The 144,179-nt window shown below is 28.1% G+C and overlaps 5 protein-coding genes and 2 long non-coding RNA genes across 7 annotated transcripts; 3 read left to right on the forward strand and 4 right to left on the reverse strand.

The window, feature by feature from the left end:
- Window positions 1–24,364: 24,364 nt before the first annotated feature.
- Window positions 24,365–29,323, forward strand: LOC127285682 (uncharacterized). Its single transcript, XR_007843625.1, has 6 exons — window positions 24,365–24,639; window positions 24,848–24,951; window positions 26,962–27,093; window positions 27,633–27,723; window positions 27,877–27,972; window positions 28,423–29,323. It is a non-coding gene; the product is annotated as an uncharacterized LOC127285682 (long non-coding RNA).
- Window positions 29,324–30,755: 1,432 nt separating this feature from the next.
- LOC127285675 (putative nuclease HARBI1) lies at window positions 30,756–35,031 on the reverse strand. The gene is made up of 3 exons (XM_051311802.1): window positions 34,122–35,031; window positions 32,486–32,648; window positions 30,756–31,975 (listed from the first exon to the last, which is right to left on the reverse strand). Exons 1-3 carry the CDS (start codon window positions 34,405–34,407, stop codon window positions 31,150–31,152), a joined length of 1,275 nt encoding a protein of 424 aa, XP_051167759.1. The 5' UTR covers window positions 34,408–35,031; the 3' UTR covers window positions 30,756–31,149.
- Window positions 35,032–43,200: 8,169 nt separating this feature from the next.
- On the reverse strand, window positions 43,201–67,930 carry LOC127285676 (dual specificity mitogen-activated protein kinase kinase dSOR1). Its single transcript, XM_051311803.1, has 9 exons — window positions 67,728–67,930; window positions 58,956–59,181; window positions 58,497–58,743; window positions 58,292–58,404; window positions 57,895–58,006; window positions 47,016–47,192; window positions 46,688–46,901; window positions 45,873–46,039; window positions 43,201–44,185 (listed from the first exon to the last, which is right to left on the reverse strand). The coding sequence occupies exons 2-9, from the start codon at window positions 59,075–59,077 to the stop codon at window positions 44,069–44,071; spliced, it is 1,269 nt and encodes a 422-aa protein (XP_051167760.1). The 5' UTR covers window positions 59,078–59,181; window positions 67,728–67,930; the 3' UTR covers window positions 43,201–44,068.
- Window positions 47,545–56,220, forward strand: LOC127285674 (sodium/potassium-transporting ATPase subunit alpha-like). Its single transcript, XM_051311801.1, has 4 exons — window positions 47,545–48,032; window positions 50,653–51,965; window positions 54,669–55,601; window positions 55,788–56,220. Exons 1-4 carry the CDS (start codon window positions 47,612–47,614, stop codon window positions 56,160–56,162), a joined length of 3,042 nt encoding a protein of 1,013 aa, XP_051167758.1. The 5' UTR covers window positions 47,545–47,611; the 3' UTR covers window positions 56,163–56,220.
- A 1,104-nt stretch (window positions 67,931–69,034) lies between the features above and the next one.
- LOC127285734 (mitotic spindle assembly checkpoint protein MAD2A) lies at window positions 69,035–89,796 on the forward strand. Its single transcript, XM_051311874.1, has 3 exons — window positions 69,035–69,224; window positions 88,082–88,447; window positions 88,896–89,796. The coding sequence occupies exons 1-3, from the start codon at window positions 69,152–69,154 to the stop codon at window positions 89,093–89,095; spliced, it is 639 nt and encodes a 212-aa protein (XP_051167831.1). The 5' UTR covers window positions 69,035–69,151; the 3' UTR covers window positions 89,096–89,796.
- A 9,582-nt stretch (window positions 89,797–99,378) lies between these two features.
- LOC127285699 (WASH complex subunit 3-like) lies at window positions 99,379–104,456 on the reverse strand. The gene is made up of 5 exons (XM_051311835.1): window positions 104,452–104,456; window positions 103,218–103,769; window positions 101,740–101,861; window positions 99,732–99,929; window positions 99,379–99,608 (listed from the first exon to the last, which is right to left on the reverse strand). The coding sequence occupies exons 1-5, from the start codon at window positions 104,454–104,456 to the stop codon at window positions 99,379–99,381; spliced, it is 1,107 nt and encodes a 368-aa protein (XP_051167792.1).
- Window positions 104,457–105,804: 1,348 nt separating this feature from the next.
- Window positions 105,805–106,618, reverse strand: LOC127285736 (uncharacterized). The gene is made up of 3 exons (XR_007843626.1): window positions 106,568–106,618; window positions 106,422–106,460; window positions 105,805–105,945 (listed from the first exon to the last, which is right to left on the reverse strand). It is a non-coding gene; the product is annotated as an uncharacterized LOC127285736 (long non-coding RNA).
- Between the last annotated feature and the right edge of the window lie 37,561 nt (window positions 106,619–144,179).

The following is a 144,179-nucleotide window of genomic DNA, read 5'->3' on the forward strand; positions in this document are numbered from 1 at the left end:
CGTTTTCAGGTACTTTTTGTTTTCTGGAATAGTAAAATTTCACTTTGTAAAATATAGGGGTAATTCCACGCAAGATTTCAGTTCATATTTTAAATTTAGACAAACATTTTTTCTTCGTTCCTTAGTATACTTATTTATTCATTTTTATTATGGCCAAATTTTCGAGTTATGAATTTTTTAAATTTTGATTTTTTAAAGTAGACCTATTTTCTATTATATACATATAACTAGAAAATTATTGACATTAGAAAAATTTCGCCTAAAGAAAAAAAGTTTGGTTTTTCTTCGACTTTTCAATAAAATTAACGAAAAAAATAATTTTTTAATTCATTTTTTTCAATTTGGTTATGAGGGATTCCACGGGTAAAACGAACAGTTGTCGGTGACAAGTTATCGATTTGGCTCAAATTTTTTAGGCGTATTCTACCTCTAAAAATACTTAACTAGCCAAAATTTCAAGCCCCTATCTCATAAAGAACACTCACAATCGTAAATTTCGTGAAAAGTGACATCTTTCAAAATGAAGATTGAAAAATCCATTTCTTCTCGAAAAAAAGTTAATTTTGGTCAAAAAAAAAATTGGAAAGATACTAGTCGATGGGAAATTTTCCAAAGAATCCAATGCCGTTGGAATTTTTGACCTATCTCTAAACGCATGCGCAGTAGATTAAAAAAACTGATTTTTTAAAAAAAATTCATAACTCAAAATGACCTATTTCGATTTGGCTCTAATTTTCAGGAAAGACAGCTGAAAAGCTATACTTTAAAATGGTTATACCTAAAATTTGCATATTTTGAGTTTTTAACCATTTTTATGCAAAATAGTGAGCTAATTCAAATTTTTTCAAGGTTTCCTTACAGTATTTGCTTTTTGTGCGCATGCGCAGTTATATAGACAAAAACTAAGCCCAAATTCAAAATCCTCGAAAAATTTCCAATCAGTTATCTATATTAACACTTCATTTTTATTTATTCTAAACAAATTTTAACAGAAAAAACAAATACAAGTTATAATTAAGAGCATTGCAAATATGAGAGTGTTTAAAAAAATTATCTTTTGCGTTTACTTCTTGAATTTGCCCTTGATTATCATTTATTTTTATTATTATAGTAATTTTACCATTTTTGTTATTAATAATTTTTTATTAAAAAAGGATCTTTAATTTTATTAAATTCAAATCAGGGCGGGAACGACCTGCTTCCTGTGCAGGCAGCTGTTGACTGGAGGTGTGACAGTTCCTTTAATTTTAAATATGGCTTCCAATAATAAACTGAAAATAGGAACATAACCTAATCTTTTAATGTTTATTTTTTAGTCTGGTGAAAGTAAATAAGTGATATAGTACACTGTAAAAAAAATTTTGTGTCGATTGACACGCCAAATGTAAAATAACTTATTCAACAATGTTAATTTATTATGCTTTGTAAATTTATAACGTTAAACATTTTAATTTTACACTGCTGAACGTTGTGAATTCACACGGTTGTGCAATTTTACAATGTTGGACATTGGAAAGTATGGCCATACATACATGTGGCCATACTCCGTGTGAATTCACAACGTTCAGCAGTGTAAAATTAAAATGTTTAACGTTGTAAATTTACAAAGCATAATAAATTAACATTGTTGAATAAGTTATTTTACATTTGGCGTGTAAATCGACACAAAAGTTTTTTTACAGTGTAGTATCTAGTGATCAATTTATCATTTACAGTATGTCCGAAAAAGGTAATTTTTGCTAAATGTTATAATTATCACTGATAAGTTATGTGTAAACTTTTGTTTCAAAATTAGGTTATAAAAAATGAGTTTCTTTATTACAGAAGAGATGGAACAATGCAGTATTAGTAAATTATTAAATACCTAATATAACCTAATTTTGAAACAAAAGTTTACACATAACTTATCAGTGATAATTATAACATTTAGCAAAAATTACCTTTTTCGGACATACTGTAAATGATAAATTGATCACTAGATACTACTATATCACTTATTTACTTTCACCAGACTAAAAAATAAACATTAAAAGATTAGGTTATGTTCCTATTTTCAGTTTATTATTGGAAGCCATATTTAAAATTAAAGGAACTGTCACACCTCCAGTCAACAGCTGCCTGCACAGGAAGCAGGTCGTTCCCGCCCTGATTTGAATTTAATAAAATTAAAGATCCTTTTTTAATAAAAAATTATTAATAACAAAAATGGTAAAATTACTATAATAATAAAAATAAATGATAATCAAGGGCAAATTCAAGAAGTAAACGCAAAAGATAATTTTTTTAAACACTCTCATATTTGCAATGCTCTTAATTATAACTTGTATTTGTTTTTTCTGTTAAAATTTGTTTAGAATAAATAAAAATGAAGTGTTAATATAGATAACTGATTGGAAATTTTTCGAGGATTTTGAATTTGGGCTTAGTTTTTGTCTATATAACTGCGCATGCGCACAAAAAGCAAATACTGTAAGGAAACCTTGAAAAAATTTGAATTAGCTCACTATTTTGCATAAAAATGGTTAAAAACTCAAAATATGCAAATTTTAGGTATAACCATTTTAAAGTATAGCTTTTCAGCTGTCTTTCCTGAAAATTAGAGCCAAATCGAAATAGGTCATTTTGAGTTATGAATTTTTTTAAAAAAATCAGTTTTTTTAATCTACTGCGCATGCGTTTAGAGATAGGTCAAAAATTCCAATGGCATTGGATTCTTTGGAAAATTTCCCATCGACTAGTATCTTTCCAATTTTTTTTTTGACCAAAATTAACATTTTTTCGAGAAGAAATGGATTTTTCAATCTTCATTTTGAAAGATGTCACTTTTCACGAAATTTACGATTGTGAGTGTTCTTTATGAGATAGGGGCTTGAAATTTTGGCTAGTTGAGTATTTTTAGAGGTAGAATACGCCTAAAAAATTTGAGCCAAATCGATAACTTGTCACCGACAACTGTTCGTTTTACCCGTGGAATCCCTCTTATTTAAAAAATTTTTTTTTCTTTATCTCTTAGCTGGGAAAGATAAGAATAGTTTGAAAGTGACCCTGATAAAAATTCTTGTTTAAATAATTTGTTTATTTAAAAAATACTTTTCCGTTTGTCCATTTTTTTAAACAGGAAGTTTATTTAACAACTCGAAATCTTTATTTTTCTCATAAAAATGGAAAATAAGATACATTTTGATTTAAAAAAATTAGCTAAAGACCCTAACCACTACACTACAGATATCTGGCTGAAAAAAAAATCTTCCACACACTCTACAACTTTATATTATCGACTTTTGAGTCGATAAGTAGGATCACTTGTCTATCAGTAAGTTGTAGAGTGTGTGGAAGATTTTTTTTCAGCCAGATATCTGTAGTGTAGTGGTTAGGGTCTTTAGCTAGCGCGCGGCGAATGTAGGTTCAATCCCCAGCACCCCAAAATTTGTTTTCAAAAGTTCTTGCTCAACAAGCATGCAGTGCTTGATTCAATGTGAATCAAAGCAGAGCAACAATGTTTGTATATTATTTATTTTATTTTTAATCCCAGATAGTAAATTTTTTTATTGATAATAATAATAATAATAATAAAGATCTATCTATCTATTATTATTAGAATGTGAAAATTTTGATCCACGGAAGGTATTTTAAATAACACAAGTTTTATGTCATTTTTTAATTTATTGCTAAGCAACGTTTCGATGACATGGTTTTGTCATCCTCTTCAGGCTGATAAAGAAATTTATACACCAATTAAAATAAAAATAAAAAAACAACTAAGATACACAAAAACACAGTATTCACAATAAATTAAATAAATAAATAAGTCAATTACCAAGTATAAAATTAAAATTACATTTTTTGTAATTAGTCAAATGAATATAAAATTTTGTGTCTTATGGCAAGCGAATTTTCGAAACTAACAATAAATATTATAAGTTTGATGCGAATAGTGATAATGACAGGGTGAATGAACTCAAATATAAACAATGCGACAAATGAAAGTGAAGACAAGTCATGAATCTAATCTTTCAATTATAGGAAAGTAAATTTTGTTTAAGTATAAAATATCATTTTTTCTATTAATAGTATTTTTGTTATTTTTTATATGTAACATTTCAGAAAAACAGCGTTTTTTGAAATCTGGTTCTCGATCGAGAATAACAGTATTAAACCAATCAAATTCATGATCTGGCTCAGATTGATGTTCATTCACTACAGTTTTTTTAGAATTATCAATCTTTTTATGTTCATCAATGCGTGTTTGCAATGTACGTTTCGTTTCACCTATGTAACAGGCTGGACATTTTTTACATTTAAATTTATATACTACATTAGTTTCTGACCATTTTTCGGTTTTATCTTTGCCTAATTTTACAATTGTTTTTAAATTTTTGTTAACTATTGGAATGCTCTGAATATTGTAAGATTTTAAAATATTGGATAACCTAATAAAGTCAGGATAATTAAAAGGGATACAAACTTTTGGGGTTTGTTTATATATGCGTGAGCGAATATATAAGTTACCGCACATTTCTCATGAAGACAAGATATTTACTAAAAAAATAAAAGAGACTAACAATTTTCTAAAACAAAACCCAGACATAATGGTCACTAACTCCGATAAAGGTAACACTACTGTCTGTCTTTATAAATCGGTTTATTACACAAAACTGACTGAAATGCTTTCTGATACTTCCACTTACAAACTCCTCACTTCAAATCCTTTAAGCAAACTTCAATCCTCAACCAAAAAAATACTTCAAAATTTGAATACGAATGATTATTTAAAATATAAACATCATAACAACCAATTGACACTAACAGATACAGTTTTACCAAAATTCTATGGACTTCCCAAAGTACACAAAAAAGATATTCCCTTCCGTCCTATAACTTCACTGATTAACAGTCCCACTCATTTTTTAGCAAAAATTCTACTTGACGATTTAAAGGAAAATATCCCACTTCCAATTAATAATGAATATTATCAACAACTCGATGGTACACCCATGGGTTCTCCGATTTCGTCACTTTTTGCTAATATTGTGATGGACGATTTGGAGTGTGATTGTCTCCACATTTTAAAAAATCAATATAATTGCATCCCATTATTTTATTTCAGATACGTTGACGATACCATTCTATGTATTCACAAAGATAGCATTAACTCATTTATCGATGTTTTCAATTCATATAATAGTAATATACAATTTACACTTGAAATTCAAGAAAATGAAAAAATTAATTTTTTAGATGTCACTTTGACAATTAATAATAATCAAAATATTATTTGCAACTGGTATCAAAAATCTATTTCTTCCGGGAGACTTATCAATTACTTTTCAAATCATCCTGTACAGCAAAAAGTAAATATAGTCTATAACTTAGTAGACAGAGCAATTTTACTCTCACACTCGTCGTTTCACAATGATAACCTAATGAAGCTAAAACAAATTCTTCTTAACAATGATTATCCTATTGAGTTCATTAAAAAACATACAAAAGTCCGATTAAATTGTTTAAAATCTCGTAATATTAACAATCAAAATTTAAAGAATATTCGGTCACGCATATATAAACAAACCCCAAAAGTTTGTATCCCTTTTAATTATCCTGACTTTATTAGGTTATCCAATATTTTAAAATCTTACAATATTCAGAGCATTCCAATAGTTAACAAAAATTTAAAAACAATTGTAAAATTAGGCAAAGATAAAACCGAAAAATGGTCAGAAACTAATGTAGTATATAAATTTAAATGTAAAAAATGTCCAGCCTGTTACATAGGTGAAACGAAACGTACATTGCAAACACGCATTGATGAACATAAAAAGATTGATAATTCTAAAAAAACTGTAGTGAATGAACATCAATCTGAGCCAGATCATGAATTTGATTGGTTTAATACTGTTATTCTCGATCGAGAACCAGATTTCAAAAAACGCTGTTTTTCTGAAATGTTACATATAAAAAATAACAAAAATACTATTAATAGAAAAAATGATATTTTATACTTAAACAAAATTTACTTTCCTATAATTGAAAGATTAGATTCATGACTTGTCTTCACTTTCATTTGTCGCATTGTTTATATTTGAGTTCATTCACCCTGTCATCATCACTATTCGCATCAAACTTATAATATTTATTGTTAGTTTCGAAAATTCGCTTGCCATGATAAGACACAAAATTTTATATTCATTTGACTAATTACAAAAAATGTAATTTTAATTTTATACTTGGTAATTGACTTATTTATTTATTTAATTTATTGTGAATACTGTGTTTTTGTGTATCTTAGTTGTTTTTTTATTTTTATTTTAATTGGTGTATAAATTTCTTTATCAGCCTGAAGAGGATGACAAAACCATGTCATCGAAACGTTGCTTAGCAATAAATTAAAAAATGACATAAAACTTGTGTTATTTAAAATACCTTCCGTGGATCAAAATTTTCACATTCTAATATATAATTTGGAAGAAAAATTATCATTATAATTTATTATTATTATTATTATTAATATTAATAATAATATTAATACTTCTTAAATATTATTTTTGTATTTTTTACAAATATTTTCGTCCAACCTTTTCTGAAAATTTAATTTAAATTTTTAGGAAATGTTCGACACAAAAATTGACTGAATATTTAAATTACATTTTCACTCAACTTTCGGTATAAATTTTTAATAAATATTTAATTTAAATTTTTAGTCAACTTTTACGCCAAACATTTCACGAAACTTTAATTTAAATCTTCACTCAATTTTCGCGTCGAAAATTTCTGGAAAATTTAATTTAAATCTTCCGTCAAGTTTTACGCCAAACATTTACTCATTTTGGACATTTAAATCTTTATACAATTTTCTCTAAACTTTGCAATTAAAGTTTCCGAAGTTTGCAAATAAATCTTTAGGAAATTTTCAGGAAATTTTCGGTGCTGTGGGGGTACCAATAGATTTTCTAGCAACACAATTTTTAGAATAACAAATAATTTAATTATAGTTTTTTGCATCATTCACAAATTATTTTAAAAAATAACAAATAAATTAAAAATTTGTGTACCTAATTATTGAATATTATTTTAATAAAAATGTTTTTTTATTTTTTATTCAATTTTTATTTTCAGTTTATTTTTTAATTATTTTTTTAGACAAACCTATTCTAAAGATAACTTTTAAAGAAATTCATATTTACCACTGCCTTATAGGAAACGCGCTTTTCCACAATATCACTTGTTTTGCCATCCGGAATATTTTTCAAGCTTTCTGGCTCTTCAATGATACTGTATTTTTTGGCTTTGCACCAAAAAACTAAGCAATAAGTTTTGATCAACGACTCTATGTTTTTGCACTTTTGCAACTGCACTTTTACAATAAATGACATATCGCTAAACTGAATTTAGCCTCTTAAAACAAATGCAGTGAAAATCGCCCAAAAATTTTAAAATATTTTTCTAATTTATTTGCATGAAAATTAATTTATTTATTAGTAGATTTTTTTTATTCAAAGTATTAAAATTTTTTTTGTCAAACATTTTCAATTTTTTAAACATTTTTGTATATAAATTTAAATTTAATTAATTTTTTAAATTTTCTTTTTTATCGTTTTGTTTAACTTCCAATTGAAAAACGAATTTTTATTATGTCAAATGTTTTCAAAAGTCAAATTGAAAATAAAAAGTCAAGTTAATGTTTATTTCCTTAAAGTTAAAGTTTTATATTATTCTACAAATTAAAAAAAAGATTATTAAATTAAAGATTAAAAGAACATTCAAATGTGAAGGTAACAGTACGATGAATTTGATTTAATTGAAATGTTAATACTGGCCATTGAAAAAACTGTAAAACGTATCGATACAAAGATTTTAAAAATTATTCTAAATCGACACAAAGAAAAATTCTGCAAGCACTTCGGCGACAAGAAGAAATTAATTCATTCGATTCAGTAAAATAATTTTTTTCATTAAAATATACTTTTCTAATATTTAATTTACATATTCAATTAATCAAAATATACATTTATGTATATCTTTTAAAACGGAATTTTATTTTTATTATTATTTGTAATAGAAGCTTTTTTTCTTATATGTGACCGTCCACGACAAAACAAGGCTTAGCTCCCAAAAGTAAATTTCACAGGGTAAGCGATTGAAGTAGAAGCAGAAGCAAGAAACACGCTTGACATGCCCGTCTTTAGAACGTTATAGTGTCAAAAGTAATTGACGTAAACAATTTCTGACTTTTGCATGTGAAAGAGCAACTTAAAATCTATCGATTAGCATCAAAAACTCAAAATTAATTTTTTGGGAGCTAAGCCTTGTTTTGTCGTGGACGGTCACATATATTTTATATAATTTTGATTGTGTAAAATTTAATAATTTAAATTTTAAATTTAACAACTCGATTTATGCAAACATTTTCATTAAATTACTTAAACTATCCTTATTAAATTTATTTTGTATTATTCCATTATTGTTATATAACATTAACAATAATTAATAATTTTTATATTATTCGTTAGAGTAAAAATAACATATTTTTAAAAATGAAGAGTTTCTCAACTAATAATAAAGTGATTAATAAATATTTAATATACCAATAAACAATTAATATACAATTTATTATAATAAATTTATTACAATTTGTAATTATAGCTATTTTTGTGCTCGCGGATTTAACTCGTCGAAGCCAAGATTCTTTGCATTTACAGAAAATTTATATTTAAGAGACCATTATTCGTGTGAATTTGGAAGGTGTGAAGGTATAGTCAATAAAAAGTTCATCAATTAAACAATAACAGTATATTTTGCTAATATTTTTGTCTGATTACTTAATATGACTTTTTTGGAACACTTCTGACGTTTCTTTCGACATCATTCGTCGAACCGACATTAAACGAAAAATAAAGAAATTAACGTTACCCGTTGAACCGACATTTAATAAAAATAAAGTAATTAACATTATTCGTCGAACCGACATTGAACGAAAAATAAGAAAATTACATCATTCGTCGAACCGACATTTAACGAAAATAAAGTAATTAACATTATTCGTCGAACCGACATTTAACGAAAATAAAGAAAATAAAAATGACTCCGTCTCACGGACTAAAGAAACTAAAAGATGAATTTTAGTAAAAAAAAGAAACTAAAACCAAGATTAATACGTAAGAAATCGAAATAAATTTAATCTAAAAATAACGTGTAATATTTTAAACATGTTTCATAATTTCATAATTTATAAGATGATAAAAAGAAAATAATAACCACGTACATGGGATAGAACCTCGAACCCTCTGGTCCGAACTTAGCGCACGTCTACACTAGACCACCTCGGCACCCTTGCGATCAGGTGGAAACTGTAAGTTTAGTAAGAACATGTGTTAGTACCCAAATATGAAAAGTATTCTCGCGCAGCTAACCTGAATTACTCGCAGGATTAGTAAATCATTCAAATTATATCTTTACATATTAATATCTCGTAAGTTAAGCCACTATGATATTAATTACTGATTCTCTCTAAATGTTGGACGACTCTCTCACAACAGGACTTTGAGAGGGGGGAAAGAAATTATCTCTTGCAACGGACTGCAAGATGAGAATTTCCCTGGCTCGCGACTGCCTTCAATTGATACTAAAAAAATGTCGTCCAGTGACTCTACCGCCTCTACAATAGAGCCTTTCCCATTAGAGAGAATCTAATATGTAAAGTGCAGTTTGTCATTCATTTTTACTCAGGAAGAGCCCTGTGATAAAAAATCCTGTTAACTCTCATTTAAAATTAGCTGGGGATAAAATCACCCTAGTCCTGGAGGCGCCCAGAAGTAGGAAGAAATCATCCCCCCAGTCTCAGATTCCAGAGCTGCACCTCAACGAATCTAGGACCGATCGCGCAGGTAGCATGTGCACCATACTAGACCTTGGAAGCTCCCAATTGTCTAGGATGCTGCATAGATTCTTGTATTTAGGAGAAGCTCCTCGTTAATTGCAAGATTCCTTAGTAAGGGTACCAATCGCAAAGACCATCGGCGATTGCTTTGCCAAACACGATACCTCGTGACACCAATCGGAACGTGTATCCATGGACCGTTGGGGAGTTTTGCAATATGGAAGGGTAGATGTTTTAGTTTTGGATCCAATGGTACCACTTCCATATTGGCTTCCATCGGTGACTGGACACTTTCCGGTACGAAAGTCTGCATTGGAGGAAGCACGGGGGATGACTGGATAGTTGGTATAACTTCCTCGAAAACTGGTAGAATGTTATTATTGTTAACATCCATTGGAGTCTCGTCTGTCAATATCTCCATACACAATTTTTCGAACGATTCTCGGAGCGGTAATACGTCCTTAGTTCCTAACTCTGGTAGGGGTTGGAGGTTTCCCGCTCTGGTTTCTACACTAGTCTGGAGCTGTGGACACTGGAGGGTGACCTTACTAGTGTCTGGTTTTTTAGGAACTATAACGTTTTTTAAACTTAAATTTTTGCACACTTTCTCCCGCAATTTTTGCAATGTTGAGGGTTTAACAATGTTTTTTGTCTTAATAATAGAAGTGATAACCGGTTTATTCTTTTTCTTAATTTCCACTTTTTTTAAAACGTCTTTCGTTATTTCTAGGGTTTTCTTTACACTCACGGATTCGTTCACAACACGCGACATTCGTGATTTCTGATTAGTTTTTAGTATTGTCTTCGGTACTGGTAAATACACAGTTTTTTTTGTTTTTTCACAGGGGGTTGTTCCGGTATTTTACCGGCTACGCATAACTCTGTGAGTATGATGGCATCTTCGAAGGATTGTTCATTTAACTTTACACATGATACTTCTACTCGTTTTGGCGATAATTGACACAGTGGGGGTTTAACGGGTGGATTGAATACTTTTGTCTTTTCGTATTTTGGTAATAAGAAGTCTGTCGCGAAATTATTAGGTTCATAAACCGGAGGAGTAGGGAATAAATTTCCGTTCGCAATATCACTTTCTAACTTTTCGATAATTGTTTTCGGTCTGCTGTTTTCAGCACGTGCTACTTGAGTTGCCCTTTTCTCCTTGGAGAGTTTCATCGTTTAGCACTATTTGGAAACGAATGCATACTTCTAAGAAATTTCAAAATATATATACCTATCGAAAATCTATTTATAGAAAATATTTGAGTGGGTCTTATCTTATCTCTGCATTAGTATTGGCAATAAATGGCTTCAAAACTTTTAAATGTATGTGTTTATATATTTTACCTTTAGAGTCAATGAGATCGAATATAACAGGTGATATTTTTTTCTTAATTTCAAATGGACCACTATACTTTTCCATTAATTTATAATTTTGTTTTTTTAGTTTATTAGAAAGATTAAAATTCTTTCTTAAAACTTTTTCACCTAATATCGGAGACCATTCGCGTTTACGTAAATTATAATTTTTCTTTTGTATTTGAAAATTTCTTGCCAAATTTATTTTAACTAATTCTAATGCATCTTGTATTTTTTTTAAACGTTTATTAGATGAGGACTTTGATGTTTGAAGTCTAATATCTGGAAACCCGGGTGGGAGAAATTCACGTCCTGTATTTAAATATGCTGGTGAGAAACCTGTAGAAGTGTGACTTGCGGTGTTGTAAGCGAACTGAATTTCCAATAGATGTCGTTCCCAGTCTGAATTATCGTTTTCAAGATACTGCCTTATCATTGTTTTGACTACCTTATTCACTCGTTCTACCGGGTTGCATTGTGGCGAGTAAGGCGGAGTCTTACGATGAGTGATACCATAATATTCAATGAATAAAGTAAACTCCTTACTTATGAATTGACGCCCATTATCTGATACTAGCGTTCATGGACATCCATGACGATAGATGATTAGTTCCTTCAGCGCTTTTATAGCTGTAAAACTGGTTGCTCTTCGTAGGGCTTCAATTCTATCCACTTGGTGAAAAAATCCTGCATCACACAGAGTATGGTATTTCCTCCACTTGACCTTGGTAATGGACCGACAAAATCGATAGAAACCATGTCCCATGGTGAATCAACTGTAGTAGTAGTGAAATTTTTTTCTAAAAATGAGAGAAAAGGTGAATAATTTTCCAAAAATATTCCAATCGATTCAAAATCGTATTATTCCAAATTTAAACCACTTCAATTATTTTAATATTTTATAAATAAATATTATAAAAATTCAACTATTTGAATTATATTTTAGTCAAATATGAATTCAATTATTTCAAACACCAATTTATTATTTATTCAAATATTACATTTTCCAATCAATCAAAAGTTGAATTATTTAAAATTCCAAACAATAATACATAATATTCAGTTATTCCAATTGTTACAGATTGATTGAAATTTGGAATGATTGTAGTTTTATTTGTAATAGTAATAGCTGATTTTATAATTTATTAAAATTTGGAATAATTAATTTTTTAATTGATTGGAATTTGAAATTGATTAAAATTTAAAATAATTGAATTTTCAAATAAATTTTTTTTCAAATTATAAAAAAATATAAAATTATATAGTATCTACAATTAAAATTGATTGGGGTCAGTTGGGGTAAATGGAGACAGGGGGTAAATGGGGACAAGAGGTTTTGGAGCTTAATTTACAGTTTTAATATTAAGTTCAGCGTCAATATTTTAACCTCAGATCACCTGCAAGAGGTTTTGAGTATTGCCAAGCTTTTATCTTGACAATTGGCAGCATGATAATTCAAGTTATCGCTCACTGCATAAAAACTTGAAAATCAAAGTCGAACTATTTCAGTATTTTGTCTCGCATTTCAAAGAAAACAGACTTAAAAATCATACCAAATTTTTTTTTTTCCTTATGACTCCTATAACAGAAATTTACTTGAATTTTTGTTTTTGTCAATTTGGTTAATAATAATAAGCTGAGCTAATAACCCTGGGTTTTCAAATTTTTGGGGTAAATGGGGACAGTCAGTTTCATGCATTTAAAGCTTATCTAAATTTTTTTCTGCTGCATAAAATTAATCCTAGGAACGTAAATAACAACTTTAAAAAATATAAACCTGCAAATATTACCTCTTAAAGGAAGAAACTTACGTTATTTGTGAAAAATAGCGATTTTGTCCCCATTTACCCCAACTGACCCTAATTAAAAATAAATAAATAATAATAATAACCTATTTAATTAAGAGTGGTCAATTTTGCTCATTATTAATTTAAGTATTTTTTTATTTTTAAAACACAGACAGTTTTGATATTTTTGTGGTTCTTTTGATTTTTACCACACAAATTGTTAGAATATATTTACAAAGTTATAATTGAAAACAGTTTGCGCTTTTAATGAGTAATTATATATAATAATAAGAGTAATATTGTCAAGTGTTTTAATTATTAAGTTTATTTCAATGTTAAAAGAATTATTTTATTATAAAAAATGTAATGCAGTAAGTATGTATTAAAAATTATTAAAATCAATATTAATCAATATTAATTTAATAAAGAAAAAATATGCTATAGAGAGTTAAATGAATAGATGAAAGTTATGAATTTTACTTAAAAGTTAAATTTATTTATATTTTTTATTATTAAACCAATTATTAATAATTAGGAATTAAAATTCTTTATGTCCCAATTAATTATAAATATAGTAAAATTTGGTTTAATTAGGAGATTAAAGTATGAAATTTTTCTTTTCATTGACATCTTAATTCATATTTTTTCATTCTTTTTTAAAAATATAAAATGCTATAATATTTCTGTCAAATGATTAAAAAGTTTGTTTTGCTTTGTCTTCTTAATGACACTATTAAAAAATGGAAATATAAAAATATACGAATAATTTTTCTTCTTTTCTCTTATTATTTTTAAATTTTGTCGAATGATAATTATATTTGTGACGTAAGATACATTTTAACAAATGAAAATCTCAATTTTGAGGTTGTCAAAATATCTGGAGAGAAATCTTCGATAGAAAAATTAAAACAGACAATTCAAAAAAATTGTAAGTACATATAAAATTGAATTTATAAAAATATATTTAATAAGTGATTTTAAAAAATTAATACTATTGTTTTTTTCAACAAAAATTATAAGCATGGAGATTGGCAGAGGCGGAGAAAACAGAGTTAATCAAGCAGATAAGAAAAGGAACTATAAGATCTGATGTAGATTTATTTGGATTTGTTGTTATATTTTTTTTTTATTTGAATCAAAATATCGAGCCTACAGTCAAAAGACCATTGAAGGGCAATACATTTCTGTGAAACAAAAATAACAAAAATAATTGAAGAATATAAGATCCACATAATAACAAAAATAAAAATTGCATCAATCATAAGAATAAAAAGAATACATTGTAAAATATTAGATGTTAATATTGTTATACTAATATATTATAAGAAGAAAAATATATTGTTAAGTAAACTAAAATCTAACGCCGAGCAATAATATAATCTTTGATAACGCTTTTAAAGGAATTTAAGGACATTCCAAAAAAGTCTATATTTACATCATGGTGTAAACACATTACATTAATGCCATTGCACATATTATACATATATGGGTGCAGCAAAACCCACCGCAGAGTGAGGCATAGGCAGCAAAAATGGCTGATAATAACGTGATTGTTGTCTCGGTATTTTTAGTCTTATCAATTCAAGAAGGTTTGGACAATTAATTGTATAATTAAGCAGTTTAAATAGAAAAATTGATTGATTTATAAATCGACGTTCCGCTAAGGTTAAGAAATTGAAGTTTTTGCATAATTCATAGTAATCAGATCCTCGTGGGGGGTAGACATGATTCTTTCGGAAAGATAGAAACTTTAAAAATCTTTTTTGAATTTTTTCAAGGTTTTGAATATATTTATAAAAGACAGGATTCCATGGGATCGTTGCATAGTTAAATTTGTAAAGAACAAGGGCATTAAATAATAAAATAAAAGTATCTATATTTTTAAAGTTTCGAGCATTCCTAATTAAGCTTCCCAGAGACCTAGTAGCACTTAATTCAACACTATCAAAGGCTTTGGAAAAATCAGTATATACCACATCAAGCTGTATTAAGGGATGAAAAAACATAAAAAAAATTGTAGTAGATAAATAATAGTTCAACCAATTGAAATTTTTTTATTTGTTTTATATCAGTATTTTGTCTTGCATTTGAAAAAAACAAACTTTAAAAAACATACCAAATTTTTTTCCTATTGCTTATGACTCTCATAACAGAAATTCACTTGAATTTTTGATTTTTTTAAATTTGTTTAATAAAACAAGACAAGCTGTCTCCATTTACCCCAACTGACTCTAACCATATTTAAGAAAAAACAGTGAATTTTAAAATCAAAGAAAATGCATTAAAATAGTAAAATTAAACATTTTTGAGCTGACAATTTTTACATTCATATAGCATGAAAAATAATTAGTTCTTTAAAATAAAAAAAAAATATTTTCTAAAAAATTGAGGTTGATTTTGTTCGAATGTCCAGTTAATTCCTTCATATAGATGAAAGTGTCGTCTCAGTCTCCCCTAAAAAATAATTACTCTTTCAAAATTTGTTTTTTAAAAACAGACTGACTTGAAAATTACTGAAAACATTTTTGGTAAGAATACAAATAATATATACCTACGATAGTTGTAAAAATGTCATGACGGTAAATAATATTATTTCTTTTCTTTGAATACAGAAAGACCAAGAATTAGAAGTAAAGCGGGTGGAAAAAGTAGAAGGGATTGGAATCCGCGAAGAACCAATTATAAAAATGGAAAGAATACCAGAGGCGAGCGAGAAAACGGTGGTAGAGGCCAAAATAAAAACTTTGTTGGAAACAGAGGAGAAGATTATTAAGGAGGACGAAAAGGATGGAAAGGAGAAGGACAGAAAGGAGGAGGACAGAGAGGAGGACGCGAAAGAGGACAGGGAGCAAGACATAGAGAACGAAAGGACAGAGGATGGGGAGGAAAATAGAAAGGAGGACAGGGAGGAAAAAGAGAAAGAAGTTATATAAAAAATATAACACTAAACATAAAAGTGTAAAAAACGGGAGTTTCTCTATTAATTTAATTATTCAATATAATTTTTGTGTTCGATTTTAAAATTCAAAATAAATTCAATGATTTATGATTTTTTTATATAGGGTCAGTTGGGGTAAATGGGGACGAAATCACTATTTTTCAGATATTACTTAAGTTTCTTTCTTTAAAAGATAATATTTGCGGGTTTATTTTTTTTAAGTTGTTATTTACATTCCCAGGATTAATTTTATACAGCAGAAAAAAATGTAGATAAACGTTAAACGCATGAAACTGACTGTCTCCATTTACCCCGAAATTTAGAAAATTTCATAAAATTTGGGGTAAATGGGGACAGCATAGTTTCTAAAAAAGTGTTAAGGAAAAAGATTCCTTTAGTATATTACTGTATTAAGGGATGAAAAAACTTGAAAAAAATTTATAGTAGATATAATAGTGGAACCAATTGAAAGTTTTTTATTTTTTTCATTTTAATCGCAATATTACAAAAATAACACCTACATTGACAGGCAAACACCTCACTCTATAATTATTAATTAAAGTTTAATAAAAGTTTAATACAAATAAATTTTTCCATAAATTAACTTTTTAAATACTTATTTATCAATTTTAATCATTTATTTCATCATATTTCATTAATTTATTATGATATTTGGCCTCGGACCACACTGGACCGAGTTGGGACTAAACTCGGTCCAAACACAGTCAACACAATCCGCCAGCGAAAATCAATCACCACAATAAGTTTTCGTGTTCAAAAAAATTCTTTAAGAAAAATATTTCCCTTTTAAAGAATAAACCTAATCTGAAATTTAATTTTTAAGTCATTTGTCACCCAAATTCTTTTCAAATTATTTTTATCTTTATTCTTTACAAGAACAATTTAACACTTTTTTCAATTTAAACAAAGAATTAATTATTTAAAGAAATAAAAATTAAATTAACTCTGTAACAAAATAAATTTATAACGAAAATATATTTTCATTTGAAATTACAAATGAAAATAATACGTATAAAAAATATTTTCTGTAAAATATCACCACAAATACACCTACTTTGAAAATGAATCTCTTATTATTCCTCAGAATAATTATTTTTTTATAATTTTTAAACACTTAACTTAGAAAAAATCACTTACCTAGTCTTCATTTGTAAAGCAAAGTTTTATACCTTTATAAATAAATATAAAATTAAAATTTCGGAAATGAAAAGGCCTAGATACGGTTTGTAAAGATATATATATATTTTCAAAGATCCCAACTAGTTTCGAACATTATAGTTCCTCTTCAGGGGATAAATAATAGTTTGAGTTTTTTATACAAACATTGTCCTTTAGTTGGACAGGTTATAAGAAGATTTCAAGATGAATAATAAAAATTTTTATTAGAAATCTGAAAAAGGATGAAAAATGAAATTAAGATATTTTAAGGATATGTTTTAAGGTTGATCAGTTTTAGGAGTAAAAAAATTTTCTTACCTCTTGAGAAATAAAATATTAATTTCAAAATTAATTTTCCCTTTTTTGGAAAAAATTTTTTTTATAAATTATTATCAAATAATTAGTTATATATATAAATTTTGTGGAAGCACATTTTTCGATGGAAATGTGCTTCTCTTGACAGAAAGGTTAATTAAAAAGGTTGGGTTGCGTAGTTGATTGCAGATTTCATTTCCGAAATTTTAATTTTTAATACGGTCATCCTCCAAAAAAAAACAAAATAAATAAATATAGTTTTATAATGAAAACTTTGTTACTGGAGAGATATTCTGTAACTTAATTCTACTTTGAATTTACCTCACCTAAATTTTACACCACTTTAAATTCACTTTACTTTGATTTTACTATACTTCGAATTCATTTTACATTAATTTCAAATCACTTTTATTTAACATCATTTTACCGGAACGCACAGTTACATAAAAGTGAGTCCGAATAGAAATTTTATTGAATAAGACTTTAGTCAAATAAAAATTTTTCGACATAAAACTTTAGTTTTATATAAGATATCTTTATCCTAAAATTCTGATAAGCAGAAATTCTATGTTTTTTATTTATTTATTGAATGTATACGGGTAGAACCCATTAGTACAAAGTACTATAGATAAGAAATTTTATAACAAAGAAAAAATTCAGTTGGCCGCATTAACATTATTGTTGTTATTATCGTACAATAGGTTACGAAGTTCTCTTATGAAAGAGTTTAAAGAAATACCAAAGAAATTGACATTACTATTGAACTGATTTGCCTCCCTACGTAGTCTGTTAATTACAGAATTATCTGAATAGTCAGTTCTGCAAAAAGGAACATTAAATAATTGTGGATGTCTTGCGGATCTTTGTGGTATATGAAAACCAAATAAAAGTAAAAGTTCTGAGCAGTTAATAATACCGTTAATAATTTTGAACAAAAATAATAAGTCAGCATACATAAATCTTTGAGATAATAATGGTATTTTAAATGCCTCACGCAAATCTGTGTAATCATGATTCTGGTAATCCACAGGCATACCAATTTGTCCAGCTATAAAACGCAAAAATCGATTATAAACACGTTCAATATTAACTATCAGGTAATCTTGATATGGTCTCCACAATACTGAGGCAAATTCAAGTATGGGCCTGACAAGAGCAAAATAAAGAGTTTTCAATGCTGCTAAATTACGAAAACTTATTGCATTCCTAATAACGAAACCCAAAGCTCTGGTAGCCTTATTAATTGTATGAGTAATGTGATCAATGTAAGAAAATGAATCGTTAATCATTATCCCAAGGTCACGTACAAGGACACTCTAGAAAGTTTATTGCCATCTATAGTATAATTTTGAATGATGATATTTGAGGTTTTAGAAAATCACATTACTTTACATTTACTGATATTTAGAAAAAGTTTATTTATGTTATTGATAAAAAGTATGAAAAATAGAGGTCCAAGAGTAAAGCCCTGTGGGACACCAGATGAAGCAATAAAAATGTTAGAATACTCGTAATGCACACATACTGATAAAGTTCTATTTTGAAGGTAGCTTGTAACCCACTTGAGTAAATTAGAAGAAAAACCCAGTGCTTCAAGCTTCGCCAAGAGAATACTATGATCAACTTTGTCAAAAGCTTTGGCAAAATCTGTATAGACCACATCAACTTGTATACCTTTATCTAAGCTGTTAAGTACAAAATTAGAAAAAAGACTCATATTTGTCAAAACTGATCTGCCCCTCATGAAACCATGCTGCTCCTCAATAATTGATGACTCCAACTGACTATAAAGTTCATCATGAATGATGCTCTCAAATATTTTGGAAATAGTGTTTAAAATATGTATTGGTCGGTAATTAGTAATATTATTTTTGTTTCCGTCTTTATAAACAGGAACAACAAAACCACGTTTCCACAAAAATGGTAAATTGCCACAGGAAAGTGACTAATTAAACAAAATGTAGAGTGGTTCAACGAAAGAGGAGCATCAAGATCTCAAGAGGGAAGGTGGAATGTCATCAGGCCCAGCCCCTTTGTTAATATCTAAATTTTTAAGTTTTAACAAAATTACTTCTTTAGAAATATGAGACACATCAATTAAATTATTACTTTTAATAAAATCATTAGCTGAAATATCAGAAGGGAGAGTGTGAACAGAACTGAAATAATTTTTTAAACAATTTGCAATATCTTCATTAGTGTTAACAGTTATTTGTTCATATACCATCTCATTTGGAATTCTAGAAGTTCCGCGCAAAGTATTAACAAAATTCCAGAAGTATTTTGGATTCAATATAACTGAATTCTCTACACGGGTCATATAATTTTTGTAACACATCTTAGATTTACGTTTACACTCAGTACGAAGTTGAGAAAATATTCAATAATCTTGATTAGAATTAGAGCGTTTATAGTTTCGATAAGCCTCTTTTTTTAATGATACCAATCGCCTTAGATCGCTAGTAAATCATGATGGATATTTGGATGATGCAAACATTTTTATAGGTACAAATAAGTTAAAGCCATAATATACAATATTATAGAAAATAGAAACTGCATCATTAATGTTAAGCGTATTCAAAGCATTATCCCATTTAATATTTAACAAATAATTATTCAATCCACACAAATCAGCATTAATAAAATCATATTTACCACTTGAAATACCAATATTATTATTATTGGCATTAATACCACTCGAAACATTAATTTCTGTAGTAAAAACTAGATGTGGATGGTACTTATCTATTGGTAAAATAGACTCAGTCAATATATCTAAAGTAAAATTTAAAGAATTCTGAAGTACCAGATCAAGAATATTACCAGCTGCATTAGCAAAAGTATTCACTTGATTGATATTTAAAAAGTCAAATGTTTCAGATATACGAATGGCAATCCTGTTATAACTCTTCGATGTACGAAGTTTAGAGGTACACGACGGACCATTTTCAGTATGCAAACGCCAAGAAAAAAAGGGCATATTAAAATCACCGATTATAATTAATATTGCTGAAGGAAAAGAATTATAAATTTTTTCTATAATATTACAAACAGCTAAGTATACATTAAAAGTAGAATTAGGGGGAATATAAAATGTCCCCAAAATATACAATACTGTTTTGATAGAAAATTTTACAAAAATGTGTTCTACTGAAAAGTCATTAGTCTCTAGAAGCGAGGCATTTAGCATTAAATTACATGCTATCAAAACACCACCACCTCGTGAATATACGCTGATATCACTATTTCTGTCCAAACGAAATATGTCATAATTCAAAAAGCCAAGTTCTGATGAATTAAAAGACAAGTTTAGCCAGGTCTCAGAAAATATATAAACACTATAAAATACTGATAATAATGATAGCCGAAGATTAATTAATTTACTTCTCAATCCACTCACATTCTGGTAATAAACCGATAACGTGTGAAAATCAGCTGTAGCAGGTCCGCACAATGAGCGAGAGGGGGGAGCACTTGATGAATCAGCAGTGTCACACAGTAAATCGGCACCAACACTCAAATTTACTATGTCTGAGTGACATGTACATTGCTCCGTGGCTTCCGACGTAAAGTACCGGACACTATCGATGGAACACCGTTGCGATAGACAATGCGAGCACTTGTATCCCCCTTTTGTTGCCGCTCTTCCAAAACCTTTGTCAATGATGAAATTTCCTCCAATTGCATTTTCGTCATGTCTCTTGACAGTCGCATTTTTTGTAGAAGAGGTTGAAAGGCATCGTTCTTCTTTGCTGCCAGAAATGACATGTGGAGTAATCTTGCTCTCACCTCTGTGCTGCATATAATTTTCAGGGGTCTTGGATGTTGCTACGTCTGCTCAAACGAACCAATTCTAAATATTTTAGAATTTTCCTGTAAATCTGGAGAAGAGAAATTTGAAAAAAGTTGCAAAACATTATTTGAAGGGTTTTCTTTAGAATGCTCGTTAGGCTTATCATATTTATTTTTAGCAAGACTAAAAAGAATTAGATTTCGGGAACGAGAAAGACGGTCTTGAAATTCAGACATGCAGTTTGTAGTTGAGGAATAAACCTGCAACTTTTCAAGAGTACCTTCAATAACTGCAATTCTTGTTGAGTGGTCGGTGACAGTTGAAATCACTCCATCAACTTTCAAATTCAAGTCATCAACTTTAGAAGATATTTCGCTTATTGTTTTTGACATTGTTGACATTTCATTCCTTGTTTTTGTCATGGTTGATAAATTACTATCCAATCTCTCATGTATTCCCTTCATTGCTCTGCTAATTATAAGTTCAACACTTTCATTCGTGATAGATTGCATTTCAGCACGATCTTGAGATAAAGTAAACAATTCCGATTGATTCATATTTAGTGGCGATTTTGGTCGACAACATCTAGAATATCCACCGTTAGTGAGCACAGTTGTACGAAAAGCACAGCCAGGGTGATATGGAGTAGAACGAATCTTGCAAAAGGTTGCATTAACAACATTTTGCTTACACATCATACACAACTTTGCACTCGCAATATTATCCTTCGCTGCCATGCTTTATCAACACAAAAGTTAGGTTAGAAACTGTAAACACTATGAATAGTCACCAGTTTGAACATCAATCACCACAATAATTAACAAAAAACATAAAAGAGTATCAGTAAATGAATCAGACCACGTAAAAGAAAATAGCAATGCTAAGAACACAATTTTATTATAAAATTTGCAAGAGCATCCGACACGTGCTACAACAGTAGGCGGCCAGGGTCGTAATTTTTTTAAATCAAAGTCTTAAAAATTGATACAAGTTTAATGTGGGGAGTATTCACTTTTGCTCAATTTGATTTTTTAACTTCAGATGAAATCAAAGACATATTAATTCAAATTGAAAACAAGTTATAACAAATTACAAAAGTTCATGAATAATAAAGTTTGTAAAATAATTTTTTTTATTTTTCGTTCAGATTTACCAAAAGAGGTACAGAAAATCCTTGATATAGAATCAGAAACTGTTACGACAAAATATAGTTTTTCTGAATGTAATTCCCTCCCAAATGGTGAAAATATCTCTTTGTTAAGCAATTTTTTTCAACCAAATAATGAATTAGAACCTTTAAATAAAGATATTTTTTAAACCTTCAGTGGATTAAATTCACAGATTAACAATAATTTAATTTTAAATCCTATGAAAGAAAAATGTTATACTCAGAATTCAGATAAAATTGATGATCAGTCAAACACTAACTTAATAATAAACCTTTTAAACGACGATTTTAATGATGTCAACAATTTTGATGAGTGTATTATAAAAGAAAATGTATTTCTATCTTCAGATGATGAAGATGAATCGAATTTCGATGAAAATATAAATACTTGTTTCGCCATTGATAACAATCTTGATGAAGCAAATTCTTCAAAAAAGTTTAACAAGGAAATATTGTGCAATTCTAAAAAATGGAAGAGGAACGTCATAAAAATGGCTTGGAACTTTGAGCAAGAATACAAATATCTCCATTTACAAAAAAGACAATACCTGTACGCACCATGCAAAGAACATGTGGTTCTGGATGTAAATTTAAATGTCAAGAAAAGATTTCTGAAGCTACACGAAGTGAATTTTTTCATGAATTCTGGAATATTACAGAACATTATTTATTTTGATAAATATTTAAATATTAATGTTTATATATATTACCTAAAATTTTGTTTTCATTATAAATTCAAGACAGCATTTTACATAATTATAAAATCGACGAAACTACTAATAAGAAAGAATAAAAAAATTATGTAAATTAGAAATTTCTCTTTTAAAATAAAAATACCAAACATTGAAGAAATAATATTTTTGAAAGTAGTGTAACGATTACAATTATTGAATCTGATTAGCTCGCCAAGCCAGGGTTTTTTGATTCGAATAAAAATAAAACAACATGTTAATTACAAATCGAAAACAAATTATTTATTTACAATATTATTTACAAGCAATGCAAAAATTGACTGGACGTTTATGAACTGACATCAAGTTTCGTAAGTTAGTTTAATATATATCGTGAACCACGCTATTGGTTCCATTACGATAAAAAATAAGATAACATGAATGTATTGATAAAGACTGCGTTAACAATGATAATTGCGATCAGTTCGCAAAATTCGCGAAACATTAGCTACGTATTGTACGTAATAATAAAACTACTGGAACGGAATGCGGATGTTATCAAACGGGTAACGACGAATAAAATATGATAATTTGCGGTTTGCTCGAACTCACGGGAGGATTTATTAATTGTGTTTATCACAACGTCAAAATGATATTTGATTTAACCGGTATCCATCGGGTGCGTTAAGCGGCGGGGTGTATCGGCTTCGATAGAAATCGAGCCGCGAAATATGCTTAATCGGCGTCCACCACGATATTGGAACCGTTAGAAAATCTTCTTCTTGGGCGCTGTTTCTCCTCTGGACGATATCGTGAGATGCTGCTAGAAACCTGTAATCGCAAGTAAAACTCTAGTATAATTTAATATGTTTAAAGAACCAAAATTTATCTACATAAGAATCTAAACGCGTTCGAGTAAAACTGGACATACATCGGTTATTAGAGTAAAACTTTAGGCTATTTCAGAAAGGTAAAACTTCACTGCTCTGAGTAACACTCAGTTCTATCCTTAATTCACAAATCCGCCTCCTTTTATACCGGCTCGACCGGCCAGGAAGTGGTGGGGACGAACGACCGGATCGGGCATCTGGTGGGGGGAATCTCTCCGTCTGCATGGCGCTAGATCGATTCGGGGTTGCTGGCGCGCAACTTTTCGCTCCGTGCACTGAGGCCTTTCTCCACCGTCCGTGCCTTTGCCTGGGTCTTTCGCTCAGTCTCGCATTGCTTAGTTTCTGCGCACGCACGTCTGTCTGCTGGTCATTGAGGGTGTTTTCGACGTTGGCACTCTGAGCGCTCTGAGAGCTGGAAAAGGTTCTCAACCACATTTTATTATTTTTGTGTATTTAACTTGTGAATGCGGCTTAAGATATTTTACCTAACCTAATCCAATTTTCTCATTACGCTTTCATTCTTTCAAGACCGGTGAAGACCACGCTGTTGCACACGTGCATCATGGAGAAAAAAATTATTTTAAATGGGTTAATTTTAAATAACAATAAAACATTAATAAAAGATAATGGTCGCATTTTATGCGACATAACGAACGTTGATACAAGTAAGTATTAATTTTAATGTAATATAATGTGTTTATATAAGAGAAATAAATATTATTTGCCCATTCTTTAGACATATAGTCATAAAAAAACTGTATGAATTTATTATTTTTACACAAGTTTCTATTTTAATTAAAATTAGTTTTTTTCCAAGAATAATTTTTTTCCAATAATTTATCTTCATTTTACAATAATGTGTCCTTTTTTTAGATGAAAATTCATACATGTACATAGAGGAAAGTACCTTGCTTCAATGGCAACAATTGGAGGGCGAATTTGCTGATAAAAAAAAGAGAAAATTGAAGATTCATCTGGTATGTATACAAAAATAATAATTATTTTAAAATTTTTATTATTTTTCTTTAAATATGAATTTCAAGTGGAAAAGGCATGAAAACCCCACTTTTTTAGCAAGCACAATTAAATTAAATAAAACTTATCAAAATATGCAGTTTTGAGATTAACTTTTCAATTTTCTTTACACTTTCCTTCTTTCAATTTGCAATTATTAATAATTAAAAGTATAAAATTTCGACTTTAATGATTTTCGCGATTTTTGAATTTATGAATTAATTAAAATAAATATAAAATAAATAATTTTTTGGAGAAAGATGAAAAATACAGTATTTTGGTAATATTTAATTGTTTACTAAATAAATCTGCAGAAAGAAAGTTTCGATGGTCTGAGTGATTTTACCTTTTAAAAATTGTATACTTTTTATAGGTTAATAAGTAGACAATCTTTGTAAGATGAAGTTATTTGATTAAATGCATAATAATGTTCAACCGAGCATTAACTCTGAAACATTTACCTGCATTATATAAGCTATAAAAATTATGCAACTTTTAAAATTAATATCTCATAAAGTAGAGCAATAACCATCGCAACATTTTTTTGTTGATTTATCTAGTGACCAATTAAATATTCCCGAAATACATTTTTCAATTTTTTTACTACAAAGTTCAAAAATAGTGAAACTCAAGAAAGTTTTAATTTTATACTTCTAATTCTTAATAATTACTAATTAAAAGAAAGAAAATGTAAAGATAAGTGGATAATTTATCCCAAATACTTTATAATATTTGGTAATTTTTTATTTAATTTCATGTTTTCATTTTTTTTATAATTTTCATAATTAATGAAAATGGAAATATTAGGTTATATATTAAAAGATCATTGACAACATATTTCATCCATTATTTTTACTTTTTTATAAGTTTAATCATTCAAAACCAATAAATCAGGGTGTCCAGCGAAACTATAGAAAAAAAATTCCCTTACTATTCCCTGACTGTTTCCTGACTTTTTTTTACCTTCGTTCTCCTTTGTTTCAAAATATTTTATATTAAAAGAGAAGCATTTTAATATTAATATATTTAAGATAAAAAACAATTGATTTATTATTACTATAAATTTTATCTCACTAGGTCTTAAAGTACCGCTCAAAATTGAGAGACCATCCATTTTCAGGTTATGAAAAACATTTTAAAACATAAAATTTATGGAAACTAAATTTTTTTCTTATTTTTTGAAGGATGACAAAATTTTGAATATAATAATATCTTTCTTAAATCATTTAACCAATATTTTATTAAGATAATTTTTAAAAATCTGCATTTTCTATGTTTTATAAAAATTTGAATAACTAAAATTATTATAAAATAAACGCTTTTTCAATTATCTTAGACTTATTTCGAAGGTAATTTTCGAAGATGACATAATTACTTATAGGCATTAACTTGCAATATTTTCCTTAGAAAATGTAGGTCGTCAAACTTGGACCAAAAAAATTTGAAACAATTTTTTTAACTAAAAACTATTATAGAAAATATATGAACATGATTACTACTGTATCTTATTATTACTTAATATGATTTTGAACATTTAAAAAAGTTACCTGATTTTTCCTGACTTTTCACTGCCTAAAAAAATGCCTGACTTTTCCCTGACCAATAATTATTTTGAAACTTTTATGAAGTATTACATGTTATTTAATATATATTATGTAATTGCTAAAAAAGCGACATTTTTTCGTATCTTCTCCACTTTAAAATCACATTTAAATAAAAAAAAATATTTCTAACATAATTTTTCTTAATTCATTCCTTACGCATAACGTAATTTAAAGTAAACCTTAGGTATTGTAAAGTAATATTAGTCTTCTTTAAATGATTTAATTTTACTGTAAATTATTTATAAAATTGATAAAAATTCATTAAATTCATTTATTCTTTTTCTAGCTCTTTTTAACCTCAGAATGCAATCTTTAGATTTAGTAGCTTTTAGTAAAAGTATGAAAAATTTAAACGATTTTATTTTTTAGTTGTCAAAGAACCTGCATTAGGACAACCATCGGTACGCTCTGGTTCTGACAAGTCTGTCAACACGGAAAAACAATTTCCCAATCCAGGAGGCAGTCAATCCACCATGGCTGAATTCGACTTTGCACTTGGTGGTTTGTGACCGTTTTATTTTAGTTTCCAAATGAAAAGTTTGAAAACTTAATTTTGTACTATCCCCTTTGTTTGATTTTTTGAAGATCTTATTCATTTATATGTGGCAAGTGTTAGATTTCGTGATATAAAATTTCTGAATACTGCCTTCAGTTAGAGTAGTTTCTACAAAAGTGGGTCAAAATTAAGAAAATCATTATTTTTCGAAAAATGAATGTAAAAATTACTTTTTGATTAATCTTAGGCAGTGAAGTTGATAAAAGTAACTTAATTTTTCTTTTTCATATTAAGTTTTTATTTATGGCATGAACAGAACCCATAATGTTCCTATTTTCAACCGTATGTTTCAAGTCCAGTCAAATAATATTTTTTTAATGTAGTACCGGATGTACGTAGAAATATTTTTATAAAAAATAAGTTATTTTTATTTACATTTTTGTTTATTTTGGAAATTTCTTTTTACTTTTGAGGGATATTTCTTATTTTTTATTGCTATAATAAATTTTACACAGCAGTTTTTATCATTATCTTTTATTATCAGGACAACATCCATTGGAGAAACACAATCCTTCCTCATCGTACTCCAGCTCTGGCCGGCAAGTTACTCACAACGAGAGGACTCGAACCTGACGGTTTGTTAATTTTTCATTTTATTTTCTGTAATGAAAAGTTTTTTCATTACATGATATTGTAAAAAGGAAAAAACTTTGTAAAATAATTGCATCTTGGAATATCATTTTTTAAATTTAATTTTCAGTCCTTTATAAAATTATCTTTTCTTTTAGGCGAAGACAATACTACTGATAGTGACAGTGATGGCAACGAAAATGATATATCAAAAAGTACGCGACCGATCGCGAAGAAGCAAAAAACAAACCCGGGTAAGAATTATTGAATATTTAATTAAATCTTATATTACAATTCGACTCATTAATCGTTCTTATCTCCTGCTTTTTTATTCAGTATTGCAGTCATTTGACTATCTCCAAAAATAGCAAAATCTTTAAGATTTTAAATTAATTATATTTTTTTAACAAAAAAATTTTAAATGATAATTTCTAACGAAATAAAATTTATACGATAATATTATGACCAAAAAATTCAAAAATTAATTGTAAATAAAAAATTACTGTAAAGCCAGATTTTTTGACCCACTTATGCATATTACTCCACAATCCTTGTTCTAAGGGAAGCAATATCCTAGACTTCTATTACCTAATAGTGTAATGAGTATAATTGACTGTAATCTATTGAATTTCTGCTGGAGTTTATCGAAAAATTGTTTTTAAGGAAAAAGATTTTTCTTATTTAAACCTGGATTTTTTCATTAGGAGATTTCAAATGGGAAGTCGATTGGATCTACTCGCTCGTGGGATCTTATAAGGATATTATGGCGGAGAAAGGAAGTAACAAGGACTTCAAAATACAAGTGTATCGAAGAATTTCGACTATGTTCGAAGATAATGGAATAAAAATATCTCCACAGCAATGTGAATCAAAAATGAAAGCACTTCAGGAAAAATATAAATCTGAACTTGGCAAAAAAAACAAAACCGGTCGAGGTCGGAAGGATGAATGGCCATTTTTTGAAATAATGAATGACCTTATGTTCGACAAACCTCAAATAACCCCACAATCAGTATCGTTAAACTGAAGGGGTACAGAATTAAAAAGAAGTCATGTAAAACCAAAGAGAAGGAGAAGGGAGATACCTCCAGTGATGATGACGATTTTGAAGAAGAGAAAATGAGAAGAAGAAGAAAACCCAAAGAAAGTGCAGCTCATCAAGTTGTTCATTTGCTGCAAGAAAAAAACAGGCAGAGCAGCGCGTTTCAGAATAGAGTGGCAATTGCTCTGGAAAATTTCCTCGAAAGTATGAAAGAACAAAAAAAGGAATAAGTAAATATTTGCTTATTTAATTTATTTTTAACTTTGTCAATGTAAAGTTCTGTGATTAATAAGTATTATTATAATTTATTTATAAATTTTGGAAATTTTTTTGACAATGTCCACACATGTAAGTGGTGGTCAATAAAATTTCCAAAATTCCAAAATGTGATGAACGTTAAGTGTTCCATATAATTTATTGTCAAAATCTATGGCTGTGTACATTTTATTTAGTATAATTGTTACCAATTAAAATGTAAATGGGTCACAACGCTGTAAATCATCTGAAAGTGGTTGCTGACATATTTTAAAAAAGTCTAGTTTTAATATTATGTAAAACTAGATGAAATTCTGAGTTTAATGTGTCATAATACTGTCGTTTGAATTTTATTTCGTTAAAAATTATTATTAATTCAGAACATTAATAATAATTTTTAACGAAATAAAATTCACACGATAATATTATGACACATTAAACTCAGAATTTCATCTAGTTTTACATAATATTAAAACTGGACTTTTTTAAAATATGTCAGCAACCACTCAAATGATTTTCAGTGTTTTGACCATAAAGTGTCTTGCAATATAGTACAATAAATGTCAGCTTTAGTTTAGTTATTAAGATACAAAAAAATATATAGAAAAATTAGCACTTAAAGTGCCTTTTGTAATAGAGTAAGAAAAGAAAACTCAGTTTAGTTTTTTGTTACGAAGGTACAAAAAGAATTATGTAATTATGTTACAAACATAGGGTAGATGCACTTTTTTTTAGCCATAGCACCGTTCGAGGCCAATTCCATTTTTTTATAATTTTACTATTTTCCTTAGTTCTGTGTTCAATTACTTTTTCTTATACGTTAAACTTTACATTGTAATTTTTGAAATAAAACAAAGAGTTATTTGGAACTGTTTTTCATTTATTTTATAGATAAATTTTCATAAATTATAACAATTGAGTTCTTCATTTTAATAATGCAACTGTGTTTTACATCGAAAAAAAGTAATATTGACGAAACTAATATAATTGATAATTACTTAAATTTTATGTAGGTATACTGCTAGTATGATCTACAATTATAACAATTACTTTTTTTATTTTTTAAAATATTATTGAACCTGCCAGTTCGCTGGTAAATATTTCAATTCTAAAACTGTTGGAAGACGCATTTTTTAACATTCGAATTTCATTATGATAGTAGAATTATCAACTTTTTTTTTTTATTTTACTTGTTTAATTAATTACTATATATTAATGATATTTGTTAATATTAATTAAATTTTTTACATTTTTATTCGTTTTATTAATTTTTTATTTATTTTTTCTTTTATGTATTGATAAAAAGTGAAAACTACCATTTTTTAAAAGCGACTTCGATTAAAATTACCATTGTTTCAAGTTACTAACAATTGAAAATAATATTGGTAAAAACTACCATCGATTTAATTTTTGAACGATTAAAGCTCCAAATGATTAAAGTTATTTTTAAAACAACAAAAAAATTAAAATTACCATTGTTTAGAATGTAATAAAAAAAAGAAGAATTTATTTCTACAAATATATTTTGTTAAATGAATTTTCAATACATTTAATTATTATTATTTAATTTTTAAAGAAACTTTTATACTGTCGCAAGAAGTTTGATAATCGTGAATAACGTTAAGAGCTGACAAATGATAGAGAAAAAGAGGGAAAGTGTCTTTGAGAAAATTAAGAACAATTTTCATTTTACAAATATACAATATTGGAAAATATATCATTCAATGATGGACAATTAAAGCGTCGAAGGAAAAAATAAGAGGGTAAAACGCGGAAAAAATATTGAACAAGAAAATCCTATTATCTTGTTTTACAAGTAATTTCAAATATGAAGCACAACAATTTTGATTCGTGTTTAGAATAATTCTAATTTTCCAGATGTACATTTTCCATCTGTATATATATATATATATATATATATATATATATATATAAAATCGCAATTCTTTTATTTAACAACATAAAATATATATCTTAAAGTCTTAAATTTACATTTTTACACTTCGTTTTTTCACCCATGTCAGCCACAATAAAAAAAAGAATCTTTTTATGTGGTTTCCAATAAATAATGCATCGCATGAAATGTGATGTGAAAATGTCACTGGTCCATTCTCTTAGTCGTGATTGAATACGTTTATCGCCTCCTTGCTGCCATGAACATTTCACAAAGATGAAGCCTTTTTGCTTCAGCATTAGCACGGACATTATTAGCGCCAACGTTAATGCCTCTATTATCACCATCGTCGTCGTCATCAATGTTGTCTTCTTCTCTTAATATGTCTTCATTTACTTCGTCCTCTACATCTAGACACACATTGTGAACAACACAACAGGCAGCTATAATGAGGGCCCCATATTTGACATTTTGCAAATATAATTGCTTCATTCTCCGACAGCGGCCTTTGAGCAAACAAAACGCTCTTTCGATGACAACACGCTCACGGGAAAGAATTCTGTTAAAATTCCTCTGCGCAGGTGTCATGAAACCTCGATCTTTGTACGGAGTCATTAAGTATGGTTTGATACCATAGGCTGAATCACCAATGATATGGGACCCTCGAGGACAAAATTCCTCGATGTTTTCCTCAATGGCTTCACTTATGTCGCTCATGGTCCAGACCCTGGCGTCATGGACACTGCCGCAAATTCCCGTGTATATATCTATGAAACGCATCCTGGCATCGCAGATGCCTTGCAAAAGCAGAGAATGGAATCCTTTGCGATTCACATAACTTTCAGGATTCTCTGAAGGGGCATTGATTCTAATGTGACAACCATCCACTGCTCCTATAATGTCAGGAAAATCAGCAATCTCAAAAAATTCCTGCTGGTTTTTTATGATCTCTTGTCCTTGAGGCCATCGTATGAATTCTGCAGATCTTCGATTTAGGACTTTCGCAATTCGAATAGTACATCTCCAGGCTGTATTTTGCGAGACTCCGAATCGATCTGCTATCGATCTAAACAAAAAATAAATACTATTTAATATATGAAGTTAACAATAATAATTGGAGTTGAGAGTTAAACTTTTAGAATTCAAAACCAACACCCAAAGGGAACAGTTTATAAACAAGCATCAAGTCCTTTTCGAGTAATTTTACAACGTAGAAGTTAAAAATAATAAAAGTTTAAACTCTTTAATTCCAGAGCATTGTAAAATATCTTTTAATACTGGTGAAATTTTCAATGTCTCCAATTGAACCATTTTTTAATACTTATTTTCAAGTATACACGGAAAGAAAATTCTTAAAATAAGAGGAAAATTCCTCTTACGGAAATTCTCTTAAATAAAGAATATTACTTTCAATTTTTAAGAGGAATATTAAAATTAGAGGAATATTCTTAAAATAAGAGGAATCTTCTTGAAATAATAGGAATCCTTTTGCGTCGTATACTACAAGAGAATATACATTTGAATAAGAGGATTCCTCTTAAAACAAGAGGTTTTCATTTTCGGTGGATAAACAAACCTATAAACTTCCAGATTGGCGAAATACCACATAGCTATGCACAATTGCTTTTCTATTGGTACTGTAGCAAGTCCACCATTCATTGCTCCAATTAACGAGGGAGCTAAAATTTCCAAAAAAACTCCAAATGTATTTCGCGACATCCGGAAATGGTATTTGAAGTCTGTAAAAGTAATAAATAAATAAATATATAAAATAATTAATTACTTGGAGTCGAATTAGTAAACATTTATAAAATGACATATAAAATATGTAGTGCGATATTTTACATTTTATTATTAAAATATTACCGACAATTAAAAGTGTGAAATAACAAAGGTTAAAATTACTTTTATATTAATTATTAATTAATCATAAATTATAAATTATTATAAATTATTCCGAAACAGACTAATTTATTATGTACAACTTTTTAATAGAAAATTTGTTGCCCTGGCGGATTGTTTGAAAATTGTTAAAAAAAGATCTGTTACATTCCGAATTTTCAAACACATTCAAAATAAATTCTAACTTGTTTCCTTATTTTTAGCTTCTTTTTTTCTTTTTGACATCACAATTATTTTAATCCAAGGATTGCAGGAAGTCATATTCCGAAAAATTGGTGCATTTATGGCAGACTTGTTTTGTTATGACGAGCTGAATCATGTAAAGTTTGTCAGGGTAAAAAATACTTGATTGAGGTCGAAAAAAAAATTTACAAAAAATTTTGAATTTTTCAAGGCAAAATTTTTAGATTTTCAGCGTTTTTTTTCAATTTTCGAATTCAGGAGAAGTTTTTTCACTTCTTATTGTCGAAAATGGATTTGCCAATTTTGTCAGAGCAGGAAATACTAGATTGAATTAGAAAAAAAAATTCTGAAAAAATTGTAAATTTTTGAAAGTCAAAATTTTAAGATTTTTTTGTCTTTTTTTCCAATTTTTGATTTCAGAAGGTTTTTCACTTTTTATTGTCGAAAATGGATTTGCCAAGTTTGTTTTAACTTTCCTATCCTAACAAAAAAACGCAGAAAATCTTAAAATTTTGACCTTAAAAAATTTAACTTTTAATAGAATTTTTCTTTTGACCTCAATCAAGTATTTCCTAATCTGACAAACCTGAAAAATCAATTTTCGACAATATGAAGTCAAAAACATTCTCCTAAAAGCAAAAATTGAAAAAGCGCTAAAAATCTTAAAATTTTGACCTTAAAAAATTTAAACTTTTAATAGAATTTTTCTGTCGACCTCAATCAAGTATTTCCTACTCTGACAAACCTGAAAAATCTATTTTCGACAATATAAAGTCAAAAACATTCTCCTAAAAGCAAAAATTGAAAAAAAACGCAAAAAATCTAAAAATTTTGACTTTAAAAAATCCAAAATTTTTTGAGAATTTTTCTTTCGACCTCAATCAAGTATTTCCTACTCCGACAAACTTGGCACCCTTTTTTGTTGCAGAATTTTTAATATATATTTTTTTAAAATACATTATGTATATTATATATTTTTCTACATATATTATGTGTAATGTATATTTTATTATATATATTCGGAATATGTTCGGAATCAGTAGAAAATTTTTACCAGGGAGCATATAAACATTATAACAAAATTAATATTATGAAATATATATATTTACAGGTTAAAATTATCTTACCTGATAGCGAATACATCGCAATTACATCTTCAAAGTAACCTACAATTTTATTATGACTCTCTTTTCCATTTAAAATGAATATAATGATTTCCTCATCATCATCATCATCGTCAAAAAACATTTCAACAAGATTTTGTACAATTCCTATAGCGTTAACGTAATTGACTTCAGGGTTTAAATTTGCCATTTTTGAAAATTTTCCGTTATTTACTTTCGCACTCTGAAAACACGCTCGGTTTATTAAACAAGATTGAGAAATCAGAGCACAAGCACAGCCTGAACGCATCCAATTTCAAATAAAACATGCAAATAACACACCTTTTTTTGTGCACAACACCTAAAACTGCAGCCCGTATCACAAACATGTCACTTTTAGCATGCTTTAGCCAATCATAATAAGTTATGGCTAATCATAATTTTTAATATTGGTTGATTACCACTTAACACTTTCAGAACACTCAGAGCGTCGACGTCGAAAACACCCAAAGATTATGGTGTCCGTTTTTCAAAATTCAAAATGGCGGATCCAAAATAGCGGACGAATTTTTAAATAATCGTTTGGATTCGCTTGAAAATTGTTACTCGGGGGTATTCGGAGTCGCTGATTTCGAATCTGATGTAAGTTTTTCAAAATTTAAAATGTCTGATCCAATATGGCGGACAGAAAAATTAAAAATCAATACAATTTACTAATATCAGATTCGTAATCAGCGACCTTGAAAACCCCTGTACAACGAGTTTCAAGCAAAACCGTCAAATTTAAAAAAATATATCCGCCATATTTGTTCCACCATTTTAAATTTTGAACAAATAACATCATATTTACTGTCAGCATTCCAAAAAACCTCCAAGTAGCAAATTTCAAGCGATACCGAACGATTTTTTTAAAAAAATTTCCGCCATATTAGACCCGCCAAGTTTGTTCTGACAGTTGGCATCGCCTAAAGTCATTTAAGAAGAAGAAGAAGACCCGCCATTTTGAATTTTGAAAAATGGACACCGGATTCGTAATCAGCGACCTAGAAAACCTCCAAATATCGATTTTTAAGCGAATTTGTTGAAGTATATGAAAAAAAGTTGCCTGGGTCCAAGAGACCCAGCTCAGGAAACTGCGTAAGATCTATAAAATAATGTATTAGAAAGAGTTTTACAATAATAAATTCTCTTTCTTTTTTTAAATGTACGTTATATCATCAGTTTATCCATTTGATAACGATTTTGAAAAGAAAATTTCTTACATAGAAATAGATGAAAAAGCAAATTGTCTGAATCCGAGGGACCCAGCTCAGGCACGCAAGGGCTAAGGAAACAAAAAATATCGATTTTTTGGGTCAAAGATGTCACTCCTCCTTAAATATGCAATTTATTTTAAACATATTTTATTCCTTTTAAATCGTCTTCCCAACAATAATAAATAAAAAATTAGGAATATTTAAAATATATTTTTAGAGAGTATATATTAAATCAACCTTCTTAAAATAAATTATGTGATATTTGACTCTTAGTTTTATTTTGTACATAATAAATGTTCGACATACATATAATACTTTAAAATTTTTAATTTATAGATAAATTATAAACTTCATATTAAAATTCTTATTGAAATGATAAGAACGGTCACTTGCTATTATTTACATGAAGTACATATCATGAATACTGACAAAAGACTTGCGAATTAACCAATTCATACATGATCTAACAAAAATTTGTTGGAGCAAGTGAGTAAAAAATGCAACTGTAATTTAATGTAGAATAAATACATTCACGGAGTGCAAAAACAATTTTAATTTTTTCAATTATTAAAAAAATTGTCTGGCGCACTATTTTTAAAATTCCATAATTTATTAAGTCATACATTTGAGTTACTTCCATATTTGTTTAAGACGTTATTAAAATTCTTAAAATAATAGCGAAATTGATAAACATTTGTCGATTAATATTTAATTAATATTAATATTGTATCAAACTATTCTGTGAACAATTGATAAAAAGAACATTTACAGGATTATAAACAAACTTATATTGGTTATTATTTTTCCGATATAATATTTAATATACAAATTAAAATATATATTTTTTTGTATGGTCCTGTAAATATCCTTTATAATTTTTTTCTTCTGCAAGAATTTCTAAAATCATTTCATACACGTTTAAAAAGTAATACAAAAAAGTACTGAACAACCGTTGATGACAAAAAACTACGCAGAATGAACTGTAATAGTTTGAATGCAATGTTGTACTAAAAATTAATATAAAGTATTAAAATTCATGGTTTACATCAGACCTGTCCGAATACTACACTTTAGATACTTTTCAGCTCCCCCTATTTTTACTTACCTTTACTTGTAGTTTGCCAGGGGGTAGAAAAATAATTAAGTATAGTTCAAGACTGAAGAATATTCGGTAATTCTCAGCAATAGGTTAATTTTGGGAGAAGATTTCGACAGGTCTAATTTATATAAGGAAAAATCTTTACGTCATTAGTTCGCTCAAGACCAGTGCATCAGCGTCAGTAAAAATTTGTTCGTGTGCAAGCAGACGTTCTACTTTGTGATAAAAAAAATTTCCACAATCCAAATAAAGCGAAAAACTTAAAAGCGAATGTTTCTCTGTGTACATAATAATAACCTTTAGACTGCTGAACGCAAGCGGCACGTAATATTACCTTCATATCAAGATAAAATTATATCTCTAAAAATCATAATATTACAGTTCGTAATACTCCACCTCAAGATAATGTAACATGTAATATTGAGATAATATTCAAGTAATATTACTATCACTAGAAAAAACCAAGAAGGAAAAGCACTAAGCTTAATCTTTTGGAACATGGCAGTTTAAAAGTTAATAAATGTGCCAAAATAAAGCTGATTTTCAAAACCACAAATAAATTTCCTGTCAATTTCTAACGCGTTTTCTTCAAATTTCACCTTAAAAGTGCTTTTGAACAATATATTCTTGAGATATTCTACATTAAAAGTACAAAAGGCACAATTTCCACTATTTTTATGAATAAAAGACTTTAATTTATAAATGTATGGTATTAAGAAGATAAATTTCACAAAGTATGCAAGTAATCAAAATATATGACTTAAAAATTAGGCGCATTAAGAAATAATGTCTTAATGTATAAAAATGTTAGGCCTCAAAGGAATAAATTTTTTTATATAATAGAAGTATAAAAACTTTTTGACTTATATTAAAATAAGTCTTTTAAAAAAATTTAGTCTTAGAAATTTGTAACTTTGATTATATTCTGTCCAAATGCATTATTTACTGATAAATAAACTATCAACAGTAATAACATTTTTGTTTTGCACAAGATGCAATATATATTCTGGTTTTTTCATGGAGTAATAGATATAAATAATTTGTTTTACAATTTAAATAAAGTTCTACACGAGAGTTACCAAAATATATAATGCACATTAAAAATTCAAGTAGAAAACAATAAGATTAAGGTTTAGCAAGGTAAGTAGTACATCTAGATTGAAAAACAGCGACATTTCGCAATTTGATGTTTTATAGTGGCGCGGGAAAATCAGAACTCCTTTGGGTACGCTATTAAAATTAAGAAGTTCTCTGAACTTGTTGATTTAATTTTATTTTCTAGAATTTTAAATTATCTACGATTTACTGGTCGTCACGCAAAATAATTCAGACTTTGGAATAGGCCTTTTGATAGATTTTTTATTTATGAAAACGAATTTGACCTTAAAAATTGTCGACATTTTTAGGAAAAATGTACTTAAAGAATTTAAAAAGTCTTGTTTTTTACATCACATGTTCAAAGAAAAGCTGAGGTGCTAAATGTCTCTAATTAGGTTTAAAATGTAGATTGTAGCTTTCAGCTACAAACATCAGAATGAAAATATTCTAAATCGATTATATATTTTCATGCAACATAACCTTTTACGAGCGCGCTCACGATACGTGCTTATCACTGCATACACAGCCGAGAACAATGGAACACATATACTTATAAACTGTAGCTATTATATTTATTTTTTGGGATTATTGAATACGAATCTAATTCTAAAAATTTTAAATTGTACATGCTGGATTTCATAATCAGTAACATCAAAAACAATAAAGAGCAAAGCTAAAGATTATAAGTATTATAAGATGATAAGTTGTTATAAGATATAAAGTTCCCCATGAAAAAGCTGTACTTTGTAAAAATATATGATTGGTTTAAGAGATTTTCGTTTTGATTCTTGTAGCTGAAATTTCAAGCTTCATTTAAGCCTAACTAGAGGCATTTAGTACCACCCCTGGTTAAAATTTCGGACTGTTTTTAGATTAAATGCAGAAAGATCAGTTCGGATTAGTCTGGAAATTGTACAAAAACAATCCGAAAATCAGTCCAAAATTGACGTGAAATAAATCCGTGATTAGCCCGTAACAATTTGATTTTCGTTAGATCAAAAAACAATCTAAAGTGAGTTCAGAATAATATATAATTTGTATGTAAACTATTCGAAAACAGAACGCAACAATCCCAATTAAGTACTGTCAAAGAACTGAATCCGAAATGAGTCTGCTAGAATCCGAAATTTTGTATGTTATAAATTCTCAATTAGTCCGCAACAATCTGGATTTAGTTTGGTTTTGCTACTTTTATTACAATTCCAACGCATGCCGTTAGGTTCGGGTAAGTCCAAAATTAGTATTATTTGTGTAACTACTTACATAAATCGGGAAAATTTCGGATTAAGCCGGACTAATTCTGATAAATAAACCGGACTGTTTTGGACTAATTCCAGATTAGTCCGGAATTTTTACAAGGCTCAGCTTTTCTTTTTACATGTGATCAAATATAAGCAAAAACAGGGTTTTTTTAATCTTAAAGTACATTTTTCTCAAAATGCTGACGTGATTGGCAATTTTTGAGGTTAGATTGGTTTTTAGCGATAAACAATTTATAAGTTAGGCCTATTCCGATACTTGAATCAGGGAAAAATTAATTTTTTGCCGACCACTGATTATTATTAGGGTGGTTCAAAAAATATTGTAATTCTTGTATTTTAGGTTTCAAGATACTTAAATATATATAAGCTACCGGAAAGTAAAACCACACAGTACAGCCCAGTAAAAAAAACTAATTAAAACTAAAAAAGCAAATTGAAATGAATTGACTTTTGATTGAATTCTTCTGAATCCCGCTTAGTGATATGTCACGACAAACTGAAATGAATTCCCAATGGGAAAAATACCATTGGCGTATTAATGTCCCAATAATGGGAGCCAGGGATGCCAATATAATTTCAATAATCGTACCCAATAATGCACCATTATTAATAAAGTCACGGGCTGTCCACGCCGTTGCCAATGATTGTCAACCATCATTAGCAACCGATAATAAGACAATATTTAAATTTTTAATAATTTAAAAAATCAATTATTTTAAAAAAATCCTTTTTTTCTTTTTATTATTATTTTATATTTCATAATTAAATTACAATAAAAAATGGTCATTACAGTATTCGTGAAACCGTTTCTTCCAAAAAAAAGTTTATCTCACATCCTAATAAATAGGAGAGACATCGGGCAGAAAAATATTTCAACGAGAAAAAAATTTTAGTTCACTTCTTATATACAAATCTAGTGGCACCTTAACTGCGAGAAAGAGTCATATTCGCCCTCCCTTTGCGGCGTTTAGCGAATTAAAGTGATCAAACTCACAAATTCAAACGAATTGACTAACGCATTTATTGAATTCGTGCAGACGAATTAAAAAGAGTTAAAGCTTAGAAAACTACTTTACTGAAATCGAATCCTTTTTCGTTTACTGGGAGGCGTTTGGGTTGGTCACTAATGTATAAAAATTGGATATTAAAAAAATTAAATATCACTATCTTATTTGAATCGAAATCTTTTACAATTTTCGAGAAAAGAGCAAAAATCTAAATTTTTAAAAAACACAAATTTCATTTAATTTTTGGTGGTCTACATTACGGTCGTGCAGTCGCATCAACGAATCATTTATCACACGGTAGGCCTAAAGCAACTTTAGGTTGCATGAAAATGATGATAAAAAGTGTAAACGCCACTGTTTTCAGGATTGATCATACATCAAACAAACGCTTGAAAGAGACTGTCCGAAACTTTTTATAAACAGCATATATGATTCGCCCTTATTAATAAAAATTTACTCATATTTTCTTTCGTATGTGAATTACCGACAAACGAAGCGTCATTACGTCCGCAGACATTTTGGTCTAACAGTCTAACTGATACAGTAATTAATTCCCGATATAAATTTGGAATTGTCATTGTTTCCAACACTTTCAGCTAATTCACCATTTTTGATAGATTGTGCTACAAAAATGAAATTTGTATGTAAGATTAAACTATTCTTCTCTGTATAGGAAGAGAAAATTTATATTTACATTAGAATATGGATTCTACAATCAAAAAATCTTCCAATTCTAAGCTTGATCGTAAATGCATTCACGAGGAAAATAGAATTAAACTATGTGCACCATGCGGCAGAAAAATATAAATACAGATCATTATAAATGTTAAACATTTACAAATGTAGTTGAATATTAAGGAATATATTTAACTAGACAGCACAAAAACTTGCAACAACCTTGCAGCATTATAAACATGCTAGGTTCCCAAACTTACAGCAAGACTGCCTCAAGTAACAAAATTTCCCACCTTAGCAAGCTTGCAATGAAAGGTTGCCTAAAGCTTTCAAAGAAATGTTGGTTAGCGTTCTCGACTTACGTGCGTACAATCAGGTTTCGAATCCCCATACCCCCAAGATTTTTTCGTGTAATATTAAGTTTAATAAAAAAATATAATGCCAAGAAAAAAAATTAATAAATAGAAAATTTTAATTTTTTCCTTTTGTGATTTCAAGAAAAAGTCTTTTGTAAGATTGCAGCAAGCATATTGTAAGCTTGTGTTAAGCACATATGAACCTTTTATTGCAAGCTTACATCAAGCTTTTATTGAAAGCTTATAAAAATCTTTCATTGCAAGGTTGCAACAATCTTTCATTGCAAGATTGCGGCAACATTTCTTTGAAAGTTTACAGCAACCTTTCATTGCAATCTTGCTAAGGTGGGACATTTTGTTACTTGAGGCAGTCTTGCTGGAAGCTTGCCGCGCAAACTTGGGAACCTCGCATGTTTATAATGCTACAAGGTTATTGCAAGTTTTTATGCTGTCTAGGTAATAAAACACATATATAAAAAATGCACCTTGCTAATACTGGAAAAATGCTTATTACGCGATTTAAAAATGAAAAATGTCAATATTTTCTAAAAAGGATCAGCTAGGATTTCGGTTCAAGCATTTTCTTGAAGTATTATCAACCCTGAAAACAGGGACGTTTCCACTTTTTTTCGTCATTTTCATGTAAACTTTAAGTTGCTTTAGGCCCACCGTGAGGAGTTACTCGTTGTCTTTAATGCCAACTCTAAAAAGTTTCTCAGGTTGGCCCCTTAGAATTGATGGGACAGAGAATCGTGGAACGACCTTGGTCAGTTGTGGCGGCTGACACGATGGAAATCCCACCTAGTAAGAGTAGATGTAGATATCTGTTGGTTTTTCAAGATCCCTTTTCCATATGGGTTAAGTTGAAACCTTTAAGATAAGCTGACGGGAAGTCTGTGACTAGGGCATTCGAGGACTTGATACTCTTCCAATGGCAGACGCCGAACTTACTGTTGACTGACAATGGAAAGAAGTTCCACAAATATCTCAAGGGTGCACTTAAAGAATATAGAGTTAAACATATTATTACTCATTCCTATTATTCTCAAGCTAATCCGGTAGAAAGGAGTAACCGGACCTTGAAAACAATGATTTTGACGTTTATTGGGAAGGACCATCGCAACTGGGATCTCCATGTTCACGAATTTCGACATGAGATGAACACAGCGAACAACCAAATCTTCCCCCGCATACTTGAATTATGGTAAGAATCCCTGATTAGTTAAACGTTTGTGACGAGAGATTTTCGTATTTTCGAGAAAGGGAGACTCGAATGATCGAGTCTGACACGGGGAAAATCCGCATCAAGACACCAGCCGGCCGAGGAATTCCAACCGCTGTTAGACGTGGCAACACCGCCTCCACTAATGGATTTTCCAGCAGTGGAATCAGGTCGAACGAGGACATTGGAGGCGATACATCGCCAACCTAAAACTGACATGGGAAAGAAAGAGGAATGTTGTGCAATCGAAGTATTGGAATAGGGACGATTCCCTCGAGCTGAGTTTGAAGACTCAGAATTGCGTCGCCGCCAATGGGAGAGTTGGGAAGAGTTTGGGAGTAGGATAGCAGTCAAGGAGCTCGATCGGTTCGACAAGAAGGAATACCGGAACTACTCCAAAATTAACAAGGGAGGATAGTCAGGCAAGCATTATCAGAGAAAATCAACGGGAACCATTGCCCCGCAAAACGACGGAAGTGATGATCAACGACGTCAAGACGATTCCAACGGACCCATCGATTGATCCCCCTCCTCGAACCTGTCAAAACTGCTGGTGTCGAGGTCACCGAAGAGGAGACTGTTTAAAGAAAGTGACGGAGAGCTGTTGCGAAAATTGTGTCCGGAAATACGTAATACTGCCAACTACGCCAATTTTGACCAGGGCAATGACGGAGAAGCGACAAGAGCCGTTCATGTTTGGGTGTTCTTTTTATAACAAATAAAAAGGAATTTAATTTAATTATTGAATATTATTCCGTTATAATTGTAAAAATGACTATTGTCATTTAGAAACATTTGGGTAAATGTTGAGCACAAAGCTATTAATGATTCAAAATAAAAAAATATTTAAAAACATGACTTTTGGTGTTGTTTTGTTATTAAATTATCATATATTTATTTCTTTTTAGATTCAATGAAAAAAACATTTTTGAGGGACTCTTTTAAAAATCTGTAAATTATTATTAATAAAAAAAGAATAAAAATGTCGCTTAGTGAAAACACAATAATTTCGACATTATTTTTTCCTATGTATTTTTTGAACCACCCCCTAATGTTTATTTAATATATATCTAATCGAGTCCTGATTTTTCACGGCATCTTTTTATAAATATCAATAAGATTATGTGATTATCAGAAATTTCTCTTTTATTTATATTTTTTTTTATCTTCGTCTTATTTTTAACAATGTCTGCAATATTTATTAACGATGCTAACTTATCAAGTAATATTAGCCTATCTTACATACTTAGAAGAAAAAAAAATTTGAATCAAGGATGAAAATTTAATTAAACATATTTCAGTGGCGCACACTATTATGCAGACCATAAGGATAGAAAACAAAATATTTTCTTAAATTACTCAGTAATAAATTTACCGCTCAAAAATTTACTTTTACTTTGAAAAGAAATAGAAGCTTTTGAATTGATTCATTTTCCGGGTGCAGTAAAATAAGTAAATGAATAATTAATAGAGTTCTAAAACTTAATCATAACTATCTTTACATAATTATATAAAAGAATAATTTAGTGACTATAAAATTCTACGTAAAAAGTAAAATAAAATTCAAATTACAATTTTTTTTTAAACTTATTTTAATTACAAAAAGTAGTTTATTTAATGTAATTTCTTAGGTCACTTTACTACAAACTTTTGTTCAACGAATTAATTACTAAGTATTTGTTATTAAGATTTAAAAATTAATATAACACAGATAGGACATAATTAAAAAATCATTTATCAAAAATTTGATTAAAAAATTTTTAAAAATCAGATTTACTAATAATAGATAATAATTAGCTTCTAATTCTTTCATCTTATTTTTAACAGAATTATTGAAAAGAACAAGAGATAAAAATTGTTTTTCTTTGTAAATCATAAATTACAATTGCTGCCACTTTTGATAATCTCCTTTTTTAGTAAAAAAATGAAGTATAAAATAAACTCAAGAGTACTGAACTCGAATATAAGTAGTTAAGTATGTAAGAGTTACATTTATTCAGGACTGCACGTTCGCTAAACGTGTTGGAGTTGTAGGTTGTAGATCCATAGTACGGCATACCCAACCTGCGATGTCAACATTTTCACATTCTGCTTTTTTAATCCATTCGTGATTCTAGAAACAGAAATTCCCACTAATTTACCAGAGTACTTATTTCTTCTTTTTTTTATTTACATACAATAAAAAATAATAATTTTTTAAAAAACATAATTAAGAAATGTACTCTAAATGGAAATTAAAAACGCTAGACAGCATTGAAAAATTGAGTTTCCGATGAAAAAATTTATACCCTTCAAAGTATTATATCTTCAAAAATAAAATGTGCAATTGGAGGGGCGCATGATTATTCCATAAAAATTATTAATTAGAATTTTCAATTTAAAGAATTTTATTAGAAATAATTAATTTTTTAGAGGAATTTTCATTTTTTTTTTTTTGAATTAGCATTTGACAGAATTTATTTTTATAATTATTTTTATTTAACAAAATTTTAAGCTACTAAATTTTTGTTTGTCAGGATTTTAATTTTTTTTTTAATTTTAAATTAATCAAATTTTAATTTCACAGAATTCTTATTCAATCGAATTTTATGTAATTCGGATTTTTAAATGACAGAAATTCGAAAAAATTCGCAACTTTTTTAAAATAAGACAAAAAATCGCATTAAAAAAAAACATAAAAATTCTTAGAATCTAAATGTTATATAATAAAATATATTTGTTTATCTTTAAGAAGAAAAATTTTTTTCCGCTATGTGCAGATAGTTATACTCCCACGCAAAATACGCACAGAGACGGCACTGAAATTTGGAAAGTAAGCGTGACTTAAGTACCGTGCACGTTCAAGTTTCGAAGAGTTGGAAATTTCAGGCAAACGTGCACGTTGGCGGTTCTACAGTATTTCTGAAAGGAGCCACCCAAAACCTTTTTATTTTCTTCTTCGATATTATATGGTTTTTTAAAATAGTGTTTTATATAAAAAATCACCATACCAAAGGATTTTGATGAAAAATTTTTTTGTTAATGTTATTAATAATTAAAATTTTTTATGGTTTTTCATTAAAAAAATAATTTCTCGAAAACTTATTGATGGATCGACATAATATTAAAATTTAAATACTCATAAGCTACCTCTGATTAAATTTTTGTGCAAAAATATTTCATACAGACTGTACAATATACGTATGAATACGTCGGGTCCAGCAGACCCGTTGTGCCATTTACGTTCGAACGCGGATTTGTACCAGTTAAGGATTAATATTCTCATCTTACATTCAATTTATTTTGAAAGATGAGAAAATTTATTTTGTTTAAGAACAATTTTTTAATTTTAAAAAAATGTTAATTGTTTTTAAAACAAAATAATATTCTCATCTTACATTTAGATTTATTTGGTAAGATGGAAAATTTTATTTTAATTAAAAGAAAGAAAAATTTTGAAAGTGTAAAGAAAATGAAAAATTTAAGGGAATAGAAAGTCATCTTAAAAAATAAGAAATTAAAAGACAAATTAATAATTTTAGGAATTAAGAAATCGAGAATTTGAGAGAAAAATCAAGATCATTATCCAATTGGTAAAAATTAATAAATTTTAATAATTTATAAAAAAAACAGTTTTATAAAAAGAATAGATTTTCCAGAAGAAAGAGAAAAAGTAATTAATTAACCAGAAATTCCAGAAAATTAAACAAATTCTCTGATTATTCTCTGGACATTTAAATTCCCTGACTTCTTTCACAATTAGACACCCTGGAGATATATAAAATTATTATATATTATAATTTTCAATAGAAAATACATACCATAAGGGTCTTTAAATCAGCTCTTTCTGCAGGATTCTTTTTCAAGCATCTATCGACAAAATCAGTAAATGAATCACTGAAAATTCCCGGTGGCAATTTTGGAGGCGGTTCATTCACTATGTAATCCAGAAGTTCAAATATCGCCATTGGTCTTGGACTACTTGCATCTTTAAATAATATAAAGTATATTTAATAAAATTAATTTAGAAGAAAAAATGTTATGTAATTTTCAGATATTATCTATTATTTACTAATAATTCAGGTAAAAATTCTTCTTTCTAATATGAATAGTTCAATTTCTTTGGATTTCATAAAAAGAATTTCAAAAAAAAAAAATTAAATCTTCAAAACCACCCATAAAAATAAAATCAATAAATAAAAATAAAATGATGTTCACGGCATGATTTCGTAACCTTCAGTTTTTAATATTTTTAAAAACGTTATTTTTCAAAAACTATTTAACATAAAATATTATTGCTTACAAGAAATATAAATTAGTTTATTATGTACAAAGAAATGATAAAATCGTTATAAAATTATTTTACTTCAAGACAATAATTTAATTTGAAAATTTTTTTGTGGGAAAAATTTCACAACTTTTTTAAAACTTATATTTTTTTTGAAGCTTTAAAAATTCTTAAATTAAAAAAAAATTATTTTTTTAAATTGTCATTATTGTCTTGAAATAAAATAATTTTATAACAATTCGACAATTTCTTTGTGAAAAATGAACTGATTTACGAAATTTATGAAATTACTTCTTGAACATCCGAAAATAAAATAAATAAATGAAAAAAAAAATTTCTAAATCTTACTATGCGCTGGAGACTGTGACGTAGGTGTTGGAATGTTATTGGTTACGACATTCTCTGTAGATGACGGACCCTGTTGATGACCAAATATCGTTGACAAAGTTTTGGCGTTTGGTGGAGGAATAGGATACATTCCAATAGCCATTTCAACCAATGATAGGCCTAAGGACCAAATATCGCTTTGTACCGAATAATGTGTGCCTTGCAATCTTTCAGGCTGAAAAAATCATCAAGAAATTCATGTTTTCCATTTTAATTTCATAAATATAAATTTCAATTTTTTATTTTATAACATTAAAAAAAACCACTATTATTTATTTTCAAAACTTACCGACATATAACTTCGAGTACCGACAAAAGAATTTGCCATTGAATCAATTAATTGTCCAGATACTCCAAAATCACAAATTTTTATTTCTCCTGCGCTGTTTACCAAAATATTACTTGGTTTCACATCTCTATGCATTATTGCATGTTTATCTCTTAAATAACTTAAACCTTTTAAGACCTGAAAAAAAAAATTATTTTCCCTTTAAATATTTGTCAGTAAAATTATAACAAGGTGAATAGTAAATAAATATGTTTATATTTATTATAAAATTATTTTTTAAATAATTTTATTCAAAAACATTGTCAATTTTTTACTTTGTAGAGAAAGATATTTTTTTCGAAATTAAGTTTCACAATTAAAAAAAAAAACCTCTCATAGAAGTCGTGTTACGTCAAACTGAGATCTAATAATAAAAAAAAAATTTTTAATAATTTCTTTTCCGGTTAAAAAAATAACAAATGACATATAACCTTTTTTGTTTATTGAAAAACAAAATCAATACTTGTCAGGTTATCTTCTAAAATGAGTTTCCGTGAAAAAATATTAACAAATAATTTCTTTTAAAGTGAAAAAAAATAAATTTTAAAGAAAGAAAAATGAATAAATTTCCACGAGCAGTTTTGAATGCTCCAAAGAAAACCTTAACAGAAGATGAAATAAATAATCTACATCATGAATTGGAAACTATTGATCATTTAATTCCATTAAATAAATTATGTGAAAAATTCAAAACTAATTTGAACAAAGGACTAACACATAAACAAGCGGAGGATAATTTTTTACGAGATGGACCAAATGCTCTTTCACCACCAAAAATGACATCTGAGTATATAAGATTTTTAAAATGCATGTATGGAGGTTTTGCTGGTCTTTTATGGAGTTGTGCTGTGTTATGTTTTATTTTGTACGCTATTAGTATTGTTACTGACGATCCTCACGGAGATGGAATACAATGGTTTGGAGTAATAATCATTCTAATTTGCATACTATCCGGTCTATTTGCATACATTCAGGAAAGTAAGTGAAAATGAAATAAGAACAAATTATTAAGAACGTTTAGATAATTAGCATTCTTTTTTTAATAATAAATTTTGAAAAAATCAGAGTTGACACAAAAATATTATTTTGTTTTTCCCTGACGTTTTCTTGATTTCCAGTCAAAATTAAAATTTTTTCCCTCACCCTAATTAAAATATTTCAAGAGGATTTTAATGTCTCGGATTGCACGACTTTTTCGACTTTTTTTTTATTTTTTAACATTGAATTATTAAAAAAATATATCAACATGAATTGTTTGCATAATCAATTATTTTCAATAAATTAAAACAAATTATTCGAAAATTACATGATTTAAAACAGTTTTCAATTGAAAATACACTAAAATTCAATTATTTAAAAAATTTTCCAATTTAAAATCCTCCAAACTTTAATTATTATGTAAAGTTTATAAAATATCTACAGAAATTACAATTTACGAAAATTTTAATTAAAATTAAGTCTTCTGGAATTCAATTCGTTCTAAAAATTTTAACTACAGCTCTTTCAAAAATCAATTATTTAAAAAAAATTTTAACTTCAATTTCTTTCGGAATTAATTATTTCTAATAACTTTAATCAAGTTTTTAACAATTCAATTACATGAAACGTTTTTAAAAATTAAATTAATTAATTATTAATTAAATTATTAATTTTTTAAAATTAAATTTTTGTTTACCTATACACTTTTTAAAAAATTTCAATAATTCAAGTTCATTAAAATTTTAATTGAAAATTTCAAAAATTGAAATTGATTCAGGGAAATAAAAAGTTGCTTAATTAAAAATACTTTAAAATTCTATTATTCTTTAAAAATTGTAACAAAAATTTATCAATTAAAATTTATGAAAGCTTCAATTTAAACTCTTTTGAAATTTAATTATTTACAAAAAAATATCAATTCGAACTCTTCCAAATTTAATTAGTAATTGTATAATGAATTGAATGTCAATTGAATTGAAAATTTTTTTCTCAAATTTTTATCTATATAATATTATAATGGAATTATTTCTAAAAATCTTAACAGTAATTCCATTAAAATTTAATAATTTAGAACATATTTCAATTGAAAATTCTCTAATATTCAATTTTATGAAATTCAATTATTTCTAAAAATTGTAATTAAAAATCTTTTGAAATACAATATTACCGTAAAATGAGGTAAAGTCGGCGTTTGAGGGTAAAGTCGGCCGGCGCTTTAAATCATTTTAAAGTTTAACTATTACTTTTTTCCAGAAGAAATCCGAGTTTTATTAAAAATGTAGTTAGAATTAATGTAAATTAATAAATGAAATACAATATTTAAGTGTTTAAAGCGCCGGCCGACTTTACCCGCAAACGCCGACTTTACCTCATTTTACGGTACTTCACAAATTTTCATTTAAAATAATTTTTTTTTTCAATAATATTTTAATGAAATTCTTCGAAAATTTAATTATTTAAAATATTTTCCGAAATTCTAAATTCGAATAATGTACTTAAATTAGAATTAAAAATGTTTCTTTTTTTTAAGTAACTTAAAATTATTTTTCAAAATTTGTTCTGAAACTGAATTGAAATTTTGAAAATTTGTCTCAGTTTAATTCGGTGGTTTATAAAGAAAAATTGTTGAAAATATATCTGTGAAATATTCTTATTAAGGAAATAATAAATTTTATTCAATTTCTAACTAATCAAATTTATTTAAAATAAAAAAATCGACTTTTTAAACTTTTCTTGTAATATAAATCGAGTAAAATGCTTTTTCTTTCAAAAGTCGATCCAAAGCCTACAATTATAAAAATGTAAGACAATAATTTTTAGAAGCAAAAATTTGAATGGAAAATTTTAAAAAGTTATAATTTTAGCCCTTAACTGGCACAATTCCGCGTTCGAACGTAAATGGCACAGCGGGTCTGCTGGACCCGACATTTTTAAACGTGTATTACACAGCCGGTATTGAATATTTTTGAACAAAAATTTCATCTGAGGTAGCTCATGATATGTTTTTTAAAATGTAATTAGTTTTACAGGGATTAATTTATTTTAAGTTAGTTCAAAAAATTGTAAAAAAATAAAAACGAAAAATTGCGTGATTTTACTCAAAAATTCATAAGTTATTTAAATTTTAATATTATGACTTAAAAATTTAAGGTTATACTATTATTCTTTAAGGAAAAATTTACCACAACAGCAGAACTTGCAAAAAAGGTATTTATTTTGCAGAATAAAATGTGAGTTTTTAGGTTAAAATTAAAAATTTATAATTACTAATGTTTGAAGTTAATTTATTTTTTTGTATTGAATTAGTTTTATGCAAAAACTTAAAAAATTACTAAGAATATGTCAAACTAATATATTATAATATAAAAAATATTCAAAAGCTACACATTCAATTAATTTAAGCTCGAAAAAATGCTCAGGTCTACTGGACCCAAGGTGCCAGTTAAGAGTTAATAGCATTTTTAGAAATTTAATATTTTTCCAGTACTTTTCATAAAATTCCTCGACTTTTCCATGATCAATCTCACTTTCCCTTACTTTTCCATGATTTCCCTGACCCGTGTCAACCCTGAAAATGAATAATAAAGTTCTTAACCTATGATTTTTTTTTCATTACAAGGTAAAAATACCAAAGTAATGGAGTCATTTACAAAGATGGTTCCTACATTTGCAAATGTAATTCGCGAAGAACAGAGGGTTCAAATTTTAACTGAAGAACTCGTAATTGGAGATTTGGTGGAAATACGCCTTGGAGATAAAATTCCAGCAGATATTAGAATTATCCAATCACAAAGTCTTCGAGTGGAAAATTCAAGTATAACGGGAGAAAGTGAACCATTAACAAGAACTGACTATCCAACTGATTATAATATTCTTGAAAGTCAAAATGTCGCTTTTTTCTCATCATTTGCAGTTGTCGGTGAAGGAAAGGGAATAGTAATAGCTACCGGAGACAATACAATGATTGGACGACTTGCTGGACTTACGACACAACTTACAAAAACAGAAACTCCAATTGCTAAGGAAATTAGACATTTTGTACACATTATCACCTGTATAGCTGTGATTTTTGCGTCAATATTTTTCTTTCTCTCCCTCTTTATTGAAGCTAACTTCATTACAGCTTTTACTTATTTTCTTGGAATTCTTATTGCAAACGTGCCCGAAGTACTCTTGGTCACAGTAACTGCATCATTAACTTTAACTGCTAAAAAAATGGCAAATAAAAATTGTCTGGTTAAAAATTTAGAAGCTGTAGAAACATTAGGTTCAACTTCAATTATTTGTTCAGACAAAACGGGAACACTAACTCAAAATAAAATGACAGTATCAAATCTGTGGTTTGGAAATGCGAGATATAATTTTCCAGCAAATCAAATGTTGGGTGTAGAAAGAGATTTGCTTTTAGAAAAACCAGCATTTAATATTTTAATAAAAGCAGCAACTTTGTGTCTAAGAGCATTTTTTAAAGCGGATAATTTTCCATTCACTAAAATAGAAGAACGAGAAGTTATAGGAGATGCATCTGAGACTGGTATTCTCAAATTTTGTGAACATATTCAACCTACAAAACCTTTTCAAGAATCCTTTTCTAAGATTGCCGAGATTCCATTTAGTTCAAATACAAAATATCAAATGTCAATTCACAGAGAAGGCGATGGGTATCTAATGATATTGAAGGGAGCACCAGAAGTTATTCTTGAATCGTGTTCCACAATTCTTGACGCGAATGGAGAAACAAAAGCAATGACAGCTGTAGATTTGAATCTTTCACGTCGAGCTTGCGCAGAACTGGGATATCTTGGAGAGAGAGTTTTAGCTTATTGTGATTTGACACTTCGTGGAACAAGTTATGGTCCTAATTATGAATTCAATACAGAGGCTCCGGAGAAATATAATTTTCCAACGAAGGGATACAGGTTTGTTGGGTTGGTAAGAAATGTAAATTATTAAATGAGTAAAAAAAACATTATTATAATGTTAATTATAATAATCCCTCTTTTCTATGTAATCTTTTCTCTATGCCTTCATCAATTTCCTGATCACCTTTTCTACTTCCTTCACATTCTTTATCCAAACAACCCTTCTAAGGTTTAAAGCTGTGTGGATTCAAAATTAAACGTTAAAATACAAAACATAATTTACGACGCGCACCAGTCGACTATAAATATATAATCTATAATTAAATTTACTTTTGATAACCACCATATTTGAATTAAGCGATCTCGAAAATATTGGAATACCAAATTTCGAACAAATCAATCTATTTTTAGAAATTTAAGTAATTTAGTCTGCCATTTTGAATTTCGAAATTTTAACATTATTTTCGTATTCAGCGACCTAAATTTTTTTTTAATTTCACTATGATTTACTGGTTCATACAATTCAATTTATCATTTTTTTAACAAAAATGACCAACTTCGCTGAATTTTATAAAGATGTCTGATTGGTAAAAATTGTGGAAAACATTTTCGAGTATTTTATTTAAAAAAGTAACCAATTTCGTTAAATAATTATTATTAACTCATTCGCAGTCGAGACTATTATATTTGAGGTTGCTGATTGCAAATCACGCATCAGATTTTGAAAATTCAAAATGACGGATCCAACATGGCGGACGACTTTTCCAAAAATTCATCGGATTGACTTAAAACTTGTTACTTGAGGGTTTTCTGGTTCACTGATTACGAATCTCGCATCAGATTTTGAAAATTCAAAATGGCGGTCGATGAATTTTAGAAAAAGTCGTCCGCCATATTGTATCCGTCATTCTGAATTTTCAAAAAGTGACATCGAATTCGTGATCAGCAACCCCGAAACCCCGGTGTAACAAGTTTTAAGTGAATTTGATGAATTGTTGAAAAAGTCGTCCGCTATATTGGATCCGCCATTTTAAATTTTCATAAAGTGACATCAGATTTGTAATCAGCGACCCCGAAAACCCCCGAGTAACAATTTTGGGACAAATATATCTGTTTATCTAGCCATAAATCTGCTTGCGTGTATACAGGTCATCGACAGTTTGAGCCCACTTATTATTTCATGACGTGTATACACGTCATCGACTGCCAAGGGATTAATGTAATAATAAATGAAATAAATAATTTTATTTCGACTAATTAGTTTTGCAATTCTTTAATTAAACTCACTGGAAGACGGAAGAGTAATTTTAATGTTTAAATAAATATTTAATATATACGATTTATTTTTCAAAATACATTGAGCGTTATATCTGAAGAATATAAACTTATTGCGCAGACGTAGGTGTTTTAGAATTTAATTGCGCATCTTGCAAATTTTTGCAAGCTTCCATCGGTTTTATTGTAGAATGGTAATTAGTGACGCAAAAAATCGCCTTACTCCAAGATTTGTTAAAAATAATTGAATTTTTACAATTGTGGGATTAGTTTCAGGGATGTTTAATAATTAATTTTAAAAAAAATTAAGCCGGATTTTGCAGGATTCATAACTTTTTAAATTATTTTTTAAAAAGTTTATACTTCATTCCAGTACTTTCCATGAGAGGACTTCAATTTAGAAAATTAAAAAATAATAAAATTTGAGCTTTATATAGTATTTTTACGAGCGCGTTGTATTTTTCATTCTAATTTGCTAGTTTTTACAAATGCGGAAGCTAGATTTCAATAAACTGTAAGAGGATAAGATTTTTTTGCAGATCTCTATAAAATGTCTTTTTTAACTCAGAAAAGGTCAGAGAATAATGCTATGAACATCAAATACTTTTAAAAAATAATTTAATTTTAGAGTTTTCTGCACGTTTTTAGGGTTCTGCCCCACTGTGAGATTTTAGGTTTTGACAAAGAAAATGACAAAATCGTACATTGTGGAACTGTAATAAAAGCAGCAAAACCTAACTAAATCGAGATTGTTGCGGACTAATTGCGAAATTAATACATACAGATGTCGGTTTATACTAGACTCATTTCGGATTCAAATTTTTAAACTGACTAAATCTATCTAGATTATACGAAAACAGTTCGAAAATGATATGAAATATTCCGAAATTAATGTTGTGGACTAATACCAGATTTTTTTTCATACAGATTTTCATTTAAGATTTTTTAGACCTAACAAAATCCGGATTCGTTACAAACAGATTGCCGACTAATTCGGACTCCTTTCTAATACTGTTTGCGGATAGTTTACATAGAAATTCTGGACTCAATTTGAATTGTTTTTTGATCTAACTAAAATCAAATTGTTGCGGGCTTATTGTGGATTTATTTCATGTCAATTTCGAATGGATCTCGGACTTATCTTTTTATCCAGACTGATTGCTGACTAATACGGATCATTTTCGCAATTGTTTTCGTACAATTTCCGGACTAATCTGGACTGATCTATCTCTGTTTAATTTGAAATCAGTCTGAAATTTTAACTAGGGATGACAACTCCAGAATCGTATGTCGATAATAAATCTAATCAATCAGAGGTTCCATCAGTAATAAAATTAAATATTAATAAATTAAATAATAAAATTTATCAATAGTACCTAAATATAATTTTATGAATAGGATATGCAAAAAAATACTTCCTGTTATAAAATAAAAAAAAATTGTACAGAATTTAATCATCTCTATTCCCACTCTTATTATTATTATTAATTGCTTAAAGGTTAGTCTTTTGGATCCTCCTCGCCCTATGGTTTATGAAGCAGTCCACAAATGCCGAACTGCTGGTATCAAAGTGATTATGGTGACAGGAGATCATCCCGTAACAGCAATGGCAATAGCAAAAAAAGTTGGAATAATTAGCGAAGGTCATGAAACAAAATACGATAGAGCAATTCTCCACGACAAGACAGCGTCGCAAATAACAGTTGATCATGCACAAGCAATTGTTGTCACTGGTTCGGAACTTCGTAACATGGACTCTAACGAACTCGATGAAATAATTCGCGATTACGAGGAAATTGTTTTTGCTCGTACATCACCACAACAAAAGCTATTAATTGTTGAAAGTTGTCAAAGACTTGGAGAAATTGTTGCAGTCACTGGTGATGGTGTTAATGATTCTCCAGCATTAAGAAAAGCAGACATTGGAGTGGCTATGGGAATCACGGGATCTGATGTGGCAAAAAATGCAGCTGATATGATTTTAATGGATGATAATTTTGCTTCTATTGTCACCGGAATAGAAGAGGGAAGATTAATTTTTGATAATTTAAAGAAATCAATCGCATATACTTTAACGTCCAGTGTACCTGAAATGATGCCAATGTTAGTGAGTATTTTATTTTCTATACCGCTGCCGTTTGTTATTGAATTGGTACTATGTGTGGACATTGGAACCGATTTATTACCAGCAATTGCTCTTGCTTATGAAAAATCAGAATCAGATATTATGCAAAGACCACCGAGAAATCCAAATCGAGATAGACTAATTAATCGAAGACTTATTTCAATGACCTATGGACAAATTGGAATGACTCAATCAGTTTCTGGATTTTACACTTACTTTACCATTTTATTATATCACGGATTTATGCCACAGGATCTTATTGGATTGAGACACGATTGGGAAGACAAAAATATTGTTCATTTAAAGGTATTAAATAAATTAATAAATATAAGTTTTTCATGTTTTTAGATTTTTGATCTATTTATTTAATTAGATGGAATTAGATATAGAGAGATAGAAATTTTTACCAAATGGATCAGCATAATTAAGTATTTAGATAATTATTATAATAAATATATTCCAATAGTAAAAATTAAAATTATTCTACTTTAGAATTCATGGGGACAACAATGGAACTATGAGAATAGAATGAATTTATTAAATGAAGCAAGAACTGGATATTTTCTCTCAATTGTAATCACACAATTGGTGGATTTAATTATGTGTAAAACACGACGTAAATCGATATTTCATCAAGGAATGGGAAATTGGTTTCTTAATTTTTCTTTTGTTTTTGAAATTGTTCTAACGGGAATTTTACTTTATGTACCGGGAACTGAAATTGTTTTGAAAACAATGCCATTAGATATTTTTTGGTATTGGCCATGTTTATCATTTGGAGCATTGCTTTGGATTTATGATGAACTTCGAAGATATGCTATTCGAAAATATCCTGGTGGTTTTTTTGAGCGAGAAACTTATTATTAAAATAATGGTAAGAAGCGTAAAAGTAATCAATAAAAAAAGTGCAAAGTCCTTTTTTTTTGCAAAATATTCATTGATTCCTTCCCAGTTTGATTTTTTCACATATCAATGCAGAATTTTTTTTAAATTTTTTTTAAGCAATTACAGTTTTGATTTTACCATTTTCGTATAGTTTTAAATAAATAAATGTACTAATAAATTGAAATTCAATAAAAGCAATTATTTCTCAAATGTTATTTATAGTTAGAATTCTACATTGTGATTTGAAATAAAGTGAAAAAAATATTTCAGGCATTTTCAAGGTTTTCAAGGTCCAAAATAATTTTTTTTTTTAAGTTTACCTTTAATATAGTTGGTAACCGTTTATTCTTTTAAGTAAGAAATTTTTTGTGACATCAAAAAATGATGATTTTTCAGTACTTATACAATTCAATTATTTACATATTTTTCAATTGAAATTTTTCTAAAATTCAATTATTCCATATTTTCACAAATTTTAATGAGATTCTTTATAAAAATCAATTAATTTCAATAAAAATTTCCGAAATTTTAAGTATTTAAAATTCTTTTAATTAAATACCTTTGAAAATTTAATTATATGTTCAAAATTGTAATTTTTCATTTTTTTCAAAATTTTTAATAAATTCTTCAAAAAATGAATTATTTTAAAGAATGTTAAATTAAAATTATTTAAAATTAAAATAATATAAAAACTTTCAATTATAACTCTTAAAAAATTGAATTACTTCTATTTTTTTTACACTGAAAATTCAATTTAAGAGTTTTTATTTGAAACCTTAAGTTAATTATTAAATTTCATAAAGTTTTACATGGAAAATTTTAGAAAATAATTGAATTTCAAGTTATTTTGAATTGAATATTTTGCAATTTTTTTTTTAATTTTAAATAATTATTAAATTTTATAAAATTTTTAATTAAAAAATAATAATTTACGATAATTGTAGGGTAAATGTACTAATTACGGCGTGATTCAAATACCTTTGAAATAGAAAATTCGACATTTCTATTGTATAAGGTAAATTGAAGGCTTATTAAACTAAACGCTTATGTTATTTAGATATTAAAAAAATTTAACTTTATAAAAATTGATTACTTAAACAAATATGAGAAATTAAATCTAATACCGTAATTTTCTATTACGGCGCGTTTGTATCAGTTTCGGTGTATCAATTTCGGTGACCAAAATTACGTGTATTTTGAAGATACTTTGCCCGTCGTAATTGAAGCTAATGGAAATCTTAAAAATGTTTCCATTACGGCGAGAAAAAAAATTTGATCTCAAATTAAATTAATAATTGTTTAAATAAGCATCTTTATAAGTAATTGTATCAAGAAAAGATTAAAATAATTTTTTTAAATCATTTTGCAACAGTTATATTAAATATAATAGTAATAATAGTTATTTTTTATGAACTCGCCGTAATTGGTACACTTATCCTAGTTGTGAAGAATTTCATTAAAATGATTGAAAATAATTAATTTAGAAAAGAATTTTTCTTAAAAATTTGTTAAATAATGGAAATAAAGATCTGAAGAAGATCTGCATCGTATCCAAAAAAAGACGTATTATGTTTAATACATTTTATAAAAATGTAAAAAAAAGTAAAAAAAAAAAAAAAAGGCGCATCATATTAAATTAAGTCGAAAAAATTCGTATAATTAGAGGCCTGTGTTTATTAAAACTTTGAAAATATTTCTGAATTTTTTAACTTACCGCACAAGTAATTCTTCCTAAAATAGATTCTGGTATTCTTCCTGCTTTTTTAAGAATGAGATCAAGAGATCCACCGTCCATATATTCCATGCATATACTAATTTCTCCATCACTGAAAATAAAATTTTAAAAAATGATGAATAATTTTAATTCTGAAGAACATATTAACATCTGGTAATTGATTTAAATAAGTTCAAAGACAAACGAAACTGTGTACAAAAATAATTTTCAAATTAAGAAAATAAAGTTGTCACTAATTTTTACGTTATTCCAACATGGATAAAATAAAAATTTGTTTTTGAGATAAAATTCCCTTTTTAATAGAAATTTTAATATTAATATTCTTCTTTCATAAACTATTTTTTTCTCCAAATAAGAATGGAAAAAACAAACTTACCTATAGAATGCACCATAAAAACCGACAATATGGGCAAAATTACATTCATGAAGCACTTTTAATTCCCTAATAATTTGCTTCTTAATTGCTGGTTTTACCTCCAAGTGAATCAACTAAAAAAGATAAATAATTTGTAAAAAATTAATTTAACTCTCCTTTTCCAATAAATAATTTAGATATTAAAAAATATAGAAAATAACTTCACCTTTCTAGCCATGATGAGGCCATATTTTTTATGTTTAACTTTCATAACTACACCTCCATTACCGGCTCCTAATTCTCCTAATTTTTCAAAGTCTTCATCACAGAGTTCACCAACTTTTTCTTTTTGCCCGAGAAAACTTTCAAGTCTTTTTCTTTGTTCTTCATCCATTTCTAATTCTTCCAAACGTTCTTGAATTGCATCTATACTCATTTTTCCCATGACACCGCTAGAAATAAAGTTACGACGTCTAAGAGAGGTCGAAATAAAAAAAAGAAAAATTAATAAATTAAAAAAGAATACTTAAAAAATTATATATGTACATACTTTTGGAAAATAAATTAATTGAATAATTAAAAAAAATCTTTTTAAAAAAATGAAACTAATTAAAAATGTAGAAAATTGATTAAATTAAATAAATTAATTAAGTAATTAAGTAATAAAAGACTTAGAAATACATACTCTGGAATCACAGGAGCTTCAGAATATGTTGGAAGAGGTGGAACTGGCGGGGAAGGTGAAACAGCTGGTACTGGCTCGATTGAACCCGGTGGCAGCGTTAAATTCAATTTATTTTTTGACATAATTTTATTTCTTTAGAATTTTTCGAAAATTCCTCGGAAATTATTTTGATTATACTCCAAATTTATTGAAGTTTATATGAAACCAAAAATCAGTCTATGATTACCTGAAAATATATTATATTTCATTCATATGAGTTGAATAAGATATTTTTGCTTCCTCTCCTCACGAGGAAGCTTTGTATTCGTGACGATTTTCGATTTTTTTAAAATGGATTATATGGGCTTATTTTTATCTAGAATGCATATATTTGAAGTTTTAAACAAATGTCCGGATGTATGTGTGTGTGTGTGTATGTCACAAAATTTTGTGTACAAATTATCTCTAATACACTTCGATGGATTGTCCTGAAATTTTATAGGCTTATTACAGTCATCAATACCTAAAATCAGACAAGGATTTCCAAAAATATCCACATAATTTTTTTAAGTCACTTTTTCAAAAATTTGAAAATACGTTTTTTAACCAAAAATTTTTTTACACTGTAAATATAAATTTTTTTTTGTCCAAAAAACTGATTTCTCGCATTAAAACAAATTGATTAAACTATAGACCGAATTCATTTCAAATCAGACAGGCTTGACTTGGTCGGAGCTGAAAATAATTTTCACCTTCAAAATGGTGTTCTTCAATGAATTTTAGACGACACGTATTTTTTTATTTTGCTGAAAAAAATTTTTTCTTTAAGTTATAAGGATTTCAAATATATAAGTCGAAAACTTCGTTTTTTTAAAATGAAGAGAAAAAATCTTAAAAGTGTTGTAACTTTTTGAGTAATTAAGATAATTCACTTTTTCCTTTTGTGTCTGAATGGACTTTTATTCTTCTTTCGAAATCCATTGGAAAATTTAAAAAATATTTAAAAATAACAAAATAGCGGCCATTTTACTAAAAAACTTTAATTTGAAATTACTCAAAAACCTCACCTTTTTTTTTGCTCAAAATTTTTTTGGGAATTGTGTTCATAGGGAGGAATATTGCCCACAAGAATTTAACTTGTGCCCGATTCTGGCACAAGAGAAAAAATTTTTTATATATTTTTTAAAAGAAAAATATCATTTTTCTCAAAAAATACACTAGATATAAAAAAATGTCTCAGATAAAAGTTGTTCCTCGTTAAAAGACCTAAAAAATTGTCTGTTGTCATTTTTGCCCATCTTGTGTTTGTTCAGCAATATTTGTAAAACATGGATTAAAAGTTCACATTTATTGCTTTTTAAATATCATTTAAAATAGTTTCATAAATCTGTTTGAAATAGTTCTTTATTGTCTTTTTCCATAGCAACAATCAAATAATAATGAATAATCTTTACTGTCACAGAGGTTAAAATTGCTAATTTTTTGTGTTCAGTAAAATAATAGCGAGTATTAATATTAAGAAATTAAAGAATCAGTTATTATTTTTTAAAAAAGCAAAATAAGGTATGTTTATATAATATTGTATTGTAATGTCACTATTATTATTTTTAAATATGAAAAGGTCTTGTAGGTCTTTTAACGGGGAACAACTTTTATCTGAGACATTTTTTTATATCTAGTGTATTTTTTGAGAAAAATGATGTTTTTCTTTTAAAAAATATATAAAAAATTTTTTCTCTTGTGCCATAATCGGGCACAAGTTAAATTCTTGTGGGCAATATTCCTCCCAATGAACACAATTCCCAAAAAAATTTTGAGCAAAAAAAAAGGTGAGGTTTTTGAGTAATTTCAAATTAAAGTTTTTTAGTAAAATGGCCGCTATTTTGTTATTTTTAAATATTTTTTAAATTTTCCAATGGATTTCGAAAGAAGAATAAAAGTCCATTCAGACACAAAAGGAAAAAGTGAATTATCTTAATTACTCAAAAAGTTACAACACTTTTAAGATTTTTTATCTTCATTTTAAAAAAACGAAGTTTTCGACTTATATGGGCAAATCCACAGAACCGGCCGATTTCATGTCACTCACATATTTTTCTATTTTAGAAGTATTATATTAATTATTTTCATACTTCAACCATTTTGTAATATCTCTGAGAACCTATTGAAATAAGAAAATTGAATAAATGTGAACTTTCTAGTCTTTTATAAAAAATAAAATCGAATTAAGTAACTTAAAAAATGAAATTTACGGGGTTACTCCAGGTATAAATTTTAATTCTTATAGGTATAACTTGTTCGGCATAGAGCCGAACAATTCCAAACTGTGGTGAATTATAGTTTACTTATTGAAGAATGTTTTGAAAGTAGTAAAAAATATGTGCTCTTAAATAAAAAGAAATTATAGTCGTTGAAAGTAGCGTTACTCATTACACAGCCCCACAAAAAAAAAAAGTGTCATGTACTTTTGACCGGAATACCATAACCCTATGTATTTTGACGCGCTGAACACGAATCCGAAGTCCGTTTTGCTCCATCACGTCAGGATTTTTTTCTAACCTCAAAAAACATGTCCAATTTTGAGAAGTAGGCGATTTTTTTAAAAATTGATGTATTAACTTCAAACTTGGTATCTGGGGGTTTTTTGTTTTGCTGATTACGAATCTGAAGTTAGATTTTCAAAATCAAAAATGGCGGATCCAATATGGCGGACGAATTTTGAAAAAATTTTAAGATTTACTTCAAACTTTGTATCTAGGGGTTTTTTCGGTCGCTGATTACGAATCTGATGTCAGATTTCTGAAATTCGATATGTCTGATTCAATATTAAGGAATTATTTTTAAAAAACTGTCAGATTATTATGAAATTTGGTATCTACAGGTTTTCTAAGTTGCTGACAAGTAACACTAGGGAAGTGCCATACGCCGATTTTTCTGAAACTTGGCAGTTTTGTAGTTTTTTGAAAACAATTTGACACGTATGTTTTGTTTTTCCCCAAAAGCTGATTTATGGGGGGGAAATACCCCTTAAATTTTTTTTTGGTAGGGGGACATTATTTTACGAAATTTTTCAAAAATTAATGTGCAATAGTGTATCTGGGGGTTTTTTGGGACACTGATTACGAATCTGATGTCAGATTTCAAAAATTCAAAATGGCATATCCAACATGGACTTCCATCGGCCACATTAGATACGCCATTATCAATTTTTGAAAACTGACATCAGATTCGTAATCAGCGACCCAAAAAACCCCTAGATACCAAGTTTGAAGTAAATCTTAAAATTTTTTCAAAATTCGTCCGCCATATTGGATCCGCCAATTTGGATTTTGAAAATCTAACTTCAGATTCGTAATCAGCGACACAAAAAACCCCCAGATACCAAGTTTGAAGTTAATACATCAATTTTTAAAAAAATCGCCTACTTATCAAAATCCGACATGTTTTTTGAGGTTAGAAAAAAATCCTGACGTGATGGAGCAAAACGGACTTCGGATTCGTGTTCAGCGCGTCAAAATACATAGGGTTAGGGTATTCCGGTCAAAAGTACATGACACTTTTTTTTTTTGTGGGGCTGTGTTATTTTATAATAATGAAATGTCTATACATTTTTGTAAATATATTTTGCGGCGATTATTCGATTTGAATTTTTCAAATTGGAGCTTATTGCTTGTGAACAGACGAACAAATGTATGTATCATAGAATAGAGTGCAATCAGAATTAAAGAAAATATTCCAATAATTATCACTCTATGTTTAAGCGTGAACCATTTTCAACATAGCCTTTTTTCAGTAGCACAACTACAGGATAAAATATGATGAGTTGAAGACATGTGTGATTATATAAAGACATTATTATAATTCTTGTATGCAAACGCTAAATTATATTTTCAATTTATAACGTCTAAAAATTAAAAATAAAAAAAAATTTATCGAAATTAAACTACTTAATCGTGAAAAATGAATTATCCTTTCATTTGTTTTATTTTCAAAGTTATATCAAAATCGATGTCAATAATGTCAGTTTGTTGGTTAAAATAGTTAATATCAAAATTATTAAGTAAACAATTTAATTTACAGAAATAAAAAATTAAATGCTAATAAATAAAATATATAATAAAATATGATAAAATATAAATAATTTATTTTTGATAATTAAAAAATTAATTATTTGTATTTTATCATATTTTATTATTCAAAATGTTTTGCACATATTTCAAATAATATATAAAAAAACAAAGAAATGCCATTTTTAATTATAATTTCCAGAAGAAAAATAATATTTTCGTTTTTGGCTTTTAACTCAAACGGCATTAAAATAAAATGAATCACGCAAGAAGATAATTGTTCTTGAATATATTTTAAAGAAAGTAAACCATAAATAAAAGGTGTGCTTGCTGTTTGGAAAATTTTCATCTTGATAAGTAAAAATCGGCCGGTTCTGTGGATTTGCCCATATATTTGAAATCCTTATAGGGTAAGTGTACTAATTACGGCGAGTGCACCAATTACGGCGCGTTCATAAAAAATAACTATTATTACTATTATATTTAATATAACTGTTGCCAAATGATTAAAAAAAATTATTTCAATCTTTTTTTGATACAAATACTTATAAAGATGCACATTTAAACAATTATTAATTTAATTATTTGAGATCAAATTTTTTTCCGCGCCGCAATTGAAACATTTTTAAGATTTCCATTGGCTTCAATTTCGGCGGGCAAAGTATCTTCAAAATACACGTAATTTTGGTCACCGAAATTGATACACCGAAACTGATACAAACTCGCCGCAATAGAAAATTACGGTATTAGTTTTAATTTCTCATATTTGTTTAAATAATCGATTTTTATAGAGTTAAAATTTTTTTTTGATATCTTAATAACATAAGCTTTAAGTTTAATAAGTCTTAAATTGAGTTTATACAATAGAAATGTCGAATTTTCTATTTCAAAGGTGTTTTGACTCGAATCTCGCCGCAATTAGTGCATTTACCCTAACTTAAAGAAAAAATTTTTTTCAGCAAAATAAAAAAATACGTGTCGTCTAAAATTCATTGAAGAACAACATTTTGAAGGTGAAAATTATTTTCAGCTCCGACCAAGTCAAGCCTGTCTGATTTGAAATTAATTCGGTCTATATAAAGTCTATATTTTACTTAAAATCTAAATATTATATCATTTTTTAATTTTTGAAAAAAAAATTGTTTCTTATTTTTTGAAATAACTTTTTTTTCGTGAAAATTTTTAATTAATTTTGTCAAAACCGTCTTCCTAAACGATTTTTAAAGAAATAATTTTTTAAAATGAAAAATGCTATAATTTTTTGCCAAAAAAATATTTCTTCTAGTTTTCATTAATCAACAAATTATAAAAAAAATATTTTTTAGGCAAAAAATTATTTCTTTAAAAATCGTTTATCATAAACGTTGCGTACTTCAGCTTCGTAATATAAGTGTACCATAATGAGGACGCTAAATGTTCATGATTTGAACACCTTGTTATGAAATGTAGAAGAATTCAAAAAATTGACCAATTTTAAAATAAATATTTATTTATTCTATACACATAAATTCGATGCCTCCTGCAGGGTGGCAGCAAAATTTTATTTTCAAAATTCCCTGACTTTATAGGATAGGAGGAGTGATATATAGGAGTGGTTTCCAGGGTATTTTTGTTCGCTGGACACAATTGCTGGTCCCAAAATTGTTCTACATGTCAGGATTTTAAGTGAAAAGCTTGAAAACTTTAAAAAATACGTTTTTCAAGTCTTTATCCTCAATTTTCTCAAAATATTGACGTACTAGGCAATTTTAAGACCAGAATCGCGTTCAGTGGACAAAAATAGATTAGAAACTAGAATCAAAAAATAATTTTTTTGGGGTCTCTACCCCTACATTTCTAAAAAACCTCTATTTTTTGGTTTTGTGCATATGGGTCTTAATGTATACGATTAAAACTCAAAATGATAAAAGCCATAATTTAAAAGCCTTAATCAATGTAGTTTAACAAAAATGTTTTATTCTAGTACGGGCCAGAGTCATGCTTGTGTAAAATAAGCTGTAAAAAAATTGGAGCAATCGGTCGGATAGATTTTTGTAAATCATCTGCGCCAACATTTTTTTGTTATAAACATTAATATTAAATATAAATAACAAAATATAGTAAAAAATAATCGATTATAATTTTTTTCAACACTTCATGATTAGAATAAAACGAAGTAAAAAGATTTGGTTAAGTTTTTTCGGGTTAAGTTTTCTCGTTTCAGGGGGTGCTAAGGAACCACCAGGTAACAATGATTTTCCTTGGCATCGTAGGCAAACTTTTTTTTCTTTCCAGACACCTGTGCACACCAAATCTTTTTACATCGTTTTATTCTCATTATGAAGTGTTGAAAAAATTATAATCGATTATTTTTTACTAGATTTTGTTGTTTATTTTTAATATTAATGTTTATAACAAAAAAAAATGAAGTAGGCTGCTAGCACGGATGATTTACAAAAATCTATTCGACCAATTGCTCCAATTTTTTACAGGTTGTTCTACACAACCATGGCTATGGCCCGAACTAAAATTATGCATTTTTTTTTTGAAGTTTTTGTCAATAAAAAACAGATGATTTTTGAATTTCTTTCTCTATAAGTTTAACATTTTTTTATTTATTAACAAAAATGTTTTATTTCAGTTCGGGTGATAGCCACTGGCATTCAGAACTACCTATAATTAATTTGATTTTTTTGTTTCAGTTGACAACAATGAAAGTTATCACTGATTTAATACCAGATAAGTAATTATCAACTCCGAAAACCTCTAAGTAATGAGTTTTAAACTAATTCTTTTAATACTTATTATTGATACTAATTCATAATAATTAGTAACCACGAAAACCCCTTAGTATAATATAAGTTTTAAGAGAATCTGATTAATTTTTATACTCTCTTGCACTAAGAATAAAGGAATCTCATTATGCTATTTAACTCTTTAACGCCGGGACGGAAAACGAATTTATATTTTACAGTCATTTTTTTTACACGACTTTTTATTTAATTTATTTAATTGAACAGAATTCTCATTCAATCGAATTTTAGGTGATTTGAATTTTTAAATGACATAAACTCCAATTCACCGAATTTTAATTTGTCCGAATGTCGATTGTTTATTCGAACATTTTTAATTTCGGACAAATGAAAATTCGGTATCTTAAAAATTTTATAAATTGAAAATTCGTATAAATAAAACTACGACAAATTAAAATTCGTCGCATTGGAATTTATGCCATTCAAAAATTCTATTCACATAAAATTCGATTGAATGAGAATTCTATTAAATTAAAATTTGCTTAAATTGAAATTCTTTGAAATCGGTTTTCAAACATTTTTATTTTTAACAAAAAAAAAAGGAAAATTTTCATAATTCCTTCCTCTTAAATATTTTAACTACTTTTACAATTTTGACTATTTTTCATCAACAATTTTTTTACACGCTTTCTTAAAAAAGATTCTTTAGAATCTCTCGCATGGATTTTCAAAAAAATTTTATTTCTTTAAAAAATACAAATTCTGAAATGGTCAAAAATTAAGATTTTTCTTTTTTTTTGATGACATTGTGTATGTTTTTAGAATCCAAATGATGCGATAAAAAAATATAACATTTTGCGATTATTAAGGAGAGGTGCAACCTTTATTTTGAGTCCTTTAAATTTTAATGATGGCTGGAAGTTATATTTTTTTCTTGCATCTTTTGGATCGTGAAAACATACAAAGTGATTAAGAAAAAAAATATATAATTTTTGTCCATTTTAGAATATTTATTTTTCGAAAAAATTAAAATTTTTGAAAATCCATAGAGATTCTTAAGAATTATTGAAAAAGAGTGGAAAAAATTTGACGATGAAAAATACTCAAAAATGTGAAAGAAGATACACATATATTGAATAGGAGTTTATAATGATGTTTTAAATCACATTTATCTTCTTTTTTTGAAAAAATTAAATATTTTTAAACATCCATACGAGAGATTCCTAAGAATCATTAAAAAAAGCGCCAAAAAAAATTGTCAAAACTGTGAAAGAAGATAGATATTTAAAATATTAATTTTTTTAAGAATTTAATTTCTAAAATGGTCAAAAATTGAAATAATATTTTTTTTACCATCCTGTTTGTTTTTAAGGCCGAAATAATGCAAGAAAAAAAATATAACTTCCTGTGATCATTAAAATTTAAAGAACTCAAAATAAAGGTGGTGCCTCCCCTTTGGTTAAAAGTCATTTAAAAAGAATTTCTCTTAAAGGCTAATTCTAAAAATGAAAATTCGTCTAAAAAATAAAGTATATCCAAATAAAATTCTTTAAATTGAAAATTCTAAGTAATTATTTTTATGGAATAATCATGCGCCCCGCCATATTGGATTTTGAAATTTTTTGCAACTTTTTTTTTGAAAATGCCATATCTTCAGTTCTACTTGATAGATTTTAGTTTCAAAACTCTTTGACTTACTATTAATTTTATTCAAAAATAAAAAAAACACTTAATATAAATTTAAAACTTAAATTTTCGGTGAAATTCATCATTTAACGTAATAAAATTGCAACAAAATATTTTCCTATGTATGTTCGATATAATATGAACTTAAAGTTCTTTTGTTTTTTTATCTACCTTTAAAACAATACAACATCAAGTATGTATTATTGTGAGAAATTTTTTTAATAATAAAATTTTATTTTTCTTTATAAAATTTATAATTTAATTTTGTGTAGATGTATCAATTTAATATAACTTTAAAAAGGTCCTACCTGATTAGGTTATAATGTAATTCCGTTAAACACAGAAACAATTTATTACTAACAATTTAGAATGTTAGTGATTTAATTAATGACACATCTTTGGTTTACAATAATAGTCAATTGTTATTGTTTTTAATATTTTTAAGTACGACATATTCTGACACCTCATTTCCCGACTTCATGGATCAGCCATGGATCAGCTGTCATTAGCAAGGTTCAACAACTATCAAGGTTTTGCAGCGCGCAGTTAAAACAGTCATCCAATCAGAATACTCTATTTAAATGACGGCCATATTGAAACCGAGCGATTTAAATCACAAAATGTGAAAAGGATATTTTTATTTTTAGAAAGAAAATTAAATTAATTCAAAAAATATTATAAAAAATTTATCTTTAAGAATATTATAAAATTTAATTTAAAATAAATATAATTTTTTATTATTGTTAAAATATTTCTAATAATAGCACTGTGCTTAGGAACAAACTAGGAACGAACAAACCTAATTTGGGTAACGAGTTTCAAGTCAATTTTATTCTTTTTGATGAGGAAAAATTGTATTTTGAATTAGTAATAATAGTTGTATTTTGATAATGGGCAAAAAATGGCGATTATTTTAAAAATTTGACCCAATCTTGAAAAACGGTTAACGCCATTGAATTTAGCGTACCCAAATTATAGGTTAATTCACTATATGTACAGTTGGTCCATTTTTTGAACTAGCACAGTGTAAAGGTACTTTTATAAGGCCTAAGCAGAATAGATTCTTGAACGGGAACGCAATCGTAAACGGAAACGTAAGAATGAGTAAGAGAAGGATAACAAATATCTTTATTCTTTTCTCACTCATTCTTACGTTTCCGTTCAAGGTTGCGTTCCCGTTCAAGAATCTATTCTGCTTTGGCCTATACCTCGAGTATTTTGGTCAAACAGTCGGCTGCATTGAATTTTCAGTTGTAACTCTGAATTTGATTGGCCCTGAAAAATATTAAATTTTCACCGTGAAAATTGAATTGTGTTAGAGCCAATTAAAATTCGTGATTCTCCGTGAAAATTCAATACAGCCAATTGCTCGACCAAAATACTAGAGGTATAAATAACCTTTATATTGTAAAGTACTATTATAAAGAATAATATCCCAAGTAGCACGATATATCAACCAGATGTCACGGTGATATCACCGGGGAATGTCACCCTATGCTTTCAATGTAAAGTTGTCCTTCAATTAACGGCCATATTGGATTTCCCCCACCTCAACTGGTATTTTTACGTAAATGACGCGTAACTTAACATCCTACCCTTTCGTGCTTTTATATTTTATTCCCATCCGTGATAATAAAAACAGAATAAACAGTAAACACACTCAAAAGACTAAAAACAAGTTGTGTATATTATTATTTCTTTGATTTTCCTAAAATAAATTTTAATTTTAATAATGACGGCCACTCAGCACAAAACAAAATGTATAACTTTAAAAGGATCAGCTGAATTAGTGAAGCAATATTTAAGTAAGTAAACTATAGAATAATTATAATTATATATATTATATTACTGACTGTTATTTTTTCAATAACGGTCAAATTTAAAAGCGTTCGTTATATATACTAATCTAGAATTATGTGAACACTTTTTTTTATGAATGGTAAAACATTTTAAATGAGAAAAATAAAAATAATAAAAATTTTTTTTTTTTATTTTTTGAAAACTGAACAAATTTTGAAGAAATTATAACCGGAATAAAGAGGTTATGTTAATTGTTTTGTTAGATATTATATAGAAGAAAATTTGAATTTTGCATATTTTTAATTTGTCAGTTCCTCTAGAATTAATTAACGTTTTTTTTTAAGTTTTTCAGCTTAATTTCATCATTCTTTTGTATAGAATTCAAGTTATTTACTATTTAAAAAAAAAAAATTTTATTGCAAAGTGACAGTTGTGAAAGTAATCAGGATAAAAAAATTTCGAAAAATAAGAAAAGATTTAAACTCAAGAATGTTGAAAAATAATTCATTAGTTTTAAATTATTTTTTTTTAAAACAATAATTATAAATAAAAAATTATAATAATTAATACAAATATAAATATACAAATAATCGGTTTATTCTTCTTATTATTATTCTTGAACTTACTTTTATTTAGAGAAAACAAGATTACACATTTTGACCTTTTTTTTTTTATAAATAATTCAATTGAGGAAATTTCGTACAAGATAGTAATTTGAAAAAAATTTATTTTTCAAAATTTATTTTTAAGGTACCAGGGGCCAACGAATACCTATTAAATATTATATTAATTATAAAAACACATGCCTCGAATCAACTTAAAGACACAAAAAGTCGTTTTAGTCGATTTATATTCAAAAAAAAAGAGGATTTGTTTTTTATTTTAACAAAAATATTTTACAGATTTTTAAATAAAAAATTTTTTTTTTAATAATAATCCTTTTCGAAGGGTTAAAGTTGAAATTTTTAGAAATAATTAAATTTCAAAAGATAATGTTAATTTTAAAACAATTATTAATTTTTACAGAACTAAAAATAATTTATCAAACAATTTTTGGAAAACATTTTTTAAATTTAATTGAATTTTCAAAGATTTAAAATTGAGATTTTTGAAATTAATTGAAACTTTAAGTGTTTTGTAATTAAAATTTTAGATGATTTGACTAAAAATTTATTAGAAAATGCGGACAAAATACAATAATTTGAAAATCATTTTTAATTGAAAAATGGTTTCAGATAGTTGAATTTTCAAAGAATATTATTAAAATAGTTAAAAATAATTGAATTTCCTTAGAGTTATAATTGAAATTATTAAATTTCAAAAAAAAAGATTTTCGATGGAAAATTTTAGAAATAATTAAATTTTAGATGCTTTTAAATTCAAATTATTGAAAATTTAATTAATTTTGAATAGAAATGTTAGAAAATAATTGAATTTTATTTTATTTTAAATTGAAAACTTGATAAATAATTAAATTTTAAATTGAAAATTTTGGATAATTATTGAATTTTAATTGATTTTTAATTCAAATTTCGGGTATTAATTGAATTTTAGTTTATTTTGAATTGAAATTTTTAAAAAATAATTCAATTTTATTGTGATATATTTTTTTAAAATTATAAACAATTGTTAAATTTCATAAAAATTTTAATAGAAAAATAATTTTGATATAATAGAATTTGTGATGTATTTCATTAAAATTATTAAAAATAATTAATTTAGTGAAGAATCATTTTAGTTCAAAATTTGTTAAATAATTCAATTGAAGAAGATCTACATTTTATACTAAAAAAATGTATTTTATTTGCATTTTTTTTCAAATAAAACATATGATTTTCATTATTATCATTTATTATGTAATAATATTCTAATAAAGTAAATTATTATTAATAATATTAATCTTTAATTTATTTCTAACAAATAATTAAATGCTCAATTTGGCGCGCTTGCGCGCGTTTAATTTTGCTAGTTTATTAAATAATTTAAAAGTAGGGTCAGTTGGGGTAAATGGGGACAAAAGGTTTTGGAGCTTAATTTACAGTTTTAATATTAAGTTCAGCGTCAATATTTTAACCTCAGATCACCTGCAAGAGGTTTTGAGTATTGCCAAGCTTTTATCTTGACAATTGGCAGCATGATAATTCAAGTTATCGCTCACTGCATAAAAACTTGAAAATCAAAGTCGAACTATTTCAGTATTTTGTCTCGCATTTCAAAGAAAACAGACTTAAAAATCATACCAAATTTTTTTTCTTTTTCCTTATGACTCCTATAACAGAAATTTACTTGAATTTTTGTTTTTGTCAATTTGGTTAATAATAATAAGCTGAGCTAATAACCCTGAGTTTTCAAATTTTTGGGGTAAATGGGGACAGTCAGTTTCATGCATTTAAAGCTTATCTAAATTATTTTCTGCTGCATAAAATTAATCCTGGGAACGTAAATAACAACTTAAAAAAATATAAACCCGCAAATATTATCTTTTATAGGAAGAAACTTACGTGATTTGTGAAAAATAGCGATTTTGTCCCCATTTACCCCAACTGACCCTATTAATATTAATAAATTAAAATAAATTTTAAATCGGAATAAAAATTTTTTCTATATTAAATTTATTAAATTTAATTTAATCTAAAATTTTTCATTTATTTACAAATTATTTAGGACAAATTTTAATGAATCAAAATTTTTATTAATCGAAGTATTTATAAATTAAAATTGTAATTTAATTAAATTTTATTCGACTCATATTTTAAGGGGAGGGACCGGTGAATTTCAACTCATCGAAATTAATGTTGTTAAGGGGTGTCAATTTTTTTTCTGACATTATTTGGGATCTAAAATTATTGTGAATTATCAGAATTAAAAAAAAAAATTTTTTCAATATTTTAGAAATTTTATTTTTTGAAAATATTAAAATTTGTAAAAAATCATACGATTGATTGTTCAGAAATATGAAAAAAGATTACAAAAAAATAATAAAAATTGTAGAAGTTAAATTTTTAAGGAATAATTATTGATAAAATTTAAACCAAACATAATTAGTATTGTTTTGGGGGTAACAATTTTTTTAGAAATTTTTTTAGAACCTGAATTCATATTTCACTATGAAAAATGAAAAAAAGTAATTTTTAACAATTTTACAATTTTTTTTTATTTTTCAGAAATTTTATTTCCTGAAAAAATTGAATTTTTATTAAATCCATACGTTTGATTGTTAAGAATCATGAAAAAAATGTATTAAAAAATCAGCAATGAAAAATAATAAAAAATTGCGACTGAAGTTTAAATTTGTAGTTTTTGAAAATTTCAAGTTTTATTTTAAAAATTATTAATAAATTACCTAATTGTTTTTCAATTTCCAATAGGTAGTATATTAGAGTTTTAAATATTCAATATTGTGACTCATAATAGCTATAATTTTTTGAATTTTTCTATCCAATTTTTAAAATTAAAATGCGACGCATGAATATTTCACTCACGGAATTTGTTGGAATTTTCTACGGTTGAAAATTAATGAGTTCAAATTTTTTTGTTACCGAATTTTCAAAAGTAGAATTTATATTGAAGTGGATTTAAATATTTAAAGATTTTTGTTTGAGTGAATTAATATTTAAATGAATTTTCATTTAATCGAGCTTTTATACAACAGATTCTCTAGTTCACCAAATTTTTGTTTCATATAATTTCTATTTATGATAATTTTTATATTTTTTACTTTGCGAAATTTCCATAATACAAAGTTTTAATTTAACATAATTGTTTTTCAATCTAATTTTTATTTAGCAAAATATTCACTTAACAGAATTTTGACTTTTAACTGAATTCACATGTAACATAAATTCTAGATTTAACAAAACTTTTATTTCATCAAATTTTCAATAAAGAGATTTTTTATTTAAACGAATTATTATTTTAGAGAATTTTTTTTAAATAGAATTTTCCACTTGGTCGAATTTTTCAATATCAGAAATTCCATTTCATTGACACTTTATTTGTCGGAAGTTTCATTTGTACGAATTGTCGTTCGAGAGAATTATCAAATAATTGAATTTTCATTTGACCGAAATTGTAAATCATCGAAAAAATATTAGGCTGTGTCAGTTCATCGAGATATTTTGAGTTCAAGATATGACGTCAGAGGCCTGGAGGGACAACAAACAGACGACATAATGTTATTCTTATGGGGAAGAAAATTTGTTTCCACTTTCATCAATTTTATTCATACTTTAAATATGAAAAACGCTTGTTGACATATAATAAAATTAAAATGTGTGTTGATAATTAATTTTGTTATATATTTGATTCAATTGCATTTATAGATTCTTTGAATTCGTGATTAAATATAAATTTTGAGGTTATGGGTGTATGTTTTCTAATCACATTTTACATTTTAACAACATTATTAAACAATATCCAGTATGTATGTTATTAAAAAGATATAAAATATATATTTTAAGTGGGAATTACCGCAGCAGTAAAAGATTTCAAGTTAGTAAACAAATACCCCTAACCTCAAAATTTATATTTTATCACGAATTCAGAGAATCTATAAATGCAATTGAATCAAATATATAACAAAATTAATTATCAACACACATTTTAATTTTATTATATGCCAACAAGCGTTTTCCATATTTAAAGTATGAATAAACGACAAAATTGCCCCCGTCGACTGAAGAAGAGCATAGGCGAGCGCACACTAGACGATTTTCCACCGACACGACAAAAGTGTCGGCGTGCTGTCGGCGAAGCAGTCGCTTATGGAAACCAATGTACGAGCGCACACTAGACGACAATTTGTCGGCCGTTTATCTAGGTTTTAGGTAGATTTTCTCTGTACCGGGATTCATTTTCTTTAACTTAACGTACTTATGCGATTTACTTATAAACTACAACAATTATAGTTTAATATTAATCATTTTTAAATTGGATTATATTTAAACAATAATATTAATTTATATCAATTAAGTTGATTTTATTAATAAAATAATTTAAAAATTATGGTTATATAATATATAAGTAATAATAGAATTAATTAATAGCTTTGCGCCTGTATATCCGGCCATGACCTGGTGAATGAATGAGGCTTAAACTTGATATCTGTGAACAGAGAAAAGGCGGTCCGTATGCCGCCGCACAGGGGGCGCGGAGGTGCAACCGGGGATCCAAGATGGATTCCCGGTTGAACCACCGCGCACCCATGATGAGACACTGTGGAGGAGAGCGCGAAAATTAAAGCATATATATAAAAAGAGGTAATTATTGGGAACGGAGGTCTAGTAACAATCTAGTAACTTTGACCCATTCTCTCCCTCCATTTTGTTTTTTCTACTCTTTCTAACCTATTAATTGAAGAGAGACAAAGAAAGAAAATGGAGGGAGAGAATGGGTCCCCACCAGATGGCGTATTGCAGTTTAGCCGATCCCAATTTAAACAGTTAAGAGTAATAATTGGTAATGAGTTAAATTAAAGTTAAATGTTTATTTTAGCGCGTTTTAAAAATCTAAAAATGTGAGAAACAACTCTGGGGGTGGGATTGGTATGGAATTGTACGCAACTAAAAGGAGGAGAGCATTTTAAAGCTCTAGAAAGAGATTTTATTAAATCTACCCGAAGTGTATCGAATCTGGGACAGGTCCATAATATGTGATCAAGGTCTTGTTCTGTGTTAGGGCAGTGGGAGCAATCACCCGATTTAATATAGTTTTTTCTAGCGAGGCTGGCGTTTAGGTTATAGTGATTAGCTCTCGCACGACATAAGGAAACGATCCATAGTCGGCGAGCTGTAAAGTTCGCGAACCATGGTTTCCTACGTGGCTTATAATAGAATTGGGTGTAATGGATTCCCTTGTCTTTACCTATGTCTCTAAAAAAGGAGTTACAGCTGTCAACTAATTGTTTTTTGGCAAGGCAAAAGAAGTCAGAAAAAGGGAGAGGTATGTTAACTAAATCTGAGTTGGCAGTCGCGTCCTTGGCTGCGACGTCTGCCCTCTCGTTTTCTTCAATTCCCGAATGACCTGGAACCCAAATAAGGGTTGTTGGACGATTCAGGTTGTCGAGTATTTTTAATCTGTTTCTAATTGTAAAAATTATGTAAGATTTCGTTTTATAGGTATTTTTTGAGGTCAAGTTACTAAAACGCTAAGTGAGTCTGAAAAAATAACTGTGTTAGAAAGATCGGAATTAATTATATAATCTAGGCAAAATAAAATTGCGAATGCTTCTAATGATAAAATTGACGAGTAATCTGAAATTTTAAATTTTGAAGTTAGGTTTAAAGAAGGGCAGACAAAGGCACAGCCAGCCAAATGATCCACTTCAGATTTAGAGTCATCGGTGAAGAAAAAGATATGATTAGGGAAGTTAAAATTAGTTAAGTTCTTAAAAACGATAGAGGGATTACATGAATTTTGAAGTGAGTGACCCCAGTTAAGAATAATCTGGGGAGTAAATTAGTGATCCTCAAAGAGGAATTCAAAGTAAGGATCAAGGTCCTTACTTCTAATTAGTTCGCTATAATTTTTTGATTTTTCAAATGCGATTAAAAGGGGATAGTTGAATTTTACGTTGGAATCAATGGTAAGGTGAGAGAGCTCTGGAAGTTTAGTTCGAAGTGGATGGGTGGAATTTGAGAAAACTCTATAAAGATATTTTTTAGCAAGGAAATTAAATCTTGTTCTTAAGGGGGGTTCACAACATTCAGCTAACATAACATTGATAGGGGTGCTTTGTCTATAGCCTACGGCTAGTCTCAGAGCTTGGTTACGTATTTTTTCTAAACGAGAGAAATTTTTATGAGATTTAAAGTTAGAGGCTTGTGAATCATAATCTATGGGACTTCTAAGTAATGAATCGTAAATACGAAGGAGTAGATGAGGGTCCGCTCCCCACCAAGTTCCTCTAAGGACTTTTGTACACTTAGAATTTTTCTTCCTTTATCGCAAAGATAGTTGAAGTGAGTATCGGAGGAAGCAGACTCGTGAAAGTGAATACCAAGATATTTAACTGTGGGGGATGGTTTAATAATTATTTCATTTAAAGTTAAAGAAAGGTTAGGGTCATCTGAATTAAGTTTTTTGTTACTGAAAATAATGAATTTAGTTTTAACTGGGCAAACTTCCAGACCTCTGTCAGTTAAAAATTCGGAAATTATATTAAGGCAACTTTGAAGAGAATTAATAATTTGGTTAAGGTCAGGGGAGCGACAGGTAACAGATAAATCGTCGGCAAATGCGTTCAATTCGCAATCTGCAGGAATAATGGTATTAAGTTTTCTAGTGTAAATGGAGTAATTGATTGGGCTAAATATGCTGCCCTGTGTAAGGCCATCCGTACTGGTTCTAGGGCCTATAACCTCGCCGTTGATTTTGACAAACATATTTTTACATTTAATTGAGTTATATATAAAACGAGAAATTGATTCCGGAATGCCTATTTCTTTAAGATCTTTAATTAAAATATTTGGTACCACGCTGGGGAATGCCCCTTTTATATCTAAAAAGAGTGCACCGGTGATTTCGCGTTGTGTTAAGCCTGTCCAAATCTCAGTGGAGAGCAGTGAAAGGCAATCCGTGCAGGATTTACCTTTCCTGAATCCAAATTGCTTTGGACTGAGGATCTTATCACGTTCGATAAGCCAGATAAGTCTATTGTAGATTAGTTTTTCGGAAATTTTAAAAAGGCAAGATGCTAGGGAAATAGGACGAAATTTACACTACCGTCCGAAATTGTGCGAACTCTGCTTTTTCAACAACTATAAAACTGTTCAAATCTTCAAAAATATTAAAACTAAAATTTTTTCCTCTTTATTTTATTAAAGTTAATAAAATTCTGAAAGAAATGACACCTTGACAAAGAGAATATGTTAATTTTTCAATTAGATATCTAAGAAAAACCCAATTTTCAATGTTTTTACTATTTTTTTTATTTCTCTGGCAAAAATTAATATTTTTAAACGTTCTTAGGCTCATTGAAATCGTATTTTGTTATGCAATTCAAATTATATAAAACAATTCATGTACACATTCTTCTCTAGCGTATGCAAACCGTGAAAGTTGGCTCATAAAATGTCAAAAAATTGTGATTAATATTTATATGACAAAAAATGATCAGTAAAATGTATAAATCTTAAATTTACTTACACAAATCAGAGAATTTTAGAATGATATATTTACTTGATTTTTAAACATCATATTTTATTGTAGAATTAAATTTCAATTTTTTGACATTTTATGAGCCAACTTTCACGGTTTGCATACGCTAGGGAAGAATGTGTGCATTAATTGTTTTATATAATTTGAATTGCATAACAAAATACGATTTCAATGAACCTAAGAACGTTTAAAAATATTAATTTTTGCCAGAGAAATAAAAAAAATAGTAAAAACATTGAAAATTGGGTTTTTCTTAGATATCTAATTGAAAAATTAACATATTCTCTTTGTCAAGGTGTCATTTCTTTCAGAATTTTATTAGCTTTAATAAAATAAAGAGGAAAAAATTTTAGTTTTAATATTTTTGAAGATTTGAACAGTTTTATAGTTGTTGAAAAAGCATAGTTCGCACAATTCCGGACGGTAGTGTACCAGGTGAGGATTTTGGAAGGAAGAAAATGAGGTAATTGTTCCAGGAAGAAGGGAAAACGCCATTGGAGATTATTCTATTAATAATTGACAGAAGAGTTGATAAGGCTATGTCTGGAGAGTGTTGAATAATGTTGTAGTCTATTTTATCAAGGCCCGGGGATGATTTAGTTTTACATGATTTAATAGCTGTTGTCAATTCGGAAATAGTAAAAGAAGCTTCTAAGAACGGATTGTTGTCAAAATCAACGGGGACGTCGTCATGAAAAACGGTAGGTGGGTGAAGTTCATCGACGAGTGAGTGTAATTTTTCAATAGTTTCCCTTTCTGCCGAGCAAGATGCAGAGGAGGGTTGTGTGTATCGGTTTTTGAATGATTTGATGACAGACCATACCTTCGTTAAAGGTATATGTCTGTCTAAAGAGTCGCAAAATGTTTTAAAGGATTGTCGCCTGGCTTCACTAAGGGTACGTTTGGCTATGGCTTCGGTTTTTTTATAAATAAGAAAATTCGTGTAATTTGATAATTTTTTATAATTTTTTAAGGCTTCTTTCCTATTTTTTATTGCTTCATCGCATTTACTGTCCCACCAAGGTGCAGGAACAAATGGTTTTTTAGATGAGGAGGATTTGTGACGTGTGTTAGATGAGGTTGTGAGTTGTGAACAAATTAAGTTAATTGTTGTATCTACAAGATGTACAAATTGATCATAATCGGAGATTGCGTTATCTGTGTGTAGTACATTTGAGTTTGATTCTAAGGACGAATGGAGTTCAGAAGAGAAGAGAGACCAGTCAATACCTCTCAAATTGTATTTATGTGAAGCAAATATGGAAATAGGTATTGTAATACCTAAAGATGTGAAGATGGGAAAATGATCGCTACCTAAAGTGTCATTGTAGACCTTCCAGGAAGAGGTTGTGTATAGATTTGAAGTTACGAAAGTAAGGTCTAAAGCAGAACCAGGGTTTGGTGGACGGCTTAATAGAGTGGGTGATCCATTGTTTAGAAGAATAAGGTCTGTACATCCAATTCATCGCATACATTGCGTACGTTGTGGCAAACATGAGAGCTACCCCATAGGGTGCTGTGACAGTTAAAATCTCCTCCTATAAAAACCGTGTTGAAGCCCGAATTTTTAATGGAGTTGAAAAAATTTTTCCAGTAGGTGGAAGGGGTTAATTTACCCGGAACTCTATAAACTAATACTACTAAAAGTTCACCCATGGAGGAGTCAATTGAAACAGCGAGTGTCTCAAATTCATCCTCCCGAGTGAAAATTGAACCGATTTTTGAAAATGTTAAATTCTTGCGAATTACAAAAGCAAGGCCGCCGCCTTTATTTACTGTTCTGTCTGATCTAATAATATTAAATTGTTTAAGAATATTAAAGTTAACGCGTTTCTCAGGCTTCAAAAAGGTTTCGCAAAGGAGGAGAATATCAAATTGATTGGAAAGTTTGTGAATTTCGTGTGTCTTGTTAGAAACACCACGGCAATTCCACTGTAAGATATTTAATTTGGAAAGACTAGTCATCCTTGTGAGCTGGAAGAGCTAACAAAGAATGGAGGCTAGTGATGATGTTAGAGAGAGTTTCAAGTTTTTGTTTCACGATTTCTGGAGGTGAGTTGGAAGAAATTTGAGTGACATGCATGTTTAGAAGTGAAATGAAAGAAGTGAGTGATTCTTAAAATTGAGGGTTGGAGTTAGATGTGTGTGGTTCAGATGGAGGAGAGGAAGGAGAGGTAGATGTGTATTTGGAAAGAGCAAAACCGTTAGGCATGGAGATGTTAGACCTGCCGTTGTTCCAATTTGTAGCGAAAAAGGATGAAGAAGAAAAGTGGTTTTTTTGTGTTTCGTGTATACGAGAGTGTGACGTGTTGTTTGATAACCGTTGAGAATGGTTATTGTGTGTGGATGATACTTGAGAAAATAAGCGTTTTTGGAGGTTAGAGTTTGGATTTTGTGTGAGAGATGCAGAAGGGACTGGTTGATCTACCAGATCAGGAAAGTCGGAAAAATTAAATGAATTTATATGACGAGTTACCTTTTTCGGTTTAAGAATTTCTTTGGCTTCATCGAAGGAAATTTTGTGTTGTGTCGCATAGTAGGGCACCTCTTTTTGAAAAGTGAATTCTCGACATTGTTTTGAGGAAGGTTTGTGTGGACCGTTACAATTTGCACATCTTGGAGGACCTGACGCGTGGGTACAGGGGTTAGAATCGTCTGTATGGGGGGCTGAGCCGCCGCATTGTTGGCATCGAGGTTTGGACCTGCAGTGTTTGGCTATGTGGCCAAATCTTAGACAATTTAGGCACATACGTGGGTCGGGTACGTAGGGTCGCACTGGGGTTGAACCTTTATAAATTGCAACGCGTTCTGGAATGGTAGTACCTTGGAAGGTTAGAAGAACGGTAGTGGAAGGTTCATACTTAACCGTGTTGTCCTCGTCAATTTTTTTGCGATTAAACCTCATGGCACCAATGATATTAATATCTTTATTAACACCTACAACTTCTGCGTGTTCTAGGATTTCATCTGTAGAGATATCTATCCCGATGTTATTAATGATGCTCTGACACGTGACGAAACTTGATGGGATTATTGCAATTAGACCTTTTGATTTCAGAGTGGGGTCAGATGTAATCTGGTTTGCCGCTCTGCCACTATTCGTGATAACACGAACTTTTCCGCGACCACTTGGATAAATACCGACAACTTTACCCGGGTAAAGGTTGTGGATGATTTTACCGACCGACACATGGTTTAAGTCTTTCGACGCATCTTTCGGATTGGGATCGCGCTGTAAGAAAATTGGACAGTTGCCTTCATTTGAATTTTCGTATTTCGCGTGTTTGATTTTAGATTTATTAATTGCCGAATTTATATTAGCGGGTGATTTTGAATGCACTTTGACAGAAGAAGGAGGCGGCATGGATGGGTCTGATTGATTTTCGCATTTACGCTTTTGTTCCGTTGTTTCTCGAACGAAAGTTTTTTGTATTATCTTGATAAAATAATAAAATTTTTTCGCAGCTATCTCCTCCTCTGTCTCATCAGTAAAGTCCATTGCGGAAGTTGAGAAATCCGCGCTGCGTGCCTCTGCGACGCGCGCGCACAGCCACGAGGCTGGCTAACCTAAAAAAAACAACTATTCCACGAAAGGTGAGAATGCTATATGAAACCCACAATAAGACTCTTTGTGTCTTTAAAAGAAAAAAAAAGAAGATCCCGGATTTAATCGTTATTGGCAAGATAACACCGAACTAGGAGAACCCGTGAAACTCAATATATGTTTCGTAAGCAAAATAACGCGTCCGCTCGGTAGCGTATCCCTTAAGGAACTCTCTTTGTCGGTCGACACAAATCGGCTAGTGCGCGCAGGGCCTGACGTCATTTCCATCAAATTACAATTCGTACAAATAAAATTTCTAGCAAATTAAGCTACGGTCAAATAAGAATTATGACATTTCAAAATTCGACTCAGTTAAAATTCTGTTAAATAGAAATTGAATTAAATAAAAATTATATGAAATAGAGAATCTGTTACGTACCAGAAGTTAGCAACGCCATTTCGTTCTTTTGAAAAAACAATTTTTGTGCTAATTTGTACCGCAAAAAGTTTTTTGAAAAAAGCAAAATTAAGGGGCAAAATTAAAAAAAAGTTTTGATGAACCAAAAATATTATTTTCTTATCATAGAAAACAAATATTAGTGATCAATACTTTCAACTCATTACAATAAAATGCAATCAACAAAGATGAGATAAAAAAAATTTTTTAAATAAAAAATTACACAAAAAAATTTTTTCATAACCCCGACATTATGAAAAACACAAATTTTTTTGGAAGCAATTTCTGTGCTGAATAATTGTACAAGATTGGCATTAAAAGACCCACCAATAACATTTTTAAAACATTTGTATATTTTTCAAAATAATTCAATTTTTAATTAAATAAACGTACCTAAACCTGACAACTTCAAAAGATAATATTTTTAGAAAATTATTTTTGTGCTGAATTGTGCATGACCAGCACAAAAATAAACTCTAATAACATTTTAAAAAAATATCTTTATTTTCCAAAATAACTAAATTTATAATTTAACAATAACGATCATAACCAAAAAATTTTCAAAAATTAAAATTTTCAGAAACTAATTTTTTTGCTGAATTGTGCATGACCAACACAAAAATAAACTCTAATAACATTTTTCAAAAATATTTACATTTTCCAAATCGACTCAATTTTTATTTTAACAATAACAATCATAACCAAAAATTTAAAAAATAAGAATTTTTAGAAATTAATTTTTGTGCTGAATTGTGCATAAACAGCACAAAAATAAACTTTTATAACATTTTTTAAAAATATCTATACTTTCCAAAATAACTAAATTTTTAATTTAACAATAACGATCATAATAAAAAATTTACAAAAATAAGAATTTTTAGAAACTAATTTTTGTGCTGAATTGTGCACGACCAACACAAAAATAAACTCTACTTACATTTTTAAAAATATCTATACTTTCCAAAATAACTAATTTTTAATTTAACAATAACGATCATATCAAAAAAATTCTCAAAAATGAAAATTTTTAGAAACTAATTTTTGTGCTGAATTGTACATGCCCAGCAAAAAAATAAACTCTAATAACATTTTTTAAAAATATTTATATTTTCAAAATTAACTCAATTTTTAATGTGACATTGACGATCTTAAACAGAAAATTTTGAAAAATCAAAGTATTTATACATTAATTTTTCTTCTGATTTGTGCATAATTAACACAAATCATACCTCAGTACCAATTTTTTGAAATAACTATTTTTTCTAAAATATCTCATTTTTTATTTTTAAAATGTTGTTTTCAATCCTGAAATTATTGAAAATCAAAATTCTTGAAAACAGTTTTGTACGGAAATGTATGTATGTCTTTGTAAAAATGAAACTTCTTTGACATTTTTTTTTAAATATCTATATTTTCCAAAGTAATCAACATTTTATTTAACAATAACGATCATAAATCACTTAGTCTATATACAGATATATCATTACTTTTGTTAAAGTGTAAAAATAAAAACTTTATTATACATAAATAACTTTTTTATCACTTACAAGGTAATAGGTATTGCGGAGCAATATATGATTTGTAACTTTTTACTTTACTATTTCTTTGAGGACAGTAATTTTAAGATATTAGTTATACGTATGTCAAAATTAACATTATAATTTTTTTATAATAATGCTTTAAAATAAGGAGAAATGTTTCTTTAAAGAACAACATAATATCTTTTCTATCATTAAGGTACTTTTTTAATACTTCATTTCTTTGAAATCTTTGGTTCTTATATTTCGCATACAATCAATTTTGTTTGTTTGTTGCCTATTTTGAATAAATTAAAACATGTGGATCCACCACTTTTTCGTTGTCATATATCTTTTCTGGTTGTTTTGATGATGATAAATCATCATACAATAACCAAGTTTGATTGACTAGAACATATGCCTTATAATGTCCAGGAATTTCTGGGTTATATGAACCGGAATATCCAATAAAATTAGGAATCTTATATTCGGCCTTTTGACTAAGTTTTATGATTTTTAGTATGTCACAGATTCTTGTGTCGTTTCGTTTCCCAACTTCTACAGATATTAGAAGATGTGGTCCGTAGTAAATTTTCATTTTTTTCTTTTTGTTGCATCAAATTTTATCTTTTTCGGGGAGGAATTTGGAGTGCTTCAAGTAAATTTACGATGCCAGAATTATAAATGACTTGTAAGTTAATATGGCCTACCATAAAATCATCTTTCTGTATCTTTTTACATAATAGTACATGTATACTCAACTGCATAACTCGGCGTTGCAGAGAAGAGATTGGTTGTTGGTTCAGTTAGATTACAAACAGCATTTATTGTAACTATGCTTATCACTGATTTGCCTGTTTTGATTTTTTTATCGTATTGCTTTACTTCCTTTATAGTAGCACTTGAATTGCGAAGAACTCTTGCACGTGCTTTGAAAACTTCAGATCCTAATTTTTTTTAATAAAAATTTTTGCCAACGAAAATATATCGCTTTCAAATTCGCTAATCTGTTCATTGTAAAATACATTGCTCATTATAAGCATATTTATTACATGTACAAGACTATCTAGAGCACCAGTATTTTTGTGCTGGTCGTGCACAAGCCAGCACAAAAATTAGTTTCTAAATATTTTCATTTTTGAAATTTTTTTGGATATGATCGTTATTGTTAAATTAAAAATTTAGTTATTTTGGAAAGTATAGATATTTTTAAAAATGTAAGTAGAGTTTATTTTTGTGCTGGTCGTGCACAATTCAGCACAAAAATTAGTTTCTAAAAATTCTTATTTTTGTAAATTTTTGGTTATGATTGTTATTGTTAAATTAAAAATTTAGTTATTTTGGAAAGTATAGATATTTTTAAAAAATGTTATAAAAGTGTATTTTTGTGCTGTTTATGCACAATTCAGCACAAAAATTAATTTCTAAAAATTCTTATTTTTGTAAATTTTTGGTTATGATCGTTATTGTTAAAATAAAAATTGAGTCGATTTGGAAAATGTAAATATTTTTAAAAAATGTTATTAGAGTTTATTTTTGTGTTGGTCATGCACAATTCAGCAAAAAAATTAGTTTCTGAAAATTTTAATTTTTGAAAATTTTTTGGTTATGATCGTTATTGTTAAATTATAAATTTAGTTATTTTGGAAAATAAAGATGTTGGAATTACAACGATAATGTTATTTTCATATATATAGCAAATAAGTTAAAGTAAAATCCAAGGGAAAGGGAAAAGCCAGGTACTTGGAGTACCTAAGCACATTTTGGGTTTAGTCGTACGAAAAGGGTCTTGCGGTTTGCACATTTTACGGTTCATTTAAGATACATTTCAAGTTCAAGACATATTTTAAGTTGTTTAAGTGTATAAGCCATTTTTCAAATAGTAAATAAAGTGTTAATTCATTTGATGAAATTTCCCTATCTTTTTTATCTTATACGTGTTATTATTTCCATATAACCTATCAAGTTTCAACAGGTTATGGGCCCAGAATAGATAGAAAAGAAATAAAGTAAGAAAATAAAGTGAATATCAAGTGAATTAAATTTTCGAGTGAAGAATTAAAATAAAGTACATTAAATAACAGTGACTAAAGTGTATAAAGAACAATAAAAAGGTTAACAGATAGTTCATACAGTTTCTAAGTAAAGTGTAAAAACCGGTGACATTTTTGAATTTTCTACAGTTCAGTGATTAAAGAGTATTCAATTTCATGATGGCTCAAAGTTTCCGTCCGAGCTTTCAAGTTGAGAAGCTCAATAACAACAATTATACCGTGTGGAAATTCAGGGTAAAACAAATGCTCATTAATTTAGAGATATGGACAGTTGTAAGTGAAGAAATTCCAGTTGAACCAGATACAGCATGGAAAAGAATGAACGATCAAGCATCATCGACGATTTCATTACTCGTAGATGATAATCAGTTAGTTCATATTATAAACGCGAAAAATGCTAAGGAAGCTTGGAAATCTCTCGAAGATTATCACCAAAAATCTTCGGAAGCCAGTATTGCCCACCTATATAGAACTCTGTGCAGGATGCGTTTAAGTGAATACGGTGATATGGAAGATCATGTCAATAAAGTTCAAGAAATCGTTAATAGATTAAATGCTCTAGGTGAAGGGATAAGGGACAAATTTGCAGCTGCCATGCTTCTTGAAAGTCTACCAGATTCATATGATACGTTGGTCACAATGCTAGAGGGAAGACAAGAAGGTTTGTCATTGTCATTAACGAAATGTAAACTCATCGACGAATATAAAAGACGGAAAAACAAAATGGCATTAAATGAAGAAAATGAATCGCGGGAATCAGCACTCAAGGCACAAGTTATAGCTGAAAGGGAATGCTATGTTTGTAAAAATAAAGGTCATCTAAAACGGGATTGTGAAAAGTACAAAAAATGGAAACTAAAGCAAGAAAAAGAAAAAGCAAACACGGCAGAACACATGTTCATGGAAGATAAATGTTTTTTTGTAACTAACGAATATTTGTGTACAAGTTTTTACAGTGAAAATGAAGAAATAAAAAAATCAAGTTGGATTATGGACTCAGGAGCGACAAGCCACATGTCCAACAACAAAGAATTTTTCGAAACCCTCAATTTCGAAAAGAAAGGAAGGGTACAGTTTGCAGATAGGACAGAATTTACCGATATCGAAGGGGTCGGATCCGGGACACTTAAACTCATAAATGAAGGAAAGGAAATCTCAATAAAGGTTATGGATGTTTTGTACGTGCCAAAACTAAGTTCGAGTTTATTGTCAGTGTCAAGACTATTAGAAAAAGGTTTTAGTGTGCAGTTCAAAAATTCAGTTTGCAATGTTATCAACCCCACAGATGGAACAGTAAAAGCAACAGCATTTTTAAAGAATAATAAACTTTTCGAGTTACAAACCGAGGATTCAAGCCAGCAAAAAGCAATAAAGATTAAAGAAAATGGTCGGAGTAAACAAGCAGGTCAATCAAGGGGTACGAGTACGATGCATGCCAAGTCAGGTATGAAGACCCAAGGCAAGGTGGGAAACAAAAGTGTAAGCAAATCTGGTTAATATTGACTGGATTCAGGTAAACACAAGTGTAAAGGACAAGGTTTTGCAGAACAATGAAGCTGATGAACAACAAGAAGATCAAGTCTCAGGGAGAGACACCAGCTCTTCAGAAAGTAGTTCCGAATCAAGTGATTCCCTGGATTATCAATCACCTAATGACGACGAAAGTTTTCATGAAAGCGATATAGTGTTAAGAAGATCAAGTAGGAAAAAAAAAGGTATACCTCCAGAATTTATATGGATTTATAGAAAGTGAAAATGAAAAGTGATAACTAGTCATCAATGAAAAAAAAAGAACCAACAATAGACTAAAGACAATTATTTAAAGGACATTAAGTTTATATGTAACTTTTTCAATGCTTTTGTGTAAGTTGAAAAATCATTTTTGTAATTGAAACTTTCAAGACGTTTTAGAAATGCAATTATTTTAAGGAATTTAAATTTTGCAAATTAGTAAATATTAATGTAGGATTATCGTTGAGGGAGAGTGTTGGAATTACAACGATAATGTTATTTTCATATATATAGCAAATAAGTTAAAGTAAAATCCAAGGGAAAGGGAAAAGCCAGGTACTTGGAGTACCTAAGCACATTTTGGGTTTAGTCGTACGAAAAGGGTCTTGCGGTTTGCACATTGTACGGTTCATTTAAGATATATTTCAAGTTCAAGACATATTTTAAGTTGTTTAAGTGTATAAGCCATTTTTCAAATAGTAAATAAAGTGTTAATTCATTTGATGTAATTTCCCTATCTTTTTTTATCTTATACGTGTTATTATTTCCATATAACCTATCAAGTTTCAACAAAAACAAATTTTTTTTAAATGTTATTAGAGTTTATTTTTGTGCTGGTCATGCACAATTCAGCACGAAAATAATTTTCGAAAAATATTATCTTTTGAAGTTGTCAGGTTTAGGTACGTTTATTTAATTAAAAATTTAATTGTTTTGAAAAATGTACAAATGTTTTAAATATGTTATTAGAGGGTCTTTTGATGGCAATCTTGTACAATTCAGCACAGAAATTGCTTCTAAAAAATTTGTGTTTTTCATAATGTCGGGGTTATAAAAAAAAATTTTTGTGTATTTTTTCATTTAAAAAATTTTTTTTTATCTCATCTTTGTTGATTGCATTTTATTGTAATGAATTGAAAGTATTGATCACTAATATTTGTTTTCTATTATAAGAAAATAATATTTTTGGTTCATCAAAATTTTTTTTTAATTTTGCACCTTAATTTTGATTTGTTCAAAAAACTTTTTGCGGCACAAATTAGCACAAAATTAGCACAAAATTAGCACAAAAATTGTTTTTTCAAAAAAACCAAATGGCGTTGCTAACTTCTGGCACGTAAATCTGTTGTATAAAAATTTGGCTAATTAAAAATTTCTTCAAATATATATGAATACTGAACATTGTTCTTTATTTCATGGACCCTAAAACCAAACTTAAATCAACAATTAAAAAAATATATATAAATAAATAATTTTTGTTAGCAATTCTAATTTATTCTATTGCATTAAAAAATTAGTCATTAATATTTATAATTATTAATTAAATTTTTAGTCTACTGTTATTAATTGTAATCAACTGGGTCTCATAAAAGTCTATTAATTAATAAAATTTTTGCTTTAGCCTATGGAATCAATAGCATACTCTATCAACGTGGAATTTATCCTCCAGAAACTTTTGAACCGTTAGAACGTTTTGGTATATTTTTTCTAATGTCAATTGATGAAAAAATTAAAACTTTTTTGGAAACCGTTCTTGGACAAGTTCAAGAATGGTTGGAACAGAGAAAAATTCACAAGATTGCTCTGGTCATCACAAATGTTAATACAAAAGAAGTTTTAGAAAAATGGGATTTTAAAGTTGAATATGAAAACGATTCACCGAATGGTTCTAGTAATAATGGAGAAGAAAGAAAATTGCCAGAAGTTGGAACAAAGGATATAGCTATAATTCAAAAAGAAATTAGAGAAGTAATTCGTCAAATTACGGGTAAGTAAAAAAAAAGAATTATTAGAAAAATGAAATCAAAACCTGTTTCAACATTTATAATTTTTGTTTTTTGTGAATTTAAATGTGTAAAAGAACTAAAAATTTTGTTAAGGTCGAAATTTTTTTAATTTGAAATTTTTACACGGCAGAATTTTTTTTAAAAGGAAGTTATTTAACAGAATTTTTACTTCAATGGATTATTATTTAAAAAATTTAGTGAATTTTTATTTAATAAAATTTCCATTTAACAAAAAAAAAATGTTATTTAACAGAATATCTATTTAATTAAATGTTTGTCCAATTATGTTAATCTGAATTTTTATTGCACAGAATTTTTATAGGGTCTAATTTTTTTAACAGAATTTTAAAATAATAGAATAATTTTCAACTTGTTTAACTTTTTAATTCAACTACAAATTATAAAATTGTCATCTCAATTTAATTTTAGGTACAGTAAGTTTTCTACCTTTGTTGGACTGTCCATGTTCCTTCGATATTTTAACTTACACTGTTCCGGACTGTGGAATTCCAAAAGAATGGGATGAAACTCAACCTGCCTTTATTGCTAACAGTCAAGAAGTTCAGCTCAGAACATTCTCCACATCTCTTCATAAAATGGAAACCATTGTCAGCTACAAAAGTTGTTAAATATCAGAAAGAAATGTAAATTACTTTACTTTTGATACATATTTAATTGTATATAGTTACAAATTTTTACTTAAAAACTTTTGATAGACAGTACGTATTATGCTATTATTATTATTATAAATCTATTTATCATATATTTTGCACAATTAACTGATTAATGAATTAATGATTGAAATTAATTAATTAATTAAAAAAAAGAATCTTCTTGAATCATATTATAAATTATTATTTCGACGCCTCCCGTTGATAAAATGCTTATTCAGTTCTCAATAAAATATAATTTTAACTTCTAGATTGACATAGAATTTATTAAATAAATTCTCTATTGAATTAGACTTAAAAATTATTCAATCGAGTCTTCATTTTTATTCATTTTTTCTACCAAAAGCATCAAATATCTACTTAAAGAATTATGAATTCAAAGAATTTAAATTAAGTTTTATTTTTTATCTTTAACAAATTATTACTTTTTTCCTTATTTTTAAATTTTGTAAGATTAAATTTTAAAAATAAAAACTCGAAATTTAGAATTTTCTACGATTTTAAAAGTTTCGAATCTTATTTTGAACTGTTAAATATTAATTACAGTGAACAACTGAAAATCAAATAATAATTATGTCAGGAGTAGTTGTTAAAGAACATTGAAATTTTGTATATTATTCAAAAGTCGATTAATAAATTATGTGAACAATTTTTTTAAATCTATGTGTTGTGAAATATTGCAGTTGATTGAAATTACGTTTCAAATAACAAATTTATTGAAGATCTCATTTCCTTGACGAAAAGATTTTAATTTGAACAAATCAATGGTGAATCATTAAAATTTAATAATTAAACGAACTTACCTAAGTGAAGTTCTATTATTATTGTACTTCGCGCCTCCTCAGAATATCACTTATTGTAATACCCGCTCCAGTGCTCTTAATGTCACAAGTTTTAAAGTATTATTATGATTTTTTAAAAAATACCCTTGCTTGTTTGTCATTTGCAACTGTGCGATTCCAGGTGAGATTTTGACTTTTTCGGAGTAGGTTAACCGATTGCAATGAAACTTTGGAATTTTGTTATATATAGTAAGACTAATCTTTAACGTAAATTGCAGCTTAAAATATTTGTTAGTTTACGAGATTTGCAATATTAACAAAAAAATTTAAACTGCTATATCTTCCGTTCTAATAATCAAACTGAGGTCTACTTTTTTAAAAAATGTCAAGGAAAATGAGAGGAATAAATCACTTTCAGGACAATTTTTTATAATTTTATAACTAAAAAAATTATTAAATAATAATTGAATAAATTTCAAGCCACAATGTAAAATTTAATCACTTAAACGCTAAAATGATCTTACCTGTGTTTTCTTTAATGTTACAAAGGAATCCAATTGTAAATGTAAGTTTAACTTATTTAATTTTAATAATTTACGAGTATTTGCGATTTCTGCTAGTTTACGGCAGACGACATTGCGCACGCAGCATTCTCACGTAGCCAATTTAGTCCACGAATCACGTCAGCTGGTTACAGGAGAATGCTGCGTGCGCAATGTCGTCTGCACGTAAACTAGCAGAAATCGCAAATACTCGTAAATTATTAAAATTAAATAAGTTAAACTTGCATTTACAATTGGATTCCTTTGAAACATTAAAGAAAATACAGGTAAGATCATTTTAGCGTTTAAGTGATTGAATTTTACATTGTCGCTTGAAATTTATTCAATTATTATTTAACAATTTTTTTAGTTATAAAATTATAAAAAATTGTTCTGAAAGAGATTTATTCCTCTCATTTTTCTTGACATTTTAAAAACAGTAGACCTCAATCCGATTATTAGAACGGAAGATATAGCAGTTTAAATTTTTTTTGTTATTATGGCAAATCTCGTAAACTAACAAATATTTTATGCTGCAATTTACGTTAAAGATTAGTCTTACTATATATAACAAAATTCCAAAGTTTCATTGCAATCGGTTAACCTACTCCGAAAAAATCAAAATCTCACCTGGAATCGCACAAAAGAAATTTTATTTCCTAATAAAAGTTTTGTTAAATAGGAATTTTGTCATATAGAAATTCTTTTAATTGGAAATTCTGCTAATAAAAATACTTTTAACCCCTTGACTGTGATGGTACGTCTATAGACGTACATTCGAAAAAGGGCTCAGACTGTGAGGTACGTGTATACACGTACTTACAAAACAATGAAAAAAATATATTAAAAAGCATGCAGATAGGCACTGAATATACGTTTTCTAGGGTATTTTGAACGCTGAAACCGAATTTGGGGTCAAATTTTGAAAATTCGAAAACCAAAATCCAATATGGCTGCCAAAGAGTTGACAGTTTTGAAGGCTATTTTTAATAATTATAATCTCAGTGACATCCATCGTTTTCTTGAAACTAATTTCACAAAAAATGAAATCAAAGTGCTTTTGACATTGCTGATTACAAATCCTACGTTATATTTTCAAAATTCAAAATGGCGGATCCAATATGGCGGACTATTTTTCCAAAATTTTCGAAAATTAACCCAATTGACTTGAAACTTATCACTTAGGGGTTTTTGGGGTTGCTGATTACGAATCTGAATTCAGATTTCCAAAATTCAAAATGGCGGATCCAATATGGCGGACTATTTTTCAAAAATTTTAGGAAATTAACCCAATTGGCTTGAAACTTATCACTTAGGGGTTTTTGGGGTTGCTGATTACGAATCTGGATTCAGATTTCCAAAATTCAAAATGGCGGATCCAATATGGCGGACTATTTTTCAAAAATTTTAGGAAATTAACCCAATTGGCTTGAAACTTATCACTTATGGGTTTTTGGTGTTGCTGATTACGAATCTGCATGCAGATTTTCAAAATTCAAAATGGCGGATCCAACATGGCGGAAGACATTTTGAAAATCAACTGCAATTTGATTGAAACTTGTTACTCGGGGGTTTTCGGGGTCGCTGATTACGAATTCGATTAAAAATTGGAAAATTGAAAATGTCGGATTTAATATGGTGGGCGAAAAATTGGGAAAGGGGTGATTAAAATTTCGTTACGAAGCTCATGTAGAATAGATAAAAAATAAAGTATCTTTGGATTTTTAAGGTTCCTAATTAGGATTCTAAAACCAATTTTAAAAATTTCAAAATAGTGGGTCCAATATAACGACCAGCGACCCCGAAAACCCCCGAGTAACAAGTTTCAATCAAATTGCAGTTGATTTTCAAAATGTCTTCCGCCATGTTGGATCCGCCATTTTGAATTTTGAAAAACTGACATCGAATTCGTAATCAGCGACCCCGAAAACCCCCGAGTAACAAGTTTCAATCAAATTGCAGTTGATTTTCAAAATGTCTTCCGCCATATTGGATCCGCCATTTTGAATTTTGAAAATATGACTTTTGATTCGTGATCAGCGACCCCAAAAACCCCCGAGTAACTAGTTTTAAGCAAATTCGGTTGATTTTTTATTTTTTCGTCCGCCATATTGGATCCGCCATTTTGAATTTTGAAAATCTGACTTCTGATTCGTAATCAGCGACCCCGAAAACCTAAGTCCACCCATTTTCACAAATTTTTGTCGATAAAAAATTTCTTAACATTTTGGGCCCACATTCAAGATTTTAGTCCTCACATCGAAGGGGTTAAGTGAATATTCGGATAAATAGAAATTTGACAAAAGAACAATTTTGACAAATAAAAATTCTTCTTTATGATAATTATTCTAGACATAAATTTTGTTAAATGAAAATTGTATTATTTGAAAATTCGATATATTAGAAAATCTGCAAAATCAAAGTTCAGTTAAATAAAAATTCTATAAAATAAGAATTTTTTTAAATAGATATTTTTCGATATTAAAAGTGGGCTCATTGTAAAATTTACTTCTTTTAAATTCTACTAAATGTAAATTCGATAATTTTTAATTCGACACAACAAAAATTCCGGCAAGTATAATTTGGGGAATATTCATGCGTCGCCATTTTCGAACCAAAAAAATTAAGCCCGGGGCCCAATGTGAGGCCTTACAGTGAAAAAAGTAGTCTTTTGAAATGAGACCACTAATATTGTGTGTAAAAATCGTAATCCTCATAAAATTCTGCGTTCACACATGTGGTATAAAGGCACAAAATATTAGGCCCAATCCTAGAAATTAGGCCGAACATTTTTCTTCAAATAAGTGAATTTAAAAAAATCGCGGCTTATGGGGTTTTTGGGGTAACATATTAGAAATTTTAAGCTAATTTTCAAATTAGGTCTAAAGCACAATGTACAGTAAGATTTCTCAGCCCAATATTTTGGTCATATTCTTCACACGTTAAAACACATAATTTCATAGGGATTACGAATTTGATTCTGAAAATTAGAGGATTTTATTTAACAAAAACAACCAATTTTTTGGGTTCACAAATGTAGATCTTTTTGTTATGAACAAACTTTTGTCTCGAACATTTTTTATAAAAATTTGTACTTTTCGAGATATTTGCAAGTTTCCATACTTTTTGAGCAAAGTACATTCTGCGTGCTAGCGCTAGAGACACGGAGCGCCGCACAAAAAAAGCGATAATTTTTTTGCTAATTGTGATCCACGAAATTTTAAAACGGTTTTCGAATCCTTATGAAATTCCCTTTCCAATAAACTTTGGATCAACTTTCTACGACAACGAGAACATGGTTTATTTAAAAAAAAACAATTAATTTTGCAATAACAATTATTAAAAATCAAAATTTTTTAATTTTTAAATTTTCAACTAAAAGTGTATCATTTTCTGTGTAAGTAAACCAATTTTCATAAAGATCCGTTCACTTAGTTCTAAGATATTTATTTTTAACAAAAGACTACAAAAAAATTTAATTGTTTATAACTTTGAGAAATTTTTTTTTTTTGAAAAATCCTTTGGGCAGTTTTTCAACTCATAATAATGTTCTAATTTTCTATATTACCAAGCAAATACAGTTCATCTTTAATTTGGGTGATCCATTTCAGGAAGTTTTACTCATATATACATATATATATATATATATAAAATAAACCTATATAACCTAAAATAAATCTTATATAAATAAAACCTCCTAATTCTATAACTCGTTTAGCGCTCGACCGGACGGTTTTTATGCCAGTCAACGGACCAGAAAGTAAAAAAATTAAAATTTTTAAAATACATAATCCAATGTACAATAAAAATGCGCAACTTTTTTATCTTTAAAGTTTTTTTCTAAACTTAATATTGTTAATAATAAAAACAAAAAACTGAAAATTTTTCGCCTCTCAATTTAATTACTGTTTAAAAAAATCTCGTTGAAACGTGGACAAATACTAATGGATTTCAATGAAATTTGGTATGTAAATGTGTTGAGGTATAATGCAGACGATAAAACAATAAAAAGGTTTAAATTCACTTATTGTTAATTAATTTTTAATTGTAAATTGGGAAATGTCGGTAATGACGTTTTCTTTGCTTCGACGACAAAAAGTCTGAGGGGAACTTTTGGGTTTAACAAACTTCCAGTGAGAAAGTTGTTCATTAGAAACCAAAGAAGTTTTCTACGAAAGTTTCAGACCGATTGCTTAAAAATTAACGGAAATATGCATTGTTGAAAAAATTACGCGCAGCGGCTCTACACCGTTTGCAATGCAACGCTCTCGTTCCATTCACGTCAAGCATTACAGACGCATTTTCTTCCCATTTTTTCGGTACTTATTTATTGTTTACTGTTTTTGCAATAAACTTTTATTAATTTTAATTAATTAATTAAAATTTTATATTTGAAGTTAATAATAATTATTATTATTATAAAAAAAAAATTTAAATTAAATTAAAGTCCTTTACTTTATCCTGCACGGAGAAAAATGGAAAAACGAATAAAGTAACTTTTACTACTTTAAAAGTAAAACCGAAACTGTCCGTAGTTTCTGCGCATTTCTGGCAATTTTTACTACAGAAACAGTAAAGTTTACTCCAAAAATAGTAAAATTTACTCTTAAAATAGTAAAAATTATTCACGGAATAGTAAATTTTACTATTTCTGGAGTAAAAATTGCCAGAAATGCGCAGAAACTACGGACAGTTACGGTTTTACTTTTAAAGTAGTAAAAGTTACTTTATTCGTTTTTCCATTTTTCTCCGTGTGCATATGAGGCGTTTTACGCGTAATGTCCTGAGTTAAAAAATTGATTTCTCGAAAAATAGTGAAACTTGGGGAAATTATTGTCCTACGTGATAGTAAAATATCCCCAAAAAATTTTTGACTTTTTTGAAATTTTTGGGGAGATAGAGGGGGGTTAATTTTATCAGTTTTCCCTGACACCGCCTACTATTTGTGTTTTCTGTCTATAAATGCAATAAAAAAAATTTTGGCAGGTGTGTTTTTTGAAGGTTTTCTCAATTTTCTCAATTTTTTATCAATTCAATATATTCTTCCTCCGTTTCAATGATTTCAATTTTCCTTTTTTTACTGCCATATACTCCAAAATTTCGATCACATTGGCAGTATGAGTGACCGCACACAGGATATACGTGTACAATTTCTACCTGAAGATGTGCTGACAGTAAAGAGAGGAAAGAAAAAAGCAAATAATTTTTATTTTGCCCAGGGCAGGAGTCCGAAAATAAATAAATTTTATCATAATAACCCAGTTTAAATTCGTTTTCCACTACATATAATAAAAAAAAACAGGTAGTATTCCCTGCTTTTTTAAAAAACCCTTCAAGAAAAGTAAACATATAGCTCCGATTATTACTATCATTATAAATGTGAAAATTAAAAATGTGTAACCACAAAAGCCGCTTGTAATATTGGTCAGAGACAGACAATTTGGACAAAGGTACATTTATAAACAATTTTTCTCAGATAGCATTTGGCGTTTCATTTCCGAATGTTTGTTTCAGTGATGCCAGACTGCACACCAATTCCACTCCCACCATGCCGCCCGTGCGCCTCCCTCCATACGGCCACACACACAAGTATAAACCGTGCCATTACTCTTGTAGGTGTACCTATTTTTCGTTTTCCTCATATTCGCCCACTTTAGCTGAGCGACTATGCCTGTTTTTACCGACAGCCGGTTAATTTCACGCGCGAACTTTTGAATTCTTTATAATATAAATATACTTTTATTAATGTTTTTATAGATATTTATTAATAAATAATTAGTAATTAATTAATAAATAATCGATAAATAATTATTACATAATTAACAATAATTTTTAATTAATAAATTAATATTTAATAATTATTAATTAACAAATAATTATTGAATAATTATTAATCAATAAATTATAAATAAATAATTGTACCAGCACAATAATTTTAACAATAATTTTACATTTTGGTAATATTAATTACAATAAATACTTAAAATTACTCCCCTACCGAAAGAGTGGTACTGGATTGGTACTGGGAAATTGGAACTGAGGGCTCAGTACCAACTCAGTACTAATTTGGTGCATTTTGGTACTGAAATGGAACTGGGAAATTTACCTACGAAAAGGGTCGAGTTACCGTTAAAACCCTCATAAAAGTGAAAAGCGACTAGCTTTTTCAATATGTTTAAACTAAAACTTTATATTTATTTCAATATTATATTTGTTTTTCATGGATTTATATTATTTTCATACATTATTATGCATATGATATTTCCTTTGGCAGCTAAATTCAAAAATGATGTCCATTTTTTTATCAAACTTAAGGTATACGAGATAAATTATAACTTTTTTAAATGTAATTATTTTATGACAAATTTTAGATATTCATAATCTGGAAATATTAACGAATCTCAATATATATTTTTTAAAGTTGAGTTATGAAAATTACAAAATTTTTAAGCAATAAAACTCGGGTTAAAATTGTAATCCTTCAACAAAGGACCTTGGAGTCTATTGTTTAAGGAGGGATTGCAATATAATTTCCAAACTTAACTGAAATTTTCTACAAACTATTGTTTTTTTTTTGCTGTTTTACACGGATATCGTGAGAGACGCTTTGCTGTTCTAACATACCTTTAAAACTATTGTTAAAGTACTTTAAAAATGTCTTCTTATGGGTTATCAGGTAGTGGTACTGAAGTGGAACTCAAGCCAAGTCCAATTCAGTACCATTCCAGTACCACTCTTTCGGTAGGGTCTATGTCAAAAAATGTCTTTTAAAATCATGAGATTAATTTAGTTTAATTTAATTTTAAACATTTTTTAAAAAAATAATCAAATTTTTTTAGTGTACACATTTCACACATAATTAAATGATATATTATTAAACATGTAGATACATGTACAAAATGTGTAAGTAAAAATAGTATATTTCGATACAAGGGGCCAAACGAGCGTTTTGCTCATTACACGAGTAATGGGCATACGCTCGTGAGGCAACGAGTATCGAACCATATTTTTCTTTATAAGTGCAGGCATAACCTCGTTTGACAGCTACTTGCAGCTATTCAAAATGGCCGACTCCCTCATTGTGCGCGCGGACGATGAGCAAAATGTTTTGGCTACCGCTTAACGGTGAGCAAAATACTTTGCTCATCGTCCGCGCTCTTACAGCTTAGATATCGAAAATATCATCTTTTTTCGTGAAACATTTCCTGCAGTAATTAGTTGTTGTTGTATTAAAATATTTTCTGCCCTTATTCTTAGTGTGAAATTGAGTAAAATTGTGCGGAATTTTATGAAATCGTGTCGTTTAGTTCTGGCTAGTGATGCATTCGATCGACACGATATAGAAAACGACTGATTTTTGTTTTTATTTATGTCAAAAATCGATACGATAATAAATCGATTGTTTTTCGACCGAAACTATCGCTATGCAAGCGAGAGTTCCGAGATTCTCGGATCTTTTTTATTTGTACACAGAAAAAAGGATGTAAGACAATCAGTAGTTTATTAATATGTCTATTATAAAAGAAATATTTAAAAATAATTGCCGTTTTGTTAACCAAATATAAAGATAATAAATTCCTTTAAATTTTATTTAATTATTTAAAGGCATAATAGTTTGTTGGGCTAATAAAAAATATGACTAATTTTTTGATCATTTAAAACCAAAATTTTAATGTCAAAAATTAATATTAATAATAATGAACATCAATTTAATTAATAAAATATCGATTGTAGTCTATATTGTATTGAATTATTTTTTTAGTGTAATATGAAAAATGATTATTTAAAGTCGTGTTTTCTAAAATGAATTGTCAACATTAAACTTATGTTTTCTTAGTTATTTTTTAAATGAAATAAAATAGAAGCATTAGAAAATGTGAAATTTATATTTTTAAAAGATTGCAGATAAGAATCAAATTTTTATTCCATTAAAATTAAAGATTTTTTCTAATAATTAATAAATTAAATAAAACAAAATATTTTATAAGGATACTTTGTTTTAAAAAATCCAATAACAGTATTCCTAACTTAAATTACATTTTTTTAAATTTTATTTTCTTAATAAATTACAAATCAAAAGAAAAGAGTATAATAATTATATTGAAACAAAATGAACAATCATTAATGAACATATTTAAAACATAGTTGAGAAAGCCTACAATAAAAATTGTATTTTATTGCAATGAGCTAAAAGAAGAAAACTCTTTTCGGGCTGTCCAGCTATTTAAACAAATTAGCTGACGGGATGTATTGCTTCCAAGTTTATTTCGATGTTTGCGGATTGTTAGGGAACATCTAGAGAAAAGTCGCTCTACGGGTACCGAAGTTGCCTGTATGCTTAAAAAATCTCGGGCCATTTTAGATAAATTTGGATACTGTTCTTCGTGATTTTGCCACCATTCTAAAATGTCAGTACTTTTATCTGCACGATTCATATTCAAGTAAACATCAAATTCTTCTCGCCATTTTTCTTGTTTTTGGGTAGATGAGCTGCTATTTCTTAATCGTTTGCTTGGAATTTCAGATGAGAAAAGAGCTAAGGGATGAAAGTCATCATCGATATTATCATTTATCTCATTATTAGGTTGAAATTCACTTGTTGTCTCTACTTCCTTTTGATAATATTTATTCTTATAAATGTCTTCAAACTTTTTGATAGACTTTTTGGCCATTTCTTTTCCCCATTTGTTTAATTAAATTGTTCCTCTTTGTGTCTAGGATCGAGTAGTAAGACTGCACAATAAATCCAATTGGTTTTCTGGTAATGTTTCATCAATTTTTCACAAGCTGACTGAAGACCACCTTGAATCCTTAGATCAGTTACATTTTTATTTGATTTAGTCTTAAGATTTGCGAGTTCATTTACAATTTTATCAACCAACATGTTGAAGCCAACGACAACAATAGGAAGAGTGGCTTATTTTTCACCACATAATAAGTTTGATAAACTCTTAAAATATCGTAAATATTTTACGACAGACTCAAGAAGATCCCAATCAGATTCTAATATTTCTAAATTGTAAAACAGCGGATCAGTTTCGCACAATAAAATCAACGCTTCTTTAAGCTTTAAAGTTTTATCGATCATATCGTGTGTCGAGTGCCAACGAGTTTTTACATCAATTGTAGGTGTTAGCATTTTAATTCCTACAGTAACACAACAACACTTTAATTTTTGTTGTAATTTTTCTGAATACTTCAATTTTATAAATAATGTTTTTAATTTTGCTACTGGTGAAACATCATTTGGTATGTCAATATCTTTTTCACTTTCCTGATCATTGTTTTTGTAGTGATCGTCATTATTAAAATGATTGTCGTGATCGTTATCATTTTCGTGATCATCATCATTATCGTGATCGTCACCATGATCATTTTTGTAATCGTCCAATTCTTCTTCTACCTCGCTTTCAATTTCAAAGTCAGTATCTACTTGTAAATTTAACTCCTTTAATAAATCTTGGACCGCTAAATTCAAAATATGTGCGAAGTATTTAAAATGCAAATCTTCGGAAGAAATATCCAGATTTAAGAGTGATTTTAATTCAGAAATAAAGGTTTAGTTAGAAGAGGCGTTATCCAAAGTAATCCCCTGTGTACTTTATTTTCTAAACCATACTCCTTTAGAAATTTATGAAACGAATTTGCGGTACTTTTTCCAGTATGAGTTCCGTATGATGGAATCAAATCTAACGTTATGGACTGTAGATTCCATTTGTCATCTATGTAGTGTCCTATAATTAAATTATTTATTTTACTTACAATTTATTTACTTTATTTATCTTTTATATACAATTTACAAATTAATCTAAAATTAATTAATTAAACCACTTTTAATGAAATTTAGATTAAATATTAAATGAAGCTTAAATAAAAACATTATAATTAAGAACTGTATTAGATAATGTGAACTTTATATTTTCTTTTATATTTTTTATTTTTATTATAAATTATGTTTAAAAAATAAGTTATAAAAGGAATTAGGACCGATCTTAAAGTTTCAAGGCTAAATTTTTATTTATATTAAATAACTATAAAAATATTTAATTAATGCATGATCTTTCGATTCAGTTGAAATTATATACATTATGTTTATATTTAACATTTATAATTAAAATAATATATCAGTAAAAAAAAAGAATTGGGAATAAGAAATATATAATTTAAAAAAAATAAATGAAAGCGAAGTGTGACAGATTCACCGACGATTTTATCAAGTGAGTAGTGTTCATATGATAAATTTACCATATGAGTAGTACTCACATGGTAAAATTGTCGGTAAATCTATCACATTTCACTTTTATTTCTTTTTAAAAAATTAAATATTTCTTATTCCAAATCGGCTTTTTAGACTTCAAAACATTTATTCTTATTCATTTATAATGCAAACTCGAATAAACAAACGTCAATTCAAATGTTTAAGAGAAAAGAATTCACGGTAAGAAAAAAATAATTCACCGTAACGTTCCAATTCGGTTTTTTCGCCAAACCGCATTCAGCTTAAGTTATTAACAATTCTTTTTGCTTACTCCTAATTCTTTTTTTTTACTGGGATAATATAATATAATAATTAATGTAGTATTTAACCTGTTATTCCATTGAATGATTTTTGTGCTATGGAAGTTCATCCATCTACAGTAAAAGATATTTTAGAAGAGATTTTTGTAAAATTTCTTTCACTTTTATTTGTAAGTCCGTAAATTTTTGATCAATCATGATTCGCAGCTGATTACGTTTAGGCAATACGGCATTTTTATTCAAATAGCTAAAATATTGTTGTGTTATTTCATCGTTGAAAAAATTTATAGGCAAATATTTTCTTGAAATCAATTCAACAGTCATGTCTTCTAGTTTTCTTTGGTTAAACGTCTAAACAATATGAAAAGTTAAATGTTTTTTATAATTTTAAAATAGTAAAACATTTATCATTATTTATTGATTAAAATTTACGTTCGCATCATTTAATATATTTTAGTTTAATTTATCAAATTCTTATTTCTATATCATTTGACATTCAAAAATGTGACTATTCAAAACTATTCAACTATTCAAAAATGTGACTATTAAAGTTTATTAATTTTATTTAGTTATAATAATACTATTTTAATTCATTTATAAAGTTTAATTATTACTTCTGACGTAGCTGGCGATTTATCTGGAAAAGCCTTGGTGAAATATTCCTTATGGTATAGTTTAAGGTGCCTGTTTGTCCCGGCCGTGTTTCCATCTTTCATTTTAATTATTTTGATTGTTTTATCTTTTTCTAAACATAATTTACACTTCGCGAATTTATCATTTTCTTCTGTATGTCCGAATTCAAATACTTCCATCATTACTTCTTTCTTCTTTTTTGCACTCGACGAAAAATTAATCTGACCAGGCTCCAAATGAAATTCTTCACTGAATAATAGGTTAAATATAGTTATCAATTACATAATTTTAATATTATTATTATCATTATTTTTTTTATTTTCAAGGTTATTTAAAAACATAAAATAGTATCTTTAAGCATTTTGAAATAGAAATAATAATTATTTACCTCGAGGCAGATCTTTTTTTTAGTATTACTACTATCCGTATTTTCTTCCGTCATAGTAGAATGTGTACATTAAATTATTTACAATTAATAATTAATCAACCATGCAAAACCGAGATTATCGTTTGTAATCGCTCGGAATTTTGACACGACGCGATATGTCAAAAAACAATTGAATGAACGATATTTATTTATTTTATATATTTCGAAAACGATTTTTTTATACCGAGATAATTGAAAATCTCGTATCGTTGTGCATCACTAGTTCTGGCGAAAATGGTTAATTTTGCTTCCTCGTGGAGGAAGCTTTGTAGTCCTTTCGTTTATAAAACTTTTCAAAGTGGCGGAAACAAATTTTTTTCTTTATAGAAACATGTTATATGAGATCCTGATCAATTGTCCGAAAGGATGTATGTGTGTGTGTATGTGTGTGTGTGTGGATCCCTTTTTTGTTTAGAAGATAACTTTAACAGGTTTTAATGGATTTAGATAAAATTTGGTAGGCTCATTTATCATATTAATATCTCAAATCTGACCGAAGGATTTTTAAAAATACCCAAAAAAAAAAATTTTATCGTCTTTTTTCCAAAAATTTTTTTTTAATCGAAAAAATTTTTAAATAGAAAAATTTAAGGTTATATTTAATAAAATCGTATTCCTTACGTCAAGACGAATCGATCGATATATATATAAAGTATACATTTGAAGTAAATTTAAAGAATTAATGAAAGTTAAAAAATAAAAAATTCACATTTTGGCCAAAAAATTTTGTGATTTTTTAAATTGAAGTTTATATACGAAATAATTGTATTCCTTACGTCAAAACGAATCGATCGATATATATAAAGTATACATTTGAGGTAAATTTAAAGAATTAATGAAAGTTAAAAAATAAAAAATTCACATTTTGGCCAAAAAATTTTGTGATTTTTTAAATTGAAGTTTATATATGAAATAATTGTATTCCTTACGTCAAAACGAATCCATCGATATATATAAAGTATACATTTGAGGTAAATTTAATAAATTAATGAAAGTTAAAAAATCAAAAATTCACATTTTAGCTAAAATGTGAAAAAAAAATTCTAGTTTATATATAAAATAATTGTACTCCTTTTTAAATAAATTTTTTAGCAATTACAAAAAATAACAACTAATAATAATTTTTCTTAAATTTTGGGAATTGTGCTTGGTATTCTGATTGAGGTGGTGGATAATACGTTTGTGTTGGTGGATATTGTGCCTGTGGTGGTGGGTATTGTGCCTGTGGTGGTGGGTATTGTGGCTGTGGTGGTGGGTATTGTGCCTGTGGTGGTGGGTAGTATACCTGTGGAGGTGGGTATTGTGCCTGTGGTGGTGTGCAGTGTGCCTGTGGAGGTGTGTATTGTGCCTGCGGAGGTGGATAGTGTGCTTGTGGTGGTGGATATTGTGCCTGTGGAGGTGGATATTGAGCCTGTGGAGGTGGATATTGAGCCTGTGGAGATGGATAGTTTGCCTGTGAAGGTGAATGTGGTGTCTTCGGTATTTGGGTATTTGATGAGAATCTGTTGTATTTTGTGGGTCGTCTGTATGGTGTTGGTCTTGTGTATGGTACTGGTCTTGAGAATTGTTCTGGTCTTGAGAATTGTTCTGGTCTTGAGAATTGTTCTGGTCTTGAATATTGTTCTGGTCTTCTGTAAGATGATAATTGGGTGTATGGTTTTGATACGGTATATTGTTTATTGTGTTTTCCTGTGAAATTTCTTTCTCCATAATAGTACTCCTTTCTCTTTCTGAAATTAACAAATTAATTGTGAAATAAAAATTTAATTAATATATTATCTTTATTTTATGAAACTTATTTTTTCTGGTAATACCAAAAAATTTTTTAAAATTTGTAAAATTGACATATTCATATGTCTTTGAAAAAAAGTGTTCCATTGTAGGTCAGTCTCCCCTATATATATCTCAATTAATTAAACAAGTTGTAAATTCAGATGTTCATTACATGAACATTTTTCCTTCTCTTTACGATCAGCAAAAAAATTTGCTTCCTCGTGGAGAAAGCATTAACATTGAAATAAACATACATAAATAATATAATAATATAAACATTTGAGTATTCATTTGAGTTTGGAATAATTAATTTGAAAATGATGAAAAAATTATTTCTTTGAAAAATTGACAAATTTATTACAAATGCAATTGTTAAATCCCTGTAAATAATTACAGAAGATTAAATAAAATATCCAGTTAATTGAAAATTTTGTTAAATTTAATTGTAACAATTTTTATATTTTAATAAATCTTATTTTTTTACTTTTGAAAATAATTTTGAAATAGGTGTAATATAAAATATAAAAAATTATTGAGATATATATAAAATAACCTTCTTTGTTCCTTTTCCTTTAACCTTCTTTTCGAATTTCTTTCAGCATTTTTTCCTGGATTTTGTTTTTCTTCAGCATTAAGTACTTCATTCTCTTTTTTTTTTAATTTCAATTTGTTCTTTTAAAAGATTATCGGATTCAACGGTTTTATCATTTTCTCTTTCTTTATCTTTTCTTTCTTTATCATTTTCTAACTTATTTTTTTCAAAGAAACTTTTGAAAAATTCAAACACTATAAAAGGTTAAGTTTATTGAGATATAATATAATAATAAATAATAAAAATCTTAACTTTAGTTTTAATGAACATAACAATTTGCAAAAAAAAAAATAAAAATCTTAAAAATAAAATAAAATCTTATAAAAATCTCTCAACTTTAGTTTTACAAAAACATAACAATTTACAAAAAAATAAAAATCTGAAAAATAAAATATAAATAAAATAAAAAATAAATATAAAAATATAATAAAATCTCATAAAAATCTCTTAAATTTATTTTTAAAAAAACCATATAAGAATTTACAAAAAGAAATCTTAAAAATAAAATAAAATCTTATAAAAATCTCTCAACTTTAGTTTTACAAAAACATAACAATTTACAAAAAAATAAAAATCTGAAAAATAAAATATAAATAAAATAAAAAATAAATATAAAAATATAATAAAATCTCATAAAAATCTCTTAAATTTATTTTTAAAAAAACCATATAAGAATTTACAAAAAGAAATCTTAAAAATAAAATAAAATCTTATAAAAATCTCTCAACTTTAGTTTTACAAAACATATAATAATTTACAAAATATTTAATTTTTTTAGTTTTATAAATTATAAGTTTTATAATTAAATTTTAAGTTTTAATACTACTTACTTACTAATAAATGTTTTTATTATAAATAACTGATGATATTTTTTAACTTTTATAATATATATATTTTATTTATTCTTAACTGCAAGCACTGACAAATTCGATAAGTGACAGTTAACAAATTGATTGTTTTTTTATGATATATATATATAGTTCACATTGCATAACCAATTAGAACTTTTTAAAAATTAAATTTCAAATAAAAAACTTTAATTAATTTTTTTAGAATTATCAGAATAATTCTTTAGTTTACATTCTTTTATTAAAATTAACATATTGTCTGAAATTATTTACATGTTTTAATTTATTTTTATTTTATTTTTTTTATTTCAATTTTACATTACAATTTAAAATATTTTTTAATTAAAAAAAATTTTTAAAATGCCACTGGAAATTTTAGAATAATTGGAAATTTAATTTTTTACTTGTAACTACAATTTTTTAATTTATAAAAAATAATAATTTTAATAAATTTATTTTTTTTACTTTTAATAATTATTTTTTATTTTATCATTAAAAATTATATTTTATTTATTTTATGATTAACAATTATTTTTTATTTTATGATTATGAATCGGCTTTATTTTTTCTCATCATACTTCTGCTGCCATTCCAAAAAATTTTGTATTATTAATATTATTTTTTATATTTACGAATTGATTTTATTTTTTTCCTCCCATTTCAATAACGCTTCCAATACCTCCTCATCAGATTCTGTTAAATTTATCAATTCCAGAAAAGGAGTTATTAAATAATAATAATAAGAATAATAATAATTAATATGATAAACATTAAATGAAAATGTTTTATGAAATATTTATGAATTTTTTTATTTTTAAAGTGTAAATTGTTTACAGGGAAGTCAGGGAAATGTCAGGGAACTTCAGAAAATTTCATTCAAAGTCAGTGCAATTTCTGTAAATTTATACAAAAATTAAAATTTTTTGTAAATTTAAAAATTTTTTAATCTAAAAAAATATGAATGGTTTTTATTACCATTTGTTACTGCCATTAGAAATTAATTTATTGTTAAATATGACAGTAACCATATTTTTGTCTAAAGAAAGTAGAAATAAGGTTATTAAAAAGTTAGGGAAAAATCAAAAAATGTCAGGGAGGAGTCAGGGAAAAGTCAGGGAATTTTTTTCTAAATCATTCCTAGACACAACGAATTATTTTAAATAACTTACCAATATAATCCTCTTTTTTATTTTGATTAATTTCCTTTTCTGAAAGAAATTTATAATTATATATTTTTTCTATTTACAAAAAAAGTAATAATAATATTATTATTTTTTTAATTTAATTATAATTATTGAATAATAAAAAATTTTACCATTTTTAAATTTTTTATTTTCCAATTCTTTGGAGTGTTCCAATTTTCTTTCTGTAAATTTATTGCCATATTTAATATTATTATATTTATTATTATTATTATTTTATTAATATTATTATTATTATTATTATTATTATTATACATACTTTTATCATTATTATCATTATTTTCCATTTTATTGTGAATAATATTTTTATTTTTTAATGTCAAATTAATTATGTTTCTCTAACTGCTTTATAAAACTATCGAATTTTTTTCATTTTTTTTAAATTGTAAGGCAACTTCATTACTATTATTAAAAAAAAAAAAAAAACTGTCAAATTATTATACATTTATAATTAAGAATAATTTTGACAATTTGAAATATAATATAAAAAATATTAATGCCAAAAAATATACAAAATATCCTCTATACGCTAATCCTCTTTGCAATATTATTAAAAAAAATTCTTGATTTCAAAAAAAGAGGGTAATATAACCGCTTCTTGACAAATTGAAATTATATAAATATAAAAAAAATATTGATACTGAAAAAATATATAAAAATTGATTATCTTCTCGAAAATATTATTATAAAGAAAAAATTTTGGATTTAAAAAAAGAGGGAAATATAACCAATAAAAATTGTCATACAGAGGTAAATAATATAAATTATTGCAAAAAATAATTATATTCTTCTATTATAATGTTTTTATTGAATATTCTTTAAATAATAGTAATTATTATTATGATAATAATAATAAATTAACTAATAATAATGAATATAATTACAAATAATTACATTTCTTCATATTTATATTTAATTTTCATATTTTCATTGTAGAAAAGTTTTAAGATAAATATAAAAGGAATGAATAATAAGTAAATTAAATTAATTTAATACATAATTATATTAATTATCTATAAATTAAAAAAAATAATATTATAGAAATTAATAATTTGTGAAATATAAATGTTTTTCATAATATTTATGTATAAGGGCTGTTCAAAAAATAAAAAATAATTTTATTTTTAAAGAAATTAATTAAAGAAACTTCTAATCATATTTGTTTAATTTTTGCTATAAATTTTCATTTTTTGCAAATTTTTAAAAAGTTCCCTGATTTTTAATTAAATTCCTTGGCATTCTCTGAATTTTCACTGACTAAAAAATTTCCCTGATCGGTGTACACCCTGACTGAATTTGAGTTCTTTATATCAAAAGATGTGGCCACTAGGGGGGGATATAAGCATTTTTAGTAAAAATTCATCGGTTTTCCTTAAGGGTGGCACCACCTCTCTATTTTGAGTCCTTTAAATTTTAATGATGCCAGGGTGTTAAATATTTTTTCTTGCATCATTTGGGTCCTCAAAACATACAGAATGGTAAAGAAATTTTTTTTTAATTTTTGACTATTTTAGAATTTTTATTTTTTGAAAAAATTAAAATTTTTAAAAATCCATACGAGAGATTCTAAAGAATCATGAAACAAGCGAGTCGACAAAATCTGACGAAAAAAATAATTCAAATTGCGAAAGAAGATACAAATTAAATAGGAGAGTGCAATGATGTAACTCATATTTTTCATCTTTTTTTAAATATTAAAATTTTTCTATACGAGAATGGAAGAAGAAGAAGAACTTAATAATTAAAAAAGCGTGGAAAAAATTGTAAAAATTGGGAAAGAAAATAGATATTTAAAATATTAATTTTTTAAGACTAATTTCTAAAATGGTCAAAAATTAAAATTTTATTTTTTTGACATTCTGCATATACATACCCATATGATGCAAAAATTTTATTATTAAAATTTAAACGACTTAAAATAAAGGTAGTGTTTTCCTTTAACAACGCTATGATTATCAACTCCAATCATACTCGCTATATTTTTTTCTAATATGTACGTAAAAATGTATTTATTTGAATCCCTTTAGATTCCAGATTCGTGATTAGCGACCCAAAAAACCTTTAAGGGGGGTGCCTACTTTAGAAGGTCAAAAAATTTGTAAATTTCAGGAATTTTTTTTCAAATACATTGAAATAAATTGATAAAGATTTTGTGGATGTTTTCTTACATATTTAAGCCTTTGAAATATAATTTTTTCATTACAAAAAATTTAATAATAAAATAAATGTCAAAATTTGGGTGATTCTCCGCGTCGCGCACAACGAAATTAAAAAATATTTCTTATAAATTATCATTGCTCCGGTAAGTTTACTATAAATTACCAAAAAAATTTCTATAATTTACCCCATAAATTTCCATAAATTACCAAAATCAAAAATTTTAATTGTCGTTCGCGCTACATATATTTTTATAAATTACCGCTAAAATTTCAATAAATTACCAAAATCCAAATTTTTAATTGTCGTTCGCGCTATACATATTTTTATAAATTACCGCATAAATTTCCATAAATTACCAAAATCAAAATTTTTACTTGTCGTTCGCGCTATAGACATTTTTATAAATTACCGCATAAATTTCCATAAATTACCGAAATAAAAATTTTTAATTGTCGTTCGCGCTATATATATATTTTTTTGAATTATCCCAAAAATTTTCATAAACATTTTAAATCAAATTTCAACTATTTTATAGAATTCAAAAAGCAAAGAATTTTTTTTTAAATTTGTTTAAAAAAATTAAAAAATAACAAAAAATTTTTCCTGACCACCATGGATATTTATTTTTTGACACTTTATCTTCAAAAAAGCCTCGCTGCTGAAATTTTCCCATTGCGTCCAATCTAGGGTTCAAAATTCTTATCAAAAACAAAAAATCAAATTTTTTTCTTAGATCGTACATTATTGCTTTTTGTATGAATGAAAAGATTAAAAATAGAAAGTTAAAATTAAAAATTTTACATGACTTTAAAAAATAATTTAATTTTTGAAAAAAAAATTACTTTTTTTAAAACATAATGTTAAATTTGACTGAAAATTTTTTTTTATTAGATCCTAGAATAGATGCAATGGGAAAATTTCAGTAGCGAGTATATAACGTTTATTTTATTATTAAATTTTATTTTTTTAAATAAAAAATTATATTTCGAAGGTGCAAATGTATAAGAAAACATCCACAAAAACTCGTATTAATTTATTTGATTACAGGTCATTCAATGCGTTTGAGAAAAAATTCCTGAAATGTACACATTTTTTTTCCTTAAATAAAGTAGGCGCCCCCCTCAAGGGGGTCACCCCATGTGATGGCATCTATTTTTTTCATTTTTGCGATTGTTTTTAAAAACTATGAAAACATAGAACTTGAAATTATTTACTGCAAATTTATTGACATTTCAACAAGTACAAATTATTTCAAGTAAAAATATTTTAATGTTTTCGACTGATATACAAGGAAGTAACTTTGATTAATAGTTTACAAAGAAAACTACTTGACCTTTTTCAAGTATTCTAGTTCGGGTGATAGCCACACATATGCTGAACATGCCTTGTAAATTTGATCAAAATTGGTAAAGTGGTTTCTGAGATATCATGGACGCTAGTTCGAAAAAGTAGTTTTGAGAAAAATGCGTTTGAAAGGTTAAGTACGCTTAACCACGCTCTTGAACACAGTGGTTTATCAGTGCTATAATTTTGTAATGACGTTGTATATCAAAAAATCGCTTTATCCACATATTATACATATGTTATTGATGAAATTTATGCAAAAAATAGATTTTTTGAACCCATCACACATGGTGATCCCCTTAAAGGTGCAGTGATCCGTAAATTTTTTTAAAAAATTTTATAAATATATAACTGAATGGTTTAAAAAATATAAAATTTTATTATTAAAATTTATTATTATACTAACAAGTAACACTACCCAAGTGCCACCTCCAGATTGATTTTTAACCATATACGTCTTAAAGAGTACCAAAAAATATACGATACGTAATTTTTTTTAGCGTCTGCGATGTTGATTTAAGGGATGAAAATAGGGGTTGAAATATTCAATTTTTATTAATCTAATAAAACGAACTGACATGCTTAGTGGAATAATTTATGAAAATTAATACTCTGCATAAAGGCAAATTATTAAAACAAGCATGGACATTACAATAAATGATTGTTTCTATTGTTTAAACAATAACCGTTTAAACAATAAATTGTTCAAACAATAAGTAAATAAATAATTTTAAATTAAATTATACTTTATACTCATTAAAAGTATAATAATCTTGATTGCAAAAAATTCACTTTAGTGCAATTAAAAATTCTTTGCAGATTAATTAACCCCATTAATCATTCCAAAAATTGTTTATTAATTTAAAAAATTAAATTAATTAAAAATTTTACATCATAATTTTAATTTTATTTTAATTTTATGTGGCACTTGGGTAGTGTTACTTGTAAGTTTATTATAAAAAGTTTAATGCAAGATGCTCAAAAATAGGTCGCCGAAGTATTTTGAAAGTTTATATTATTATTTTCAGATAATTCTTGGAGATTTATTGACGATTATAATTATATAATTGATTTACCATCACATTTCCAAAACAAAACAATAAAAAAATCTGGCCATTCTAACTCGTATTACAATTAATGCTGGTTTTGTAATATATTTTGATTTAAATTTATAAAATCAAAATTTATTTTTGTTATAAACATTTTTTATAAAATGGTTATCATTAAAAGAAAAAGTATCGATCAATATAGAAAAATTATGAAAGACAATATGAAAAAAAAGAGAAAAATTAATAAAGAAAAGCTTTCCTTGAATGTTTTGCCAAAAGATAAAACATATTCTAAATTATTTAAGAATGCCAAACATAAAAAATTATTAAGAAATGAGGTGGTTTATAAAACGAAAGAATCTATTAAAAATATGGCACGTAATAAAATATTACGAAATAATTTTGTTTATCGTGATAGAGAATCAATTAAAAATAGAAATCGCAATAATCAATTACGAAGCAAAGAGGATTACCAGGAGAGGGAAAGACTTAAAAATATTAAGCGTAATAATATTTTACGTAGTCAAAAAGATTACCGATTAAAGGAAATGGCTGAAAATAAAAAACGTAATAAAATATTACGTAATAATATAATTTTCTCAACAGCAGAAAAATTATTAAATATAGAACGAAACAAAGTTTAAAGATCAAAAAAAATTTATTTAAATAGAGAATTGATTAAGAACAATGATCGAATCAAAATTTTACGAAACAATGAATCTTATTTAAAACGAGAATCTTCTTTAAACAGAAAACGTAATAAAACTATGAGAGAAAACAAATTTTACAAGAGTAGAGAACTAAAAAACAATATTGCAAGAAATAAAATTTTAAGGGAAAACCAAAATTTTAAAAATCGAGAATGTACGAAAAATAGTATGCGCATTAAACATTTAAGATCGGACAATAATTTTTCAGAAAAAGAAAAAATTAAAAATCGATTAAGAATAAAACATTTAAGAAAAGATAGTTCTTTTTCCAAAATAGAAAAAATTAAGAATTGCAATTATAAAAAAATGAATGATTTATGTAATATTGAATCTGTGAAGAAGAGGGAAAAAAAAGAAAAAAAGATCAACGGTTAGATGAACTTCTTTATTTCCGAGAACGTTACATGAGAAATATAAAAGAAAATTTAAATTTAAATAATGAACATTATTATGAAAATAAATTGATATATGACTTTATATTGGAAAGGAAGTACGGTCCAACTGAATCATGTGTTTGTTGTGATAACTTATTTTTTTCCAGATCATTAGTTCCATGGAAGAAAGAAAATATTGAAGTTAAATATATTTTCTAAAAATGATTTGGAGAATTTTTTTTCATTTATTATAAATAACGATTCGAATTTAATTTGTAAAACTTGTAAAAGTTATGTAACTAAAAGTAAAGTTCCTAAAATGGCAGCAAATCATAATTTGAAATTTCATGACGTTCCAGAAATTTTAAGAAGTTTATCGCCGGTTGAAGAACGTTTAGTATCACCAATAATACCATTCGGACAAATAAAGCCATTGTTACCTTTTTCAATAAATTCTCAATTATCTTTAAAGGGTAGCGTTGTAAACGTTAAAGTTGAAATTAATGAAATGATCAATGTTTTGCCAAGAAAATTTAATGAATTGTCAACTGTTCAAATAAAACTTAAGAGACACGAAGATCATAAATCACATTATATGTTTGAGACGATTAAACCATCAAAAATATGCGAAGCTTTAGAGTATTTAATAAATACTCCTTTGTATATAGAAAACGAAATAAAAATTGATGAAAATTTTTTTAAATCTTACGATAAATCATTTGAAAAAGAAATTAATTTCATAGTTTCTCCACGAGATGAAAAATATATCAACAAAGATAATGATATTAATAATAAAAAACATAATCTCAATGTGGAAATGATGAATGAATTTAATGAAATTAAAAGTGAATTTAATAATGATGATAATTTGAACGATGAAATTAAAGATGAATTTAATAATGAGACTAACTTGAATGATAATGATGAAGTTCTAATTATTGATAGAAATAAATTTGTTAGTAATGATATAATCAATATTGCTCCTGGTCAAGGAAAATTCCCGCTTCCATGGCATATTATGAAAAATATTCAAGAACTTTCATTTCCATCAATATATGGTGGATTCCCTATGGATCCAGAGGAGAAATTAACATATTCTGATCGAATAAAATCAGAATGTCGACGTACTGATCGTCGGGCGTGTAATCCTACAAACATATTATTTATGGCTGATAGAAAGATTGAATTATCTGTAAATTCTAATCTTAATATTTGTTTAAGGAAACATAAATTAAAAAATTGTATAAATGCAAAACAAGCTAAAGATGAAGATTTTCTCAGTAGTATAATTAAACACGATGATGGTTTTCGATTTTTAAATCATGTTAGAGGATCTCCTGCGTATTGGGAATATAAGAAAAAGAAATTATTTTCCTTAATAAATTTATGCGGAATACCGACATTTTTTATTACATTTTCTGCAAATGAAAAAAACTGTCCAGAACTTATAAAAATATTATATAAATTAAAATATAGTAAATCTATTAGTGTTACTGATGCACTACATTTAGATCTAGATATAAAAACTAAATTAATTCGTGATGATCCAATAACATGTGCACGATATATAGAAAATAAATTTAATGAAATACGAAAAGTTTTAGAAAGTAAATATGGCCCATTTCGTGAGAATTTTGTAAATGATTATTTTGAACGAAGAGAATTTCAATCTAGAGGATCAGTTCATACCCACAATCTTGTTTATTGCAATAGTGCACCAATTTTTGACATTAATAATAATGGTTCTCGCCTTGAATGTACGGAGTTCATAGATAATTTTATAACATGTCAATATGATTCAGAAAACCCTTTGATATCATTTCAAAGACATTCTCATACACAAACCTGTTACAAGGGGTTCAAAAATTTAAAAAAATGTAGATTTGACTTTCCCAAGTTTGTAATGAAGGAAACTCTCATTCTTGATCCTTTAAATGAAATTGAAAAAGAAAAAGATTCAAAGAATAGAAAATGTATTTTAAAAAAGATTAGAGATTTAATGGAAATGTATTTTGATAAAATAACTTATATATCATTTGAAGAAATATTGGTTATCTTAGAAATTTCAGAATCAGAATATATTGACGCTATTAGATCTTCCTTAAAAAGAACTAAAATTTTTATAAAGCGACGAAGTCAAGACGTTTCAATTAATGCTTATAATTTAAAAATTTTAAATTTAATGGAATCTAATATGGACATTCAGTTTGTACTAGATCCATTTTCTTATGTGTCATATATGATAAATTATGTGACAAAAATTGATGCTGGTCTTTCAAAATTATTACGTGAAGCAACAATAGATGTTAAAAATGGTAATATTGATTTAAAACAACAATTAAAAAAATTTGCAAATATATTTATTAACGGCCATGTGTTATCAAGTCAAGAAGCTTCGTATCATGTCCTATCCCTTCCATTATCAAAATGTAGTAGGTCTGAAATTTATATAAACACTGTACCCATTGACCAAAGAGTGAGAATGTTAAAGAGAAAAAAGGATTTAGATACATTAGATGATGATTCTACAGATGTATACTATTCAAACATATTTGAAAATTATTCTAAAAGACAAGAAGCATTAAAAAATTTATGTTTGGCTGAATATGCAACATCTTTGATAAATCATAAAAATTTTGATAATGAATTAAGCGATAATGATTTTTCCGAAGAAGATAATATTAAAACAAGAAAAAAAAGTAAAATTTTAAGGTATAGAAAATATAAAATAAGTCAAGATAAAAATAATTATTTTCGCGAACAGATTCTTTTATTTCTACCCTGGAAAAATGAAAAATTAGAAGTAGAAAATGTAAACGTAGAACTGGTTTATGATCAAAATCTTACACTTATTCAAAATAATCGTAAAAAGTTTCAAATTCTTGGTGATGATGAAATTGAAAAAGCTTTAGAAGATGCAGAAGCAGAAAAATATTCTGATTCTGACAATGATGAGAATGATAAAGAATTAGAAAATAATTTTAATGTTGACATTTTTAATCAATTTAATCATGGAAAAGATTTTGAGAATCCTTTCAAAAATGAAAATAATTTCAGTAAAAATAATAACAGAATAACTATTCCTTTAGTTACAAATTCAGAAAATATAAATGAAATTATTGACGAATTAAATTTAAAGCAAAGAGTGATTACTACACACATTTTACATTCTTTTAAAAATGATAAACTTCCCTTACGAATTTTTATAAGTGGTTCAGCTGGAGTAGGTAAATCGAAAACTATAAATGCGATTTATCAAGTAATATCAAATTATATTAATGAAAAAAAAACAATTTCAAATCCTGATAGTGCAAAAGTATTATTATGTGCTCCTTCTGGTAAAGCTGCATTTTTAATAAATGGAGTCACACTCCATACAGCTTTCGCTTTGCCTATAACACAATTTGGTGGGAAAGTTCAAGAATTGTCATCTAATGTTGCAAATAGTTTACGCGAAAAAATGAATGACGTACAACTTTTAATAATAGATGAGGTTTCTATGGTTGGCAGCACAACTTTAAACAGAGTTGATGTTAGATTAAGACAAATTAAAGGAGTTAATGATAGTTTTGGTGGTATTTCTGTAATTTTGGTTGGAGACCTAAATCAATTGCCACCTGTTATGGACAGATCAATTTATTTAACACCAAACACTTCTGATCTAAGCATATTATCATGTAATCCTCTTTGGGAAGAGTTTGAATTTTTCGAGTTAACTGAAATAATGAGACAAAAAGATGAAAGAATTTTTATTGAAAGTTTAAATAACTTAGCAAGTGGGACAATTTCTTTAAAAGATATATCTCTACTTTCAACTCGACTCGTAACAGAATCTGACGTTCCAAAAGAAGCCATAAGATTATTTACAGAAAATAAATTTGTTGATATATATAATGAAAATAAAATTAAAGAAAATTGTAATTTATGTTATCATTCTAATGCAAAAGATCATATTCTTGGTAATAAAATTGATATAAAAAAAATTAAATATTTGCAAAAAATTATGAAAAATAAAAGTAGAATTCAATGTGCTGGATTTTCTTATAAATTAAATTTAAAGTTTGAAATAAAATACATGATAATTACTAACATAGAAGTTGCTGATGGACTAGTAAATGGGGCATGTGGGACATTAAAAAATATAACATTTTCTGATGATGGCACACCATCAATATTATGGTTAGACTTTTATAAAGAGACTGTAGGATCTAATAGTCGTCGCGCTTATAAAGAATTTATGGTAAAAAGTAATATAGCACCAAATCTAGTTCCCATAATTAAATCTTCAGTTCCAATTAATATAAATGAAAGAATGGGTTATAAAATAATAAGAGAACAATTCCCTTTAGTTCCGGCGGAAGCTATAACCGTGCATAAAAGTCAAGGCCAAACTTACAATGAAGTTTGCATAGACTTTCGAAACAGTTATCGACTTACTAGATCTATGGTTTATGTTGCACTTAGTAGAGTCTGCCATTTAAATAATTTGTATATTTTAGGCAATTTGAATTTTTTGAACAACTTAAAGAAAGATGAAACTTTAAATTCTGAAATGCATAAACTGCGAACAAACAAAAATTTAAAATTATCTTACATAAATAACATTGATGGAGATCTCAAAATTATATATCAAAAGCATGTTCTTTAAAAAAGAATATTAAGCATATATAGAATGCGATACGTGGTATAAACAAGCCGATGTGTTAATTTTTTCAGAAACACGTTTGAAGGAAGTAGATACATTATCAATAGATAATTATGTTACGGCTTTGAGATCTGATTATGAATCATCAAAATTACCCAGAGGTGTTATATGTTTTGTCAAAGTAAATACTGAATTCGAAATAGTTAAGCACATTCGTAAATCCGTTTCTATATCTGGTTATGAACATCATGTAGATTTATTTAATATAAAAATTTCAAATTTAAACATTATTAGTGGTTATAAATCTCCTAGTACGTCAAGAAAAATGTTTTTGGATAATTTTGATGAAATTATTAAATATAGTAATAGTGACACTCAGGGTAATATTATTATTGGTGATTTCAATTTTGATTGTTATCAAGTAAATTCATTTCTAGAAAATCATTTAAGTAAGCTTGGATATAAAAGAGGTATTGATGCATGTGTATCAACAACTAATTTTAATACACAAATTGATGTAATATTTATACCCAATGAATTTAAAATTTATTCATCAGGCGTTTATGAGAGTATTTTTTCTGATCATAAACCTATTTTTATTGGTCTCTTTACTCACAAAAATCAAAGCATTCAAAGTAATACCAATAAAATAAAAAAAGATGAAAATAAAATTAAAACTTCTTACACAATTAGCACAACTAGTATTGTCCGAAAGAGATCAATTCACAAAAACGAAAATTCTGAAAAAATAAATGAAAGTAAACCTAAAAAAATAAAAAGTTATTCATTCAATAGAATAGATCATTCTATTAAAATGCGAGTATTAGACACAAGTCAGTGGCTAGAAGATATAGAAATTGATATTTTCATGAATGTAATAACTTTCCAAACTGAATATACCCCTATTACTATTATTATTCACTCCCCTCACAACAAAAGGATATTCAGGATATCCTTGGGACGTCCTGGGGATATCGATTTGTTTTCGGCGGTTTGGATATCCCTGGGATATCTTAGAGATGTCCATGGATATCCAGAGGATATCTTAGGGATATCCGAATCGCCAAAAGCAAATGGATATCCCCAGGACGTCCAAGGGATATCCTGAATATCCTTGTGTTGTGAGGGTCTAGATCCGCTAGAACAATTATACATAATTAAAAGATATCCACACTTGAGTATTAATAATATTATAGTAGAGCAACTTAAACAAAAACAACCAGATGGTTCTTCATGTGGTATATATGCCGCTGCATTTGCAGTATCAATAATTTTAAATAAAAATCCAAGTGATATAAAATATTCCACTAACAATAAAATAATGCGAAAAATTTTTCTAAACATTTTAAATACAAATAACATTGAACACTTTCCTCTCCAGTTGACATAAAATTTATGCATTATAGTCAAATAATGATATTTAATATATTAAATCTTTTAAAATTAAAAGAAACGGCAGACCTTGCGTTTGGTTCAACTAGGGTTAGTAGATGAGCGGACAATCAAAAAGTAGATATAAATAGGAACCTATGGTTGAGCGAGCGACAAGTTCGACTTTGGTTAATAGTTTATCGTACACTCAAAGAGCAGTTATTAGTAGGAACTGATGGTTGAGCCAGCGATTGGTTCAACTGTAGTTAGTAAATGAACGGGTAATCAAAGAGGAACCCATGGTTGAGCGCGCGACAAGTTCGATTTTGGTTAACAGTTGATCGGACAATCAAAGAGTAGTTATAAGTAGGAACATATGGTTGAGCTAGCGATTTGTTCAACTTTAGTTAGTTGGTGATCGGGGAATCAAAGAGCAGTTATTTATAGGAACCCATGGTTGAGCGCGCGACAAGTTCGACTATGGTTAATAGTTGATCGGTCAATCAAAGAGTAGTTATAAGTAGGAACACACGGTTGAGCTAGCGATTGGTTCGGCTGTTGTTAGTAGGTGAACGGGTAATCAAAGAGCAGTTATTTATAGGAACCCATGGTTGAGCGCGTGACATGTTCGACTATGGTTATTAGTTGATCAGACAATCAAAGAGTACTTATAAAGTAGGAAGGTACGGTTGAGCTAGCGATTGGTTCGGCTGTTGTTAGTAGGTGAACGGGTAATCAAAGAGCAGTTATTTATAGGAACCCATGGTTGAGCGCGCGACAAGTTCGACTATGGTTAATAGTTGATCGGGCAATCAAAGAGTAGTTATAAGTAGGAACACACGGTTGAGCTAGCAATTTGTTCGACTGTAGATAGTAGGTGAACGGGTAATCAAAGAGCAGTTATTTATAGGAACCCATGGTTGAGCGCGCGACAAGTTCGACTATGGTTAATAGTTGATCGGGCAATCAAAGAGTAGTTATAAGTAGGAACACACGGTTGAGCTAGCGATTTGTTCGACTGTAGATAGTAGGTGAACGGGTAATCAAAGAGCAGTTATTTATAGGAACCCATGGTTGAGCGCGCGACAAGTTCAACTGTGGTTAATAGTTGATTGGGCAATCTAGGAGTAGTTTCTTATTAATAGAAATCCATTGTTGAACCATCGCTGGGTTCGATTTTTCGCAATCGTAGATTTGTTTATAAATATGTCTTAAAATGATTATGATTTTTAGAATTTTTAACCGAGATGGGTTCACTCTGTTTTTACGGTACGTTAAAAATTTTATAAAAAATGAAAAATATTTTTGTTTAAATTACGTGAATTATGATTTGAATTATGTTTTTTAAAACATGAAGAAGAATTAACATACCAACAATACCTGGAGGCCTACGAATTAAAGTTGAATTTAGACGAAGTACCACGGGGCAAAATTATTGTAGAATGGGAGTCAAAAAAATCAGCTATGTTTCAAATACCAAAAATTAAAAAAAATAGGAGGAGTTTAAAAAAATTCAAAAAATTGAGGATCCAATATAAAAATATATCAAAGGACATTGTGCATGAGGAAAAATTCTGAGTGTCTATAAGTATTAATTAATCTTTTTTAAAAAATTTTTAATTAAAATTTATTTCTATAAATATTTTTTAATTCTTATATTCATTTACATAAAATAGTAAAAAAAATTTTGAAATCAAATAATTACATTTTTTTTAGATATTTTAAGATGTGAGATTGGTTACCTCCCCGTGGTACATCTTGGAAACAATGTCATTGTCTTTAATTTAAACATATTTGCTTATTTAAAAAAATATTATGAATGTTCAATGACATTGGCTAAATACCAATCCTCTGAATATTAAATACAATAAAATATTAATAATTTCTTTTTATGATATTTTTTAATTAGATTCAAAGACAATAAAGTGGAATATAGCAATTATAAAAAAGAATTCTGATAATATAAAATTATGAATTACAAGAAATCTCAATTTACAAAAATATAGGCAACAATGTCCGATAAACCGAGCCTGGCTCTCTGCAGATATACAAGAGCTTTCGAGGAATTAATAAAATATAAATGAAATAAAATTATAAATTTAGTTTTAATATACTTTAAGATAATTTTTGTTTAAAATTAAACGATTTTATTCAATTGAAATGTAAAAAGCCGAAAGGTCTTACATTTGAAACCAAATAAATATGAAATAAAAATAATTGTAAATAATTATAAATTATATATTATTTTTTATAAATTTCAGCAAAAATGTGAATTTTTACATTAATTAATGCGTAATTAATTATTCCATTAATTCTTTAAATTCAACTCAAATGTTTATATTATTATATTATTTATGTATGTTTATTTCAATGTTAATGCTTTCTCCACGAGGAAGCAAATTTTTTTGCTGATCGTAAAGAGGAAGCAAAATGTTCATGTAATGAACATCTGAATTTACAACTTGTTTTCTGTGCTTCCTGGTGGAAATTTCATTTTCATTTTATATTCGCTCGGTGAGTCTTTTAATACTTCTTTCTCAATTTTCCCAATTTTTTATTAAAATATGGATCCCGAAAACGGACATAATGCTCAAAACGTAGGAGAGCCACCAAAAAAGTTAAAAGAAAACCCAAGTGTTTTCAAGAATCTTGGTTTGACGAATTTTCTTCGTGGAGAGAATGGGTGTTTAGAGTAGAAAATGATGATAAAAAATTTCAATGTAGAATTTGTGATAAAATTTGTAATTCAGGTAAATTTCATATTCAGCGACATAAATCTACTTTGGTGCATAAAAATAATTTTAGTGTTTTTGAAAAATCTAAGCCTTATGGATTAAATTTATTAGAAAAATGGAAGCTTTTCTAAACACCCATTCCGCGGATTGTCAGGAAGTTGCAGCAAATGATAATTCAAATAATGTAGATTGGTTAGAAAATGAAGTCAGTTTTTTTTAAAATACTTTAAATTTAAATTCTTCAAATTCTAATTTAACTTTTGAGCAAAAAGTGAAAGAAACGGAAATTAAAATAACGGCTTTATTTGTTGAAAATAATATTCCCTTTAGTTTATCTTCAGAGCTGATTAAATTTTTTCAAAGTTTAGATCCTATCGTTTTTAAAGCTGCTAAATTGGAGCGTACAAAAATTACTTCAATCGCGAATAATGTTCTTTGTAAGGTTGAAGAAAAACGTATTACGGACGTTTTACAAAATCAACCATTTTCATTTTACGTAGATGAAGCTGGTGATATAAGTCACGAAAAGTGGTTACCGATTTTAGTTCGGTATGTGGAACCAAGATCGTTGGAAATCAGAGTAGAATTGCTGCAACAAATTAATGTATTTGCGACGGATTGTTCTTCTTCAGCGTTGTTTGAAACTTTTGAAGATGCTTCAATTAAAAAGCAAATTTCTTTAAAAAATATTGCAGGTTTAGCAACTGACACTGCCGCGGTCATGACTGGTCCTAAAAATTCTTATTAAAGTAGATTAAAACTAAAAAATCCTTATTCAAAATTTTTTCCGTGCGTAGATCATTCTCTCAATCTTGTTGCTCAACGCGCATCATCAAAAATCTCTACGGTGGATAATTTAATTTTATCTATTCCAGCTTTTTTAAATGTGAGCCCAAAAAGAACAGCAATTTATCGTGAAATTGTTGAAGAATTGGGAGAAACATTTCAAAAAATCCCTAGGCACTCTGACACATGTTGGCTTGTTCGTCATCATCAGTGGTGCGCCACCAAAAGTATTTCGTATCAACAGAATTTTTTCACAAAACCTCCTATATATTCGAATTTTTTAAAAATTTGAAATCAATAAAAAATTTCAAACATAAATATACTTAAAAACTGACATTATTTCTTTGAAATATTTTATTTTAAATCAATAATTTTTACATTGCTCAAAATTTTAAATTTCATAGCTCTCGGGCACCAACAGTACTGTCAAATTTTCATATTATAATTTTCATACTATTAGTTCCGGATATGAAATATTAAATATAATGATTTAGATTGGTATTTAGCCAATTTCATTAAAATTTTAAGTTCTTAAAAACTTTTCAAGGACATTGTTTCCAAGATGCACCTCGTGGAGGTAACCACCCAAGTACGAAAATCTGCACGGCCCAATACTGGCTCAGTATTGTCAAAGTTTAAAAAATTATAATTATTAATTAATTAGCTAATTAATTCTTTATACATTTATAATATAAGTCCTCACAGAAAGCGCAATTGTTTAAACATTTGAAAAATTAATAATGGTCGCGGAAAGCGAACTCGCAACCTAACGCCTCGAAGTCTAACACGCTAACCACTACAATGTACGCGTATATGAGAATTTCAACACAAAAATATTTTGATAAGCTGCATTTCGAGTCGGTATCAAAACTACACAAGAATTTTCATAAAAAAGTTATATTGTACAAAACATAAAAATTTTTATTTTTTACATTATATTTTTTTTAATGTTGTTTTTATTTTTTGTAAATTTTAACTTTTTTGTAAATGAAAAAAAATTTTTTTTAATTTGTTATTTTGTACATTAAATTTTTTTTTGTTTTTTCTTAACGTTATTTTTTACATAATTTTTTTTGTTATTTTTTACATATAGAAAAAAAAATTTTCGTTGTTTTTTTGGGGCGGTTTGAGATGCCCACAAACTAAATGCATACATTGAAACTGTATATAAGCTGCATTTACAAGTACAAAAGAATTTTTACATTAATTCGTATGCAGTTTAAAGTTTGGGTCAGTTGGGGTAAATGGGGACAAAATCCCTTTTTTTCACAAATTACATAAGTTTCTTCCTTTAAAAGGTAATATTTGCGGATTTATTTTTTAAGTTATTATTTACATTCCCAGGATTAATTTTATGCAGCAGAAATAAATTTAGATAAGCTTTAAACGCATGAAACTGACTGTCCCCATTTACAACAAAAAGAAAATTTCCTAAAGTTTGGGGTAAATAGGGACAGCATAGTTTCTAAGAAAGGTTTAAGAAAAACGTTTCCTTAAGTATATTACTGTATTAAGGGATAAAAATAATTGAAAGAAATTTTTAATAGGGCGGACAAACTTAAATTTTTTTTATAAATTGATTAAATTTGCTTAATTGATATCTTTTATTATTTTTTTTATTTAAGTATTTTGTCTCGCATTTCAAAGAAAACAGACTTAAAAATCATACAAAATTTTTTCTTATTCCTTATAATTTCCTTAACAAAAATCCACTTGAATTTTTGATTTTTGTCGATTTGGTTAATAATAACAAGTTGTCCCCATTTACTCCGAGTTTTCAAATTTTTAGGGTTATAATTAACCAATTTGTCAAAAATCAAAAATTCAAGTGAATTTCTGTTTTGGGAGTCATAAGGAATAAGAAACAAATTTTGTATGATTTTTAAGTCTGTTTTTTTTCAAATGCGAGACAAAATACTGAAATAAAAAAAAATTTAATTGGTTCAACTATTATATATATACTATAAATTTTTTTCAAGTTTTTCCATCTCTTAATACAGTAATATACTTAAGGAAACGTTTTTCTTAAACCTTTCTTAGAAACTCTGCTGTCTCCATTTACCCTAAATTTAATTTTTTTTTAAATCTTACTGTAAATAAGGACAGTCAGTTTCATGCGTTTAAAGCTTATCTAAATTTATTTCTGCTGCATAAAATTAATCCTGGGAATGTAAATAATAACTTAAAAAATAAATCCGCAAATATTACCTTTTAAAGGAAGAAACTTACGTAATTTGTGAAAAATAGGGATTTTGTCCCCATTTACCCCAACTGACCCAAACTTTAAACTGCATACGAATTAATGTTAAAATTCATTTGTACTTATAAATGCAGCTTATATACAGTTTCAATGTAAGCATTTAGTTTGTGGGCACTCAAACCGCCCCAAAAAAACAACGAAAATTTTTTTTTCTATATGTAAAAAATAACAAAAAAAATTATGTAAAAAATAACTAAAAAAATTATGTAAAAAATAACGTTAAGAAAAAACAAAAAAAATTCAATTCACAAAATAACAAATTAAAAAAAAAATTTTTTTCATTTACAAAAAAGTTAAAATTTACAAAAAATAAAAACAACATTAAAAAAATATAATGTAAAAAATAACAATTTTTATGTTTTGTACAATATAACTTTTTTATGAAAATTTTGTGTAGTTTTGATACCGACTCTGCATTTCACGGAGAGAAGAGTTACAGTGATGGCTACAAAACGCGTTTATAGTAGGCAAAAATATTGTTTGGCTAACTTTACTGGCATTCGCTGTTACTAAATTTACTAAACGGTTCTTTTGCCAACACTTCCCGTTGATTAAATGCGACTGCTCAGTCTCCCCACTTCTTACCAGTTTTTATGTTATGAAAATGGCGGACACTTATATTGTTTGCGACAGTTTGACGGAAGTGAGTTAATTATATTTAAAAGATAATAATAATTAATTATAATCCGTGTACCTCAATTTAGTATACGTACGGTACCTCTGACGCGCCGTAATAAAACTTTAACTAATCTTAAAAACATCTGCCAAAAAGTAATACAAGTGAAATCGTTTTAGGAAAACTAAATTACAATATTTTCTTTAAAATAAATATTTGTACATGTAAGAAAACTAAAAATAACATTTCAGTCCTCACAGTACCCCTTCACCAGTGGTAACAATGTTATAAAATTATCGAAGTTTACAGAAAATTTTAATTAGTTAATGTCATTCGTGCTTACATATAAACTTAAATCCTAAAGAAGAATGTATATGCTGTACATAACATTAAAAAAAGAACGTATACTCACTCATAAAACAATCAGTCGTTAAAATTTATACATATTTAATTAAATCCTGCCTGAAATCTATTAGGAAATTGAACTATTCTACCTGAACGTGTTTGACGATGATTATTGTTTACATTATTATCCTTTTCTCTATTCATTTCGTTTCTATTGTCTACATTTATTTGTATGTTCGTTTCTACAGTTATTTGTTCTTCGTCGTCATCCTGATTATTAACATTCATATCATTATTGTCCGAAACTAAAAATGCAGGTTTAAGTCGATCGATCGAAACTATGACATTTTTATTATTAATTTCGATTACAAAAGTTTTATCATTGCGCTCAATGACTTTGTAAGGACCATCGTAAGGTGGCTGAAAGAGACCTCTTACAGGGTCGTGACGTAGAAATACACATTTCGGCTGCAGTTAAATTCAAATCGTCTTTCAGAGAAGTCCCAATACCTAACAAAACAATTGGTAAAATTTCGACCCAATTACACCGGCACACAAAAAAAAAAAATTTCGAGTGCGAAGACCGCCACATGGTAGGTTCTCTTCCTTAAGATGTATCTAAAGAGAAAATCCTAGTCCGACCTCGAGTTTGGTTCTTGTTTCATTTTTACAGGCCTGGTGGGGGGGGGTGTAGTTTGAGAAATTAACATATATGGGAATTTAATTTCTTTTATCAACTGAAAGTGAATGTTTGCTTATTCTAACTGTGGATTTTGATTCAGTGGCACTAATTACATGAAAATTTAATAAATACACAAATTTAAAAATGGCGGATCCAATATGGCGGACCTAAAATGGTGGATTTTTTGAAAAATTTGCTTGGATTTCCTTGAAACTTGTTACTAGGGGGTTTTTCGGGTCGCTGATTACGAATTTGATGTCAAATTTTATAAATTCAATATGGCGGATCCAATTTGGCGGACCTAAAATGGTGGATTTTTGAAAAATTTGTTTGGATTTCCTTGAAACTTGTTACTAGGGGGTTTTTGGGGTCGCTGATTACGAATTTGATGTTAGTTTTTCAAAATTCAAAATGGCGGATCTAATATGGCGGACCTAAAATGGTGGATTTTTGAAAAATTTGTTTGGATTTTCTTGAAACTTGTTGCTAGGGGGTTTTTGGGGTCGCTGATTACGAATTTGATGTTAGTTTTTCAAAATTCAAAATGGCGGATCTAATATGGCTGAAAATTTTCGAAAAATTGTTTGGTTTTTGTAAAAAATTGCTATTTTGGGCTGTTTAGGTTGCTGAATAAGATTCTGACACTTCTTTTTTTTAAATTTTGGAATAGTGAATTTAATGTGGCTGACAATTAAAATTTTTTTATTTTCTCGATCGTTTACCCTGAATCTGAATTCACCAAAATTTAGTAATGGCTTCATACTGAGGTATCCCTCCTCTGCATCGTAATATTCTTATCTACTTTTGCCATGAAGGCATATTTTAAACATAGAAACTTAGCCGAAAATTCGTTGCCCGCCTTCACCACGGGGAGGTGTCCTAGTCGCGAAAATAGAAAAAATAGAAATTAAATCGGAGAAATATTATTTATAAGACAACTAACTTGAGGTTGTATTTTTACAGATATGCAGTTATCTTTTGACAACTTTTACATCAAGCCATTACTAAATTTTGGTGAATTCAGATTCAGGGTAAACGATCGAGAAAATAAAAAAATTTTAATTGTCAGCCACATTAAATTCACTATTGCAAAATTTAAAAAATAGAAGTGTCAGAATCTTATTCAGCAACCTAAACAGCCCAAAATAGCAATTTTTTACAAAAACCAAACAATTTTTCGAAAATTTTCAGCCATATTAGATCCGCCATTTTGAATTGTGAAAAACTAACATCAAATTCGTAATCAGCGACCCCAAAAACCCCCTAGTAACAAGTTTCAAGGAAATCCAAACAAATTTTTCAAAAATCCACCATTTTAGGTCCGCCATATTGGATCCGCCATATTGAATTTATAAAATTTGACATCAAATTCGTAATCAGCGACCCGAAAAACCCCCTAGTAACAAGTTTCAAGGAAATCCAAGCAAATTTTTCAAAAAATCCACCATTTTAGGTCCGCCATATTGGATCCGCCATTTTTAAATTTGTGTATTTTTTAAATTTTCATGTAATTAGAGCCACTGAATCAAAATCCACAGTTAGAATAAGCAAACATTCACTTTCAGTTGATAAAAGAAATTAAATTCCCATGTATGTTAATTTCTCAAACTACACCCCCCCACCAGGCCTGTAAAAATGAAACAAGAACCAAACTCGAGGTCGGACTAGGATTTTCTCTTTAGATACATCTTAAGGAAGAGAACCTACCATGTGGCGGTCTTCGCACTAGAAATTTTTTTTTTTTTGTGTGCCGGTGCTATCACTGTTGATATGTAACAATACACTAATTTCTTAAAAAAATGAAGAAACAAAATAAAGATATACCTTAATATTAATTATTAAAAAACTTATTTGCAAACTGAACAAACTGTACATACAAGCACCAAAATATTTTAAAACTATTGATTATTTAGTAAATATTAAAAAAACAGTTGTTCAAATTTAATTTGCATTTTCATTAAATTAACACATATTTTATTTGAAAAACATTTCTAAGAATGTAGTGACAATATTTGTTTCTGTATTTTCGTTCCTCTACAACTCTTGTTTGCAATTCTCCGCGCGGCGACTCGCTGGCGCGTCGCGCATGCTTTCTTAAACGTTCTATATTTTCTAAAGTTGTTGATAAATTGTTTTTCAATTTTACAAAAAACTTCCTTACATTATGATAAACAAATGTCTCACTGGAAGTTTCTTCAACTCTGAAGTTCCTCACACACTTTATGTCGACAAATGTAAGTAAACATTATTATTGACAAGTCTTCATTTACAATTAATTATAAATAAACAATTGATGATTTTAATATTTTTGATTATGTTGTCGTCTTGTATGGACCTAAATACGTATGTATATTAATTTTCAATAAGATTCATTGAAATTTGTCAAAGATACTATGATTTATGTTTAAAAATTGTATGAAATTTGTGAAATAAAATTTTTAAGTGTTTTGCATATATTAACTCTATTTTTTGATCTACAAAAAAAAGTCAAAGGAAAAAAAGATGCGCCATCTTATGTCCTACAAGATTGCACTTTTCAAAAATCAAAATTTTGATTTTTCATTTTTTTCACGTTTTTGAACATTTGACTGGCGTTAGAGCGATCGGCCAAGCGCTCGGCGAGTTATTGCAGCCAGCTACTCAATTCATGTAATGATTTAAAAATATCACGACTTAAAGATTCGGGAACGTAAGGTCGAACGGTATCTCGTGAGACGTCACATTACAGGGTAACGTTAAAAACCTGAAAACTAACCATTTTCAATTGTAAAGAATTATTATTAGATTCTAAAACATAAGTGTTTATTTCATGTTTTGTTTGTGGCCTTAGGTCTTTATTAAGAGAATTACGTTATTTTCAATATGTCAAAAATTTTGTTAAATTATTTATTTTCAAAATTTTTTTTTTTTTTTTTTGTCTATGCATTTCACCATGAACATGGATCTTCAGGACTAGAATTACAAAAACAATTTTTTATGTCATTATAATCAAACACAAAGTCTCATCTATAATTTTAGTACGTACCGCATATAATTTTGAATAAGTTATATTTAGAATAAGAACGAAGTTTTTAGAATAAAAATCTGTAAAAACAATTATGTTATTATTTTTTAGGTTAAAATAGTAATTGCAATTTTACTATCTGAAGATCAGACTTACCATGGTAATATATTTAATATGTTTTAAAAGATTTTTTTTACAATTTAATATAAATCATTATTTAAGTTATGGGTTTGTTATGGTTTAAAATTTAAATTTAAAAACATGGGAGCACATGGTTGTGCTACCCATGATAGTTAAACTAACCTAAAATATGAAAGGGAAAATATTTTTGAAAGCTGGAATATGAGATACAAAAACGTAATACTTGTAGTCTACTAACAGGAGTAAAGAAGTTTCTTATTAGTCATTTGAATTTATATTTGAATTGATTATATCATGATATAAAATAGAAAGGTTTTCAGTGTCTGATCTAAAGTTCATGGAATTACTATTTTTTACAATGTGAAACATTTCAGTGATATTTCTTTTTCTATAGATTTTTTCTGTGTCTAATATAAAAATGTCTTTAGAGTTAAAATTCGCTTTATGGTTAAGTTCAGTGGTATGTTTACAAAGAGCTGTGTTTTCCTTATTATTTTTTTCTCCAATTTTATGTTGGTAGATTCTATTTTTTAAGTGTTGTTTTGTTTGTCCTATATAGACTTTGTTGCAATTTTTACAATGTATTTTATATATTACATCAGTTTTCTCAAAATTTGGGATCTTATCTTTGAGGGAAGGATAAATAATATTGCAAAGTTTGTTTTTTGTGGTGAATATAACAGTAATATCAAATTTTTTACAAATAGTGTGAATAAATTTAGATATTTCAGGTATATATGGTACTACTAATGTTTTACTAAAATTGAGGTTGTTTTTTGTTGTATTAATATTGGTATTAGAATCATTATTATTTTTAAGATGAATAAACCTACTTACATCGAGAATGACTCATAGACAATTAAATTCTACTGTCGAACACTTAGAATTTTTCAACCAATTAAGGTATGGAGACACACCGCAGGTAACACCTTTTGTAAAACAATGGATAAAAAGTATCCTACTTCTTGAAAAATACAAAAATCAACGACGTTTCTTGTATAAATGTAAAGATAAAAATATTTTTCTACAAGAAGTTATAAACAGAACTTAAACTTTCTTTGTCTTTCAAAATGATAAAATCAATAATAAATTTAGTAGAATTTTAACTTATTTTAGAATAAAAATTTTAACACTTTTAATTTCAAATAAGAATTTAGAAATTAAATTTTTAAATGATCATATATCTTATTTAGAAGTAAAAATTATTAATATTACCTCTCTATCTTTTCTAAAACATTTAAAAATTAACAACTACCTTCAAACTAAAAATTATGGAAAAAAACTTATAATAAAATCTAAAAACAATTTAAAATACTTAGAAAAAGAACAAATTACTTTACCGTCGTTATATAATAAAAAATTCGTTTCTAACCTTTCAACTAAAACTATACCTAATGATGTACTTGAGATCTTATCTTTGGGAGGAAATTTTGCAATGAAAATAAACAAATCAAATTTCCCTGTAAAAGATTTTATAGTAGGAATAGAGAGTAAAAATTTAAAAAGTTCTAAACATGAGCTTAACTCACTTCGTTCAAATCTAACCTATACCATAAAAAAACACCTATCATCTTCGTTATTTTGGAACCCAAATTTAAAAATTCTTGAAATAAAAATCGAAAAAACAAAAAGATTTATAAAAAATAATCAAGATTTAATATTCAGTAAATCTGATAAAGGAAATAAAACTGTAATAATTGAAAAAAATATTTACATCCAAAAACTAAATGAAATGTTAAATGATAATGACGTTTATGAAATTATTAATAATCCGACTAAGAATATTCAACTCGAATTAAATAAACTTATAGATAATTTATGGTTTGATTCCAAAATAGATAATAATACACGTAATAATTTAAAATGCCTTCATGGATTACCACCACGTATTTATGGTTTGATTAAAATCCATAAAAAAGATTTCCCACTCAGACCAGTGACTTCATTTATTGGCTCTCTATTATACAACCTTTCAACATTTTTAGCCTCAATTTTATCTAACATAACCTGAAAATCAAAACATATTTTAAAAAATAGCACAACATTAGTAAATCAATTAAAACATTTTAAAATACCAAACACACACACAATGGTATCATTAGATGCTGTTTCTATGTTCTCTAATATAAATCCTGAGACCGTTTTTAAAATAATCGAGAAAAGATGGAGTTTAATAAGAGATTTCACTAAATTAACATTTCCACAATTTGATTCAGCTATTAGGTTATGTATGAACAATGCTTACCTTCAATTTGACTATAAAATATATAAACAAAAATTTGGAACCCCAATGGGCTCACCAATTTCTTCTGCAGTTGCTGACCTTGTAATGATAGATATTGAAGAAAAAATTATAAATAATAAATTGTACGACATATTATTTTATTTCCGATATGTTGATGATACTATTGTTTGCGTGAAAAAAGCCATGTTAACCAATTATTAGATGATTTCAATGAAAAAGGAGAATCTTTACAATTTACTTTAGAAAAATCTGTAAATAAAAAAATACCTTTCTTAGATATCCAACTGATTTTTGAAAATGTTTTTTTGGAAAAAGATTGGTTTCAAAAACCTTTTGCCTCTGGTAGAATCTTGAATTTTTATTCTAATCATAATTTAATTCAAAAGAAGAGTATTATATTCTCTCTAGTTGACAAAGCCATTACACTTTCTGAACCACAATTCCATAATAAAAATATAAATTTAGTTTTTGAAATTTTAAAGGATAATAATTATCCATTTGATTTCATCAAAGAAAATGTTGACAATAGACTAAAATTTATTCATCTTAAAAATAATAATGATTCTAATACCAATATTAATACAACAAAAAACAACCTCAATTTTAGTAAAACATTAGTAGTACCATATATTCCTTAAATATCTAAATTAATTTACACTATTTGTAAAAAATTTGATATTACTGTTATATTCACCACAAAAAACAAACTTTGCAATATTATTTATCCTTCCCTCAAAGATAAGATCCCAAATTTTGAGAAAACTGATGTAATATATAAAATACATTGTAAAAATTGCAACAAAGTCTATATAGGACAAACAAAACAACACTTAACAAATAGAATCTACCAACATAAAATTGGAGAAAAAAATAATAAGGAAAACACAGCTCTTTGTAAACATACCACTGAACTTAACCATAAAGCGAATTTTAACTCTAAAGACATTTTTATATTAGACACAGAAAAAAACTATAGAAAAAGAAATATCACTGAAATGTTTCACATTGTAAAAAATAGTAATTCCATGAACTTTAGATCAGACACTGAAAACCTTTCTATTTTATATCACGATATAATCAATTCAAATATAAATTCAAATGACTAATAAGTAACTTCTTTACTCCTGTTAGTAGACTACAAGTATTACGTTTTTGTATCTCATATTCCAGCTTTCAAAAATATTTTCCCTCTCATATTTTAGGTTAGTTTAACTGTCATGGGTAGCACAACCATGTGCTCCCATGTTTTTAAATTTAAATTTTAAACCATAAAAAAACCCATAACTTAAATAATGATTTATATTAAATTGTAAACAAAAAATCTTTTAAAACATATTAAATATATTACTATGGTAAGTCTGATCTTTAGATAGTAAAATTGCAATTACTTTTTTAACCTAAAAAATAATAACATAATTGTTTTTACAGATTTTTATTCTAAAAACTTCGTTCTTATTCTAAATATAACTTATTCAAAATTATATGCGGTACGTACTAAAATTATAGATGAGACTTTGTGTTTGATTATAATGACATAAAAAATTGTTTTTGTAATTCTAGTCCTGAAGATCCATGTTCATGGTGAAATGCATAGACAAAAAAAAAAAAAAAAAAATTTTGAAAATAAATAATTTAACAAAATTTTTGACATATTGAAAATAACGTAATTCTCTTAATAAAGACCTAAGGCCACAAATTTCAAAACATGAAATAAACACTTATGTATATAATTGGTCTACAAAAATAATTGAATTGAAATAGATTCTAATGTTTCGCGTAATTCTTTATCCTCTTTTTGAGCGGACTCTGGTGATTTATAATCAAGTGTTTAAGTAATAATTTCAATTCGCGACAATGCATCTGCAACATAGTTCTTCTGTCCTTTAATGTGACGTATGTCCGTTGTAAACTGTCCTATATAGTCAAGGTGGCGAAACTGTCGCGGTGAGCATTTATCGAGATTTTTATTGAAGGCAAATGTTAGTTGTTTGTGTTCAGTAAAAATAACAAAATTTCGACCTTCGACAGCATAGCTGAAACGTTTGACAGACGAATACATTGATAAAAGTTCGCGATCATACGCGCTATATTTTCTTTCCGCCGAATTTAAATTTTTTGTATAAAAAGCTAATGATTCCCACGAGTTGTCGACAAATTGTTGTAAAACGGCTCCCATTGCATAATTGGACGCATCGACTGCGATACTTATCGGTGCGCCTGGCGCGGGATAGGCCAACGTCGTGGTATTTGCCAGCGCTGTTTTTGACGCGAGAAAAGCATTTTTTTTCAATTTCACAGTTTTTTTTGTCGCTTCCCTTTTTTGAACCTTTTAATAAATTATTAAGAGGTTGTATAATTTCGGCCGCCTTAGGTATGAAACGTCGATAAAAATTTATCATGTCCAAAAATCTTCTAACCTGTTTGACGTTTACAGGTTGTGTAAAATTTTTAATTGCTTCGACGCGCTCAGTTAAAGGTTTTATTCCATGAGAGTCTACCGTATAACCTAGGAAAGTAATTTCATTCACACCGAAAACGCACTTCGCGGGATTTATTACAATGCCGTATTTATTTAACCTTTTAAATAAAATGTTCAGATGCTCGTAATGTTGCTCCTCATTTTCTGATGCTATTAAAAAATCGTCAATGTAGGCAAGAACAAAATCTAACCCGCAAGTTATTTCGTCAACAATTCTTTGGCAAGTTTGAGCCGCATTACGCAATCCGAACATCATGTTTGTGGCTTCTAATAAGCCGAAAGGAGTTGTTATCGCGGTTTTTTAATATCCTCAGGTGCAACTGGGATTTGATGATTAGCCCTAATTAAATCTAGTTTCGAAAATACCTTCTTATTGTAGAGATGTTGTGAGAAGTCTTCAATATGTGGTGGAGAATACCTGTCAGGTACAGTTCGGGCGTTGACACCTTGATAATCGCGACAAGGTCATAAAGTACCGTCTTTTTTAAACCAAATGTAACGGAGATGCCCAATCTGCGTCTGAAGGACGAAGAGTTCCCTGTTGTACCAATACGTCGAAATCAGATTTTACCTTTTTTAAACGGTCGGGAGCAAATCGACGAGGTCAGCTGAAAACAGGTAGCCCAGGAGTTGTTTTGATGTGATGTTGAACATTATGTGTCACTCTTTCTTTTTGAAAACTGGTGGGCGAGTAATATCTGGGTATTTTGCGAGAAGGCGATGGTACCTCGAATTTTCGCAAACTGTTTTAATTGTCGCGATTTCCACGTCTAGTAACCGTGCTTGTGTCGTCAGATTTGGAATACAGTCAATTATCCGCGTATTTCGAGGATCGACTAATAAACTGTAGTGAGAGAGAAAATCTATCCCTATTATTGGCTTATTGATATCGGCTATTATAAATATCCACTTGAAACTACGTCGCAGTGCGTGATCGAGATCCAACGCGATGGTGCCGTACGTAGCGATATTTGTGCCATTTGTTGCAAAAAGTTCATATTTGTCCTTTTTCACATTTTCGCGTACTAATATTCGAGGATACACGCACACATCAGCACCAGTGTCAACAAGAAAAGAAATTTTGGAACGTCGATCTGTAACAAAAATGCGGCGAGAATTTGAACCGTCGTTATGTGCTGCTTCTACGCACGGCCCAGCTCGTTTCCCGGTTTCCATAAAGGACATTCCGGCCAACACTTGGTTGCTTTTCCTTTAAATCGCCAATGATACCAGCAAACCCTAGCATTGTCCGAGGAGCGGGCCGGCGCTGGCGTACCACTGCGACTCTTCGATTACCCATGTTTTCGACCGCGCGATTGAGAACAATTCCGGCCACTTGTCACTGCACTTATTTAAAGTTTTAACTGTTTTATTTCTTTACATAAAACACTCAACTCAGAATCTTGCGAGATTGCCGCAATTCGATCAGTTCCTGACTTAATCTCATGCATACGATCTGACATTTCGGTTAAAACTTGTGCCTTTGTCTCAGTTAAGGCAGCTGGAACTCGCTGTATATTCCGGGGCCACGAAGTAGTATAAGGAGACCCTACTGTCTGGGAAAGCTGAAGCCGTTTTCCCCGTTTCTCTTACAATTAACGGAGGTGTCGAACCCTAACGGGAAAATTTGATACCTCCGAAATTTCATCTGCTAAAAGTGACATGAGCGATGTAAGCATGGAGAATCTCCATGGATATAAACATTATATAATTATTTATGTTGTGTAAAAACACAGTAACGAAGTAAAATTAGTAACTGCAAGTGAATATAAATTATTTAACTGTTTAAATTTTATTTTAATTATGTTTGTAATAAAAATATACTTTAATAAGATTTATATTTAAAATGAAACTCTCATAATTATTATTTAGATTTCATTGAAAATAGTTTTGTAAATATATTTATATTTTGTACATATGTGGTAAAATATATATATATATATATATGGGACGTTTCACGTCAACCGGCTCAGAGATCTGCCCAAAATTCTAATTGATAAAAATAAACATGTAATACATCAAAATACTCGTAAACTAATACCCTATCAATTAAAGCGTGGCAGAATTGAAAATTCAAAATGGCGTCTTTGCTGTACCGATTTAAAGATGCTGGATTTGTGAAAAAGCGAATAAACATATTATTTTCTCCCTAAAAACAATGCATAAATGTCGGGCAAGGACATATTCTACTGTTAATTAGGTTGCTGATATCGATTCTGGAGTCCAATTTTCAAAATTCAAAATGGCGGATCCAATATGGCGGATGTTTTTTTGAAAATTCATTGAATTCTCTTGAAATTTGTTACTCACGGGTTTTCGGGGTCGCTGATTACGAATCTGAAGTCCGATTTTCAACATTCAAAATGGCGGATCCAATATGGCGGACAACTTTTTTAAAAATTCATCCAATTCACTTGAAATTTGTTACTCATGGGTTTTCGGGGTCTCTGATTACGAAGCTGATGATAGATTTTTGAAATTCAAAATGGCGGATCCAATATGGCGGATAACTTTTTTAAAAATACATCCAATTCACTTGAAATTCGTTACTCATGGGTTTTCGGGGTCGCTGATTACGAATCTGATGACAGATTTTTGAAATTAAAAATGGCGGATCCAATATGGCATTGAGAAAGGCCGATTGATATAATTTTGCATTGAGCAAAGATTGGGTGGCCTTGAAAAAGGCCGATTGATATGCTGTTGCAATGTGCAACGATTGGGTGGCCTTGAAAAAGGCCGATTGATGTAATGTAGCAATGTGCAACGATTGGGTGGCCTTGAAAAAGGCCGATTGATGTAATGTAGCAATGTGCAACGATTGGGTGGCCTTGAAAAAGGCCGATTGGTATAATTTTTCAAAATTTGCAACTCAATCAGTGTCAGTGTATTTTAATATTGAATGACTGCAAGAGGTTCAGATTTTTTCGAATACCTGAATATACGCAATTGTTTTTCTGGTGTTACAATAAATGAGTGGGCACTTTGAATTTTCGTAACAGCAGGTGCTTCAGAAAATCTCTTTGCAAGCGATCGTTTTACTCTATCATGTTGTGTTTTATTGTAAAAGAAAATATGACTAGCTTTCATGTGCTTCTTTGCAAAGTTATAAAGACTTTCTGCATTTAAAATTGCATTTTCTGGTTTGGCCTGTAAGCTCGCACGAGTGGCTTCTGTTTTCAAAGTAGCTCCTATGCCATCACATGATCCTTTTCCATGTGCTGTTGCATGGAAATGCCACTCTGCATCTACACCAAAATCTTGTTTGTGAAGAACAAGATTATTGATTTGAAATCGATTTTTATAGTGCTGCTTAGCCCCATCAGTAAAGTAAAAAATTTTACTTACTTTTGGGCAGACCTTTTTGATTTCAGGTATTACTATTTGTTGCATTAAATACACTGCAGCTGTGTCGTGAGTTGTGCTATCTGACAGTAATATAATGCTGCAGTGCTCTAGTTTATCTTCATGTTTATAGTAAAAAATGACGGGATGTATTGTGCACTGATCATTATTATAATGAAACGCTTGAGCCGCATTTTGTGCAACAAAACCATAATTTTCAGAGAAATCACACTGCAGAATAACCTCACCTTCTTCGAGATTATCTTTCTTATATTTGAAAAAGTTTGACTGATTCTTCGCAATAAAATGATGCGGTATAAACTTTTTCAAATCATCAGATATTTCAGTGGCATAATCTTCCGCGGAAAAATACAATTGCTTCAAAGTGCATCTATCGGTTGATTGCCAAGAACTTCAAATTATTTCAGAAACATTTTTCTTTTCTAAAATAGATGAAATTATTGAATGAAATTTTTCAATTCCGGGACATGACGAGCACTCTAAAAGGAAGCATGATGGTTCAGGATTTTGACATAAAATTAGTTTCAAACAATCGTTATAATCTCTGATAATGATGTCCATATCAATAGTCAGTTTTTCAAAGTTTGCAGCATCAATCAACATTTTGAAATTTTCGTGGATTACGCAAATGCACACACTGTGTGTACCTGAGGAACCAGCACAAACACAATTTTTTGGTCGCAACTCTGCAAACTTAGTCAACCCTATAGCCAATTCAGGATATTGTTCCTGAAAATTTGAATGTAAAACTTTGATGTCAGACAATAATAGTCTTTTTTGTACTTTTTCAGTTTTTCCATTCTCCTTAACAGAAACAGTGTCCTTCTTATTTGCCATTATGCGGCTATTTTGATCACATTGATAGTAGTCACGAACAGTCTGAACTGTTACTTCAGGTAACTTTTTACCAATTTTAGCATTAGGCGTTGCTAAAACTCCTTTTTCTTTTCTCAAAAGTTTTGCTTTTCTTGCTTGCCTTTCAGAACAACCAAATTCTAACATAATCTGTCGAACACTCCAACATTCGGGAGCTGCTGTAAGTATGGATAATCGTAGAGGATCATTCTGTGGAAGTGAAGAATATTTTTCCTTTAGTCCACATAAAAATTGTTCCAACTGGTCCTCCCTAGACAAACATTTTTTTTTAGTTTGTGGTTCTTCTATCTCGAGTGGATTCTCGATTGAAGAGTCTTGTCTACACTTTTTTCGGCATTGGCTACAAATTCTAGCGTTTTCAGCTATCTGAGGAAACTCTTTTAATAATTCTTTTGACATTTTTCTTAAATCTGACCCTTTATGTTTTTCTAGGTTAAGAGGATTGATGCACCTATCTGCATGGACGAAACCTGAAGAACATTGTTTTTTCCTCCCTGCCATAATGCAAAACTAATGCCAGAAAGATGAATTCAATGATGAGAAGAATAAATAAATGAAAAATAAAACTGTGAAAATTAACAAAAAAAAGAAATTCTGAAAAAAAGGAATATTTGAAGAAGGACAGAAAAAAATAAAGAAAGATAGGAAATAAAAAGCTCTGAAAAGAACTGATTTATAAATTTAAAACTCGAAATATACCACCTACCTGCTTAAATGCACGAAAAAATCGTAATATTTTTATATCAAAACAAATCTGTATTTATATATTTCTCTCAGCATCTCGCTTGTGAGATAGGCCTGTCGTACCTATGAAGTCGCCACCTTGCGGGTATACAAAGAAGTAATGTGGAGCGCGCGAATTTTTGAAAATGATTTAGGCTTTATAGATAATAAAAATGAACGTTAAGATTAATCAACATAAAAAAACTTTAGTCAATATAATTTAAATAATATTTAATGCAAAATAATCATAATTGTTCCATTATTTAAATGATAAAACTTCTCAAATAAACAGATGCTGAATTGAAATTTTTATTTAATTATTGAAAATAAAATGTAGCAAATACAACAAAATATGAGAAATATTATAATGCAAGGTTAATTATGGTAATTTATTTATTTATAAATTTTTTATAAACAATCGGTCAACAGACATTTTTGAAGATAAAGATAGAGTAAAAGCGATGAGCTTTAAAATGTAAATCGAAACCCATGAGTCACGAATTTCAAGTGAATTGGATGAATTTTTAAAACAGTTGTCCGCCATATTGGATCCGCCATTTTCAATTTCAAAAATCTGTCATCAGATTCGTAATCAGCGACCCCGAAAACCCATGAGTAACGAATTTCAAGTGAATTGGATGAATTTTTAAAAAAGTTATCCGCCATATTGGATCCGCCATTTTGAATTTCAAAAATCTATCATCAGCTTCGTAATCAGAGACCCCGAAAACCCATGAGTAACAAATTTCAAGTGAATTGGATGAATTTTTAAAAAAGTTGTCCGCCATATTGGATCCGCCATTTTGAATTTTGGAAATCGGACTTCAGATTCGTAATCAGCGACCCCGAAAACCCGTGAGTAACAAATTTCAAGAGAATTCAATGAATTTTCAAAAAAACATCCGCCATATTGGATCCGCCATTTTGAATTTTGAAAATTGGACTCCAGAATCGATATCAGCAACCTAATTAACAGTAGAATATGTCCTTGCCCGACATTTATGCATTGTTTTTAGGGAGAAAATAATATGTTTATTCGCTTTTTCACAAATCCAGCATCTTTAAATCGGTACAGCAAAGACGCCATTTTGAATTTTCAATTCTGCCACGCTTTAATTGATAGGGTATTAGTTTACGAGTATTTTGATGTATTACATGTTTATTTTTATCAATTAGAATTTTGGGCAGAGCTCTGAGCCGGTTGACGTGAAACGTCCCATATATATATAAATAATTGAATAAATTTTTTTAAACCTTATGAATTATCTGCAGTTAGAAAAGGATTTATTAGAATGTCACAAAGAAATAAAATTTAAATCAAACTTGGATTATTATTTTTGCACATCACATAAGTATATTTAAATTCAAACATATTTTGATAAATAATTAAATAAATATATTTTTATCTATTTAATAAAAATAATACAAATGTGTACATAGAAATTTTAATTGCTTTTATATTATAAATACTTATTTGCTTTAAATCATATTCAGTAGTTTTTGTTAGATTCTATATATTAAAGCATTAATATTTCTAATTTTTTTTTTATTTCTATTTTTTAAATTTAAATAGATTTATTTTATTCTTATATTTATATATTTAATTATTAAAATTTGTAACAGTCACTGTAATAAGGATGTAAAAACCACATTTTGAAAATGAGAAGTAATAATAGCTATACATTTCAAAGAACAACATATTTTCGAATGGAAAATGTCACATAAACTTGAAATATATTTAAATTAAAAACAGTCAGTTTATGTACAAGAACATGTAACATTAAGCAACAACACATAAATAATGTTTTCATTTCCCTATTTAAATATTATCAGTCTTACAATTATACTTTTCTTTGGGAAAAACGAAACTCGTATTAAGTGGCAATAAAGCTTATAATTTCTTATTAATGTTACGAACCAATTGGGTACCGTAATATTTTTCATTTTAGGCCCATATTTTGGAAATTCGGATCTCCATGAAATTTTGCGTGAATACCTGCGTACACATATTTGTACTCCTTTCGGTAAATATATACATATATATATCACGCAATTATTAACCCTATTCATGTAATAAAAAGTGCTGTTTTAAGAAAGTGTTGAAACAAGTTTTTCGACTATTGCTAAATTGTGATTTCAAAATAAGGACGAGAAAAGTTATCTGCGTCAACATTTCCTTTTTGTTGAATGGCCTATTATTTAAAAAAAAGCATTTCGCAAGTTCTTTTAAAAAAATACAGGTTCAGCATTATTAATTAGTCTAAATTATTATTAATTAATTCCTGATAAAATCATTACAAATTTATTCCAGAAATAGTATTAAATTTTTATGAGTATTAAATTACAACACTAAGAATCTAGCATACGGTTCGACAAATGCAGTTGCATTGTGTTCACGTTGGTTTTACTACATTCTTAGAACATTATCCCTTTCCTATTATTCCCTATTTGATTCGAATCATTCATTACAATAGAATCATTTCAAAAACGATGAATTAAAAGAGAATTAAAGAATGCTCATAATTAGCTTGATAATAGAAGTTTCAAAGACTCTTATTGCGTCAATGAACAAATATGAGTCTGTTGAAAGAAATAAGAAACGTCAACGTTTCTGTAAAAATATTACTTATAAAAGTCAAGTTGCCAATCCAACCTGGTAACTAAAATGATGAGCTAAGCTCTGTTGCACTGTAACAGAGTTCAATAGCATTAAAGAAATTCTTGGATTCATCAGAAATGATTAAGAAATTATAATTCATTTCTTCATTTTTCGATTCCACCTCTTCCAAATTTACCACACCTCGACCTCAATTGTTTGTATTAAAACTTGTGTGAACCGATGACATTTTGCTTCTTCGCGGTAGTTCTTCGTGCTAATCGGTTCATCGCGAAGTCGACCGTCTGTGAGATTCGGCCGATTCAAAAGAGTTCGCCACGGGCAACTAGATTTGGGCAGACGTTAAATATAAAAGAGATAATTACCTTAATTATCTCTGATACCGATTTAAGAAATTCCTTTTACTTAATTCAAATTCAAATTGTAATTATTTTACCAGGAATTTCCGTGTCTTTTATGATCGAGGTGTTTTCGTTAACGCGTAACTATATTCGAATATTTCACATAAAGGTGCCAAGGTGTCGTGGGAGTTGACTTCGATATAGTTGTTGACGAATTAAGTAACCAATCGTGATTTAAAGAACACAACCCGAAAGTGAATAATTTCCATGCGTAGAATTATAATAATGCATTATAATCGAAGGGAATTGTATCACATCGTGTTGTTCGATACACAGACACAACACAGATAACAGAGAGGACAAATATAGTTCTCTAATAAACAATCATCTACTAAAAGCCCGTTCTGATAGGAAGGAAAAAGACCAAATGACTTTTCTCTACTCCTTCAGTGCGGTAGGAATTAAGGCGGTTACGTAAGTAAAATTGTATCATTTCAATGAATAACTGAACAAAAATTATCATTCATGAAACTTCATAAAATAAAGTCGAGCCTTGACTTGAGTTAACATTTTTAAATGCATTGTAGTTGGTTGTGTGAAAGATTAAAAGTCGAGTAAATAAACATATTGTTATCAAATTAACTATTAATCGGAATAAGAAGACTTATTCATTTTGCTACCCTTTGTTTAAATCCCTTGTTCCTGATGAGATATACCGATTGGAGAGGAATACCGTCCCATAAAATTATAAACTAAATGATATTATTATCATTTGGGTTGTTGCGAGAGAAACTCCGAAGAGCAGATTAATAATGTTTAAATATCCCAATTTAACAAACTCTTTTACATCGTAACATTAATATAAACATTAGTTATATTTTTCAATGGCATTTTTCCTTTGGTTATAATTGCAGTTACGTTTTGTGCAACATTTTCTGCACCTTTATTTGCAATCTTTTTTGGTATCTCATTGCAACTTTTGTTTTTTCTTTTTTGAGTACTTTTTCTCACTCGTTTTGGACCTTCATTGACATTACCTGCAGCTCTATTTTTTTCAATGTCTGAAACATCCTTGACTGCATTTGGCAACTTTCTTTTTCGTGGTTGTTTCGTTTTAACGACAGGTGCTTGAGAAACGTCCCAACAAGTCGTTGTTAATTTTGCTAATTTTCGTTGAGCCTTGGTTTTTCCTCTTTCCTCGTTATTTTTGTTCGCTTGTTTCGCGACAAAAAACAATCTTGTAGTTAAATAAAAACTGACAATCCGATGAGTAAGCAATAAATTGTGCCGATCACATCCAACATGCGGAAGAGGAGAAAGCTCGTCCAGTTGTTTAGTTATCCTGAAGAGTGTATCAGGATTAGGATTTTCCTTTGCTAGAGTTGACATAATCGCAGTCTCAATAATTGATATTAAATTTCTCAATTGATGGGAAGGATGTTTTAAGAATCCTTTGGATCTCATTTCGATAACTTTGTGCTCTTCGGAGATGGTTTCCGTTGACGCCAACAATAATGTTGAAGCATTTTCCTCACAAGCGGCAGTCTCCTTACCATCAAGAAATTTAGAAAATCTAATTATTGCTTTGCGAGCAACATATCCTGCCATATAGGCAGCAGCCTACCTTGATGGTTCCGAAAACGAGTAATTGTGAGTTTTTTGAACTAAAACAGTTTCCGGAAGTATTTGTAATGAACCTTTGTCCAAAATACTTTCCATCTGTTCTTCCCAGTCTTTTTTTCTTTCATTGTGATGTTCTACGTCACTCCCTTGCAGTAGTACTTCCAACACCTCGTTGCTTGATATGTTGGATCCTTTTGGAGGTTGACTGATGTTGTATGTTGAAATGAGTCGATACATTTGGATGAAGAGGTTTGAGTCGGGGTGGTCGTTGGCACCACAACTTTCCCTCATCATACCAAAGAAACGCTAAAAAATTGAAAAATAAGAAATACAATGTAACTTTGAAATATATTTTGTATTTTAATAATTCAAATAGTAATTAATTGAAAGTTTACTTATTGTTAATTGTAATAATTTTAATTGTATGTAAATTAAATTTAATGATTAACATAATCTATTGAAAAAAAGAATTACCTCCAAAGCATCCTGGTTCAATCGAGCTGTTAGTAAGTAACTGAAACCACATTCGTTTACGAGATAGTTACAAATTTCTAAGGTTGCCTGCAAGGACACGATTAACCCATAATAATTTGGTTGCGGCATGAATTGGTGATTCTCCTTGTCTGAATGGGCTTTCCACTCTTTTAAATACTTTAAGAAGTTCTCAACTTTCTAAAAAGACAGATTGAAATAGTAAGTTCATAAATTATTTTCAATAATATACTTTTAATATAAATTATTATTTTTAACAGTAATTACATTATACGATTCGTTGCCTGGTGTCATTGCAGTTAAAGCTGTTCTGCTGTTCATGGACGTGATTAACTCTTTGACTCTTTCGCAAAATTTTTGGACAGCTTTGCTATCTTCAAGTTCAGGGTGCATCTCTTCATAGAGTTGCAATAAGTCACTGATGCCAAAAAACTGAAATAAATATCAAATGAATTTACGCATGCATATTTAAAAAAAGTATATTTAAAAAATATGCTATTATAATATGTTGCAATTATGCACCTGCAAAGCTAGAGCAACGTTCATCTTTTGATAATACTTAGGTTCTATGTGCTCTCTTCTGAATTAAAAATTGACTTTGATACCAAACGATGTCGTATCCTCAACCTCTAATAGGGCAAACCAAATTAACAGTGCTACGTAACCGTCGGGAGTCTATTAATAAAATGCAAATAAGATTTAATAAAATAAGTCCAAAATTTTTATATTACCAGTATCATT

This window comes from Leptopilina boulardi, unplaced genomic scaffold (assembly GCF_019393585.1).
Source record: "Leptopilina boulardi isolate dan_hultmark-lab unplaced genomic scaffold, ZJU_Lbou_2.1 LbouV2_341, whole genome shotgun sequence".
Lineage (NCBI taxonomy): Eukaryota > Metazoa > Arthropoda > Insecta > Hymenoptera > Figitidae > Leptopilina > Leptopilina boulardi.

Bases quoted from the DNA above. Each gene is read 5' to 3' on its own strand.
- LOC127285675 (XM_051311802.1), bottom strand. From the start codon at position 34,407: ATGCGTTCAGGCTGTGCTTGTGCTCTGATTTCTCAATCTTGTTTAATA. The intron at 32,649-34,121 runs GTAAGATAATTT...TTACTTTTACAG, and splicing joins TGCGATGTATTCGCTATCAG to ACTTCAAATACCATTTCCGG. The intron at 31,976-32,485 runs GTTTGTTTATCC...TTTTTTGTTTAG, and splicing joins GCCAATCTGGAAGTTTATAG to ATCGATAGCAGATCGATTCG.
- LOC127285676 (XM_051311803.1), bottom strand. From the start codon at position 59,077: ATGTCAAAAAATAAATTGAATTTAACGCTGCCACCGGGTTCAATCGAG. The intron at 47,193-57,894 runs GTAAGTTAAAAA...TTTTTTTTTCAG, and splicing joins TAGGAAGAATTACTTGTGCG to GTCTTAAAAGGTTTAAGTTA. The intron at 44,186-45,872 runs GTATGTATTTTC...TTCTGTTTCTAG, and splicing joins CTGATTTAAAGACCCTTATG to AATCACGAATGGATTAAAAA.
- LOC127285734 (XM_051311874.1), top strand. From the start codon at position 69,152: ATGACGGCCACTCAGCACAAAACAAAATGTATAACTTTAAAAGGATCA. The intron at 69,225-88,081 runs GTAAGTAAACTA...TTTTTGCTTTAG, and splicing joins ATTAGTGAAGCAATATTTAA to CCTATGGAATCAATAGCATA. The intron at 88,448-88,895 runs GTAAGTAAAAAA...ATTTAATTTTAG, and splicing joins AGTAATTCGTCAAATTACGG to GTACAGTAAGTTTTCTACCT.
- LOC127285674 (XM_051311801.1), top strand. From the start codon at position 47,612: ATGAATAAATTTCCACGAGCAGTTTTGAATGCTCCAAAGAAAACCTTA. The intron at 48,033-50,652 runs GTAAGTGAAAAT...TTTCATTACAAG, and splicing joins ATTTGCATACATTCAGGAAA to GTAAAAATACCAAAGTAATG. The intron at 55,602-55,787 runs GTATTAAATAAA...ATTCTACTTTAG, and splicing joins AAAATATTGTTCATTTAAAG to AATTCATGGGGACAACAATG.
- LOC127285699 (XM_051311835.1), bottom strand. The intron at 101,862-103,217 runs GTATTATCCACC...CCTATTATTCAG, and splicing joins CAATATCCACCAACACAAAC to TGAAGAATTTCATTTGGAGC. The intron at 99,609-99,731 runs GTGAAAAAGATA...GTGTTACTGTAG, and splicing joins CAAAAACAATGATCAGGAAA to GAATTAAAATGCTAACACCT.